We start from the raw sequence: 144,179 nt of genomic DNA, 5'->3' as shown, positions 1-144,179 counted from the left end.
TTGCATATCCTTAAAAATCACAGATACTTTTTGGAACAATCTCTCTCTGCATTTTTTGGATGTTCAAATTTGTTTTCAGATCCAAACTTGAGTTTCCACTCCCCCATTTTTTGGTATAGAAAAAAGATATAAGGCATAAAAAAATGAAAATTTTAGAGTCCATGTATGCAAAAAACAATTTGAAAATTTTTATCACGCACTAAAAATGAACTTCAAGGTTTTGTTATCCATGTTTGGGAAATTCCACTAGTACAAACCCTAATAATAAGCTTGGTAGAATTTTATAGGTAAGGGACTTCTAACTGATCCTAACATGCTTTAAGTGTGGTGGATACGCATGCCAGAAACATGTTGAGGATGCAAGTGGACCTAATGATGTAAAAATTGCGAGTAGAAAAAATAATATTCTCAATTAGTTGGATATTTACCAAAGCCAAAGAACCCACTTTTTGCCTACCCTTAAAAATCACAGATACTTTTTGGAACTATCTCTCTCAGCATTTTTTGGATGTTCAAATTTGTTTTCAGATCCAAACTTGAGTTTTCACTCCCCCATTTTTCTCGTATACAAAAAAGATATCAGGCATAACAAAAATACTTTCACGCACTTAAAATGTACGCCAAAGTATAACCCTTAATAATAAACTTGGCGGAACTTTATAGGAAAGGGACTTCTAACTGATCCTAACTTGCATTAAGTGTGGTGGATATGCATGCCAGAAACAAGTTGAGGATACAAGTGGACCTAATGATCCAAAAATTTCATAGGTGTAGAAAAAATCAAATTCTCAAGTGGTTGGTTATTTACCAGAGCCAAACAACCCACATATTGCCTATCCTTAAAAATTACATATACTTTTTGGAACTATCTCTCTCAGCATTTTTTTGGATGTTCAATTTTGGATGTTCAAATTTGTTTTCAGATCCAAACTTTAGTTTTTACTCCCCCATTTTTCTTGTAAACAAAAAAGATATAAGGGATAAGAAAAATAAAATTTTAGAGTCCATGTATGCAAAACAAAATTGAAAATTATTTCACACCCTAAAAATGAACTCCAAGGTTTTGTTATCCATGTTTGGGAAATTCCACTAGTACAACCCCTAATAATAAGCTTGGTGGAATTTTATAGGAAAGGGACTTCTAACTGATCCTAACATGCTTTAAGTGTGGTGGATATGCATGCTGGAAACATGTTGAGGATGCAAGTGGACCTAATGATCCAAAAATTTCATGGAGTAGAAAAAAATCAAATTCTCAAGTGGTTGGATATTTACTAGAGCCAACCAACCCACTTGTTGCTTATCCTTAAGAATCACAGATACTTTTTGGAAATATCTCTCTCACCATTTGTGCATTTCCATTTTGGATGTTCAAATTCCTTTTCAAATCCAAACTTGAGTTTTCTCTCCCCCATTTTTCTCTTAAACAAAAAAGATATAAGGCATAAAAAAATGAAAATTTTAGAGTCCATGTATGCAATAAACAAATTTGAAAATTATTTCACGCACCTAAAAGAAACAACAAGGTTTTGTTATCCATGTTTGGGAAATTCCACAAGGACAACCCCTAATAATAAGCCTTGTGGAATTTTATAGGACATTGACTTCTAACAGATCCTAACATGTTTAAGTGTGCTGGATATGCATGCCAGAAACATGTTGCGGATGAAAGTGGACCTAATGATCCAAAAATTTCAAGCAGTAGAAAAAATCAAATTTTAAAGTGGTTGGATATTTACGAGAGCCAAACAACCCACTTTTCAGCATTTTTTTGATGTTCAACTTTTTTTTCAGATCCAAACTTGAGTTTTCACTCCCCCATTTTTTCTCGTAATCATAAAAGATATAAGGCAAAACAAAATGAAAATTTTAGAGTCCTTGTATTCAAAAAAAATTTGAAAATTATTTCACGCACTAAAAATGAACTCCAAGGTTTTGTAATCCATGTTTGGGAAATTCCACTAGTACAACCCGTAATAATAAGCTTGGTGGAATTTTATAGGAAAGGGACTTCTAACTGATCCTAACTTGCATTAAGTGTGGTGGATATGCATGCCAGAAACATGTTGAGGATGCAAGTGGACCTAATGATCCAAAAATTTCAAGGAGTAGAAAAAATCAAATTCCCAAGTGGTTGGATATTTACCAGAGCCAAACAACCCACTTTTTGCCGATCCTTGAAAATCATAGATACTTTTTGGAACTATCTCTCTCAGCATTTTTTGGATGTTCAAATTTGTTTTCAGATCCAAACTTGAGTTTTCACTCCCCCCATTTTTCGTAAGCAAAAAAGATAACGCATAATAAAATGAAAATTTTAGAGTCCATGTATGCAAAAAAAAATTGAAAATTATTTCACATACAAAAAATAAACTCCAATGTTTTGTTATCCCTGTTTCGGAAATTCCACTAGTACAACCTCTAATAATAAGCTTGGTGGAATTTTATAGGAAAGAGACTTCTAACTGATCTTGACTTGCATTAAGTGTGGTGGATATGCATGCCAGAAACATGTTGAGGATGCAAATGGACCTAATGATCCAAAAATTTCGAGTAGGAAAAATCAAATTCTCAAGTGGTTGGATATTTAGCAGAGCCAAACAACCCACTTTTTGCCTACACTTAAAAATCACAGATACTTTTTGGAACTATCTCTCTCAGCATTTTTTGGATGTTCAAATTTGTTTTCAGATCCAAACTTGAGTTTTCACTCCCCCATTTTTCTCGTAAACAAAAAAGATATAAAGCATAACAAAATGAAAATTTAAGAGTCCATGTTTGCAAAAAAAATTTCAAAATTATTTCACGCACTAAAATTGAACTCCAAGGTTTTGTTATCCATGTTTGGGAAATTCCACTAGTATAACCCCAAATAATAAACTTGCTGGAATTTTATAGGAAAGGGACTTCTAACTGATCCTAACTAGAGTTAAATGTGGTGGATATGCATGCCAGAAACATGTTGAGGATGCAAGTGGACCTAATGATCCAAAAATTTCAAGGAATAGATAAAATCAAATTCTCAAGTGGTTGGATATTTACCAGAGCCAAACAACCCACTTTTTCCCTATCCTTAAAAATAACATATAGTTTTTGGAACAATCTCTCTCAGCATTTTTTGGACGTTCCATTTTGGATGTTAAAATTTATTTTAAGATCCAAACTTGAGTTTTCACTCCCCCAGTTTCTTGTAAACAAAAAAGGTATAAGGTATAACAAAATGAAAATTTTAGAGTCCATGTATACAAAAAAAATTTGAAAATTATTTCACACCCTAAAAATGAACTCCGAGGTTTTGTTATCCTTCTTTGGGAAATTCCACTAGTAGAACCCCTAATAATAAGCTTGGTGGAATGTTATAGGAAAGGTACTTCTAACTGATCCTAACATGCTTTAAGTGTGGTGGATATGCATGCCAGAAACATGTTGGGGATGCATGTGGACCAAATGATCCAAAAATTTCAAGGAGTAGAAAAAATCAAATTCTCAAGTGGTTGGATATTTACCAGAGCCAAACAACCCACATTTTGTGTATCCTTAAAAGTCAGAGATACTTTTTGGAACTATCACTCTCAGCATTTTTTGGATGTTCAAATTTTTTTTCAGATCCAAATTTGAGTTTTCTCTCCCCCATTCTTTTCGGAAACAAAAAAGATATTTGGCATAACAAAATGAAAATTTTAGAGTCCATATATGCAAAAAAAATTGAAAATTATTTCACGCACAAAAAATGTACTCCAAGGTTTTGTTATCCTTGTTTGGGAAATTCCACTAGTACAACCCCTAATAATAAGCTTGGTGGAATTTTATAGGAAGGGGACTTCTAACTGATCCTAACATGCTTTAAGTGTGGTGGATATGCATGCCAGGAACATGTTGAGGATGCAAGTGGACCTAATGATCCAAAAATTTCAAGGAGTAGAAAAAATCAAATTCTCAAGTGGTTGGATATTTTACTAGAGCCAAACAACCCACTTTTTACCTATCCTTAAAAATCTCAGATACTTTTTGGAACTATCTCTGACAGCATTTTTTGGATGTTCAAATTAGAGTTTTGATCCATACTTGAGTTTTCACTCCTCCATTTTTCTCGTAAACAAAAAAGATATAAGGCATAACAAAATGAAAATTTTAGAGTCCATGTATGCAAAAAAAATTTGAAAATTATTTAACGCATTAAAAATGAACTCCCAGGTTTTGTTATCCATTTTTGGGAAATTCCACTAGTACAACCCCTAATAATAAGCTTGGTGGAATTTTATAGGAAAGGGACTTCTAATTGATCCAATCATGCTTTAAGTGTGCTGGTTATGCATGCCAGATACATGTTGAGGATGCAAGTGGACCTAATGATCCAAAAATTTCAAGGAGTAGAAAAAATCAAATTCTCAAGTGGTTGGATATTTACCAGAGCCAAACAAACCACTTTTTACCAATTCTTAAAAATCACAGATCCATTTTGGAACTATCTCTCTCAGCATTTTTTGAATGTTTAAATTTGTTTTCAGATCCAAACTTGAGTTTTCATTCCCCATTTTTCTCGTAAACAAAAAAGATATAAGGCATAACAAAATGAAAATTTTAGAGTCCATGTATGCAAAAAAAAATTTAAACATATTTCACGCTCTAAAAGTGAACTCCAAGGTTTTGTTATCCATGTTTGGAAAATTCCACTAGTACAACCCCTAATAATAAGCTTGGTGGAATTTTATAGGAAAGGGACTTCTAACTGATCCTAACATGCTTTAAGTATGGTGGATATGCATGCCGGAAACTTGTTGAGGAAGGAAGTGGACCAAATGATTCAAAAATTTCATGGAGTAGAAAAAGTCAAATTCTCTAGTGGTTGGATATTTACTAGAGCCAAACAACCCACTTTTTTCCTATGCTTAAAAATCACAGATACTTTTTGGAACTATCTCTCTCAGCATTTTTTGAATGTTTAAATTTGTTTTAAGATCCAAACTTGAATTTTCACTCCCCCATTCTTCTCGTAAACAAAAAAGATATAAGGCATAACAAAATGAAAATTTTAGAGTCCATTTATGCAAAAAAAAATTGAAAATTATTTCACGCTCTAAAAATGAACTCCAAGGTTTTGTTATCCATATTTGGAAAATTCCACTAGTACAACCACGAATATTAAACTTGGTGGAATTTTATAGGAAAGGGACTTCTAAATGATCCTAACATGCTTTAAATGTGGTGTATATGCATGCCAGAAACATGTTGAGGATGCAAGTGGCGCCAATGATCCAGAAATTTCAACGAGTACAAAAAATCAAATTCTTAAGTGGTTGGATATTTACCAGAGCCAAACAACCCACTTTTTGCCTATCCTTAAAAATCACAGAAACTTTTTGGAACTATCTCTATCAGCATTTTTAGGATGTTCAAATTTTTTTTCAGATCCAAATTTGAGTTTTCACTCCCCCATTCTTACCGAAAACAAAAAAGATATTTGGCATAACAAAATGAAAATTTTAGAGTCCATATATGCAAAAAAAATTGAAAATTATTTCACGCACAAAAAATGTACTCCAAGGTTTTGTTATCCTTATTTGGGAAATTTCACTAGTACAACCCCTAATAATAAGCTTGGTGGAATTTTATAGGAAATGGACTTCTAACTGATCCTAACATGCTTTAGGTGTGGTGGATATGCATGCCAGGAACATGTTGAGGATGCAAGTGGACCTAATGATCCAAAAATTTCAAGAAGTAGAAAAAATCAAATTCTCAAGTGGTTGGATATTTACTAGAGCCAAACAACTCACTTTTTGCCTATCCTTAAAAATCTCAGATACTTTTTGGAACTATCTCTCACAGCATTTTTTGGATGTTCAAATTAGTTTTTTGATCCATACTTGAGTTTTCACTCCTCCATTTTTCTCGTAAACAAAAAAGATATAAGGCATAACAAAATGAAAATTTAGAGTCCATGTATGCAAAAAAAATTTGAAAATTATTTAACGCATTAAAAATGAACTCCCAGGTTTTGTTATCCATTTTTGGGAAATTCCACTAGTACAACCCCTAATAATTAGCTTGGTGGAATTTTATAGGAAAGGGACTTCTAATTGATCCAATCATGCTTTAAGTGTGCTGGATATGCATGCCAGATACATGTTGAGGATGCAAGTGGACCTAATGATCCAAAAATTTCAAGGAGTAGAAAAAATCAAATTCTCAAGTGGTTGGATATTTACCAGAGCCAAACAAACCACTTTTTACCAATTCTTAAAAATCACAGATCCATTTTGGAACTATCTCTCTCACCATTTGTGCATTTCGATTTTGGATGTTCAAATTTGTTTTCAGTTCGAAACTTGAGTTTTCATTCCCCATTTTTCTCGTGAACAAAAAAGATATAAGGCATAACAAAATGAAAATTTAACAGTCCATGTATGCAAAAAAAAATTTAAACATATTTCACGCACTAAAAGTGAACTCCAAGGTTTTGTTATCCATGTTTGGAAAATTCCACTAGTACAACCCCTAATAATAAGTTTGGTGGAATTTTATAGGAAATGGACTTCTAACTGATCCTAACATGCTTTAAATATGGTGGATATGGATGCCGGAAAGTTGTTGAGGAAGCAAGTGGACCAAATGATTCAAAAATTTCATGGAGTAGAAAAAGTCAAATTCTCTAGTGGTTGGATATTTACTAGAGCCAAACAACCCACTTTTTTCCTATGCTTAAAAATCATAGATACTTTTTTGAATTATCTCTCTCAGCATTTTTTGAATGTTCAAATTTGTTTTCAGATCCAAACTTGAATTTTCACTCTCCCATTTTTCTCGTAAACAAAAAAGATATAAGGCATAACAAAATGAAAATTTTAGAGACCATGTATGCAAAAAGAATTTGAAAATTATTTCACGCACTAAAAATGAACTCCAAGGTTTTGTTATCCATGTTTGGGAAATTCCACTAGTTCAACCTCTAATAATGAGCTTGGTGGAATTTTTTAGGAAAGGGACTTCTAACTCATCCTAACATGCTTTAAGAGTGGTGGATATGCATGCCAGAAACATGTTGAGGATGCAAGTGGACCTAATGATCCAAAAATTTAAAGGAGTAGAAAAAATCAAATTCTAGAGTGGTTGGATATTTAGCAGAGCCAAACAACCCACTTTTTGCCTATCCTTAAAAATCACAGATACTTTTTGGAACTATCGCTCTCAGCATTTTTTGGATGTTCAAATTTGTTTTCAGATCGAAACTTTAGTTCTCACTCCCCCATTTTTCTCGTATACAAAAAAGATATAAGGCATAACAAAAAGAAAATTTTCGAGTCCATGTATGCAAAAAAAATTTTAAAATTATTTCATGCACTAAAAATGAACTCCAAGGTTTTGTTATCCATGTTTGGGAAATTCCACTAGTACAACCTCTAATAATAAGCTTGGTGGAATTTTATAGGAAAGGGACTTCTAACTGATCCTAACATGCTTTAAGTGTGGTGGATATGCATGCCAGAAACATGTTGAGGATGCAAGTGGACCTAATGATCAAAAAATTTCTCAAGGAGTTGACAAAATCAAATTCTCAAGTGGTTGGACAATTACCAGAGCCGAACAACGCACTTTTTCCCTATGCTTAAAAATCACAGATACTTTTAGGAACTATGTCTCTCAGCCATTTTTGGATGTTCAAATTTGTTTTCAGATCCAAACTTGAGTTTTCACTTCCCATTTTTCCTCGTAAACAAAAAAGATATAAGGCATAACACAATGAAAATTTTAGAGTCCATGAATGCAAAAAAAATTTGAAAATTATTTCACACCCTAAAAATAAACTCCAAGGTTTTGTTATCCATGTTTGGGAAATTCCACTAGTACAACCCCTAATAATATGCTTGCTGGAATTTTATAGGAAAGGGACTTCTAACTGATCTTAACATGCTTTAAGTGTGGTGGATATGCATGCCGGAAACTTGTTGAGGATGCAAGTGGAACAAATGATTCAAAAATTCCAGGGAGTAGAAAAAATCAAATTCTCTAGCGGTTGGATATTTACAAGAGCCAAACGACCCACTTTTTGCTTATCCATAAAAATCACAGATACTTTTTGGAATTATCTCTCTCTCCATTTTTTGGATATACAAATTTGTTTTCAGATCCAAACTTGAGTTTTCACTCCCCCATTTTTCTCGTAAACAAAAAGATATAAGGCATTACAAAACAAAAATTTTAGAGTCCATGTATGCAAAAAAGAATTTGAAAATTATTTCACGCACTAAAAATGAACTCCAAGGTTTTGTTAGCCATGTTTGGGAAATTCCACTAGTACAACCCCTAATAATAAGCTTGGTGGAATTTTATAGGAAAGGGACTTCTAACTGATCCTAACATACTTTAAGTGTGGTGGATATGCATGCCAGAAACATATTGTGGTCGCAAGTTCACCTAATGATCAAAAAATTTCAAGGTGTAGAAAAAATCAAATTCTCAAGTGGTTGGATATTTACTAGAGTCAAACAACCCACTTTTTGCCAATCCTTAAAAATCATAGATACTTTTTGGAACTATCTCTCTCGGAATTTTTTGGATGTTCAAATTTGTTTAAGATCCAAACTTGAGTTTTCTCTCCCCCATTTTTCTCGTAAACAAAAAAGATATAAGGCATAAAAAAATGAAAATTTTAGAGTTCATGTAGGCAAAAAAAATTTGAAAAATATTTCATGCACCAAAAATGTAGTCCATGGTTTCGTTATCCATCCACTAGTACAACCCCTAATAATAATCATGGTGGAATTCTATAGGAAAGGGACTTTGAACTGATCCTTACATTCTTTAAGTATGGTGGATATGCCAGAAACATGTTGAGGATGCAAGTGGACCTAATGATCCAAAAATTTCAAGGAGTAAAAAAAATCAAATTGTCAAGTGGTTGGATATTTACCAGAGCCAAACATCCCACTTTTTGCATATCTTTAAAAATCACAGATACATTTTGGAACTATCTCTCTCACCATTTGTGCACTTTCATTTTGGATGTTCAAATTTTTTTTCAGATCCAAACTTGAGTTTTCACTCCCCATTTTTCTCGTAAACAAAAAGATATCAGGCATAACAAAAAGAAAATTTAAGAGTCCATGTATGCAAAAAAATTTTAAAATTATTTCACGCATTAAAAATGAACTCCAAGGTTTGGTTACCCATGTTTGGGAAACTCCACTAGTACAACGCCTAATAATAAGTTTAATGGAATTTTATAGGAAAGGGACTTCTAACTGATCCTAACTTGCTTTAAGCGTGGTGGATATGCATGCCGGAAACTTGTTGAGGATGCAAGTGGACCAAATGATTCAAAATTTTCAAGGAGTAGAAAAAATGAAATTCTAGAGTGGTTGGGCATTTACCAGAGCCAAACAACCCACTTTTTGCGTATCCTTAAAAATCACAGATACTTTTTGGAATTATCTCTCTCAGCATTTTTTGGATGTTCAAATTTGTATTCAGATCGAAACTTGAGTTTTCACTCCCCCATTTTTCTCGTAAACAAAAAAGATATATGGCATAACAAAAAGAAAATTTAGGAGTCCATGTATGCAAAAAAAATTTGAAAATTATTTCACGCACTAAAAAAACGAAATCCAAGGTTTTGTTATCCATGTTTCGGAAATTCCACTAGTACAACCCCTAATATTAAGCTTGGTGGTATTTTATAGGAAAGGGACTTCTAACTGATCCTAACATGCTTTAAGTGTGGTGGATATGCATTCTGGAAAGATGATGAGGATGCAAGTGGACCTAATGATCCAAAAATTTCAAGGAGTAGAAAAAATCAAATTCTCAAGTGGTTGGAAATTTACCAGAGCGAAACAACCCCCTATTTGCCTATCCTTAAAAATCACATATACTTGTTGGAACTATCTCTCTCAGCATTTATGCATTTCCATTTTGGATGTTCAAATTTTTTTTCAGATCCAAACTTGAATTTTCACTCCCCCATTTTTCTCGTAAAGAAAAAAGATATAAGGCATAACAAAATGAAAATTTTAGAGTCCATGTATGCAAAAAAGAATTTGAAAATTATTTCACGCACTAAAAATGAACTCCATGGTTTTGTTATCCATATTTGGGAAATTCAGCTAGTACAACCCCTAATAATAAGCTTGGGTGAATTTTATAGGAAAGGGTCTTCTAACTGATCCTAACAGGCTTGAACTGTGGTGGATATCCATGCCAGAAACATGTTGAGGATGCAAGTGGACCTAATGATCCAAAAATTTCTAGGAGTAGAAAAAATCAAATTCTCGAGTGGTTGGATATTTACCAAAGCCAAACAACCCAGTTTTTGCCTATCCTTAAAAATCACAGATACTTTTTGGAACTATCTCTCCTAGCATTTGTGCATTTCCATTTTGGATGTTCAAATTTTCTTTCAGATCCAAACTTGAGTTTTCACTCCCCCATTTTTCTCGTAAATAAAAAAAATATAAGGCTTATTAAATGAAAATTTTAGAGTCCATATATGCAAAAAAGAATTTGAAAATTATTTCACGCACTAAAAATGAAGTCCATGGTTTTGTTATCCATATTTGGGAAATTCAGCTAGTACAACCCCAAATAATAAGCTTGGGTGAATTTTATAGGAAAGGGTCTTCTAACCGATCCTAACATGCTTGAAGTGTGGTGGATATCCATGCCAGAAACATGTTGAGGATGCAAGTGGACCTAATGATCCAAAAATTTCTAGGAGTAGAAAAAATCAAATTCTCGAGTGGTTGGATATTTACCGGAGCCAAACAAGCCACTTTTTGCCTATCCTTAAAAATCACAGATACTTTTTTGGAACTATCTCTCTCAGATGTTCAAATTTGTTTTCAGATCCAAACTTGAGTTTTCACTGCCCTATTTTTCTCTTGAAAAAAAGATATCAGGCATAATATCAAAATGAAAATTGTAGAGTCCATGTATGCAAAAAAAAAGTTGAAAATTATTTCACGCACTAAAAATGAACTCCAAGGTTTTGTTATCCATGATTGGGAAATTCCACTAGTACAACCGCTACTAATAAGCTTGGTGGAATTTTAGAGGAAATGGACTTCAAACTAATCCTACAATGCATAAAGTGTGGTGGATATGCATGTCAGAAACATGTTGAGGATTCAATTGGACCTAATGATCCAAAAATTTCAAGGAGTAGTAAAAATCAAATTCTCAAGTGGTTGGATATTTACCAGAGCCAAACAACCCACTTTTTTCCTATCCTTAAAAATCACAGATACTTTTTGGAAATATCTCTCTCAGCATTTGTGCATTTCCATTTTGGATGTTCAAATTTATTTACAGATCCAAACTTGAGTTTTCACTCCCCCATTTTTCTCGTAAGGAAAAAAGATATAAGGCTTAGTAAATGAAAATTTTAGAGACCATGTATGCAAAAAAGAATTTGAAAATTATTTCACGCACTAAAAATGAACTCCAAGGTTTTGTTATCCATGTTTGGGAAATTCCACTAGTACAACCCCTAATAATATGCTTGGTGGAATTTTATAGGAAAGGGACTTCTAAATGATCCAAACATGCTTTAAGTGTGGTGGAAATGCATGCCAGAAACATGTTGAGGATGCAAGTCGACCTAAAGATCCAAAAATTTAAAGAAGTGGAAAAAATCAAATTCTCAAGTGGTAGGATATTTAATAGAGCCAAACAACCCACTTTTTTCCAATCCTTAAAACCCATAGATACTTTTTGGAACTGTCTCTCTCAGCATTTGTGTATTTCCATTTTGGATGTTCAAATTTCTTTTCTGATCCAAACTTGAGTTTTCACTCCCCCATTTTTCCCGTAAACAAAAAAGATATAAGGCATAACAAAATGAAAATTTTAGACTCCATCTATGCAAAAAAAAAATTGAAAAGTATTTCACGCACGAAAAATGAACTCCAAGGTTTAGTTATCCATGTTTGAGAAATTCCACTAGTACAACCCCTAATAATAATCTTGGTGGAATTTTATTGGAAAGGGACTTCTAACTGATCCTAACATGCTTTAAGTGTGGTGGATATGCATGCCAGAAACATGATGAGGATGCAAGTGGACCTAATGATCCAAAAATTTCAAGGAGTAGAAAAAATCAAATTCTAGAGTGGTTGGATATTTACCAAAGCCAAACAACCCACTTTTTGCCTATCCTTAAAAATCACAGATACTTTTTGGAACTATCACTCTTAGCATTTGTGCATTTCCATTTTGGATGTTCAAATTTGCTTTCAAATCCAAACTTGAGTTTTCACTCCCCCATTTTTCTCATAAAGAAAAAAGATATAAGGCTTATTAAATGAAAATTTTAGAGTCCATGTAAGCAAAAAAGAATTTGAAAATTATTTCACGCAGTAAAAAAATGAACTCCAAGGTTTTGTTCTTCATGTTTGGGAAATTCCACTTGTACAACCCCTAATATTAAGCTTGGTGGAATTTTATAGGAAAGGGACTTCTAACGGATCCTAACATGCTTTAAGTGTGGTGGATAGGCATGCTGGAATCATGTTGAGGATGCAAGTGGACCAAATGATCCCAAAATTTCAAGGAGTAGCAAAAATCAAATTCTCAAGTGGTTGGATATTTATCAGAGCCAAGCAACCCACTTATTGCCTATCCTTAATAATCACAGATACTTTTTGGAAGTATCTCTCTCAGCATTTGTTCATTTCCATTTTGGATGTTCAAATTTGTTTTTAGATCCAAACTTGTGTTTACACTACCCCATTTTTCTCGTAAAGTAAAAGATATAAGGCTTGTTAAATGAAAATTTTAGAGTCCATGTATGCAAAAAAGAATTGAAAATTATTTCATGCACTAAAAAAATGAACTCCAAGGTTTTGTTATCCCTGTTTGGGAAATTCCACTAGTACAACCCGTAATAATAAGCTTGGTGGAATTTTATAGGAAAGGGACTTCTAACTGATCCTAACATGCTTTAAGTGTGGTGGATATGCGTACAAGAAACATGTTGAGGATGCAAGTGGACCTAATGATCTAAAAATTTCAAGGAGAAGAAAAAATCAGTTTCTCAAATGGTTGGACATTTAGAGGAGCCAAACAACCCACTTTTTGCCTATCCATAAAAATCGCAGATACTTTTTGGAACTATCTGTCTCAGCATTTGTGCATTTCCATTTCGGATGTTCAAATTTGTTTTCGGATCCAAACTTGAGTTTTCACTCCACCATTTTTCTCGTAAAAAAAAAAGATATGAGGCATAGCAAAATGGAAATTTTAGAGTCCACGTATGCAAAAAAAAATTTAAAAATTATTTCACGCACTAAAAATGAACTCGATGGTTTTGTTATCCATGTATGAGAAATTCCACTAGTACAACCCCTAATAATAAGCTTGGTGGAATTTTATAGGAAAGGGACTTCTAACTGATCCTAACATGCTTTAAGTATGGTGGATATGCATGCCAGAAACGTGTTGAGGATGCAAGTCGACCTAATGATCCAAAAATTTCAAGGAGTAGAAAAAATCAAATTCTCAAGTGGTTCGATATTTACCAGATCCAAACAACCCACTTTTTGCCTATCCTTAAAAATCACAGATACTTTTTGGAACTATCTCTCTCAGCATTTGTGCATTTCCATTTTGGATGCTCAAATTTGCTTTCATATCCAAACTTGAGTTTTCACTCCCCCATTTTTCTCGTAAAGAAAAAAGATATAAGGTTTATTAAATGAAAATTTTAGAGTCCATGTATGCAAAAAAGAATTTGAAAATTATTTCACGCACTAAAAATGAACTCCAAGGTTTAGTTATCCATGTTTGGGAAATTCCATTTGTACAACCCCTAATATCAAGCTTGGTGGAATTTTATAGGAAAGGGACTTCTAACAGATCCTAACATGCTTTAAGTGTGGTGGACCGGCATGCTGGAATCATGTTGAGGATGCAAGTGGACCAAATGATCCCAAAATTTCAGGGAGTAGAAAAAATCAAATTCTCAAGTGGTTGGATATTCACTAGAGCCAAACAACCCACTTTTTGCCTATCCTTAATAATCACAGATACTTTTTGGAAGTATCTCTCTCAGCATTTGGTAATTTCCATTTTGGATGTTTAAATTTTTTTTCAGATCCAAACTTGAGTTTTCACTCCCCCATTTTTCTCGTAAACAAAAAAGATATGAGGCATAGCAAAATGAAAATTTTAGAGTCCACGTAAGCAAAAAAAAATTTGAAAATTATTTCACGCACTAAAAATGAACTCGAAGGTTTTGTTATCCATGTTTGGGAAATTCCACTAGTACAACCCCAAATAATAATCTTGGTGGAATTTTATAGGAAAGGGACTTCTAACTGATCCTAACATGCTTTAAGTGTGGTGCATATGCATGCCAGAAACATGATGAGGATGCAAGTGGACCTAATGATCCAAAAATTTCAAGGAGTAGAAATAATCAAATTCTAGAGTGGTTGGATATTTACCAATGCCAAACAACCCACTTTTTGCCTATCCTTAAAAATCGCAGATACTTTTTGGAACTATCTGTCTCAGCATTTGTGCATTTCCATTTTGGATGTTCAAATTTGCTTTCAGATCCAAACTTGAGTTTTCACTCCCCCATTTTTCTCGTAAAGAAAAAAGATATAAGGCTTATTAAATGAAAATTTTAGAGTCCATGTATGCATAAAAGAATTTGAAAATTATTTCACGCACTAAAAAAATGAACTCCAAGGTTTTGTTCTCCATGTTTGGGAAATTCCACTTGTACAACCCCTAATATTAAGCTTGGTGGAATTTTATAGGTAAGGGACTTCTAACGGATCCTAACATGCTTTAAGTGTGGTGGACAGGCATGCTGGAATCATGTTGAGGATGCAAGTGGACCAAATGATCCCAAAATTTCAAGGAGTAGAGAAAATCAAATTCTCAAGTGGTTGGATATTTACCAGAGCCAAGCAACCCACTTATTGCCTATCCTTAATAATCACAGATACTTTTTGGAAGTATCTCTCTCAGCATTTGTGCATTTCCATTTTGGATGTTCAAGTTTGTTTTTAGATCCAAACTTGAGTTTTCACTCCCCCATTTTTCTCGTAAAGTAAAAATTATAAGGCTTATTAAATGAAAATTTTAGAGTCCATGTATGCAAAAAAGAATTTGAAAATTATTTCATGCACTAAAAAAATGAACTCCAAGGTTTTGTTGTCCCTGTTTGGGAAATTTCACTAGTACAACCCCTAATATTAAGCTTGGTGGAATTTTATAGGAAAGGGACTTCTAACTGATCCTAACATGCTTTTAAGTGAGCTGGATATGCATGCCAGAAACATGTTGAGGACGCAAGTGGACCTAATGATCCAAAAATTTCAAGGAGTAGAAAAAATCAAATTCTTAAGTGGTTGGATATTTACTAGAGCCAAACAACCCACTATTTGCCTATCCTTAAATATCACAGATACTTTTTGGAACTATCCCTCTCAGCATTTGTGAATTTCCATTTTGGATGTTAAAATTTCATTTCAGATCCCAACTTGAGTTTTCACTCCCCCATTTCTCTCGTAAACAAAAAAGATATAAGGCATAGCAAAATGAAAATTTTAGAGTCCATGTACGCAAAAAAGAATTTGAAAATTATTTCACGCACAAAAAATGAACTCCAAGGTCTATGTATCTTTGTTTGGGAAATTCCACTAGTACAACCCCTAATAATAAGCTTGGTGGAATTTTTTAGGAAAGGGACTTCTAACTGATGCTAACATGCTTTAAGTGTGGTCGATATGCGTGCAAGAAACATGTTGAGGATGCAAGTGGACCTAATGATCTAAAAATTTCAAGGAGTAGAAAAAATCAGTTTCTCAAATGGTTGGACATTTACAAGAGCCAAACAACCCACTTTTTGCCTATCCATTAAAATCACAGATACTTTTTGGAACTATCTCTCTCAGCATTTGTGCATTTCCATTTTGGATGTTCAAATTTGTTTTCAGATCCAAACTTGAGTTTTCACTCCCCCATTTTTCTCGTAAAAAAAAAAGATATGAGGCATAGCAAAATGAAAATTTTAGAGTCCATGTATGCAAAAAAAAATTTGAAACTTATTTCACGCACTAAAAATGAACTCGAAGGTTTTGTTGTCCATGTTTGGGAAATTCCAGTAGGACAACCCCTAATAACACGATTGGTAGAATTTTATAGAAAAGGGACTTCTAACTGATCCTAACATGCTTTAAGTGTGGTGGATATGCATGCCAGAAACATGTCGAAGATGCAAGTGGACCCATGATCCAAAAATTTCAAGCAGTAGAAAAAATCAAATTCTCAAATGGTTGGATATTTACTAGAGCCAAACAACCCTGCTTTTGCCTATCCTTAAAAATCATAGATACTTTTTGGAACTATCTCTATCAGCATTTGTGCATTTCCATTTTGGATGTTCAAATTTGTTTTCAGATCCAAGCTTCAGTTTTCACTCCCCCATTTTTCTCGCAGACAAAAAGGATATAGGGCATAAAAAAATGAAAATTTTCGAGTCCATGTATCTAAAAAACAATTTGAAAATTATTTCATGCACTAAAAATGAACTCCATGGTTTTGTTATCCATGTTTGGGAAATTCCACTTGTACAACCCCTAATAATAAGCTTGGTGGAATTTTATAGGAAAGGGACTTCTAACTGATCCTAACTTGCTTTAAGTGTGGTGGATATGCATGCCAAAAACTTGTTGAGGATGGAAGTGGACCTAATAATCGCAAAATTTCAAGGAGTAGAGAAAATTTAATCCTCAAGTGGTTGGATATTTACCAGAGCCTAGAAACAAACTTTTTGCCTGTCCCTAAAAATCACAGATACTTTTTGGAACTATCTCTCTCGGTATTTGGGCATTTCCATTTTGGATGTTCAAATTATTTTTCAGATCCAAACTTGAGCTTTCACTCCCCCATTTTTCTTGTAAAAAAAAAAGATATAAGGCACAACAAAATGGAGCTTTTAGAGTCCATGTATGAAAAAAAAAATTTGTAAATTATTTCACGCACTAAAAATGAACACCAAGGTTTTCTTATCCATGTTTGGGAAATTCCACAAGTACAACCCATAATAATAAGCTTGGTGGAATTTTATAGGAAAGGGACTTCTAACTGATCCTAACATGCTTTAAGTGTGGTGGATATGCATGCCAGAAACATGTTGAGGATGCAAGTGGACCTAATGATTCAAAAATTTCAAGGAGTAGAAAAAATAAAATTCTCAAGTGGTTGGATATTTACCAAAGCCAAACAACCCACTTTTTTCCTATCCTTAAAAATCACAGATACTTTTTGGAACTATCACTCTTGGCATTTGGTCATTTTCTTTTTGAATGTTCTAATTTATTTTCAGATCCAATCTTGAGTTTTCACTCCCCCATTTTTCTCATAAAGAAAAAAGATATAAGGCTTATTAAATGAAAACTTTAGAGTCCATGTATGCAAAAAAGAATTTGAAAATTATTTCACGCACTAAAAATGAACTCCAAGGTTTTGTTATCCTTGTTTGGGAAATTCCACTAGTACAACCCCTAATAATAAGCTTGGTGGAATTTTATAGGTAAGGGACTTCTAACTGATCCTAACATGCTTTAAGTGTGGTGGATATGCATGCCAGGAACATGTTGAGGAAGCAAGTGGACCTAATGATCCAAAATTTTCAAGGAGTAGAAAAAATCAAATTCTCAAGTGGTTGGATATTTACCAGAGCCCAAAAACCCACTTTTTGCCTATCCTTAAAAATCATAGATACTTTTTGGAACTATCTCTGTCAGCATTTCTGCATTTCCATTTTGGATGTTCAAATTTGCTTTCATATCCAAACTTGAGTTTTCACTCCCCCATTTTTCTCGTAAAGAAGAAAGATATAAGGCTTATTAAATTAAAATTTTAAAGTCCATGTATGCAAAAAAGAATTTTAAAATTATTTCACGCACTAAAAATGAACTCCGAGGTTTAGTTATCCATGTTTGGGAAATTCCATTTGTACAACCCATAATATCAAGCTTGGTGGAATTTTATAGGAAAGGGACTTCTAACTGATCCTTACATGCTTTAAGTGTGGTGGACCGGCATGCGGGAATCATGTTGAGGATGCAAGTGGACCAAATGATCCCAAATTTTCAAGGAGTAGAAAAAATCAAATTCTCAAGTGGTTGGATATTTACCAGTGCCAAACAACCCACTTTTTGCCTATCCTTAATAATCACAGATACTTTTTGGAAGTATCTCTCTCAGCATTTGTGCATTTCCATTTTGGATGTTCAAATTTTTTTTTAAATCCAAACTTGAGTTTTCACTCCCCCATTTTTCTCGTAAAGAGAAAAGTTATAAGGCTTATTAAATGAAAATTTTAGAGTCCATTTATGCAAAAAACAAAGTTGAAAATTATTTCACGCACTAAAAATGAACTCCAAGGTTTTATTATCCATGTTTGGGAAATTCCACTAGGACAACCCCTAATAATACGCTTGGTAGAATTTTATAGGAAAGGGACTTCTAACAGATCCTAACATGCTTTAAGTGTGGTGGATATGCATGCCAGAAACATGTTGAGGATGCAAGTGGACCAATGATCAGAAAATTTCAAGCAGTAGAAAAAATCAAATTCTCAAGTGGTTGGATATTTACTAGAGCCAAACAACCCTCCTTTCGCCTATCCTTAAAAATCACATATACTTTTTGGAACTATCTCTATCAGCATTTGTGCATTTCCATTTTGGATGTTCAAATTAGTTTTCAGATCCAAACTTCAGCTTTCACTCCCCCATTTTTCTCGTAAACAAAAAAGATATAGGGCATAAAAAAATGAAAATTTTTGAGTCCATGTATCTAAAAAACAATTTGAAAATTATTTCACGCACTAAAAATGAACTCCATGGTTTTGTTATCCATGTTTGGGAAATTCCACTTGTACAACCCCTAATAATAAGCTTGGTGGAATTTTATAGGAAAGGGACTTCTAACTGATCCTAACATGCTTTAAGTGTGGTGGATATGCATGCCAGAAACTTGTTGAGGATGCAAGTGGACCTAATGATCGCAAAATTTCAAGGAGTAGAGAAAATTTAATCCTCAAGTGGTTGGATATTTACCAGAGCCTAGAAACAAACTTTTTGCCTATCCCTAAAAATCACAGATACTTTTTGGAACTATCTCTCTCGGTATTTGGGCAATTCCATTTTGGATGTTCAAATTTTTTTTCAGATCCAAACCTGAGCTTTCACTCCCCCATTTTTCTTGTAAAAAAAAAAGTTATAAGGCATAACAAAATGGAGCCTTTAGAGTCCATGTATGCAAAAAAAAATTTGTAAATTATTTCACGCACTAAAAATGAACACCAAGGTTTTCTTATCCATGTTTGGGAAATTCCACAAGTACAACCCATAATAATAGGCTTGGTGGAATTTTATAGGAAAGGGACTTCTAACTGATCCTAACATTCTTTAAGTGTGGTGGATATGCATGCCAGAAACATGTTGAGGATGCAAGTGGACCTAATGATTCAAAAATTTCAAGGAGTAGAAAAAATAAAATTCTCAAGTGGTTGGATATTTACCAGAGCCAAACAACCCACTTTTTTCCTATCCTTAAAAATCACAGATACTTTTTGGAACTATCACTCTTGGCATTTGGTCATTTCCATTTTGAATGTTCTAATTTATTTTCAGATCCAATCGTGAGTTTTCACTCCCCCATTTTTCTCGTAAAGAAAAAAGATATAAGGCTTATTAAATGAAAACTTTAGAGTCCATGTATGCAAAAAAGAATTTGAAAATTATTTCACGCACTAAAAATGAACTCCAAGGTTTTGTTATCCTTGTTTGGGAAATTCCACTAGTACCACCCCTAATAATAAGCTTGGTGGAATTTTATAGGAAAGGGACTTCTAACTGATCCTAACATGCTTTAAGTATGGTGGATGTGCATGCCAGAAACATGTTGAGGAAGCAAGTGGACCTAATGATCCAAAATTTTCAAGGAGTAGAAAAAATCAAATTCTCAAGTGGTTGGATATTTACCAGAGCCAAACAACCCACTTTTTGCCTATCCTTAAAATTCACAGATACTTTTTGGAACTATCTCCTTCAGCATTTGTGCATTTCCATTTTGGATGATCAAATTTGTATTCAGATCCGAGCTTCAGTTTTCACCCCCCCATTTTTCTCGTAAACAAAAAAGATATAAGGCACAACAAAGCGAAAATTTTAGAGTCCATGTATGCAAAAAACAAAGTTGAAAATTATTTCACGCACTAAAAATGAACTCCAAGGTTTTATTATCCATGTTTGGGAAATTCCACTAGTACAACCCCTAATAATACGCTCGGTGGATATGCATGCCAGAAACATGTTGAGAATGCAATTGGACCTAATGATCCAAAAATTTCTAGGAGTAGAAAAAATCAAATTCTCAAGTGGTTGGATATTTTCCAGAGCCAAACAACCCGCTTTTTGCCTATCCTTAAAAATCACAGATACTTTTTGGTACTATCACTCTTGGCATTGTAATTTCCATTTTGGTTGTTCTAATTTATTTTCAAATCCACTCTTGAGTTTTCACTCCCCCATTTTTCTCGTAAAGAAAAAAGATATAAGGCTTATTAAATTAGAATTTTAGAGTCCATGTATGCAAAAAAGAATTTGAAAATTATTTCACGCACTAAAATGAACTCCAAGGTTTTGTTATCCTTGTTTGGGAAATTCCACTAGCACAACCCCTAATAATAAGCTTGGTGGAATTTTATAGGAAAGGGACTTCTAATTGATCCTAACATGCTTTAAGTGTGGTGGATATGCATGCCAGAAACATGTTGAGTATGCAAGAGGACCTAATGATCCAAAATTTTCAAGGAGTAGAAAAAATCAAATTCTCAAGTGGTTGGATATTTACCAGAGCCAAACAACCCACTTTTTGCCAATCCTTAAAAATCACAGATACTTTTTGGAACTATCTCTCACAGCGTTTGTGCATTTCCATTTTAGATGTTCAAATTTGTTTTCAGATCCAAACTTGAGTTTTCACTCCCCCATTTTTCTCGTAAACAAAAAAGATATAAGGCTTATTAAAAGAAAATTTTAGAGTCCATGTATGCAAAAAAGAATTTGAAAATTATTTCACGCACTTAAAATGAACTCCAAGGTTTTGTTATCCATGTTTGGGAAATTCCACTAGTACAACCCCTAATATTAAGCTTGGTGGAATTTTATACGAAAGGGACTTCTAACTGATCCTAACATGCTTTAAGTGTGGTGGATATGCATGCTAGAAAAATGTTGAGGATGCAAGTGGATATAATGATCCTAAAATTTCAAGGAGTAGAAAAAATCAAATTCTCAAGTGGTTGGATATTTACCTGAGCCAAACAACCCACTTTTTGCCTATCCTTAAAATCCACAGATACTTTTTGGAACCATCTCTCTCAGCATTTGTGCATTTCCATTTTGGATGTTCAATTTTGTTTTCAGATCCAAACTTGAGTTTTCACTCCCCCATTTTTCCCGTAAACAAAAAATTTATAAGGCATAAAAAAATGAAAATTTTAGAGTCCATTCAAGCGAAAAAAATTTGAAAATTATTTCACGAACTAAAAATGAAATCCAAGGTTTTTTTATCCATGTTTGGGAAATTCCACTAGTACAACCCCTAATAATAAGCTTGGTGGAATTTTATAGGAAAGGGACTTCTAACTGATCCTAACATGCTTTAAGTGTGGTGGATATGCATGCCAGAAACATGTTGAGGATGCAAGTGGACCTAATGATCCAAAAATTTCAAGGAGTAGAAAAAATAAAATTCTCAAGTGGTTGGATATTTACCAGAGCCTAACAACCCAGTTTTTACCTAGCCCTAAAAATCACAGATACTTTTCTGAACTATCTCTCTCAGCATTGGTGCATTTCCATTGTGGATGTTCAAATTTTTTTTAAGAGCCAAACAAGAGTTTTCACTCCCCCATTTTTCTAGTAAAAAAAAGATATAAGGCATAATAAAAAGAAAATTTTAGAGTCCATGTATGCAAAAAAGAATTTGAAAATTATTTCACGCACTAAAAATGAACTCCAAGGTTTTGTTATCCATGTTTGGGAAATTCCACTAGTACAACCCCTCATATTAAGCTTGGTGGAATTTTATAGGAAGGGGACTTCTAACTGATCCTAACATTCTTTAAGTGTAGTGGATATGCATGCGAGAAACATGTTGAGGATGCAAGTGGATCTAATGATCCTAAAATTTCAAGGAGTAGAAAAAATCAAATTCTCAAGTGGTTGGATATTTACCAGAGCCAAACAGCCCACTTTTTGCCTATCCTTAAAATCCACAGATACTTTTTGGAACTTTCTCTTTCAGCATTTGTGCATTTCCATTTTGGATGTTCAATTTTGTTTTCAGATCCAAACTTGAGTTTTCACTCCCCCATTTTTCCCGTAAACAAAAAAGTTATAAGGCATAAAAAAATGAAAATTTTAGAGTCCATATATGCAAAAAAAAAATTGAAAATTATTTCACGCACTAAAAATGAACTCCAAGGTTTTTTTATCCATGTTTGGGAAATTCAACTGGTACAACCCCTAATAATAAGCTTGGTGGAATTTTATAGGAAAAGGACTTCTAACTGATCCTAACATGCTTTAAGTGTGGTGGATATGCATGCCAAAAACATGTTGAGGATGCAAGTGGACGTAATGATCCAAAAATTTCAAGGAGTAGAAAAAATAAAATTCTCAAGTGGTTGGATATTTACCAGAGCCTAATAACCCACTTTTTGCCGAGCCTTAAAAATCACAGATACTTTTCTGAACTATTTCTTTCAGCATTGGTCCATTTCCATTTTGGATGTTCAAATTTCTTTTCAGAGCCAAACTTGAGTTTTCACTCCCCCATTTTTCTCGTAAACAAAAAAGATATCAGACATAACAAAAATAAAATTTTAGAGTCCATGTATGCAAAAAAGAATTTGAAAATTATTTCACGTGCTAAAAATGAACTCCAAGGTTTTGTTATCCCTTTTCAAGAAATTCCACTAGTACAACCCTTAATAATAAGCTTGGTGGAATTTTATAGGAAAGGGACTTCTAACTGATCCTAACATGCTTTCAGTGTGGTGGATATGCATGCAAGAAACATTTTGAGGATGCAAGTGGACCTAATGATCCAAAAATTTCATGGAGTAGAAAAAATCTAATTCTCAAGTGGTTGGATATTTACCAGAGCCAAACAACCCACTTTTTGCCTACCATTAAAAAGCACAGACACTTTTTGGCACTATCTCTCTCAGCATTTGTGCATTTCCATTTTGGATGTTCAAATTTGTTTTCTGAGCCAAACTTGAATTTTCACTCCCCTATTTTTCAGGTAAACAAAAAAGATATAAGGCAAAATAAAATGAAAATTTTAGAGTCCATGTTTGCAAAAAAGAATTTGAAAACTACTTCACGCACTAAAAATGAACTCCAAGGTTTTGTTATCCTTGTTTGGGAAATTCCACTTGTACAACCCCTAATAATTAGGTTGGTGGAATTTTATAGGAAAGGGACTTCTAACTGATCCTAACATGCTTTAAGTGTGGTGGATATGCATGCCAGAAACATGTTGAGGATGCAAGTGGACCTAATGATCCAAAAATTTCAAGGAGTAGAAAAAATCAAATTCTCAAGTTGTTGGATATTTACCAGAGCCAAACAACCCACTTTTTGCCTAGCCCTAAAAATCACAGATACTTTTTGGAACTATCTCTCTCAGCATTTGTGCATTTCCATTTTGGATGTTCAAATTTGTTTTCAGATCTAAACTTGAGTTTTCAGTCCCCCATCTTTCTCGAAAACATATAAGATATAAGGCATAACAAAAAGAAAATTTTACAGTCCACGTACGCAAAAAAAATTTGAAAATTATTTCACGCACTAAAAATGAACTCCAAGGTTTTGTTGTCCATGATTGGGAAATTCCACTAGTACAACCCCTAATAATAAGCTTGGTGGAATTTTATAGGAAAGGGACTTCAAACTGATCCTAACATGCTTTAAGTGTGGTAGATATGCATGCCAGAAACATGTTGAGGAAGCAAGTGGACCTAATGATCCAAAAATTTCAAGGAGTAGAAAAAATCAAATTCTCAAGTGGTTGGATATTTACCAGAGCCAAACAACCCACTTTTTGCCTATCCTTAAAACCCACAGATACTTTTTGGAACTATCTCTCTCAGCATTTGTGCATTTCCATTTTGGATGTTCAAATTTGTTTTCATATCCAAACTTGAGTTTTCACTCCCCCATTTTTCTCGTAAACAAAAAAGATATAAGGCATAACAAAATGAAAATTTTAGAGTCCATGTATGCAAAAAACAAAGTTGAAAATTATTTCACGCACTAAAAATGAACTCCAAGGTTTAGTTATCTTTGTTTGGGAAATTCCACTAGTACATCCCCTAATAATAAGCTTGGGGGAATTTTATAGGAAAGGGACTTCTAACTGATCCTAACATGCTTTAAGTGCGGTGGATATGCATGCCAAACATGTTGAGAATGCAAGTGGACCAAATGATCCAAAAATTTCATGGAGTAGAAAAAATCAAATTCTCAAGTGGTTGGAAATTTACCTGAGCCAAACAACCCACTTTTTGCCTATCCTTAAAATCCACAGATACTTTTTGGAACCATCTCTCTCAGCATTTGTGCATTTCCATTTTGGATGTTCAATTTTGTTTTCAGATCCAAACTTGAGTTTTCACTCCCCCATTTTTCCCGTAAACAAAAAATTTATAAGGCATAAAAAAATGAAAATTTTAGAGTCCATTTAAGCGAAAAAAATTTGAAAATTATTTCACGAACTAAAAATGAAATCCAAGGTTTTTTTATCCATGTTTGGGAAATTCCACTAGTACAACCCCTAATAATAAGCTTGGTGGAATTTTATAGGAAAGGGACTTCTAACTGATCCTAACATGCTTTAAGTGTGGTGGATATGCATGCCAGAAACATGTTGAGGATGCAAGTGGACCTAATGATCCAAAAATTTCAAGGAGTAGAAAAAATCAAATTCTCAAGTGGTTGGATATTTACCAGAGCCTAACAACCCAGTTTTTACCTAGCCCTAAAAATCACAGATACTTTTCTTAACAATCTCTCTCAGCATTGGTGCATTTCCATTGTGGATGTTCAAATTTTTTTTCAGAGCCAAACATGTGTTTTCACTCCCCCATTTTTCTAGTAAAAAAAAAGATATAAGGCATAATAAAAAGAAAATTTTGGAGTCCATGTATGCAAAAAATAATTTGAAAATTATTTCACGTGCTAAAAATGAACTCCAAGGTTTTGTTATCCCTTTTTGGGATATTCCACTAGTACAACCCTTAATAATAAGCTTGGTGGAATTTTATGGGAAAGGGACTTCTAATTGGTGGAATTTTATAGGAAAGGGACTTGTAATTGATCCTAACATGCTTTAAGTGGGGTGGATATGCATGCAAGAAACATGTTGAGGATGCAAGTGGACCTAATGATCCAAAAATTTCATGTAGTAGAAAAAATCAAATTCTCAAGTGGTTGGATATTTACCAGAGCCAAACAACCCACTTCTTGCCCAGCCCTAAAAAGCACAGATACTTTTTGGAACTATCTCTCTCAGCATTTGTGCATTTCCATTTTGGATGTTCAAATTTGTTTTTAGAGCCAAACTTGAATTTTCACTCCCCCATTTTTCTGGTAAACAAAAAAGATATAAGGCATAACAAAATGAAAATTTTAGAGTCCATGTGTGCGAAAAAGAATTTGAAAATTATTTCTCGCACTAAAACTGAACTCCAAGGTTTTGTTATCCTTGTTTGGCAAATTCCACTTGTACAACCCCTAATAAGAAGCTTGGTAGAATTTTATAGGAAACGGACTTCTAACTGATCCTAACAGGCTTTAAGTGTGGTGGATATGCATGCCAGCAACATGTTGAGGATGCAAGTGGACCTAATGATCCAAAAATTTCAAAGAGTTGAAAAAATCAAATTCTCAAGTGGTTGGATATTTACCAGATCCAAACATCCCACTTTTTGCCTAGCCCTAAAAATCAAAGATAGTATTTGGAACTATCTCTCTCAGCATTTGTGCATTTCCATTATGGATGTCCAAATTTGTTTTCAGAGCCAAACTTGTGCTTTCACACCCCCATTTTTCTCGTCAACAAAAAAGATAAAAGGCTTAACAAAATAAAAATTTTAGAGTCCATGTATGCAAAAAAGAATTTGAAAATTATTTCACACACTAAAAATGAACTCCAAGGTTTTGTTATCCACGTTTCGGAAATTCCACTAGTACAACCCCTAATATTAATCTTGATGGAATTTTATAGGAAAGGGACTTCTAACTGATCCTAACATGCTTTAAGTGTGGTAGATAGGCATGCTAGAAACTTGTTGTGGATCCAAGTGGACTTAATGATCCCAAAATTTCAAGGAGTAGAAAAAATCAAATTCTCCAGTGGTTGGATATTTACGAGAGCCAAACAACCCACTTTTTGTCTATCCTTAAAGCCCACAGATACTTTTTGGACCTACCTCTCTCAGCATTTGTGCATTTCCATTTTGGATGTTCAAATTTGTTTTCAGATCCAAACTTGAGTTTTCACTCACCCATTTTTCCCTTAAACAAAAAAGATATAAGCCATAAAAAAATGAAAATGTTCGAGTCCATGTATGCAAAATAAATTTGAAAATTATTTCACCCACTAAAAATGAACTCCAAGGTTTTGTTATCCATATTTGGGTAATTCCACTAGTACAACCTCTAATAATAAACTTGGTGGAATTTTATAGGAAAGGTACTTCTAAATGATCCTAACATGCTTTAAGTGTGGTGGATATGCATGCCGGAAACATGTTGCGGATGCAAGTGGACCTAATGATCCCAAAATTTCAAGGAGTAGAAACAATCAAATTCTCAAGTGGTTGGATATTTACCAGAGCCAAACAACCCACTTTTTGCCTTTCCTTAAAACCCACAGATACTTTTTGGAACTATCTCTCTCAGCATTTGTGCATTTCCATTTTGGATGTTCAAATTTGTTTTCATATCCAAACTTGAGTTTTCACTCCCTCATTTTTCCCGAAAACAAAAAGATATATGGCATAACAAAATAAAAATTATAGAGTCCATGTATGCAAAAAAAAATTTGAAAATTATTTCACGCACTAAAAATGAACTCCAAGGTTTTGTTATCCTTCTTTGGGAAATTCCACTAGTACAACCCCTAAGAATAAGCTTGGTCGAATTTAATAGGAAAGGACTTCTAACTGAGCCTAATATGCTTTAAGTGTGGTGGAAATGCATGCCAGAAACATTTTGAGGATGCAAGTGGACCTAATGATCCAAAAATTTCAAGGAGTAGAAAAAATCAAATTCTCAAGTGGTTGGATATTTACTAGAGCCAAACAACCCACTTTTTGCCTATCCTCAAAAATCACAGATACTTTTTGGAACTATCTCTCACAGCATTTGTGCATTTCCATTTTGGAGTTCAAATTTGTTTGCAGATTCAAACTTGATTTTTCACTCCCCCATTTTTCTCTTCAACAAAAAATATACATGGCATAACAAAATGAAAATTTTAGATTCCATGTATGCAAAAAAGAACTTGAAAATTATTTTCCGCACTAAAAATGAACTCCAAGGTTTTGTTATCCTTGTTTGGGAAATTCCACTAGTACAACCCCTAATAATAAGTTTGGTGGAATTTTATAGGAAAGGGACTTCTAACTGATCCTAACATGCTTTAAGTGTGGTGGATATGCATGCCAGGAACATGTTGAGGAAGCAAGTGGACCTAATGATCAAAAATTTTCAAGGAGTAGAAAAAATCAAATTCTCAAGTGGTTGGATATTTACCAGAGCCAAACAACCCACTTTTTGCCTATCATTAAAAATCACAGATACTTTTTGGAACTATCTCTATCAGCATTTGTGCATTTCCATTTTGGATGTTCAAATTTGCTTTCATATCCAAACTTGAGTTTTCACTCCCCCATTTTTCTCATAAAGAAGAAAGATATAAGGCTTATTAAATGAAAATTTTAGAGTCCATGTATGCAAAAAAGAATTTTAAAATTATTTCACGCACTAAAAATGAACTCCGAGGTTTAGTTATCCCTGTTTGGGAAATTCCATTTGTACAACCCATAATATCAAGCTTGGTGGAATTTTATAGGAAAGGGACTTCTAACTGATCCTAACATTCTTTAAGTGTGGTGGATATGCATGCCAGAAACATGTTGAGGATGCAAGTGGACCAATGATCCAAAAATTTCAAGCAGTAGAAAAAATCAAATTCTCAAGTGGTGAGATATTTACTAGAGCCAAACAACCCACTTTTTGCCTATCATTAAAAATCACAGATACTTTTTGGAACTATCTCTGTCAGCATTTGTGCATTTCCATTTTGGATGTTCAAATTTGGTTTCATATCCAAACTTGAGTTTTCACTCCCCCATTTTTCTCGTAAAGAAGAAAGATATAAGGCTTATTAAATGAAAATTTTAGAGTCCATGTATGCAAAAAAGAATTTTAAAATTATTTCACGCACTAAAAATGAACTCCAAGGTTTTGTTATCCTTGTTTGGGAAATTCCACTTGTACAACCCCTAATAATTAGCTTGGTGGAATTTTATAGGAAAGGGACTTCTAACTGATCCTAACATGCTTTAAGTGTGGTGGATATGCATGCCAGAAACATGTTGAGGATGCAAGTGGACCTATTGATCCAAAAATTTCAAGGAGTAGAAAAAATAAAATTCTCAAGTAGTTGGATATTTACCAGAGCCAAACAACCCACTTTTTGCCTAGCCCTAAAAATCATAGATACTTTTTGGAACTATCTCTCTCAGCATTTGTGCATTTCCATTTTGGATGTTCAAATTTGTTTTTAGATCCAAACTTGAGTTTTCAGTCCCCCATTTTTCTCGTCAACAAAAAAGATATCAGGCATAACAAAAATAAAATTTTAGAGTCCATGTATGCAAAAAAGAATTTGAAAATTATTTCACGTGCTAAAAATGAACTCCAAGGTTTTGTTATCCCTTTTTGGGAAATTCCACTAGTACAACCCTTAATAATAAGCTTGGTGGAATTTTATAGGAAAGGGACTTCTAACTGATCCTAACATGCTTTCAGTGTGGTGGATATGCATGCAAGAAACATGTTGAGGATGCAAGTGGACCTAATGATCCAACAATTTCATGGAGTAGAAAAAATCTAATTCTCAAGTGGTTGGATATTTACCAGAGCCAAACAACCCACTTTTTGCCTACCCCTAAAAAGCACAGACACTTTTTGGCACTATCTCCCTCAGCATCTGTGCATTTCCATTTTGGATGTTCAAATTTGTTTTCTGAGCCAAACTTGAATTTTCACTCCCCTATTTTTCTGGTAAACAAAAAAGATATAAGGCAAAATAAAATGAAAATTTTAGAGTCCATGTTTGCAAAAAAGAATTTGAAAATTATTTCACGCACTAAAAATGAACTCCAAGGTTTTGTTATCCTTGTTTGTGAAATTCCACTTGTACAACCCCTAATAATTAGCTTGGTGGAATTTTATAGGAAAGGGACTTCTAACTGATCCTAACATGCTTTAAGTGTGGTGGATATGCATGCCAGAAACATGTTGAGGATGCAAGTGGACCTAATGATCCCAAAATTTCAAGGAGTAGAAAAAATCAAATTCTCAAGTTGTTGGATATTTACCAGAGCCAAACAACCCACTTTTTGCCTAGCCCTAAAAATAACAGATAGTTTTTGGAACTATCACTCTCAGCATTTGTGGATTTCCATTTTGGATGTCCAAATTTGTTTTGAGAGCCAAACTTGAGTTTTGACTCCCCCATTTTTCTCGTAAACAAAAAAGATAAAAGGCATAAAAAAATGAAAAATTTAGAGTCCATGTATGCAAAGAAGAATTTGAAAATTATTTCACGCGCTAAAAATGAACTCCAAGGTTTTGTTATCCATGTTTGGAAAATTCCACTAGTAGAACCCCTAATATTAAGCTTGATGGAATTTTGTAGGAAAGGGACTTCTAACTGATCCTAACATGCTTTAAGTGTGGTGGATAGGCATGCTAGAAACTTGTTGAGGATGCAAGTGGACCTAATGATCCCAAAATTTCAAGGAGTAGAAAAAATCAAATTCTCAAGTGGTTGGATATTTACCAGAGCCAAACAACCCACTTTTTGCCTATCCTTAAAACCCACAGATACTTTTTGGAACTATCTCTCTCAGCATTTGTGCATTTCCATTTTGGATGTTCAAATTTGTTTTCATATCCAAACTTGAGTTTTCACTCCCCCATTTTTCTCGTAAACAAAAAAGATATAAGGCATAACAAAATGAAAATTTTAGAGTCCATGTATGCAAAAAACAAAGTTGAAAATTATTTCACGCACTAAAAATGAACTCCAAGGTTTTGTTATCTTTGTTTGGGAAATTCCACTAGTACATCCCCTAATAATAAGCTTGGGGGAATTTTATAGGAAAGGGACTTCTAACTGATCCTAACATGCTTTAAGTGCGGTGGATATGCATGCCAAACATGTTGAGAATGCAAGTGGACCAAATGATCCAAAAATTTCATGGACTAGAAAAAATAATATTCTCAAGTGGTTGGATATTTACTAGAGCCAAACAACCCACTTTTTGCCTATCATTAAAAATCACAGATACTTTTTGGAACTAGCTCTCTCACCTTTTGTGCATTTCCATTTTGAATGTAAAATTTTTTTTTTCAGATCCAAACATGAGTTTTCACTCCCCCATTTTTCTCATAAAGAAAAAAAGATATAAGGCTTATTAAATGAAAAATTTAGAGTCTATGTATGCAAAAAAGAATTTTAAAATTATTTCACGCACAAAAAATGAACTCCAAGGTTTTGTTATCTATGGTTGGAAAATTCCACTAGTACAACTACTAATAATAAGCTTGGTGGAATTTTGTAGGAAAGGGACTGCTAACTGATCCTAACATGCTTTAAGTTCAGTGGATATGCATGCGAGAAACATGTTGAGGATGCAAGTGGACCAAATGATCCAAAAATTTCAAGGAGTAGAAAAAATCAAATTCTCAAGTGGTTGGATATTTACCAGAGCCAAACAACCAACTTTTTGCCTATCCTTAAAAAGCACAGATACTTTTTGGAACTATCTCTCTTAGCATTTGTGTATTTCTATTTTGGATGTTCAAATTTGTTTTCAGATCCAAATTGAGTTTTCACTCCCTCATTTTTCTCCTAAACAAAAAAGATATAAGGCATAACATAATGAAAATTTTAGTGTCCGTGTATGGAAAAAAATTTTCAAAATTATTTCACGCACTAAAAATGAACTCCAAGCTCTTGTTATCCATGTTTAGGAAATTCCACTAGTACAACCCCAAATAAAATTCTTGGTGGAATTTTATAGGAAAGGGACTTCTAACTGATCCAAACATCCTTTAAGTGTCGTGGATATGCATGCCAGAAACATGTTGAGGATGCAAGTGGACCAAATTATCCAAAAATTTCAAGGAGAAGAAAAAATCAAATTCTCAAGTGGTTGGATATTTACCTGAGCCAAATAACCCACTTTTTGCCTATCCTTAAAAATCACAGATACTTTTTGGAACTATCTCTCTCAGCATTTGTGCATTTACATTTTGGATGTTCAAATTTTTTTTCAGATCCTAACTTGAGTTTTCACTCCCCCATTTTTCTCGTAAACATAAAAGATATAAGGCATAACAAAATGAAAATTTTAGAGTCCATGTATGCAAAAAAAAAAGTTGAAAATTATTTCAAGCACTAAAAATGAACTCCAAGGTTTTGTTATCCATGTCTGGGAAATTCCACTAGAACAACCACAAATAATAAGCTTCATGGAATTTTATAGGAAAGGGCTTCTAATTGATCCTAATATGCTTTAAGTGTGGTGGATATGCATGCCAGAAACATGTTGAGGATGCAAGTGAACCTAATGGTCCCAAAATTTCAAGGAGTAGAAAACATCAAATTCTCAAGTGGTTGGATATTGGAATTCTCTAATCCGATAGCACTGGACTTCGCACACTTCTAGCGCACAAGCCAAAGTTGCAATAGTAGCCCTGTGGGCCCCTTTACACAATAGGCATGGAGCACAAAGTAGCAAGAGGGGCATAGGGGGCACTTGACGCCCCTTGTAGTAAGAGGCGTCGTAGGCTCTCTTACGACAAGGGAGCTACGCACCTTGTATACAGAGGAGGCCTATTTGAGCTGCCTCCTCATCATCAGAGCTTAACACCTGCTTCAACTTCAAAGTAAAAGAGACCTCCGCCGACATCTTCAGAAACCAGAGCAAAACAACCCACTGTTTGCCTATCCTTAAAACTCACAGATACTTTTGGGAACTATCTCTCTCAGCATTTGTGCATTTCCATTTTGGATGTTCAAATTTTTTTTCAGATCCAAACTTGAGTTTTCAGTCCCCCATCTTTCTTGAAAACATAAAAGATATAAGGCATAACAAAAAGAAAATTTTAGAGTCCACGTACGCAAAAAAAATTTGAAAATTATTTCACGCACTAAAAATGAACTCCAAGGTTTTGTTATCCATGATTGGGAAATTCCACTAGTACAAACCCTAATAATAAGCTTGGTGGAATTTTATAGGAAAGGGACTTCAAACTGATCCTAACATGCTTTAAGTGTGGTAGATATGCATGCCAGAAACATGTTGAGGAAGCAAGTGGACCTAATGATCCAAAAATTTCAAGGAGTAGAAAAAATCAAATTCTCAAGTGGTTGGATAATTTACCAGAGCCAAACAAACCACTTTTTGCCTATCCTTAAAAATCACAGATACTTTTTGGAACTATCTCTCTCAGTATTTGTGCATTTCCATTTTGGATGTTCAAATTTGTTTTCAGATCCAAACTTGTGCTTTCACACCCCCATTTTTCTCGTCAACAAAAAAGATAAAAGGCATAACAAAATGAAAATTTTAGAGTCCATGTAAGCAAAAAAGAATTTGAAAATTATTTCACACACTAAAAATGAACTCCAAGGTTTTGTTATCCATGTTTGGGAAATTCCACCAGTACAACCCCTCATATTAAGCTTGGTGGAATTTTATAGGAAAGGGACTTCTAACTGATCCTAACATTCTTTAAGTGTCGTGGATATACATGCGAGAAACATGTTGAGGATGCAAGTGGATCTAACGATCCTAAAATTTCAAGGAGTAGAAAAAATCAAATTCTCAAGTGGTTGGATATTTACCAGAGCCTAACAACCCACTTTTTGCCTATCCTTAAAATCCACAGATACTTTTTGGAATTATCTCTCTCAGCATTTGTGCATTTCCATTTTGGAAGTTCAATTTTGTTTTCATATCCAAACTTGAATTTTCACTCCCCCATTTTTCCCGTAAACAAAAAATTTATAAGGCATAAAAAAATGAAAATTTTAGTGTCCATTTAAGCAAAAAAAAATTTGAAAATTATTTCACGCACTAAAAATGAACTCCAAGGTTGTTTTATCCATGTTTGGGAAATTCCACTAGTACAACCCCTAATAATAAGCTTGGTGGAATTTTATAGGAAAGGGACTTCTAACTGATCCTAACATGGTTTAAGTGTGGTGGATATGCATGCCAGAAACATGTTGAGGATGCAATTGGACCTAATGATCCAAAAATTTCAAGGAGTAGAAAAAATAAAATTCTCAAGTAGTTGGATATTTACCAGAGCCTAACAACCCACTTTTTACCTAGCCCTAAAAATCACAGATACTTTTCTTAACTATCTCTCTCAGCATTGGTGCATTTCCAATGTGGATGTTCAAATTTTTTTTCAGAGCCAAACATGAGTTTTCACTCCCCCATTTTTCTAGTAAAAAAAAAGATATAAGGCATAATAAAAAGAAAATTTTAGAGTCCATGTATGCAAAAAATAATTTGAAAATGAATTCACGTGCTAAAAATGAACTCCAAGGTTTTGTTATCCCTTTATGGGAAATTCCACTAGTACAACCCTTAATAATAAGCTTGGTGGAATTTTATAGGAAAGGGACTTCCAATTGGTGGAATTTTATAGGAAAGGGACTTGTAATTGATCCTAACATGCTTTAAGTGGGGTGGATATGCATGCAAGAAACATGTTGAGGATGCAAGTGGACCTAATGATCCAAAAATTTGATGGAGTAGAAAAAATCAAATTCTCAAGTGGTTGGATATTTACCAGAGCCAAACAACCCACTTCTTGCCTAGCCCTAAAAAGCACAGATACTTTTTGGAACTATCTCTCTGAGCATTTGTGCATATCCATTCTGGATGTTCAAATTTGTTTTCAGATCCTAACTTGAGTTTTCACTCCCCCATTTTTCTCGTAAACAAAAAAGATATAAGGCATAACAGAATGAAAATTTTCGAGAAGTATGCAAAAAACAAAGTTGAAAATTATTTCACGCACTAAAAATGAACTCCAAGGTTTTGTTATCCATGTTTGGGAAATTCCACTAGAACAACCACAAATAATGAGCTTCGTGGAATTTTATAGGAAAGGGCTTCTAACTGATCCTAACATGCTTTAAGTGTGGTGGATATGCATGCCAGAAACATGTTGAGGATGCAAGTGAACCTAATGGTCCCAAAATTTCAAGGAGTAGAAAAAATCAAATTCTCAAGTGGTTGGATATTGGAATTCTCTAATCTGATAGTACTGGACTTCGCACACTTCTAGCGGACAAGCCAAAGTTGCAATAGTTGCCCTGTGGACCCCTTTACACAATAGGGGATGAGCACAAAGTAGCAAGAGGGGCATAGGGGGCACTTGACGCCCCTTGTAGTAAGAGGCACCGTAGGCTCTCTTACGACAAGGGAGCTACACACCTTGTATACAGAGGAGGCCTATTTGAGCTGCCTCCTCATCATCAGAGCTTAACACCTGCTTCAACTTCAAAGCAAAAGAGACCTCCGCCGACATCTTCAGAAACCAGAGCAAAACAACCCACTTTTTGCCTATCCTTAAAAGTCCCAGATACTTTTTGGAACTATCTCTCTCAGCATTTGTGCATTTCCATTTTGGATGTTCAAATTTGTTTTCAGATCCAAACTTGAGTTTTTAGTCCCCCATCTTTCTCGAAAACATAAAAGATATAAGGCATCACAAAAAGAAAATTTTAGAGTCCACGTACGCAAAAAAAATTTGAAAATTATTTCACGGAATAAAAATGAACTCCAAGGTTTTGTTATCCATGTTTGGGAAATTCCACTAGTACAACCCCTAATAATAAGCTTGGTGGAATTTTATAGGAAAAAGACTTCTAACTGATCCTAACATGCTTTAAGTGCGGTGGATATGCATGCCAGAAACATGTTGAGGATGCAAGTGGACCTATTGATCCAAAAATTTCAAAGAGTTGAAAAAATCAAATTCTCAAGTGGTTGGATATTTACCAGAGCCAAACATCCCACTTTTTACCTAGCCCTAAAAATCACAGATAGTATTTGGAACTATCTCTCTCAGCATTTGTGCATTTCCATTATGGATGTCCAAATTTGTTTTCAGAGCCAAACTTGTGCTTTCACACCCCCATTTTTCTCGTCAACAAAAAAGATAAAAGGCATAACAAAATGAAAATTTTAGAGTCCATGTATGCAAAAAGAATTTGAAAATTATTTCACACACTAAAAATGAACTCCAAGGTTTTTTTATCCACGTTTGGGAAATTCCACCAGTACAACCCCTCATATTAATCTTGGTGGAATTTTATAGGAAAGGGACTTCTAATTGATCCTAACATTCTTTAAGTGTAGTGGATATACATGCGAGAAACATGTTGAGGATGCAAGTGGATCTAACGATCCTAAAATTTCAAAGAGTAGAAAAAATCAAATTCTCAAGTGGTTGGATATTTACCAGAGCCTAACAACCCACTTTTTGCCTATCCTTAAAATCCACAGATACTTTTTGGAACTATCTCTCTCAGCATTTGTGCATTTCCATTTTGGAAGTTCAATTTTATTTTCATATCCAAACTTGAGATTTCACTCCCCCATTTTTCCCGTAAACAAAAAAGTTATATGGCATAAAAAAATGAAAATTTTTGAGACCATGTATGCAAAAAAAAATTTGAAAATTATTTCACGCACAAAAAATGAACTCCAAGGTTTTCTTATCCATGTTTGGGAAATTCCACTAGTACAACCTCTAATAATAAGATTGGTGGAATTTTATAGGAAAGGGAATTCTAACTGATCCTAAGATGCTTTAAGTGTGGTAGATATGCATGCCAGAAACATGTTGAGGAAGCAAGTGGACCTAATGATCCAAAAATTTCAAGGAGTAGAAAAAATCAAATTCTCAAGTGGTTGGATATTTACCAAAGCCAAACAAACCACTTTTTGCCTATCCTTAAAAATCACAGATACTTTTTGGAACTATCTCTCTCAGCATTTGTGCATTTCCTTTTTGGATGTTCAAATTTGTTTTCAGATCCAAACTTGAGTTTTCACTCCCCCATTTTTCTCGTAAACAAAAAAGATATAAGGCTTATTAAAAGAAAATTTTAGAGTCCATGTATGCAAAAAAGAATTTGAAAATTATTTCACGCACTTAAAATGAACTCCAAGGTTTTGTTATCCATGTTTGGGAAATTCCACTAGTACAACCCCTAATATTAAGCTTGGTGGAATTTTATACGAAAGGGACTTCTAACTGATCCTAACATGCTTTAAGTGTGGTGGATATGCATGCTAGAAAAATGTTGAGGATGCAAGTGGATATAATGATCCTAAAATTTCAAGGAGTAGAAAAAATCAAATTCTCAAGTGGTTGGATATTTACCTGAGCCAAACAACCCACTTTTTGCCTATGCTTAAAATCCACAGATACTTTTTGGAACCATCTCTCTCAGCATTTGTGCATTTCCATTTTGGATGTTCAATTTTGTTTTCAGATCCAAACTTGAGTTTTCACTCCCCCATTTTTCCCTTAAACAAAAAATTTATAAGGCATAAAAAAATGAAAATTTTAGAGTCCATTCAAGCGAAAAAAATTTGAAAATTATTTCACGAACTAAAAAAGAAATCCAAGGTTTTTTTATCCATGTTTGGGAAATTCCACTAGTACAACCCCTAATAATAAGCTTGGTGGAATTTTATAGGAAAGGGACTTCTAACTGATCCTAACATGCTTTAAGTGTGGTGGATATGCATGCCAGAAACATGTTGAGGATGCAAGTGGACCTAATGATCCAAAAATTTCAAGGAGTAGAAAAAATAAAATTCTCAAGTGGTTGGATATTTACCAGAGCCTAACAACCCAGTTTTTACCTAGCCCTAAAAATCACAGATACTTTTTTGAACTATCTCTCTCAGCATTGGTGCATTTCCATTGTGGATGTTCAAATTTTTTTTAAGAGCCAAACAAGAGTTTTCACTCCCCCATTTTTCTAGTAAAAAAAAGATATAAGGCATAATAAAAAGAAAATTTTAGAGTCCATGTATGCAAAAAATAATTTGAAAATTATTTCACGTGCTAAAAATGAACTCCAAGGTTTTGTTATCCCTTTTTGGGAAATTCCACTAGTACAACCCTTAATAATAAGCTTGGTGGAATTTTATAGGAAAGGGACTTCTAATTGGTGGAATTTTATAGGAAAGGGACTTGTAATTGATCCTAACATGCTTTAAGTGGGGTGGATATGCATGCAAGAAACATGTTGAGGATGCAAGTGGACCTAATGATCCAAAAATTTCATGGAGTAGAAAAAATCAAATTCTCAGGTGGTTGGATATTTACCAGAGCCAAACAACCCACTTCTTGCCTAGCCCTGAAAAGCACAGATACTTTTTGGAACTATCTCTCTCAGCATTTGTGCATTTCCATTTTGGATGTTCAAATTTGTTTTTAGAGCAAAACTTGAATTTTCACTCCCCCATTTTTCTGGTAAACAAAAAAGATATAAGGCATAACAAAATGAAAATTTTAGAGTCCATGTTTGCGAAAAAGAATTTGAAAATTATTTCTCACAATAAAACTGTACTCCAAGGTATTGTTATCCTTGTTTGGGAAATTCCACTTGTACAACCCCTAATAATAAGCTTGGTGGAATTTTATAAGAAAACGGACTTCTAACTGATCCTAACATGCTTTAAGTGTGGTGGATATGCATGCCAAAAACATGTTGAGGATGCAAGTGGACCTAATGATCCAAAAATTTCAAAGAGTTGAAAAAATCAAATTCTCAAGTGGTTGGATATTTACCAGATCCAAACATCCCACTTTTTGCCTAGCCCTAAAAATCAAAGATAGTATTTGGAACTATCTCTCTCAGCATTTGTGCATTTCCATTATGGATGTCCAAATTTGTTTTCAGAGCCAAACTTGTGCTTTCACACCCCCATTTTTCTCATCAACAGAAAAGATAAAAGGCATAACAAAATGAAAATTTTAGAGTCCATGTATGCAAAAAATAATTTGAAAATTATTTCACACACTAAAAATGAACTCCAAGGTTTTGTTATCCACGTTTCGGAAATTCCACTAGTACAACCCCTAATATTAAGCTTGATGGAATTTTATAGGAAAGGGACTTCTAACTGATCCTAACATGCTTTAAGTGTGGTAGATAGGCATGCTAGAAACTTGTTGTGGATGCAAGTGGACTTAATGATCCCAAAATTTCATGGAGTAGAAAAAATCAAATTCTCCAGTGGTTGGATATTTACGAGAGCCAAACAACCCACTTTTTGCCTATCCTTAAAGCCCACAGATACTTTTTGGACCTACCTCTCTCAGCATTTGTGCATTTCCATTTTGGACGTTCAAATTTGTTTTCAGATCCAAACTTGAGTTTTCACTCACCCAATTTTCCCGTAAACAAAAAAGATATAAGCCATAAAAAAATGAAAATGTTCGAGTCCATGTATGGAAAATAAATTTGAAAATTATTTCACCCACTAAAAATGAACTCCAAGGTTTTGTTATCCATGTTTGGGTAATTCCGCTAGTACAACCTCTAATAATAAACTTGGTGGAATTTTATAGGAAAGGTACTTCTAAATGATCCTAACATGCTTTAAGTGTGGTGGATATGCATGCCGGAAACATGTTGCGGATGCAAGTGGACCTAATGATCCCAAAATTTCAAGGAGTAGAAACAATCAAATTCTCAAGTGGTTGGATATTTACCAGAGCCAAACAACCCACTTTTTGCCTATCCTTAAAACCCACAGATACTTTTTGGAACTATCTCTCTCAGCATTTGTGCATTTCCATTTTGGATGTTCAAATTTGTTTTCATATCCAAACTTGAGTTTTCACTCCCTCATTTTTCCCGTAAACAAAAAGATATATGGCATAACAAAATTAAAATTATAGAATCCATGTATGCAAAAAAAAAATTGAAAATTATTTCATGCACTAAAAATGAACTCCAAGGTTTTGTTATTCTTATTTGGGAAATTCCACTAGTACAACCCCTAAGAATAAGCTTGGTCGAATTTAATAGGAAAGGACTTCTAACTGAGCCTAATATGCTTTAAGTGTGGTGGATATGCATGCCAGAAACATTTTGAGGATGCAAGTGGACCTAATGATCCAAAAATTTCAAGGAGTAGAAAAAATCAAATTCTCAAGTGGTTGGATATTTACTAGAGCCAAACAACCCACTTTTTGCCTATCCTCAAAAATCAGAGATACTTTTTGGAACTATCTCTCACAGCATTTGTGCATTTCCATTTTGGATGTTCAAATTTGTTTCTAGATCCAAACTTGATTTTTCACTCCCCCATTTTTCTCTTCAGCAAAAAAGATACATGGCATAACAAAATGAAAATTTTAGATTCCATGTATGCAAAAAAGAACTTGAAAATTATTTCCCGCACTAAAAATGAACTCCAAGGTTTTGTTATCAATGTTTGGGAAATTCCACTAGTACTACCCCAAATAATAAGCTTGGTGGAATTTTATAGGAAAGGGACTTCTAACTAATCCTAACAAGCTTTAAGTGTGGTGGATATGCATGCCAGAAACATGTTGAGGATGCAAGTGGACCTAATGATCCAAAAAATTCAAGGAGTAGAAAAAATCAAGTTCTCAAGTGGTTGGATATTTACCAGAGCCAAACAACCCACTTTTTGTCTATCCTTAAAAATCATTGATACTTTTTGGAACTATCTCTCTCGGCATTTGGGCATTTCCATTTTGGATGTTCAAATTTATTTTCAGATCCAAACTTGAGTTTTCACTTCCCCCATTTTTCTCTTCAACAAAAAAGATACATGGCATAACAAAATGAAAATTTTAGATTCCATGTATGCAAAAAAGAATTTGAAAATTTTTTCACGCAGAAAAAATGAACTCCAGGCCTTTGTTATCAATGTTTGTGAAATTCCACAAGTACAACCTCTAATAATAGGCTTGGTGGAATTTTATAGGAAAGTGACTTCTAACTGATCCTAACATGCTTTAAGTGTGGTGGATATGCATGCGAGAAACATGTTGAGGATGCAAGTGGAGCTAATGATCCAAAAATTTAAAGGAGTAGAAAAAATCAAATTCTCAATTGGTTGGATATTTACCAGAGCCAAACAACCCACATTTCCCCTATCCTTAACTATTACAAATACGTTTTGGAACAAACTCTCTCAGCATTTGTGCATTTCCATTTTCAATGTTCAAATTTGTTTTTAGATCCAAACTTGAGTTTTCACTCCCCCATTTTTCTCGTAAACAAAAAAGATATGAGGCATTGCAAAATGAAAATTTTAGAGTCCACGTATGCAAAAAAAAATTTGAAAATTATTTCACGCACTGAAAATGAACTCGAAGGTTTTGTCATCCACGTTTGAGAAATTCTACTAGTACAACCCCTAATAATAAGTTTGGTGGAATTTTATAGGAAAGGGACTTCTAACTGATTCTAACATGCTTTAAGTGTGGTGGATATGCATGCCAGAAACATGTTGAGGATGCAAGTGGACCTAATGATCCAAAAATTTCAAGGAGTAGAAGAAATCAAATTCTCAAGTGGTTGGATATTTACCAGAGCCAAACAACCCACTTTTTGCCGATCCTTAAAAATCACAGATACATTTTGGAACTATCTCTCTCAGTATTTTTTCGTTTCCATTTTGGATGTTCAAATTTGTTTACAGATCCAAACTAGAGTTTTCTCTCTCCCATTTTTCTCGTAAACAAAAAAGATATAAGGTATAACAAAATGAAAATTTTAGAGTCCATGCATGCAAAAAACAAAGTTGAAAATTATTTCACGCACAAAAAATGAACTCCAAGGTTTTCTTATCCATGTTTGAGAAATTCCACTTGTACAACCCCTAATAATAAGCTTGGTGGAATTTTATAGGAAAGGGACTTCTAACTGATCCTAACATGTTTTAAGTGTGGTGGATATGCATGGCAGAAACATGTTGAGGATGCAAGTGGACCAAATGATCCAAAAATGTCATGGACTAGAAAAAATCAAATTCTCAACTGGTTGGATATTTACCAGATCCAAACAACCCACTTTTTGCCTCTTCTTAAAAATCACAGATACTTTTTGGAACTATCTCTCTCAGCATTTGTGCATTTCCATTTTGGATGTTTAAATTTAATTTTAGATCCAAACATGAGTTTTCACTCCCCCATTTTTCTCGTAAACAAAAAAGATATAAGGCATAACAAAATGAAAGTTTTAGAGTCCATGTATGCAAAAAACAAAGTTGAAAATTATTTCAAGCACTAAAAATGAACTCCAAGGTTTTGTGATCCATGTTTGGGAAATGCCATTAGTACAACCCCTAATAATAAGCTTGGTGGAATTTTATAGAGAAGGGACTTCTAACTGATCCTAACATGTTTGAAGTGTGATGGATATGCGTGCCAGAAACATGTTGAGGATGCAAGTGGACCTAATGATCCAAAATTTCAAGGAGAAAAAAAAATCAAATTCTCCAGTGGTAGGATATTTACCAGAGCAAAACAACCCACTTTTTTCCTATCCTTAAAAATCATAGATATTTTTTGGAACTATCTCTCTCAGCATTTGTGCATTTCCATTTTCGATGTTCAAATTTGTTTTCAGATCCAAACTTGAGTTTTAACTCCCCCATTTTTCTCGTAAACAAAAAAGATATGAGGCATAACAAAATGAAAATTTTAGAGTCCATGTATGCAAAAAACAAAGTTGAAAATTATTTCACGCACTAAAAATGAACTACAAGGTTTTGTTTTCCATATTTGGGAAATTCCACTAGAACAACCGGTAATAATCAGCTTGGTGGAATTTTATAGGAAAGGGATTTCTAACTGATCCAAACATGCTTTAAGTGCAGTGGATATGCATGCCAGAAACATGTTGGGGATGAAAGTGGACCTAATGATCCAAAAACTTGAAGGTGTAGAAAAAATCAAATTCTCAAGTGGTTGGATATTTACTACAGCCAAACATCCCACTTTTTGCCTATCCTTAAAAATCACAGATACTTTTTGGAACTACCTCTCTCAGCATTTGTACATTTCCACTTAGGATCTTCAAATTTTTTTTCAGATCCAAACTTGAGTGTTCACTCCCCCATTTTTCGTAAACAAAAATGTTATACGGCATAACAAAATGAAAATTTTAGAGTCCACGTATGCAAAAAAAAATTTGAACATTATTTCACGCACTAAAAATGAACTCCAAGGTTTTGTTATCCATGTTTGAGAAATTCCACTAGTACAACCCCTAATAATAAGCTTGGTGGAATTTTATAGGAAAGGGACTTCTAACTGATCCTAAAATGCTTGAAGTGTTGTGGATATGCATGCCAGAAACATGTTGAGGATGCAAGTGGACGTAATGATCAAAAAATTTCAAGGAGTAGAAAAAATCAAATTCTCAAGTGGTTGGATGTTTACCAGAGACAAACAACACACTTTTTTCCTATCCTTAAAAATCACAGATACTTATTGGAACTATCTCCCTCAGCATTTGTACATTTCCATTTTGGATTTTAAAATTTGTATTCAGATCCAAACTTGAGTTTTCACTTCCCCATTTTTCTCGTAAACAAAAAAGATATAAGGCATAACAAAATGAAAATTTTAGAGTCCATGTATGCAAAAAACAAAGTTGAAAATTATTACACGCAATAAAAATGAAGTCCAAGGTTTTGTTATCCATGTTTGGGAAATTCCACTAGTACAACCGCTAATAATAAGCTTGGTGGAATTTTAGAGGAAATGGACTTCTAACTGATCCTAACATGCTTTAAGTGTGGTGGATATGCATGCTAGAAAGATGATGAGGATGCAAGTGGACCTAATGATCCAAAAATTTCAAGGAGTAGAAAAAATCAAATTCTCAAGTGGTTGGAAATTTACCAGAGCCAAACAACCCACTATTTTCCGATCCTTAAAAATCATAGATACTTTTTGGAACTATCTCTCTCAGCATTTGTGCATTTCCATTTTGGATGTTCAAATTTGCTTTCAGATCCAAACTTGAGTTTTCACTCGCCCTTTTTTCTCGTAAACAAAAAAGATAAGAGGCATAGCAAAAAGAAAATTTTAGAATCCACGTATGCAAAAAAAAATTTGAAAATTATTTCTCGTACTAAAAATGAACTCCAAGGTTTTGTTATCCATGTTTGAGAAATTTCACTAGTACAACGCCTAATAATAAGCTTGGTGGAATTTTATAGGAATGGGACTTCTAACTGATCCTAACATGCTTTAAGTGTGGTGGATATGCATGCCAGAAACATGTTGAGGATGCAAGGGGACCTAATGATCCAAAAATTTCGAGAAGAAAAAATCAAATTCTCAAGTTGTTGGATATTTACTAGAGCCAAACAACCCACTTTTTGCCTATCCTTAAAAATCACAGATAGTTTTTGGAACTATCTTTCTCAGTATTTGTGCATTTCCATTTTGGATGTTCAAATTTGCATTAAGATCCAAACTTGAGTTTTCACTCCCCCATTTTTCTCGTAAAGAAAAAAGATATAAGGCTTATTAAATGAAAATTTGTGAGTCCATGTATGCAAAAAAGAATTTTAAAATTATTTCTTGCACTAAAAATGAACTCCAAGGTTTTGTTATCCATGTTTGGGAAATTCCACTTGTACAACCCCTAATATTAAGCTTGGTGGAATTTTAGAGGAAAGGGACTTCTAACTGATCCTAACATGCTTTAAGTGTGGTGGATAGGCATGCTGGAAAAATGTTGAGGATGCAAGTGGACCAAATGATCCCAAAATATCAAGGAGTAGAAAAAATCAAATTCTCAAGTGGTTGGATATTTACCAGAGCCAAACAACCCACTTTTTGTCTATCCTTAAAAATCACAGATACTTTTTGGAACTATCTCCCTCAGCATTTGTGCATTTCCATTTTGGATGTTCAAATTTGTTTTTAGATCCAAACTTGAGTTTTCACTCCCCCATTTTTCTCGTAAAGAAAAAAGATATAAGGCTTATTAAATGAAAATTTTAGAGTCCATGTATGCAAAAAAGAATTTGAAAATTATTTCACGCACTAAAAAAATGAACTCCAAGGTTTTGTTCTCCATGTTTTGGAAATTCCACTAGTACAACCCCTAATATTAAGCTAGGTGGAATTTTATAGGAAAGGGACTTCTGACTGATCCTAACATGCTTTAAGTGTAGTGGATATGGATGCCAGAAACATGTTGAAGATGCAAATGGACGAAATGATCAAAAAATTTCAAGGAGTAGAAAAAATCAAATTCTCAAGTGGTTGGAAATTTACCAGAGCCAAACAACCCACTATTTTCCGATCCTTAAAAATCACAGATACTTTTTGGAACTCTCTCTCTCAGCATTTGTGCATTTCCATTTTGGATGTTCAAATTTGTTTTCAGATCCAAACTTGAGTTTTCACTCCCCCATTTTTCTCGTAAAAAAAGATATAAGGCTTATTAAATGAAAATTTTAGAGTCCATGTATGCAAAAAAGAATTTGAAAATTATTTCACGTACTAAAAAAATTAACTCCAAGGTTTTGTTATCCATTGTTGGGAAATTCCACTAGTACAACCCCTAATATTAAGCTAGGTGGAGTTTTATAGGAAAGGGACTTCTAACTGATCCTAGCGTGCTTAAAGTGTGGTGAATAGGCATGCTAGAAACATGTTCAGGATGCAAGTTCACCTAATGATCCCAAAATTTCAAGGAGCAGAAAAAATCAAATTCTCAAGTGGTTGGATATTTACCAGAGCCAAACAACCCACTATTTGCCTATCGTTAAAAACGACAGATACTTTTTGGAACTATCTCTCTCAGAATTTGTGCATTTCAATTTTGGATGTTCAAATTTGTTTTCAGATCCAAACTTGAGTTTTCACTCCCCCATTTTTCTCGTAAACAATAAAGATATAAGGAAGAACAAAATAAAAAATTTAGAAACCATGTATGCAAAAAACAAAGTTGAAAATTATTTCACGAACTAAAAATGAACTCCATGATTTTGTTATCCATGTTTGGGAAATTCCACTAGTACCACCCCTAATGATAAGCTTGGTGGAATTTTAAAGGAATGGGACTTCTAACTGATCCTAACATGCTTTAAGTGTGGTGGATATGCATGCAAGAAACATGTTGAGGATGCAAGTGGACCTAATGATTAAAAAATTTGAAAAAATCAAATTCTCAAGTGGTTGGAAATTTACTAGAGCCAAACAATCCACTTTTTGCCTCTCCTTAAAACTCACAGATACTTTTTGGAACTATCTTTCTGAGTATTTGTGCCTTTCCATTTTGGATGTTCATATTTATTTTCAGATCCAAACTTGAGATTTCATTCCCCCATGTTTCTCGTAAACAAAAAAGATATAAGGGATATAAAAATGAAAATTTTAGAGTCCATGTATGCAAAAAAAAATTTGAAAATTATTTCACGCACGAAAAATGAACTCCAAGGTTTTGATATACATGTTCGGGAAATTCCACTAGTACAACCCCTAATAATAAGCTTGGTGCAATTTTATCGGAAAGGGACTTCTAACTGATCCTAACATGCCTTAATTGTGGTGGATATGCATGCCAGAAACATGTTGAGGATGCAAATGGACCTAATGATCCAAAAATTTCATGGAGTAGAAAAAATCAAATTCTCAAGTGGTTGGATATTTACTACAGCCAAACAACCCAATTTTTGCCTATCCTTAAAAATCACAGATACTTTTTGGAACTATCTCTCTCAGCATTTGTGCATTTCCATTTTGGATGTTCAAATTTGTTTTCAGATCCAAACTTGAGTTTTCACTCCCCCTTTTTTTTAGTAAACAAAAAAGATAAGAGGCATAGAAAAATGAAAAATTTAGAGTCCACGTATGAAAAAAAAAAATTTGAAAATTATTTCACACACTAAAAATGAACTCGAAGGTTTTGTTATCCATGTTTGAGAAATTCCACTAGTACAACCCCTAATAATAAGCTTGGTGGAATTTTATAGGAAAGGGACTTCTAACTGATCCTAACATGCTTTAAGAGTGCTGGATATGCATGCCAGAAACATGTTGAGGATGCTAGTGGACCTAATGATCCAAAAATTTCGAGAAGAAAAAATCAAATTTTCAAGTTGTTGGACATTTACTAGAGCCAAACAACCCACTTTTTGCCTATCCTTAAAAATCACAGATACTTTTTGGAACTATCTCTCTCAGCATTTGTGCATTTCCATTTTGGATGTTCAAATTTGCTTTCAGATCCAAACTTGAGTTTTCACTCCCCCATTTTTCTCGTAAAGAAAAAAGATATAAGGCTTATTAAATGAAAATTTGAGAGTCCATGTATGTAAAAAAGAATTTGAAAATTATTTCACGCACTAAAAATGAACTCCAAGGTTTTGTTATCCGTGTTTGGGAAATTCCACTTGTACAACCTCTAATGTTAAGCTTGGTGGAATTTTATAGGAAAGGGACTTCTAACAGATCCTAACATGCTTTAAGTGTGGTGGATAGGCATGCTGGAAAAATGTTGAGGATGCAAGTGGACCAAATGATCCCAAAATATCAAGGAGTAGAAAAAATCAAATTCGCAAGTGGTTGGATATTTACCAGAGCCAAACAACCGACTTTTTGTCTATCCTTAAAAATCACAGATACTTTTTGGAAGTGTCTCTCTCAGCATTTGTGCATTTCCATTTCGGATGTTCAAATTTGTTGTTAGATCCAAACTTGAGTTTTTACTCCCCCATTTTTCTCGTAATGAAAAAACATATAGAGCTTATTAAATGAAAATTTTAGCGTCCATGTATGCAAAAAAGAATTTGAAATCTATTTCACGCACTAAAAAAATGAACTCCAAAGTTTTGTTCTCCATGTTTGGGAAATTCCACTAGTACAACCCCTAATATTAAGCTTGGTGGAATTTTATAGGAAAGGGACTTCTAACTGATCCTAACATGCTTTAAGTGTAGTGGATATGCATGCCAGAAACATGTTGAAGATGCAAATGGACGTAATGATCAAAAAAATTCCAGGAGTAGAAAAAATCAAATTCTCAAGTGGTTGGATATTTACCAAAGCAAAACAACCCATTTTTTGCCTATCCTTAAAAATCACAGATACTTTTTGGAACTATCTCTCTCAGCATTTATGCATTTCCATTTTGGATGTTCAAATTTGCTTTCGGATCCAAACTTGAGTCTTCACTCCCCCATTTTTCTCGTAAACAAAAAATATATAAGGCTTATTAAATGAAAATTTTTGAGTCCATGTATGCAAAAAATAATTTGAAAATTATTTCACGCACTAAAAATGAACTCCAAGGTTTTGTTATCCATGTTTAGGAAATTCCACTTGTACAACCCCTAATATTAAGCTTGGTGGAATTTTATAGGGAAGGGACTTCTAACTGATCCTAACATGCTTTAAGTGTGGTGGATAGGCATGCTGGAAACATGTTGAGTATGCAAGAGGACCAAATGATCCCAAAATTTCAAGGAGTAGAAAAAATCAAATTCTCAAGTGTTTGGATATTTAGAAGAACAACACAACCCACTTTTTGCCTATCCTTAAAAATCACAGATACTTTTTGGAAGTATCTCTCTCAGCATTTGTGCATTTTCATTTTAGATGTTCAAATTTGTTTTTAGATCCAAACTTGAGTTTTCACTCCCCCATTTTTCTCATAAAAAAAAGATATAAGGCTTATCAAATGAAAATTTTAGAGTCCATGTATGCAAAAAAGAATTTGAAAATTATTTCACGCACTAAAAAAATGAACTCCAAGGTTTTGTTATCCATTGTTGGGAAATTCCACTAGCCCCTAATATTAAGCTTGGCGGAATTTTATAGGAAAGGGACTTCTAACTGATCCTAACGTTCTTAAAGTGTGGTGAATAAGCATGCTAGAAACATGTTCAGGATTCAAGTGGACCTAATGATCCCAAAATTTCAAGGAGTAGAAAAAATCAAATTCTCAAGTGGTTGGATATTTACTAGAGCCAAACAACCCACTTTTTGCCTATCCTTAAAAATCACAGATACTTTTTGGAACTATCTCTCTCAGCATTTGTGCATTTCCATTTTGGATGTTCAAATTTATTATCGGATCCAAACTTGAGCTTTCACTCCCCGTTTTTTCTCGTCAACAAAAAAGATAAGAGGCATAGCAAAATAAAAATTTTAGAGTCCACGTATGCAAAAAAAAATTTGAAAATTATTTCACGTACTAAAAATGAACTCCAAGGTTTTGTTAATCATGTTTGCGAAATTCCACTAGTACAACCCCTAATAATAAGCTTGGTGGAATTTTATAGGAAAGGGACTTCTAACTGATCCTAACATGCTTTAAGTGTGGTGGATATGCATGCCAGAAACATGTTGAGGATGCAAGTGGACCTAATGATCCAAAAATTTCGAGAAGAAAAAATCAAATTCTCGAATTGTTGGATATTTACTAGAGCCAAACAACCCACTTTTTGCCTATCCTTAAAAATCACAGATACTTTTTGGAACTATCTCTCTGAGCATTTGTGCATTTCCATTTTGGATGTTCAAATTTGCTTTAAGATCCAAACTTGAGTTTTCACTCCCCCATTTTTCTCGTAAAGAAAAAAGATATAAGGCTTATTAACTGAAAATTTGAGAGTCCATGTATGCAAAAAAGAATTTGAAAATTATTTCATGCACTAAAAATGAACTCCAAGGTTTATTTATCCATGTTTGGGAAATTCCACTTGTACAACCCCTAATATTAAGCTTGATGGAATTTTATAGGAAAGGGACTTCTAACTGATCCTAACATGCTTTAAGTGTGGTGGATAGGCATGCTGGAAAAATGTTGACGATGCAAGTGGACCAAATGATCCCAAAATATCAAGGAGTAGAAAAATTAAAATTGTCAAGTGGTTGGATATTTACCAGAGCCAAACAACCCACTTTTTGTCTATCCTTAAAAATCACAGATACTTTTTGGAACTATCTCCCTCAGCATTTGTGCATTTCCATTTTGGATGTTCAAATTTGTTTTTAGATCCAAACTTGAGTTTTCACTCCCCCATTTTTCTCGTAAAGAAAAAAGATATAAGGCTTATTAAATGAAAATTTTAGAGTCCATGTAAGCAAAAAAGAATTTGAAAATTATTTCACACACTAAAAAAATGAACTCCAAGGTTATGTTCTCCATGTTTGGGAAATTCAACTTGTACAACCCCTAATATTAAGCTTGGTGGAATTTTATAGGAAAGGGACTTCTAATTGATCCTAACATGCTTTAAGTGTAGTGGATATGGATGCCAGAAACATGTTGAAGATGCAAATGGACGTAATGATCAAAAAATTTCAAGGAGTAGAAAAAATCAATTTCTCAAGTGGTTGGATATTTACCAGAGCCAAACAACCCACTTTTTGCCTATCCTTAAAAATCACAGATACTTTTTGGAACTATTTCTCTCAGCATTTGTGCATTTCCATTTTGGATGTTCAAATTTGTTTTTATATCTAAACTTGAGTTTTCACTCCCCCATTTTTCTCGTAAAGAAAAAAGATATAAGGCTTATTAAATGAAAATTTTAGAGTCCATGTATGCAAAAAAGAATTTGAAAATTATTTCACGCACTAAAAAAATGACCTCCAAGGTTTTGTTCTCCATGTTTTGGAAATTCCACTAGTACAACCCCTAATATTAAGCTTGGTGGAATTTTATAGGAAAGGTACTTCTGACTGATCCTAACATGCTTTAAGTGTAGTGGATATGGATGCCAGAAACATGTTGAAGATGCAAATGGACGTAATGATCAAAAAATTCAAGGAGTAGAAAAAATCAAATTCTCAAGTGGTTGGAAATTTATCAGAGCCAAACAACCCACTATTTTCCGATCCTTAAAAATCACAGATACTTTTTGGAACTATCTCTCTCTGCATTTGTGCATTTGCATTTTGGATGTTCAAATTTGTTTTCAGATCCAAACTTGTGTTTTCACTCCCCCATTTTTCTCATAAACAAAAAAGATATAAGGCATTAGAAAATGAAAATTTTAGATATCATGTATGCAAAAAAGAATTTGAAAATTATTTCACGCACTAAAAATTAAATCCAAGGTTTTGTTATCCATATTTGGGAAATTCAGCTAGTACAACCCCTAATTATAAGCTTGGTTGAATTTTATAGGAAAGGGTCTTCTAACTGATCCTAACATGCTTGAAGTGTGGTGGATATCCATGCCAGAAACCTGTTGGTGGATATCCATGCTTGAAGTGTGGTTGGATAATTACCAGAGCCAAACAACCCACTTTTTTCCTCTCCTTAAAAATCACAGATACTTTTTGGAACTATCTCGCTCAGCATTTGTGCATTTCCATTTTGGATGTTCAAATTTGTTTACAGATCCAAACTTGAGTTTTTACTCCCCCATTTTTCTCTTAAAGTAAAAAGATATAAGGCTTATTAAATGAAAATTTTAGAGTCCATGTATGCAAAAAAGAATTTCAAAATTATTTCACGCACTAAAAATGAACTGCAAGGTTTTGTTATCCGTGTTAGGGAAATTCCACTAGTACAACACCTAATATTAAGCTTGGTGGAATTGTATAGGAATCGGACTTCTAACTGATCCTCACATGCTTTAAGTGTGGTGGAAATGCATGCCAGAAACATGTTGAGGATGCAAGTGGACCTAATGATCCAAAAATTTCAAGGAGTGGAAAAAATCAAATTCTCAAGTGGTTGGATATTTACTAGAGCCAAACAACCCACTTTTTGCCAATCCATAAAACTCAGAGATACTTTTTGGAACTATCTCCCTCAGCATTTGTACATTTCCATTTTGGATGTTCAAAATTGATTTCATATCCAAACTTGAGTTTTCACTCCCCCATTTTTCCCGTAAACAAAAAAGATATAAGGCATAACAAAATAAAAATTTTAGAGTCCATGTATGCAAAAAAAATTTGAAAGTATTTCACGCACGAAAAATGAACTCCAAGGTTTTGATATCCATGTTCGGGAAATTCCACTCGTACAACCCCTAATAATAAGCTTGGTGCAATTTTATCATAAAGGGACTTCTAACAGATCCTAACATTCTTTAAGTGTGGTGGATATGCATGCCAGAAACATGTTGAGGATGCAAATGGACCTAATGATCCTAAAATTTCATGGAGTAGAAAAAATCAAATTCTCAAGTGGTTGGATATTTACTAGAGCCAAACAACCCACTTTTTGACTATCCTTAAAAATCACAGATACTTTTTGGAACTATCTCTTTGAGCATTTGTGCATTTCCATTTTGGATGTTCAAATTTGTTTCCAGATCCAAACTTGAGTTTTCACTCCCCCTTTTTTCTCATCAACAAAAAAGATAAGAGGCATAGCAAAATGAAAATTTCAGAGTCCACGCATACAAAAAAAAATTTTAAAATTATTTCACGCACTAAAAATGAACTCCAAGGTTTTGTTATCCATGTTTGAGAAATTCCACTAGTACAACCCCTAATAATAAGCTTGGTGGAATTTTATAAGAAAGGGACTTCTAACTGATCCTAACATGCTTTAAGTGTGCTGGATATGCATGCCAGAAACATGTTGAGGATGCAAGTGGACCTAATGATCCAAAAATTTCGAGAAGAAAAAATCAAATTCTCAAGTTGTTGGATATTTACTAGAGCCAAACAACCACTTTTTGCCTATCCTTAAAAATCACAAATACTTTTTGGAACTATCTCTCTTAGCATTTGGGAATTTCCATTTTGGATGTTCACATTTGCTTTCAGATCCAAACTTGAGTTTTCACTCCCCCATTTTTCTCGTAAAGAAAAAGGATATAAGGCTTATTAAATGAAAATTTGAGAGTCCATGTATGGAAAAAAAAATTTGAAAATTATTTCACGCACTAAAAATGAGCTCCAAGGTTTTGTTATCCATGTTTGGGAAATTCCACTTGTACAACCCCTAATATTAAGCTTGGTGGAATTTTAGAGGAAAGGGACTTCTAACTGATCCTAACATGCTTTAAGTGTGGTGGATAGGCATGCTGGAAAAATGTTGAGGATGCAAGGGTACCAAATGATCCCAAAATATCAAGGAGTAGAAAAAATCAAATTCTCAAGTGGTTGGATATTTACCAGAGCCAAACAACCCACTTTTTGTCTATCCTTAAAAATCACAGATACTTTTTGGAAGCATCTCTCTCAGCATTTGTGCATTTCCATTTTGGATGTTCAAATTTGTTTTAAAATCCAAATTTGAGTTTTCACTCCCCCATTTTTCTCGTAAAGAAAAAAGATATAAGCCTTATAAAATGAAAATTTTAGAGTCCATGTATGCAAAAAAGAATTTGACAATTATTTCACGCACTAAAAAAATGAACTCCAACGTTTTGTTCTCCATGTTTGGGAAATTCCACTAGTACAACCCCTAATATTAAGCTTGGTGGAATTTTATAGGAAAGGGACTTCTAACTGATCCTAACATGCTTTAAGTGTGGTGGATAGGCATGCTGGAAAAATGTTGAGGATGCAAGGGTACCAAATGATCCCAAAATATCAAGGAGTAGAAAAAATCAAATTCTCAAGTGGTTGGATATTTACCAGAGCCAAACAACCCACTTTTTGTCTATCCTTAAAAATCACAGATACTTTTTGGAAGCATCTCTCTCAGCATTTGTGCATTTCCATTTTGGATGTTCAAATTTGTTTTAAAATCCAAATTTGAGTTTTCACTCACCCATTTTTCTCGTAAAGAAAAAAGATATAAGCCTTATCAAATGAAAATTTTAGAGTCCATGTATGAAAAAAAGAATTTGATAATTATTTCACGCACTAAAAAAATGAACTCCAACGTTTTGTTCTCCATGTTTGGGAAATTCCACTAGTACAACCCCTAATATTAAGCTTGGTGGAATTTTATAGGAAAGGGACTTCTAACTGATCCTAACATGCTTTAAGTGTAGTGGATATGCATGCCAGAAACTTGTTGAAGATGCAAATGGACGTAATGATCAAAAAAATTCAAGGAGTAGAAAAAATAAAATTCTCAAGTGGTTGGATATTTACCAGAGCCAAACAACCCACTTTTTGCCTGTCCTTAAAAATCACAGATACATTTTCGAACTATCTCTCTCAGCATTTGTGCATTTCCATTTTGGTTGTTCAAATTTGCTTTCGGATCCAAACTTGAGTTTTCACTCCCCCATTTTTCTCGTAAACAAAAAAGATATAAAGCTTATTAAATGAAAATTTTAGAGTCCATGTATGCAAAAAAGAATTTGAAAATTATTTCACGCACTAAAAATGAACTCCAAGGTTTTGTTATCCATGTTTAGGAAATTCTACTTATACAACCCCTAATATTAAGCTTTGTGGAATTTTATAGGGAAGGGACTTCTAACTTATCCTAACATGCTTTAAGTGTGGTCGATAGGCATGCTGGAAACATGTTGAGTATGCAAGTGGACCAAATGATCCCAAAATTTCAAGGAGTAGAAAAAATCAAATTCTCAAGTGGTTGGATATTTAGAAGGACAACACAACCCACTTTTTGCCTATCCTTAAAAATCACAGATACTTTTTGGAAGTATCTCTCTCAGCATTTGTGCATTTCCATTTTGGATGTTCAAATTTGTTTTTAGATCCAAACTTGAGTTATCACTCCCCCATTTTTCTCGTAAAAAAAAGATATAAGGCTTATTAAATGAAAATTTTAGAGTCCATGTACGCAAAAAAGAATTTGAAAATTATTTCACGCAATAAAAAAATGAACTCCAAGGTTTTGTTATCCATTGTTGGGAAATTCCACTAGTACAACCCCTAATATTAAGCTAGGTGGAATTTTATAGAAAAGGGACTTCTAACTGATCCTAACGTGCTTAAACTGTGGTGAATAGGCATGCTAGAAACATGTTCAGGATGCAAGTGGACCTAATGATCCCAAAATTTCAAGGAGTAGAAAAAATCAAATTCTCAAGTGGTTAGATATTTACCAGAGCCAAACAACCCACTATTTGCCTATCCATAAAAATGACAGATACTTTTTGGAACTATCTCTCTCAGCATTTGTGCATTTCAATTTTGGATGTTCAAATTTATTTTCAGATCCAAACTTGAGTTTTCACTCCCCCATTTTTCTCGTAAACAATAAAGATATAAGGAAGAACAAAATGAAAATTTTAGAAACCATGTATGCAAAAAACAAAGTTGAAAATTATTTCACGCACTAAAAATGAACTCCAAGATTTTGTTATCCATGTTTGGGAAATTCCACTAGTCCAACCCCTAATGATAAGCTTGGTGGAATTTTAGAAGAAAGGGACATCTAACTGATCCTAACATGCTTTAAGTGTAGTGGATATGCATGCAAGAAACATGTTGAGGATGCAAGTGGACCTAATGATTAAAAAATTTCAAGGAGTTGAAAAAATCAAATTCTCAAGTGGTTGGAAATTTACTAGAGCCAAACAACCCACTTTTTACCTATCCTTAAAACTCACAGATACTTTTTGGAACTATCTCTTTGAGTATTTGTGCCTTTCCATTTTGGATGTTCATATTTGTTTTCAGATCCAAACTTGAGATTTCATTCCCCCATTTTTCTCGTAAACAAAAAAGATATAAGGGATAAAAAAATGAAAATTTTAGAGTCCATGTATGCAAAAAAAAAATTTGAAAAGTATTTCACGCACGAAAAATGAAATCCAAGGTTTTGATATCCATGTTCGAGAAATTCCACTAGTACAACCCCTAATAATAAGCTTGGTGCAATTTTATCGGAAAGGGACTTCTAACTGATCCTAACATGCTTTAAGTATGGTGGATATGCATGCCAGAAACATGTTGAGGATGCAAATGGACCTAATGATCCAAAAATTTCATGGAGTTGATAAAATCAAATTCTCAAGTGGTTGGATATTTACTATAGCCAAACAACCCAATTTTTGCCTATCCTTAAAAATCACAGATACTTTTTGGAACTATCTCTCTCAGCATTTGTGCATTTCCATTTTGGATGTTCAAATTTGTTTTCATATCCAAACTTGAGTTTTCACTCCCCCTTTTTTCTAGTAAACAAAAAAGATAAGAGGCATTGCAAAATGAAAATTTTAGAGTCCACGTATGCAAAAAAAAATTTGAAAATTATTTCACACACTAAAAATGAACTCCAAGGTTTTGTTATCCATGTTTGAGAAATTCCACTAGTACAACCCCTAATAATAAGCTTGGTGGAATTTTATAGGAAAGGGACTTCTAACTGATCCTAACATGCTTTAAGTGTGCTGGATATGCATGCCAGAAACATGTTGAGGATGCATGTGGACCTAATGATCCAAAAATTTCGAGACGAAAAAATCAAATTCTCAAGTTGTTGGATATTTACTAGAGCCAAACAACCCACTTTTTGCCTATCCTTAAAAATCACAGATACTTTTTGGAACTATCTCTCTCAGCATTTGTGCATTTCCAATTTGGATGTTCAAATAAACTTTCAGATCCAAACTTGAGTTTTCACTCCCCCATTTTTCTCGTAAAGAAAAAAGATATAAGGCTTATTAAATGAAAATTTGAGAGTCCATGTATGCAAAAAAGAATTTGAAAATTATTTCACTCACTATAAATGAACTCCTAGGTTTTGTCATCCGTGTTTGGGAAATTCCACTTGTACAACCCCTCATATTAAGCTTGGTGGAATTTTATAGGAAAACGACTTCTAACTGATCCTAGCATGCTTTCAGTGTGGTGGATAGGCATGCTGGAAAAATGTTGAGGATGCAAGTGGACCAAATGATCACAAAATATCAAGGAGTAGAAAAAATCAAATTCTCAAGTGGTTGCATATTTACTAGAGCCAAACAACCCACTTTTTGTCTATCCTTAAAAATCACAGATACTTTTTGGAAGTATCTCTCTCAGCATTTGTCCATTTCCATTTTAGATGTTCAAATTTGTTTTTAAATCCAAACTTGAGTTTTCACTCCCCCATTTTTCTCGTAAAGAAAAAAGATATAAGGGAAATTTGAGTCCATGTATGCAAAAAAGAATTTGAAAATTATTTCACGCACAAAAAAAATGAACTCCAAGGTGTTGTTCTCCATGTTTGGGAAATTCCACTAGTACAACCCCTAATATTAAGCTTGGTGGAATTTTATAGGAAAGGGACTTCTAACTGATCCTAACATGCTTTAAGTGTAGTGGATAAGCATGCCAGAAACATGTTGAAGATGCAAATGGACGTAATGATCCACCAAATTCCAGGAGTAAAAAAAATCAAATTCTCAAGTGGTTGGATATTTACCAGAGCCAAACAACCCACTATTTGCCTATCCTTAAAAATGACAGATACTTTTTGGAACTATCTCTCTCAGCATTTGTGCATTTCAATTTTGGATGTTCAAATTTGTTTTCAGATCCAAACTTGAGTTTTCTCTCCCCCATTTTTCTCGTAAACAATAAAGATATAAGGAAGAATAAAATGAAAATTTTAGAAACCATGTATGCAAAAAACAAAGTTGAAAATTATTTCACGCACTAAAAATGAACTCCAAGATTTTGTTATCCATGTTTGGGAAATTCCACTAGTACAACCCCTAATAATAAGCTTGGTGGAATTTTATAGGAAAGGGACTTCTTACTGATCCTAACATGCTTTAAGTGTGGTGGATATGCATGCAAGAAACATGTTGAGGATGCAAGTGGACCTAATGATTAAAAAATTTCAAGGAGTTGAAAAATCCAAATTCTCTAGTGGTTGGAAATTTACTAGAGCCAAACAACCCACTTTTTGCCTATCCTTAAAACTCACAGATACTTTTTGGAAGTATCTCTCTCAGCATTTGTGCATTTCCATTTTGGATGTTCAAATTTTTTTTTAGATCCAAACTTGAGTTTTCACTCCCCCATTTTTTTCGTAAAGAAAAAAGATATAAGGCTTATTAAATGAAAATTTTAGAGTCCATGTATGCAAAAAATAATTTGAAAATTATTTCACGCACTAAAAAAATGAACTCCAAGGTTTTGTTCTCGATGTTTGAGAAATTCCACTTGTACAACCCCTAATATTAAGCTTGGTGGAATTTTATAGGAAAGGGACTTCTAACTGATCCTAACATGCTTTAAATGTAGTGGATATGCATGCCAGAAACATGATGAAGATGCAAATGGACGTAATGATCAAAAAAATTCCAGGAGTAGAAATAATCAAATTCTCAAGTGGTTGGATATTTACCAGAGAGCCAAACAACCCACTTTTTGCCTATGCTTAAAAATCACAGATACTTTTTGGAACTATCTCTCTCAGCATTTGTGCATTTCCATTTTGGATGTTCAAATTTCCTTTCGGATCCAAACTTGAGTTTTCACTCCCCCATTTTTCTCGTAAACAAAAAATATATAAGGCTTATTAAATGAAATTTTAGAGTCCATGTATGCAAAAAAGAATTTGAAAATTATTTCACGCACTAAAAATGAACTCCAAGGTTTTGTTATCCATGTTTAGGAAATTCCACTTGTACAACCCCTAATATTAGGCTTGGTGGAATTTTATAGGGAAGGGACTTCTAACTGATCCTAAAATGCTTTAAGTGTGGTGGATAGGCATGCTGGAAACATGTTGAGTATGCAAGTGGACCAAATGATCCCAAAATTTGAAGGAGTAGAAAAAATCAAATTCTCAAGTGTTTGGATATTTAGAAGAACAACACGACCCAATTTTTGCCTATCCTTAGAAATCACAGATACTTTTTGGAAGTATCTCTCTCAGCATTTGTGCATTTCCATTTTGGATGTTCAAATTTGTTTTTAGATCCAAACTTGAGTTTTCACTCCCCCATTTTTCTCGTAAAAAAAAAGATATAAGGCTTATCAAATGAAAATTTTAGAGTCCATGTATGCAAAAAAGAATTTGAAAATTATTTCACGCACTAAAAAAATGAACTCCAAGGATTTGTTATCCATTGTTGGGAAATTCCACTAGTACAATCCCTAATATTAAGCTTGGTGGAATTTTATAGGAAAGGGACTTCTAACTGATCCTAACGTGCTTAAAGTGTGGTGAATAGGTTTGCTAGAAACATGTTCAGGATACAAGTGGACCTAATGATCCCAAAATTTCGAGTAGAAAAAATCAAATTCTCAAGTGGTTGGATATTTACCAGAGCCAAAGAACCCACTATTTGCCTATCCTTAAAAATCACAGATACTTTTTGGAACTATCTCTCTCAGCATTTGTGCATTTCAATTTTGGATGTTCAAATTTGTTTTCAGATCCAAACTTGAGTTTTCACTCCCCCATTTTTCTCGTAAACAATAAAGATATAAGGAAGAACAAAATGAAAATTTTAGAATCCATGTATGGAAAAAACAAAGTTGAAAATTATTTCACGCACTAAAAATGAACTCCAAGATTTTGTTATCCATGTTTGGGAAATTCCACTAGTACAACCCCTAATGATAAGCTTGGTGGAATTTTATAGGAAAGGGACTTCTAACTGATCCTAACATGCTTTAAGTGTGGTGGATATGCATGCCAGAAACATGTTGAGGATGCAAGTGGACCTAATGATTAAAAAATTTCAAGGAGTTGAAAAAATCAAATTCTCAAGTGGTTGGAAATTTACTAGAGCCAAACAACCCACTTTTTGCCTATCCTTAAAACTCACAGATACTTTTTGGAACTATCTCTCTGAGTATTTGTGCTTTTCCATTTTGGATGTTCATATTTGTTTTCATATCCAAACTTGAGATTTCACTCCCCCATTTTTCTCGTAAACAAAAAAGATATAAGGGATAAAAAAATGAAAATTTTAGAGTCCGTGTATGCAAAAAAAAATTTGAAAATTACTTCACGCACTAAAAATGAACTCGAAGGTTTTGATATCCAAGTTTGGGAAATTCCACTAGTACAACCCCTAATAATAAGCTTGGTGGAATTTTATAGGAAAGGGACTTCTAACTGATCCTAACATGCTTTAAGTGTTGTGGATATGCATGCCTGAATCATGTTGAGGATGCAAGTGGTCCAAATGATCCAAAAATTACAAGGAGTAGAAAAAATCTAATTCTCAAGTGGTTGGATGTTTACCAGAGCCAAACAGCCCACTTTTTGCCTTTCCTTAAAAATCACAGACACTTTTTGGAACAATCTCCTTCTGCGTTTGGGCATTTCCATTTTGGATGTTCAAATTTGTATTCAGATCCAAGCTATAGTTTTCACTCCCCCATTTTTCTCGTAAACAAAAAAGATATAAGGCATAACAAAATTAAAATTTTAGAGTTTGTGTACGCAAAAAAAATGGTGAAAATTATTTCACGCACAAAAAATGAACTCCAAGGTTTTATTATCCATGTTTGGGAAATTCCACTAGTACAACCCCTAATAATACGCTTGGTGGAATTTTATAGGAAAGGGACTTCTAACTGATCCTAACATGCTTTAAGTGTGGTGGATATGCATGCCAGAAACATGTTGAGGATGGAAGTGGACCAATGATCAAAAAATTTCAAGCAGTAGAAAAAATCAAATTCTCATGTCGTTCGATATTTACTAGAGCCAAATAACCCACCTTTTGCTTATCCTTAAAAATCACTGATACTTTTTGGAACTATCTCTATCAGCATTTGTGCATTTCCATTTTGGATGTTCAAATTTGTTTTCAAATCCAAACAGCAGCTTTCACTCCCCCATTTTTCTCGTAAACAACAAAGATATAAGGCATAACAAAATGAAAATTTTTGAGTCCATGTATGCAAAAAACAATTTGAAAATTATTTCATGCACTAAAAATGAACTCCAAGGTTTTGTTATCCATGTTTGGGAAATTCCACTAGTACAACCCCTAATAATAAGCTTGGTGGAATTTTATAGGAAAGGGACTTCTAACTGATCCTAACATGCTTTAAGTGTGGTGGATAAGCATGCCAGAAACATGTGTAGGATGCAAGTGGACCTAATGATCCAAAATTATCAAGGAGTAGAAAAAATCAAATTCTCAAGTGGTTGGATATTTACCATAGCCAAAGAACCCACTTTTTGCCTATCCTTGAAAATCACAGATACTTTTTGGAACCATCTCTGTCAACATTTTTTGGATGTTAAAATTTGTTTTCAGATCCAAACTTGAGTTTTGACTCCCCCAATTTTCTCGTAAACAGAAAAGATATAAGGCATACCAAAATGAAAATTTTAGAGTCCATGCATGCAAAAAAATGTTGAAAATTATTTCACTCTCAAAAAATGAACTCCAATGTTTGTTATCCATGTTTGGGAAATTCCACTAGTACAACCCCTAATAATAAGCTTGGTGGAATTTTATAGGAAAGGGACTTCTAACTGATCCTAACATGCTTTAAGTTTGGTGGATATGCTTGCCAGAAACATGTTAAGGATGCAAGTGGACCTAATGATCCAAAAATTTCAAGGAGTAGAAAAAATCAAATTCTCAAGTGGTTGGATATTTACCAGAGCAAAACAACCCACTTTTTGCCTATCCTTAAAAATCACAGATACTTTTTGGAACTATCTCTCATAGCATTTGTGCATTTCTATTTTGGATGTTCAAATTTGTTTTCAGATCCAAACTTGAGTTTCCACTCCCCTATTTTTCTCGTAAACAAAAAAGATATAAGCCATAACAAAATGAAAATTTTAGAGTGCATGAATGCAAAAAAAAATTTGAAAATTATTTCACACACTAAAAATGAACTCCAAGGTTTTGTTATCATTGTTTGGGAAATTCCACTAGTACAACCCTTAATAATAAGCTTGGTGGAATTTTATAGGAAAGGGACTTCTAACTGATCCTAACATGCTTTAAGTGTGGTGGATATGCATGCCAGAAACATGTTGAGAATGCAATTGGACCTACTGATCCAATAATTTCATGGAGTAGAAAAAAAAATATTCTCAAGTGGTTGGATATTTACCAGAGCCGAACAACCCACTTTTTGCCTATCCTGAAAAATCACGGATACTTTATGGAACTGTCTCTCTCTCCATTTGTGCATTTCCATTTTGAATGTACAAATTTGTATTCATATCCAAACTTGATTTTTCACTCCGCCATTTTTCTCTTCAACAGAAAAGATACATGGCATAACAAAATGAAAATTTTAGATTCCATGTATGCAAAAAAGAACTTGAAAATTATTTCCCACACTAAAAATGAACTCCAAGGTTTTGTTATCTATGTTTGGGAAATTCCACTAGTACAACCTCTAATAATAAGCTTGGTGGAATTTTATAGGAAAGAGACTTCTAACTGATCCTAACATGCTTTAAGTGAGGTGGATATGCATGCCAGAAACATGTTGAGGATGCCAGTGGACCTAATGATCCAATATTTTCAAGGAGCAGAAAAAATCAAATTCTCAAGTGGTTGGATATTTACCAGAGCCAAACAACCCACTTTTTGCCTATCCTTAAAAATCACAAATACTTTTTGGAATTATCTCTCTGAGCATTTGTGCATTTCTATTTTGGATGATCAAATTTGTTTTCAGATCCAAACTTGAGTTTTCACTCCCCCATTTTTCTCGTAAAAAAAAAAGTTATAAGGCATAACATAATGAAAATTTTAGAGTCCGTGTATGCAAAAAAAATAATTTCAAAAAATATTTCACACACTAAAAATGAACTCCAAGGTTTTGTTATCCATGTTTGCGTAATTCCGCTAGTACAACCTCTAATAATAAACTTGGTGGAATTTTATAGGAAAGGTACTTCTAACTGATCCTAACATGCTTTAAGTGTGGTGGATATGCATGCCAGAAACATGTTGAGGATGCAAGTGGACCTAATGATGCCAAAATTTCAAGGAGTAGAAAAAATCAAATTCTCAAGTGGTTGGATATTTACCAGAGCCAAACAACCCACTTTTTGCCTATCCTTAAAACCCACAGATACTTTTTGGAACTATCTGTCTCAGCATTTGTGCATTTGCATTTTGGATGTTCAAATATGTTTTCTGATCCAAACTTGAGTTTTCACTCCCCAATTTTTCCGTAAACAAAAAGATATAAGGCATAAAAAAATGAAAATTTTAGAGTCCATATATGCAAAAAAAATTTCAAAATTTTTTCACCCGCTAAAAATGAACTCCAAGGTTTTGTTATCCTTGTTTGGGAAATTCCTCTAGTGCAACCCCTAATAAAAAGCTTGGTGAAATTTTATAGGAAAGGGACTTCTAACTGATCCTAATATGCTTTAAGTGTGGTGGATATGCATGCCAGAAACATGTTGAGGATGCAAGTGGACCTAATGATCCAAAAATTTCAAGGAGTAGAAAAAATCAAATTCTCAAGTTGTTGGATATTTACCAGTGCCAAACAACCCACTTTTTGCCTATCCTTAAAAATCACAGATACGTTTTGGAACTATCACTCTCTGCATTTGTGAATTTCCATTTTGGATGTTCAAATTTTTTTTCAGATCCAAACATGAGTTTTCACTCCCCCATTTTTCTCGTAAACAAAAAAGATATAAGGCATAACAAAATGAAAATTTTAGAGTCCTTGTTTGCAAAAAAAAAATTGAAAATTATTTCACGCACTAAAAATGATCTCCAAGATTTTGTTTTCCATGTTCAGGAAATTCCAATAGTACAACCCGTTATAAGAAGGTTGGTGGAATTTTATTGGAAAGGGACTTCTAACTGATCCTAACATGCTTGAAGTGTGGTGGATATGCATGTCTGAAATATGTTGAGGATAAAAGTGGACCTAATGTTCCAAAAATTTCAAGGAGTAGAAAAAATCAAACTCTCAAGTGGTTGGATATTTACCATAGCCAAACAACCCAATTTTTTCCTATCCTTAAAAATCACAGATACTTTTTTGAACTATCTATCTCACCATTTGTGCATTTCCATTTTGGATGTTCAAATTTGTTTTCATATCCAAACTGTAGATTTCACTCCCCCATTTTTCTCATAAACAAAAAAGATATAATGTATAACAAAATGAAAATTTTAGAGTCCATGTATGCAAAAAAGAATTTGAAAATTATTTCACGTACTAAAAATGAACTCCTAGGTTTTGTTGTCCTTGTTTGGGAAATTCCACTAGCACAACCCCTAATAATCAGCTTGGTGGAATTTTATAGGAAAGGGACTTCTAACTGATCCTAACATGCTTGAAGTGTGGTGGATATGCATGCCAGAAAAATGTTGAGGATGCAAGTGGACCTAATGATCCAAAAATTTCAAGAAGTAGAAAAAATCAAATTCTCAACTGGTTGGGTATTTACCAGAGCCACACAACCCACTTTTTGCCGATCCTTAAAAATCATTGATACTTTTTGGAACTATCTCTCTCAGCATTTGTGCATCTCCATTTTGGATATTCAAATTTGTTTTCAAATCCAAACTTCATTTTTCACTCCCCCATTTTTCTCGTAAACAAAAAAATATAAGGCTTAAAAAAATGAAAGTTTTAGAGTCCATGTATGCAAAAAAGAATTTGAAAATTATTTCACGCACTAAAAATGAACTCCAAGGTTTTGGTATCCATGTTTGGGAAATTCCACTAGTACAACCCCTAATAATAAGCTTGGTGGAATTTTATAGGTAAGGGAATTCTAACTGATCCTAACAAGCTTTAAGTGTGGTGGATATGCATGCCAGAAACATTTTGAGGATGCAAGTGGACCTAATGATCCAAAAATTCAAGGTGTAGAAAAAATCAAATTCTCAAGTGGTTGGATAATTTACCAAAGCCAAACATCCCACTTTTTGCCTATCCTTAAAAATCACAGATACTTTTTGGAACTATCTCTCTCAGTATTTGTGCATTTCCATTTTGGATGTTCAAATTTGTTTTCCGATCCAAACTTTAGTTTTCACTCCCCCATTTTTCTCGTCAACAAAAAAGATATGAGGCATAACAGAATGAAAATTTTAGACTCCATGTATGAAAAAAAAATTTGAAAATTATTTCAAGCACTAAAAATGAACTCCAAGGTCTTGTTATCCATGTTTTGGAAATTCCACTTGTACAACCCCTAATAATAAGCTTGGTGAAATTTTGTAGGAAAGGGACTTCTAACTGATCCTAATATGCTTTAAGTGTGGTGGATACGCATGCTAGAAACATGTTGAGGATGCAAGTGGACCTAATGATCCAAAAATTTCAAGGAGTAGAAAAAATCAAAATCTCTAAGTGGTTGGTTATTTACCAGCGCCAAACAACCCACTTTTTGCCTATCCTTAAAAATCACAGATACTTTTTGGAACTATCACTCTCAGCATTTGTGAATTTCCATTTTGGATGTTCAAATTTGTTTTCAGATCCAAACATTAGTTTTCACTGCCCCATTTTTCTCGTAAACAAAAAAGATATAAGGCATAACAAAATGAAAAATTTACAGACCTTGTTTGCAAAAAAAAAATTCAAAATTATTTCACGCACTAAAAATGATCTCCAAGGTTTTCTTATCCATGTTTGAGAAATTCCACTAGTACAACCCCTAATAATAAGCTTGGTGGAATTTTATAGGAAAGGGACTTCTAACTGATCCTAACATGCTTTAAGTGTGGTGGATACGCATGCCAGGAACATGTTCAGGATGCAAGTGGACCTAATGATCCAAAAATTTCAAGGAGTAGAAAAAATCAAATTATCAAGTGGTTGGATATTTACTAGAGCCAAACAACCCACTTTTTGCCTATCCTTAAAAATCTCAGATACTTTTTGGAACTATCTCTCACAACATTTTTTGGATGTTCAAATTAGTTTTCTGATCCAAACTTGAGTTTTCACTCCCCCATTTTTCTCGTAAACAAAAAAGATATAAGGCATAACAAAATGAAAATTTTAGAGTCCATGTATGCAAAAAAAAATTGAAAATTATTTAATGCATTAAAAATGAACACCAAGGTTTTGTTATCCATTTTTGGGAAATTCCACTAGTACAACCCCTAATAATAACCTTGGTGGAATTTTATAGGAAAGGGACTTCTAATTGACCCAAACATGCTTTAAGTGTGGTGGATATGCATGCCAGAAACATGTTGAGGATGCAAGTGGACCTAATGATCCAAAAATTTCAAGGAGTAGAAAAAATCAAATTCTCAAGTGGTTGGATATTTACCAGAGCCAAACAAACCACTTTTTACCCATTCTTAAAAATCACAGATCCATTTTGGAACTATCTCTCTCACCATTTGTGCATTTCCATTTTGGATGTTCAAATTTGTTTTCAGTTCGAAACTTGAGTTTTCATTCCCCATTTTTCTCGTAAAAAAAAATGATATAAGGTATAACAAAATGAAAATTTAACAGTCCAAGTATGCAAAAAAAAATTTGAACATATTTGACGCACTAAAAGTGAACTCCAAGGTTTTGTCATCCATGTTTGGAAAATTCCACTAGTAGAACCCCTAATAATAAGCTTGGTGGAATTTTATAGGAAAGGGACTTCTAACTGATCCTAACATGCTTTAAGTATGGTGGATATGCATGTCAGAATCATGTTGGGGATGCAAGTGGACCTAATGATCCAAAAATTTCAAGGAGTAGAAAAAATCAAATTCTCAAGTGGTTGGATATTTCCAGAGCCAAACAACCCACTTTTTGTGTATCCTTAAAAATCAGAGATACTTTTTGGAACTATCTCTCTCAGTATTTTTTGGATGTTCAAATATGTTTTCAGATCCAAACTTGAGTTTTCACTCCCCCATTTTTCTCGTAAACTAAAAAGATATCAGGCATAAAAAAATGAAAATTTTAGAGTGCATGTATGCAAAAAAAACTTGAAAATTATTTCACGCACTAAAAATGAACTCCAAGGTTTTGTTATCCATGTTTGGGAAATTCCACGAGTACAACCCCGAATATTAAGCTTGGCGGAATTTTATAGGAAAGGGACTTCTAACTTATCCTAACATGCTTTAAATGTGGTGGATATGCATGCCAGAAACATGTTGAGGATGCTAGTGGAGCCAATGATCATAAAATTTCAAGGAGTAGAAAAAATCAAATTCTCAAGTGGTTGGAAATTTACCAGAGCCAAACAACCCACTTTTTGCCTATCCTTAAAAATCGCATAAACTTTTTGGAACTATCTCTGTCAGCATTTTTAGGATGTTCAAATTTGTTTTTAGATCCAAACTTGAGTTTTCACTCCCACATTTTTACCGTAAACAAAAAAGATATTTGGCATACCAAAATGAAAATTTTAGAGTCCATATAAGCAAAAAACAATTTGAAAATTATTTCACGTACTAAAAACGTACTCCAAGGTTTTGTTATCCTTGTTTGGGAAATTCCACTAGTACAACCCCTAATAATAAGCTTGGTGGAATTTTATAGGAAAGGGCCTTCTAACTGATCCTAACATGCTTTAAGTGTGGTGGATATGCATGCCAGGAACATGTTGAGGATGCAAGTAGACCTAATGATCCAAAAATTTCAAGGAGTAGAAAAAATCAAATTCTTAAGTGGTTGATTATTTACAAGAGACAAACAACCCACTTTTTGCCTATCCTTAAAAATCTCAGATACTTTTTGGAACTATCTCTCACAGCATTTTTTGGATGTTCAAATTTGTTTTCTGATCCAAACTTGAGTTTTCACTCCCCCATTTTTTTCACAAATAAGAAAGATATAAGGCATAACAAAATGAAAATTTAAGAGTCCATGTATGCAAAAAAAATTTCAAAATTATTTCACGAACTAAAAATGAACTCCAAGGTTTTGTTATCCATGTTTGGGAAATTCCAGTAGTACAACTCCCAATAACAAGCTTGGTGGAATTTTATAGAAAAGAGACTTCTAACTGATCCTAACATGCTTTAAGTGTGATGGATATGCATGCCAGAAACTTTTTGAGGATGCAAGTGGACCAAATGATTCAAAAATTTCAAGAAGTAGAAATAATCAAATTCTCTAGTGGTTGGATATTTACCGGAGCCAAACAACCCACTGTTTGCCTAACCTGAAAAATCTCAGATACTTTTTGGAACTATCTCTCTCAGCATTTTTTGGATATTCAAATTTTTTTTCAGATCCAAACATGAGTTTTCTCTCCCCCCATTTTGCTCGTAAACAAAAAAGATATAAGGTATTAAAAAATGAAAATTTTAGAGTCCATGTATGCAAAGAAAATTTGAAAATTATTTAATCATTAAAAATGAACTCCTAGGTTTTGTTATCCATGTTTGCGAAATTCCACAAGTACAACCCTTAATAATAAGCTTGGTGGAATTTTATAGGAAAGGGACTTCTAATTGATCCTAACATGCTTTAAGTGTGGCGGATATGCATGCCAGAAACATGTTAAGGATGCAAGTGCACCTAATGATCCAAAAATTTCAAGGAGTAGAAAAAATCAATTCTCAAGTGGTTGGATATTTACCAGAGCCAAACAACCCACTCTTTACCTATATTTAAAAATCATAGATACATTTTGGAACTATCTCTCTCACCATTTGTGCATTTCCATTTTGGATGTTCATATTTGTTTTCAGATCCAAACTTGACTTTTCCTTCCCCATTTTTCTCGTAAACAAAAAAGATATAAGGCATAACAAAATGAAAATTTAAGAGTCCATGTATGCAAAAAAAATTTTAAAATTATTTCACGCACTAAAAGTGAACTCCATGGTTTTGTTATCCATGTTTGGGAAATTCCACTAGTACAACCCCTAATAACAAGCTTGGTGGAATTTTATGGGAAAGAGACTTCTAACTGATCCTAACATGCTTTAAGTATGGTGGATAAGCATGCCGGAATCTTGTTGAGGATGCAAGTGGACCAAATGATTCAAAAATTTCATGGAGTTGAAAAAGTCAAATTCTCTGGTGGTTGGATATTTACCAGAACCAAACAACCCCCTTTTTGCCTATCCTTAAAAATCACATATACTTTTTGGAACTATCTCACTCAGCATTTTTTGGATGTTCAAATTTGTTTTTCAGAAACAAACTTGAGTTTTCACTGCCCCATTTTTCTCGTAAACAAAAAAGATATAAGGCATTACAAAATGAAAATTTTAGAGACCTTGTATGCAAAAAAAATTTGAAAAATTTTCACGCACTAAAAATGAACTCCAAGGTTTTGTTATCCATGTTTCGGAAATTCCAATAGTACAACACCTATTAATAAGCTTGGTGGAATTTTATAGGAAAGGGACTTCTAACTGATCCTAACATGCTTTAAGTGTGGTGGATATGCATGCCGAAAACTTGTTGAGGATGAAAGTGGACAAAATGATTCAAAAATTTCAAGGAGTAGAAATAATCAAATTCTCTAGTGGTTGGATATTTACCAGAGCCAAACAACCCACTTTTTGCCTATCCTTAAAAATCATAGATACATTTTGGAACTATCTCTCTCTGCATTTGTGCATTTCCATTTTGGATGTTCAAATTTGTTTTCTGATCCAAACTTGAGTCTTCACTTTCCCATTTTTCTTGTAAACAAAAAAGATATAAGGAATAACAAAATGAAAATTTTAGAGTCCATGTATGCCAAAAAAATTTGAAAATTATTTGACGCACTAAAAATGAACTCCAAGGTTCTGTTATCCATGTTTGGGAAATTCCACTAGTACAACCCCTAATAATAAGCTTGGTGGAATTTTATAGGAAAGGGACTTCTAACTGATCCTAACTTGCATTATGTGTGGCAGATTTGAATGCCAAAAACATGTTGTGGTTGCAAGTGGACCTAATCGTCCAAAAATTTCAGGGAGTAGAAAAAATCAAATTCTCAAGTGGTTGGATATTTACCAAAGCCAAACAACCTACTTTTTACCTATCCTGAAAAATCACAGATACTTCTTGTAACTATCTCTCTCTGCATTTTTTGGATGTTCAAATTTGATTTCAGATCCAAACTTGAGTTTTCACTCCCCCATTTTTCTCGTAAACAAAAAAGATATAAGGCATTACAAAATAAAAATTTTAGAGTCCATGTATGCAAAAAAAATTTGAAAATTATTTCACCCACTAAAAATGAACTCCAAAGTTTTGTTATCCATGTTTGGGAAATTCCACTAGTACAACCCCTAATAATAAGTTTGGTGGAATTTTATAGGAAAGGGACTACTGACTAATCCTAACTTGCTTTAAGTGTGGTGGATATGCATGCCAGAAACATGTTGAGGATGTAAGTGGACCTAATGATCCAAAAATTTCGAGTAGAAAAAATAAAATTCTCAAGTGGTTGGATATTTACCAGAGCCAAACAACCCACTTTTTGCCTATCCTTAAAAATCACAGATACTTTTTGGAACTATCTCTCTCAGCATTTTTTTGTTGTTCAGATTTGTTTTCAGATCCAAACTTGTGTTTTCACTCCCCCATTTTTCTCCTAAACAAAAAAGATATAAGGCATAAAAAAATGAAAATTTTAGAGTCAATGTATGCAAAAAAAAATTGAAAATTATTTCCCGCACTAAAAATGAACTCCAAGGTTTTGTTATCCATGTTTGGGAAATTCCACTAGTACAACCCCTAATAATAAGCATGGTGGAATTTTATAGGAAAAGGGACTTCTAACTGATCCTAACATGCTTTAACTGTGGTGGTTATGCATGCCAGAAACATCTTCAGGATGCAAGTGGACCTAATGATCCAAAACTTTCAAGGACTAGAAAAAATCAAATTCTCAAGTGGTTGGATTTTTACCAGAGCCAAACAACCCACTTTTTGCCTATCCTTAAAAATCATAGATTCTTTTTGGAACTATCTCTCTCACCAATTGTGCATTTCCCTTTTGGATGTTCAGATTTGTTTTTAGATCCAAACTTGAGTTTTCACTCCCCCATTTTTCTAGTAAACAAAAAAGATATAAGGCATTACAAAATGAAAATTTTAGAGTCCATGTATGCATGGGAAATTTTAAAATTATTTCATGCACTAAAAATGAACTCCAAGGTTTTATTATCCTTGTTTGGGAAATTCCACTAGTACAACCCCTAATAATAAGCTTGGTGGAATTTTATAGGAAAGCGACTTCTAACTGATCCTAACATGCTTTAAGTGTGATGGATATGCATGCCAGAAACGTTTTGAGGACTCAAATTGGCAAAATGATTCAAAAATTTCAAGGAGTTGAAATAATCAAATTCTCTAGTGGTTTGATATTTACCGGAGCCAAACAACCCACTTTTTGCCTATCCTTAAAAATCACAGATACTTTTTGGAACTATCTCTCTTAGCAGTTTTTGGATGTTCAAATTTGTTTTCAGATCCAAACATGTGTTTTCACTCCCCCCATTTTTCTCATAAATAAAAAAGATATAAGGCATTACAAAATGAAAATTTTAGAGTCCATGTATGCATGGGAAATTTTAAAATTATTTCATGCACTAAAAATGAACTCCAAGGTTTTGTTATCCATGTTTGGGAAATTCCACTAGTACAACCCCTAATAATAAGCTTGGTGGAATTTTATAGGAAAGGGACATCTAGCTGATCCTAACATGCTTTAAGTGTGATGGATATGCATGCCAGAAACGTGTTGAGGATGCAAGTGGAGCAATTGATCCAAAATTTCGAGTAGAAATAATGAAATTCTCTAGTGGCGTGATATTTACTAGAGCCAAACAACCCACTTTTTGCCTATCCTTAAAAATCACAGATACTTTTTGGAACTATCTCTCTCAGCATTTTTTTAATGTTCAAATTTGATTTCAGATCCAAACTTGAGTTTTCACTCCCCCATTTTTCTCATAAACAAAAAAGATATAAGGCATTACAAAATGAAAATGTTAGAGTCCATGTATGCAAAAAAAATTTGAAAATTATTTCACACACAAAAAATGAACTCCAAGGTTTTGTTATCAATGTTTGGGAAATTTCACTCGTACAACCCCTAATAATAAGTTTGGTGGAATTTTATAGGAAAGGGACTTCTAACTGATCCTAACAAGCTTTAAGTGTGGTGGATATGCATGCCAGAAACATGTTGAGGATGCAAGTGGACCTAATGATCCAAAAATTTCAACGAGTGGAAAAAATCAAATTCTCAAGTGGTTGGATATTTAGCAGAGCCAAACAACCCACTTTTTTCCTATCCTTAGAAATCACAGATACTTTTTCGAACTATCTCTCTCAGCATTTTTTGGATGTTCAAATTTGTTTTCAGATCCAAACTTGAGTTGTCACACCCCCATTTTTCTCGTAAAAAAAAAAGATATATGGCATAACAAAAAGAAAATTTTAGAGTCCATGTATGCAAAAAAAATTTGAAAATTATTTCACGCACTAAAAATGAACTCCAAGGTTTTGTTATCCATGTTTGGGAAATTCCACTAGTACAACCCCTAGTAATAAGCTTGGTGGAATTTTATTGGAAAACGACTTCTAGCTGATCCTAACATGCTTTAAGTGTGATGGATATGCACGCCAGAAACGTTTTGAGGACTCAAGTGGACCAAATGATTCAAAAATTTCAAGAAGTTGAAATAATCAAACTCTCTAGTGGTTGGATATTTACCGGAGCCAAACAACCCACTTTTTGCCTATCCTTAAAAATCACAGATACTTTTTGGAACTATCTCTCTCAGCAGTTTTTGGATGTTCAAATTTGTTTTCAGATCCAACCATGTGTTTTCACTCCCCCATTTTTATCGTAAACAAAAAAGATATAAGGCATTACAAAATGAAAATTTTAGAGTCTATGTATGCATGGGAAATTTTAAAATTATTTCATGCACTAAAAATGAACTCCAAGGTTTTGTTATCCATGTTTGGGAACTTCCACTAGTACAACCCCTAATAATAAGCTTGGTGGAATTTTATAGCAATGGGACTTCTAACTGATCCTAACATGCTTTAAGTGTGATGGATATGCATGCCAGAAACTTGTTGAGGATGCAAGTGGACCAAATTATTCAAAAATTTCAAGGAGTAGAAATAATCAAATTCTCTAGTGGTGTGATATTTACAAGAACCAAACAACCCACTTTTTGCTTATCCTTAAAAATCACAGATACTTTTTGGAACTATCTCTCTCAGCATTTTTTGCAGGTTCAAATTTGATTTCAGATCCAAACTTGAGTTTTCACTGCCCCATTTTTCTCGTAAACAAAAAATATAAAAGGCATTACAAAATGAAAATTTTAGAATCCATGTATGCAAAAAAAAATTTGAAAATTATTTCACACACTAAAAATGAACTCCAAGGTTTTGTTATCGATGTTTGGGAAATTCCACTAGTACAACCCCTAATAATAAGTTTGCTGGAAATTTATAGGAAAGGGACTTCTAACTGATCCTAACATGCTTTAAGTGTGGTGGATATACATGCCAGAAACATGTTGAGGATTCAAGTGGACCAAATGAACGAAAAATTTCAAGGAGTAGAAAAAATCAAATTCTCAAGTGGTTGGATATTTAGCAGAGCCAAACAACCCACTTTTTGCCTATCCTTAGAAATCACAGATACTTTTTTGAACTATCTCTCTCAGCATTTTTTGGATGTTCAAATTTGTTTTCAGATGCAAACCGGAGTTGTCACTCGCCCATTTTTCTCGTAAAAAAAAAGATATAAGGCATAACAAAATGAAAATTTTTGAGTCCATATATGCAAAAAAATTTGAAAATTATTTCACGCTTTAAAAATGAACTCCTAGGTTTTGTTATCCATGTTTGGGAAATTCCACTAGTACAACCCCTAATAATAAGCTTGGTGGAATTTTATAGGAAAGGGACTTCTAACTGATTCTAACATGCTTTAATTGTGGTGGTTATGCGTGCCAGAAACATGTTGAGGATGAAAGTGGACCTAATGATCCAAAACTTTCAAGGAGTTGAAAAAATCAAATTCTCAAGTGGATGGATATTTACTAGAGCCAAACAACCCACTTTTTGCCTATCCTTAAAAATTATAGATACCTTTTGGAACTATCTCTCTGACCAATTGTGCATTTCCAATTTGGATGTTCAAATTTGTTTTCAGATCCAAACTTGAGTTTTCACTCGCCCATTTTTCTCGTAAACAAAAAAGATATAAGGCATAACCAAATGAAAATTTAGGAGTCCATGTATGCAAAATAAATTTGAAAATTATTTCACGCACTAAAAATGAACTCCAAGGTTTTGTTATCCATGTTTGGGAAATTCCACTAATACTACCCCTGATAATAAGCTTGGTTGAATTTTATAGGAAAGGGACTTCTAACTGATCCTAACATGCTTTAAGTGTGATGGATATGCATGCCAGAAACGTTTTGAGGACACAAGTGGACCAAATGATTCAAAAATTTCAAGGAGAAGAAATAATCAAATTCTCTAGTGGTTGGATATTTACCGAAGCCAAACAACCCACTTTTTGCCTATTCTAAAAAATCACAGATACTTTTTGGAACTACCTCTCTCAGCAGTTTTTGGATGGTCAAATTTGTTTTCAGATCCAAACATGTGTTTTCACTCCCCCATTTTTCTCGTAAACAAAAAATATTTAAGGCATTACAAAATGAAAATTTTAGAGTCCATGTATGCAAAAAAAAAATTGAAAATTATTTCATGCACTGAAAATGAACTCCAAGGTTTTGTTATCCATGTTTGGGAAATTCCACTAGTACAACCCCTAATAATAAGCTTGGTGGAATTTTATAGGAAAGGGACTTCTATGTGATCCTAACATGCTTTAAGTGTGGTGGATATCCATGCCAGAAACATGTTGAGGATGCAAGTGGACCTAATGATCCTAAAATTTCATGGACTAGAAAAAATCAAATTCTCAAGTGGTTGGATATTTACCAGAGCTAAACAACCCACTTTTTGCCTATCCTTAAAAATCATAGATACTTTTTGGAACCAACTCTCTCAGCATTTTTTGGATGTTCAAATTTGTTTTCAGATCCAAACTTGTGTTTTCACTCCCCCATTTTTCTCATTTACAAAGAAGATATAAGACATAACAAAATGAAAATTTTAGAGTCATTGTTTGCAAAAAAAATTTGAAAATTATTTCACGCACTAAAAATGAACTCCAAGGTTTTGTTATCCATGTTTGCGAAATTCCAATAGTACAACCCCTAATAACAAGCTTGGTGGAATTTTATAGGAAAAGGACTTCTAACTGATCCAAACTTGCATTAAGTGTGGTGAATATGCATGCCAGAAACATGTTGTGGTTGCAAGTGGACCTAATAATCCAAAATTTTCAGGGAGTAGAAAAAATCAAATTCTCAAGTGGTTGGATATTTACCAGAGCCAAACAACCCACTTTTTGCTTATCCTTAAAAATCATAGATACTTTTTGAAACTATCTCTCTCACGAATTGTGCATTTCCATTTTGGATGTTCAAATTTGGTTTTAGATCCAAACTTGAGTTTTCCCTCCCCGATTTTTCTCGTAAACAAAAAAGATATAAGGCATAACAAAATGAAAATTTTAGAGTCCATGTATGCAAAAAAAATTTTAAAATTATTTCACGCACTAAAAATGAACTCCAAGGTTTTGTTATCCAAATTTGGGAAATTCCACTAGTACAACCCCTAATAATAAGCTTGGTGGAATTTTATAGGAAAATGCACTTCTAACTGATCCTAACATGCTTTAAGTGTGGCGGATATGCATGCCAGAAACATGTTAGGGATGAGAGTGGACCTAATGATCCAAAAATTTCAAGAAGTAGAAAAAATCATATCCCCAAGTAGTTGGATATTTACGAGAGCCAAACAACCCACTTTTTGCCTATTCTTAAAAATCACAGATAGTTTTTGGAACTATCTCTCTCAGCATTTGTGCATTTCCATTTTGGATGTTCAAATTTGTTTTCAGATCCAAACTTGAGTCTTCACTCGCTCATTTTTCTCGTAAACAAAAAAGATATAAGGCATAACAAAATGAAAATTTTAGAGTCCATGTATGCAAAAAAAATTTGAAAATTATTTCACACACTAAAAATGAACTCCTAGGTTTTGTTATCCATGTTTTGGAAATTCCACTAGTCCAACCCTCATAATAAGCTTGGTGGAACTTTATAGGACAGGGACTTCTAACAGATCCTAACATGCTTTAAGTGTGGTGGAAATGCCCGCCAGAAACATTTTGAGGAAGCAAGTGGACCTAACGATCCAAAAATTTCGAGTAGAAAAAATCAAATTCTCAAGTGGTTGGATATTCACCAGAGCCAAACAACCCACTTTTTGCCTATCCTTAAAAATCACAGATACTTTTTGGAACTATCTCTCTCAGCATTTGTGCATTTCCATTTTGGATGTTCAAATTTGTTTCCAGATCCAAAGTTGAGTTTTCACTCCCCCATTTTTTCTTGTAAACAAAAAAGATATAAGGCATAACAAAATCAAAAATATTAGAGTCCATCTATGCAAAAAAAAAATGTAAAAATTATATCATGCACTAAAAATGAACTCCAAGGTTTTGTTATCCATGGTTCGGAAATTCCACTAGTACAACCCCTAATAATAAGCTTGGTGGAATTTTACAGGAAAGGGACTTCTAACTGATCCTAACGTGCTTTAAGTGTGGTGGATATGCATGCCAGAAACATGTTGTGGTTGCAAGTGGACCTAATCATCAGAAAATTTCAGGGAGTAGAAAAAATCAAATTCTCAAGTGGTTGGATATTTACCAGAGCCAAACAACCGACTTTTTGCCTATCTTTAAAAATTACAGATACTTTTTGGAACTATCTCTCTCAACATTTTTTGGATGTTCAAATTTGTTTTTAGATCCAAACTTGAGTTTTCACTCCCCCATTTTTCTCCAAAACAAAAAAGATATAAGGGATAACAAATTGAAAATTTTAGAGTCCATGTATGCAAAAAAAATTTGAAAATTACTTCACGCATTAAAAATGAACTCCAAGGTTTTGTTATCCATGTTTGTGAAATTCCACTAGTACAACTGCTAATAATAAGCTTGGTGGAATTTTATAGGAAAGGGACGTCTAACTGATCCTAACATGCTTTAAGTGTGGAGGTTATACATGCTAGAAACATGTTGAGGATGCAAGTGGACCTAATGATCCAAAAATTTCAAGGAGTGGAAAAAATCAAATTCTCAAGTGGTTGGATATTTACCAGAGCCAAACAACCCACTTTTTGGCTTTCCTTAAAAATCATACATACTTTTTGGAACTATCTCTCTCAGAATTTGTGCAATTCCATTTTGGATGTCCAAATTTGTTTTCATATCCAAACTTGAGTTTTCATTCCCCTTTTTTCTCGTAAACAAAAAAGATATAAGGCATAACAAAATGAAAATTTCAGAATCCATCTTTGCAAAAAAAATTTGAAAATTATTTCATGCACTAAAAATGAACTCCAAGGTTTTGTTATCCATGTTTGGGAAATTCCACTAGTACAACCCCTAATAATAAGCCTGATGAAATTTTATAGGAAAGGGACTTCTAACTGATCCTAACATGCTTTAAGTGTGATGGATATGCATGCTAGAAGCTTGTTGAGGATGCAAGTGGACCAAATGATTCAAAAATTTCAAGGAGTAGAAATAATCAAATTCTCTAGTGGTTGGATATTTACCAGAGCCAAACAACCCACTTTTTGCCTATCCTTAAAAATCACAGATACTTTTTGGAACTATCTCTCTCAGCATTTTTTGGATGTTCAAATTTTTTTTTAGATCCAAACTTGAGTTTTCACTCCCCCATTTTTCTCGTATACAAATAAGATATAAGGCATAACAAACTGAAAATTTTAGAGTCCATGTATGCAAAAAAAAATTGAAAATTATTTCGTGCACTAAAAATGGACTCCAAGGTTTTATTATCCTTGTTTGGGAAATTCCACTAGTACCACCCCTAATAATAAACTTGGAGGAATTTTATAGGAAAGGGACTTCTAACTGATCCTAACTTGCATTAAGTATGTTGGATATGCATGCCAGAAACATGTTGAGGAAGCAAGTGGACCTAATGATCCAAAAATTTCTAGCAGTAGAAAAAATCAAATTCTCAACTGGTTGGAAATTTACCAGAGCCAAAAAACCCACTTTTTGCCTATCCTAAAAAATCACAGATACTTTTTTGAACTATCTCTCTCAGCATTTGTGCATTTCCATTTTGGATGTTCAAATTTGTTTTCAGATCCAAACTTGAGTTTCACTCCCCCATTTTTCTTTTAAACATAAAAGATATAAGGAATAACAAAATGAAAATTTTAGAGTCCATGTATGCAAAAAAAATATGAAAATTATTTCCCGCTCTAAAAATGAACTCCAAGGTTTTGTTATCCATGTTTGGAAAATTTCTCTAGTACAACCCCCAATAATAAGCCTGGTGGAATTTTATTGGAAAGGGACTTCTAACTGATCCTAACATGCTTTAAGTGTGGTGGATATGCATGCCAGAAAGATGTTGAGGATGCAAGTGGACCTAATGATCCAAAAATTTCAAGGAGTAGAAAAAATCAAATTCTAAAGTGGTTGGATATTTTCCCGAGCCAAACAACCCACTTTTTGCCTGTCCTTAAAAATCAAATATACTTTTTGGAACTATCTCTCTCAGCATTTTTTGGATGTTCAAATTTGTTTTCAGATCCAAACTTGAGTTTCACTCCCCTATTTTTCTTGAAAACATAAAAGATATAAGGCATAACAAAATGAAAATTTTAGAGTCCATGTATGCAAAAAAAATATGAAAATTATTTCCCGCACTAAAAATGAACTCCGAGGTTTTGTTATCCATGTTTGGAAAATTTCTCTAGTACAACCCCCAATAATAAGCCTGGTGGAATTTTATAGGAAAGGGACTTCTAACTGATCCTAACTTGCTTTAAGTGTGGTGGATATGCATGCCAGAAAGATGTTGAGGATGCAAGTGCACCTAATGATCCAAAAATTTCTAGGAGTAGAAAAAATCAAATTCTCAAGTGGTTGGATATTTGCAAGAGCCAAACAACCCACTTTTTGCCTATCCTTAAAAGTCACAGATAATTTTTGGAACTATCTCTCTCACCATTTGTGCATTTCCATTTTGGATGTTCAAATTTGTTTTCAGATCCAAACTTGAGTTTTCACTCCCCCATTTTTCTCTTAAAGAAAAAAGATATAAGGCATAAAAAAATGAAAATTTTAGAGTCAATGTATGCGAAAAAAATTTGAAAATTATTTCACGCACTAAAAACCTGAACTCCAAGTTTTGTTATCCATGTTTGGGAAATTCCACTAGTACAACCCCTAATAATAAGCTTGTGGAATTGTATAGGAAAGGGACTTCTAACTGATCCTAACATGCTTTAAGTGTGGTGGATATGCATGCCAGAAACATTATAGGGATGAGAGTGGACCTAATGATCCAAAAATTTCAAGGAGTAGAAAAAATCAAATTCTCAAGTGGTTGGATATTTACTAGAGCCGAACAACCCAGTTTTTGCCTATCCTAAAAAATCACAGATACTTTTTGGAACTATCTCTCTCAGCATTTGTGCATTTCCATTTTGGATGTTCAAATTTCATTTCAGATCCAAACTTGAGTTTTCACTCCCCCATTTTTCTCGTAAAGAAAAAAGATATAAGGCATAACAAAATGAAAATTTTAGAGTCCATGAACGCAGAAAAGAGTTTGAAAATTATTTCACGTACAAAAAATTAACTCCATGGTTTTGTTATCCTTGTTTGGGAAATTCCACTAGTACAATCCCTAATAATAAGCTTGGTGGAATTTTATAGGAAAGGGACTTCTAACTGATCCTACCATGCTTTAAGTGTGGTGGATATGCGTGCAAGAAACATGTTAAGGATGCAAGTGGACCTAATGATCTAAAAATTTCAAGGAGTAGAAAAAATCAATTTCTCAAATGGCTGGACATTTACCAGAGCCAAACAACCCACTTTTTGCCTATCCTTAAAAATCACAGATACTTTTTGGAACTATCTCTCTCAGCATTTGTGCATTTCCATTTTGGATGTTCAAATTTGTTTTCAGTTCCAAACTTGAGTTTTCACTCTAGCATTTTTCTCGTAAAAAAAAAAAAGATATAAGGCATAACAAAATGAAAATTTTAGAGTCCATGTATGCAAAAAAAATTTCAAAATTATTTCATGTACTAAAAAAAAAATTCAAGGTTTTGTGAGCCATGTTTGGGAAAAGCCATTAGTACTACCCCTAATAATAAGTTTGGTGGAATTTTATAGGAAAGGGACTACTAACTGATCCTAACATGCTTGAAGTGTGATGGATATGCATGCCAGAAACATGTTCAGGATGCAAGTGGACCTAATGATCAAAAAATATCAAAGCGAAAAAAAAATCAAATTCTCTAGTGGTTGGATATACCAGAGCCAAACGGACTCCTGGAAACCCCATTTCGCCCCGCCAGGACTCTGTTGGCGCCAGTAACCACATTTCGCCCCGCCAGGACTCTGTTGGCGCGCGCCTGGCGCCTGGCGCCTGGAGTCCTACTGGCGCAGGACTCCTGGAAATCGCATTTCGCCCCGCTAGGACTCTGTTGGCGCCAGCAACCCCATTTTGCCTCGCCAGGACTCTATGGGCACCAACAACCCCATTTCGCCCCGCCAGGACTCTCTTGGAGCCAGCAACCCCATTTCGTCCCGCCAGGACTCTATGGGCGCCAGCAACCCCATTTCGCCCCGCCAGGACTCTCTTGGCGCCAGCAACCCCATTTCGCCCCGCCAGGACTCTATGGGCGCCAGCAACCCCATTTCGCCCCGCCAGCACTCTCTGTTGGCGTGCTGCCTTGTGTCTGGGCTGGCTGCTGGGGTTGTTGTGCACCTTGTTGCTTGGCCATCCATTTGGCAAGCTCGAGTGTGTCTTCCTTTGCTACAGCTCATGCCGGGCCAGCCATATGTGTGCGCCCCTCTGGGCCGTGCCTTTGCACTTGGCCTTGGCCGTTGCTGCTATTGCTGTGCACTGGACTTGCACAGTCTTTTGCCTTGGTGTCTGGCCACACCATGGCTTCATCCTCCGGCTCATACTCCCACCGCCATAAGGCAGACGCCCTTGTCTGCAACCCCTGGCGATAGTCGGCTACCTCCTTTTCGAACTGCCATAACTCGGCAGAATCTTGCCATGTTACCTTGCTTTTTGGTTGACCCAGCCACTTAACCAAGTATTACGTCCTCCGGGGCTTGCCCCTTTGGCGTTCCTCTCGGTCTGCAATAATATACTCTACCTTATTGTCAAAGGTAGTAGATATATCCATGGGAGCTCTTGGGTCAACTATTCTCTCCGGGTCCGGGTCTTCAAAATAAGGTTTAAGGTTTGATACATGAAAAACGTTGTGGAACTTAAACCTTTTTGGCAGCTGCAATTTGTAGGCGAGGTTGCCCACACGTTCAATGATAGGGAAGGGTCCTTCATATTTCTTCAAAAGACCTTTGTTCTTGCTTCTTAGGTGACGAAATTGCTCAGGTCTGAGTTTGAGAAGGACCTGGTCACCGATATTGAACGAAGACTCCCTCCTCTTCAAATCAGCATGCTTCTTCATCTTTTTAGCTGCCTTATGCAATAAGACCCAGGCCAGCTCCACTTTCTCTTTCCACCTCTTCGCCAGCTGATGAGCTACTGGACTTTTCCGTGAAGTGTCTGGAAAGAGACCTATGGGAGCCAAAGGCTGTCGTCCTGTCGCCAACTCGAAAGGACTGTGCCCGGTTGATTCCGATTTCTACAAATTGTATGAAAACTGGGCCACGTCTAACAAGTCTGGCCAGTTTTTCTGATTTGCGGAAACAAAATGGGGTAAGTATTGTTCTAACAAAGCATTTACCCACTCGGTTTGGCCGTCACTTTGAGGATGAAAACTAGTGGAAAAACATAGAGATGTTCCCATTAGTTTGAATAACTCGGTCCAGAATTTTCCCGTGAATCTGGGGTCACGATCACTAATGATCGTTGTGGGCAAACCCCAATGCTTCACCACATGTGCCATGAAAGCTCTAGCTGCTCCGTCTGCTGTACAATCACTTGGCACTGCTACGAATGTACCATACTTCGTAAATCTGTCTACCACCACCATGATAGATGCCAGTCCATCTTTCTTACGTAATCCAGAGATGAAGTCCATTGAAACAGACTCCCACGGCCGCTTTGGAATAGGTAAGGGCTGTAGCAAACCCCTCGGCTTGCGTTGTTCGATCTTATCTTGTTGACAAATAAGACATGTGCGCACAAACTCCTCCACACCATTCTCCATGTCTGGCCAATAATACTTGCCAGACAACAAGGCCAACGTCCTTCTTTGACCTGGATGTCCTGCCCATAAGGTATCATGGCATTACCTCAAGAGGTCACGCCGTAGGTTATCGTACTTAGGCACATAAAATCGATTACCTTTGGTCTTGAGCAATCAGTCGTCAAGCCAGAATCTTCTCGCCTCGCCCAAGGCAGCAGCTTGTACAATGTTGTAAGCCTGGGCATCTTGGCGTATTCCAATGCGAATCTTGTCTAGCAACGATGTACCAACCTGTGTAATTGCTGCTAAGGCTTGTAATCGCAAAGTCCCATCTTCTATTTCTGCGCCAAGATGGTCCTCCCTGCGTGCGCGCTTGCCTTGCGCAAAGCACATATCTCTTCTGCCTACGCTCGCACTGCGCGCCTCTTCCTGTCCAGCTGCTACCGCACCGTGCGTGGTGCGCGTGAAGCAAGTACCGGCTGTTGCGGTATGCTGGGTTTCAGCCGCACACGTCTTCTCCTCTGCCGTAGCGTGTATGATGTTGGTGCTTGCTGCGCCATGTGCGCTAAGCTCTGGCTGGTCTCTTCCTCATAAGAGTTAGGTGCGTCCACCTTCCTGCTCAGTGCGTCGGCAGCACCATTGGCCTTCCCCGCCTTGTACATCATCTCAAAATCAAACTCGGCCAAGAAATCTTGCCACCGGGCCTGTTTTGGACTGAGCTTTTTTTGTGTAAGAAAGTAACTAGAAGCAACATTGCCAGTTCTTACAATAAATTTGGAGCCTAAAAGATAGTGCCTCCGAAGACGTAAATAATGCACTACCGCCATCATTTCTCTTTCTTGTACAGTGTACCGTTGCTCAGTTTCATTGAGTTTTCTACTCTCATAAGCGACTGGGTGTCCTTCTTGTTCTAGCACACCCCCAATGGCATAATTTGAGGCATCGGTATGTACCTCAAATGGCTTGCTGAAATCAGCAAGGTGAAGCACTGGTTCAACCATCATGGTATCCTTCAGCCGCTGGAATGCTCTTTGGCATGAGTCCGTCCATCGCCATTTTTGGTCCTTCTTTAGGAGATCGGTCAAGGGGGCTGCTATAGCTGAGAAACCCTTGATAAACCTCCTATAATAGTTTGCCAAGCCAAGAAAACTTCTAAGCTCACGCACCTTGGTAGGGATAGACCAATCACGCACAACCTCCACCTTCTTGCTGTACATCCATATCCGTCCTTCCCCTATCCAATGTCCAAGAAAGGACACCTCTTGCAACCCAAAGGAACACTTCTCTTTCTTGACATATAGTTGATTGTGTCTCAATTTCTTGAACACTTTTCGAAGGTGTTCTTTGTGCTCTTCCATACTCTTGCTATACACCACAATATCATCCAAATACACAACGACAAATTTGTCTAAGTACTCAGAAAATACCTCGTTCATGAGAGTGTAGAAAGTTGTTGGTGTGTTGGTTAGGCTGAAGGGCATAACCATGAACTCATAAGCCCCATATCTCATTACACAAGTAGTCTTCCCCTCGTCTCCTTCGGCAATCCGAACTTGGTAATAACCACTTCGTAAATCCAGCTTGGAGAAAACTCTTGCCTCCTTCAATTGATCAAAGAGATTAACAATAAGGGGAATAGGGTACTTGTTCTTGATGGTTACCTTGTTGAGCACCCTATAATCGATGCATAGTCTCATACTTCCATCCTTTTTAGTCTGAAACAGTATAGGGGCTCCATAAGGTGCTTTGCTTGGCTTTATGAACCCGAATCCAGCAGCTCGCTGAGTTGTTTTTGCAATTCATCCAACTCTTTGGGCGCCATTCGATATGGTGCTTGTGCTGGCTTTCTTGCTCCGGGTTCAAGCTCTATGCGATGGTCCACCCCTCTCCTAGGTGGTAACCTCGCTGGGAGTTGTTCCGGCATGACGTCTCTATACTCATGAAAAATGGTTTGTATCTCCTTAGGGGTAGGCATGGCCTCAACCTGTTCTATAGCACAAAAAGAATCAATGTAAGTAGAACAACCCTGCTTAAGACCTTTCTTAAGCTGGAGGGCTGATAACATTAAATATTTATTTTTTTCATCTTCAACTTCAGAAACAGTACAAGGACTTTGCTCGTCCATAATCCCCACTACCCCAACATGTGGCATTACAAAAGCCCTACAAACCGTGAAAAACTCCATTCCCAAAATTACTTTGAAATCATCCATACCAACAATGGTAAAATTCAGAAATCCTACCCACTTGCCTATCACCACCGGGACATTCTTGGCAATGCCTTGGACTTCACAAGCAGCAGAATTTACGGCTTTCATTTTGCTCCCATCTTTCTCTCCTCGTATCCTTAGGCGCCTTGCCTCCTCCTCCGAAAGGAAGTTGTGGGTGGTGCCAGTGTCCACCATTGCTTTAATAGTATGTCCAGCAAGTTTTAGTGTTATAAAAAGAAGTTCTCTTGAGGGTCTTACCGGAAGTAGAGCAACCTTCTCCTCCTTGGAACGGACAGCAGCATTGAGAAGGGTTAGAGAACCCATCCTAGGCTCAATTCCTCCATTGTCAGATTCTGTTTGAGCAGCATTGAGGAGTCTCTTTTTAGGACAATCCCTCACATAGTGCTCTCCCTCGCATATAAAACAATGAACCTTCTTCCTCTGTTTGTCCCTTCTCTTCTTCTCTTCCGGCCTAGCCTTGGTATCTTTTACCCATGGCTTCTTCTCCCCTTTCTCCTTCTTCTTAAAATTTTTTTTACCATTATTTTCCTTGGACACCTTGTTAACCGAATCATTCCTCCTCTCGTATTCGGTTAACTTTTCAGTCGTAGATAACGCTAAACTAGTGTCTTTACCTCTCGTCTTCTCAATTCTTGCTCAGCCCATGGACGAAGGCTAGCAAGAAAGGAGAAGAGACGGTCCTCATCCGTCATGTTGGAAATACAAAGCATAAGGGAAGTGAAGGATTGTACATACTCTTTAATTGTACCTTTCTGTGTCAATGCATGAAGTTCCTTCCTTGCTTGGTACTCGACATCCTCCGGAAAGAATTGCCTCCGCAACTCCCTCTTGAAATCTTGCCAAGTGTGGATGGGGTCCTCTCCCTCTTGCTCATCTCCCATGCGTCTTCTCCACCAAAGAACAATATCATCAGACAAGAACATGGCAGCCGTACTAACCTTATCTTGCTCGTCAGTGAGCTTGCTCGCATGGAAGTATTGCTCCACTTGCCATAGAAAAATATCTATGACCTTCGCGTCTCTCTTTCCACTGAAAGACTTTGGTTCAGGCACCTTTATCTTTGCTTGTGTGTGACCAGGCCCTCCATTTGCTAAGGCTAGTTCGCACAAAGAGAGTCTAGCCCGCAACTCTCCAGTGAGGTCTTTGACGTACTTCCTCAATCGTTCCATCTCCACTCTCATGACAGCCATGGCAGAATGGACGTCCTCCTCAAATCCTCTTAGCCAATTCGGAGTTGGCTGATGCTCCTCAATCGTCCTTTGAACGAACTCCTCCCAGTTCGTACAAAGGTTTTCAACACTGTTCAAACGATGTTCAAGAGTAGAAAAATGAAAGTTAACATCACTTAGTTGTTCATTGTCTCTTGAAGCATCTTCTCCACTTTTTTCCTATCCTTAAAAATCACAGATACTTTTTGGAACTATCTCTCTCAGCATTTGTGCATTTCCATTTTCGATGTTCAAATTTGTTTTCAGATCCAAACCTGAGTTTAACTCCCCCATTTTTCTCGTAAAAAAAAAAGATATAAGGCATAACAAAATGAAAATTTTAGAGTCCATGTATGCAAAAAACAAAGGTGAAAATTATTTCACGCACTAAAAATTAACTCCAAGGTTTTGTTTTCCATGTTTGGGAAATTCCACTAGTACAACCGCTAATAATGAGCTTGGTGGAATTTTATAGGAAAGGGATTTCTAACTGATCCTAACATGCTTTAAGTGCGGTGGATATGGATGCCAGAAACATGTTGAGGATGCAAGTGGACCTAATGATCCAAAAACTTCAAGGAGTAGAAAAAATCAAATTCTCAAGTGGTTGGATATTTACTAGAGCGAAACATCCCACTTTTTGCCTATCCTTAAAAATCACAGATACTTTTTGGAACTACCTCACTCAGCATTTGTGCATTTCCATTTTGGATCTTCAAATTTGATTTCAGATCCAAACTTGAGTGTTCACTCCCCCATTTTTTTCGTAAACAAAAAAGATTTAGGGCATAACAAAATGAAAATTTTAGAGTCCATGTATGCAAAAAAAAATTTGAAAATTATTTCACGCACTAAAAATGAACTCCAAGGTTTTGTTATCCATGTTTGGGAAATTCCACTAGTACAACCCCTAATAATAAGCTTGGTGGAATTTTATAGGAAAGGGACTTCTAACTGATCCTAAAATGCTTGAAGTGTTGTGGATATGCATGCCAGAAACATGTTGAGGATGCAAGTGGACGTAATTATCAAAAAATTTCAAGGAGAAGAAAAAATCAAATTCTCAAGTGGTTGGATGTTTACCAGAGATAAACAACCCACTTTTTGCCTATCCTTAAAAATCACTGATACTTTTTGGAACTATCTCCCTCAGCATTTGTGCATTTCCATTTTGGATGTTAAAATTTGTATTCAGATCCAAACTTGAGTTTTCACTTCCCCATTTTTCTCGTAAACAAAAAAGATATAAGGCATAACAAAATGAAAATTTTAGAGTCCATGTATGCAAAAAACAAAGTTGAAAATTATTTCACGCACTAAAAATGAACTCCAAGGTTTTATGATCCATGTTTGGGAAATTCCACTAGTACAACCGCTAATAATAAGCTTGGTGGAATTTTAGAGATAATGGACTTCTAACTGATCCTAACTTGCTTTAAGTGCGGTGGATATGCATGCTGGAAAGATAATGAGGATGCAAGTGGACCTAATGATCCAAAAATTTCGAGTAGAAAAAATCAAATTCTAGTGTGGTTGGAAATTTACCAGAGCCAAACAACCCAATATTACCTATCTTTAAAAATCACAGATACTTTTTGGAACTATCTCTCTCAGCATTTGTGCATTTCCATATTGGATGTTCAAATTTCTTTTCTGATCCAAACTTGAATTTTCAGTCCCCCACTTTTCTCGTAAACAAAATAGATATAAGGCATAACAAAATGAAAATTTTAGAGTCCATGTATGCAAAAAAGAATTCTAAAATTATTTCACGCACTAAAAATGAACTCCAAGGTTTTGTTATCCATATTTGGGAAATTCAGCTAGTACAATCCCTAATAATAAGCTTGGGTAAGTTTTATAGGAAAGGGTCTTCTAACTGATCCTAACATTCTTCAAGTGTGGTGGATATCCATGCCAGAAACATGTTGAGGATGCAAGTGGACCTAATGATCCAAAAATTTCGAGGAGTAGAAAAAATCAAATTCTCAAGTGGTTGGATATTTACTTGAGCCAAACAACCCACTTTTTGCCTATCCTTAAAAATCTCAGATACTTTTTTGGTACTATCTCTCTCAGCATTCGTGCATTTCCATTTTGGATGTTCAAATTTTTTTTCAGATCCAAACTTGAGTTTTCACTCCCCCATTTTTCTCGTAAAAAAAAGATATAAGGCTACAAAATGAAAATTGTAGAGTCCATGTATGCAAAAAAAAAGTTGAAAATTATTTCACGCACAAAAAATAAACTCCAAGGTTTTGTTATCCATGATTGGGAAATTCCACTAGTACAACCGCTAATAATAAGCTTGGTGGAATTTTAGAGGAAAGGGGCTTCTAACTGATCCTAACATGCTTTAAGTGTGGTGGAAATCCATGCCAGAAACATGTTGAGGATGCAAGTGGACCTAATGATCCAACAATTTCAAGGAGTGGAAAAAATCAAATTCTCAAGTGGTTGGATATTTACTAGAGCCAAACAACCCACTTTTTCCCAATCCTTAAAACCCACAGATACTTTTTGGAACTATCTCTCTCAGCATTTGTGCATTTCCATTTTGGATGTTCAAATTTGTTTTCAGATCCAAACTTGAGTTTTCACTCCCCCATTTTTCCCATAAACAAAAAAGATATAAGGCATAACAAAATGAAAAATTTAGAGTCCATGTATTCAAAAAAAAAATTAAAAATTATTTCACGCACTAAAAATGAACTCGAAGGTTTTGTTAGCCATGTTTGGGAAATTCCACTTGTACAACCCCTAATATTAAGCTTGGTGGAATTTTATAGGATACGGACTTCTAACTGATCCTAACATGCTTTAAGTGTGGTGGACAGGCATGCTGGAATCATGTTGAGGATGCAAGTGGACCAAATGATCCCAAAATTTCTAGGAGTAGAAAAAATCAAATTCTCAAGTGGTTGGATATTTACCAGAGCCAAACAACCAAATTTTTGCCTATCCTTAATAATCATAGATACTTTTTGGAAGTATGTCTCTCAGCATTTGTGCATTTCCATTTTGGATGTTCAAATTTGTTTTTAGATCGAAACTTGAGTTTTCACTCCCCCATTTTTCTCGTAAAGTAAAAAGATATAAGGCTTATTAAATGAAAATTTTAGAGTCCATGTATGAAAAAAATAATTTGAAAATTATTTCACGCACTAAAAAAATGAAATAAGAGGTTTTGTTATCCATGTTTGGGAAATTCCACTAGTACAACCCCTAATATTAAGCTTGGTGGAATTTTATAGGAAAGGAACTTCTAACTGATCCTAACATGCTTTAAGTGTGGTGGATATGCATGCTGGAAAGATGATGAGGATGCAAGTGGACCTAATGATCCAAAAATTTCAAGGAGTAGAAAAAATCAAATTCTCAAGTGGTTGGAAATTTACCAGAGCCAAACAACCCCTATTTGCCTATCCTTAAAAATCACATATACTTTTTGGAACTATCTCTCTCAGCATTTATGCATTTCCATTTTGGATGTTCAAATTTCTTTTCAGATCCAAACTTGAATTTTCACTCCCCCATTTTTCTCGTAAACAAAAAAGATATAAGGCATAACAAAATGAAAATTTTAGAGTCCATGTATGCAAAAAAGAATTTGAAAATTATTTCACGCACTAAAAATGAACTCCATGGTTTTGTTATCCATATTTGGGAAATTCAGCTAGTACAACCCCTAATAATAAGCTTGGGTGAATTTTATAGGAAAGGGTCTTCTAACTGTTCCTAACATGCTTGAAGTGTGGTGGATATCCATGCCAGAAACATGTTGGGGATGCAAGTGGACCTAATGATCCAAAAATTTCAAGGAGTAGAAAAAATCAAATTCTCGAGTGGTTGGATATTTTACAAGAGCCAAACAACCCACTTTTTGCCTATCCTTAAAAATCATAGATACTTTTTTGGAACTATCTCTCTCAGCATTTGTGCATTTCCGTTTTGGATGTTCAAATTTGTTTTCAGATCCAAACTTGAGTTTTCACTGCCCTATTTTTCTCGTAAAAAAAAGATATAAGGCATAATAATAAAATGAAAATTGTAGAGTCCATGTATGCAAAAAAAAAAGTTGAAAATTATTTCACGGACTAAAAATGAGCTCCAAGGTTTTGTTATCCATGATTGGGAAATTCCACTAGTACAACCGCTACTAATAAGCTTGGTGGAATTTTAGAGGAAATGGACTTCAAACTAATCCTAACATGCAAGAGCCAAACAACCCACTTTTTGCCTATCCTTAAAAATCACAGATACTTTTTGGAACTATCTCTCTCAGCATTTGGGCATTTCCATTTTGGATGTTCAAATTTGCTTTCATATCCAACCTTGAGTTTTCACTCCCCCATTTTTCTCGTAAAGAAAAAAGATAGAAGGCCTATTAAATGAAAATTTTAGAGTCCATGTATGCAAAAAAGAATTTGAAAATTATTTCACGCACTAAAAATGAACTCCAAGGATTAGTTATCCATGTTTGGGAAATTCCATTTGTACAACCCCTAATATTAAGCTTGGTGGAATTTTATAGGAAAGGGACTTCTAAATGATCCTAACATGCTTTAAGTGTGGTGGACCGGCATGCTGGAATCATGTTGAGGATGCAAGTGGACCAAATGATCCCAAAATTTCAAGGAGTAGAAAAAATTAAATTCTCAAGTTGTTGGATATTCACCAGAGCCAAACAACCCACTTTTTGCCTATCCTTAATAATCACAGATACTTTTTGGAAGTATCTCTCTCAGCATTTGTGCATTTCCATTTTGGATGTTCAAATTTTTTTTCAGATCCAAACTTGAGTTTTCACTCCCCCATTTTTCTCGTAAACAAAAAAGATATGAGGCATAGCAAAATGAAAATTTTAGAGTCCACGTAAGCAAAAAAAAATTTGAAAATTATTTCACGCACTAAAAATGAACTCGAAGGTTTTGTTATCCGTGTTTGGGAAATTCCACTAGTACAACCCCTAATAATAATCTTGGTGGAATTTTATAGGAAAGGGACTTCTAACTGATCCTAACATGCTTTAAGTGTGGTAGATATGCATGCCAGAAACATGATGAGGATGCAAGTGGACCTAATGATCGCAAAATTTCAAGGAGTAGAAAAAATCAAATTCTAGAGTGGTTGGATATTTACCAAAGCCAAACAACCACTTTTTGCCTATCCTTAAAAATCACAGATACTTTTTGGAACTATCTCTCTCAGCATTTGAGCATTTCCATTTTGGATGTTCAAATTTGCTTTCAGATCCAAACTTGAGTTTTCACTCCCCCATTTTTCTCGCAAAGAAAAAAGATATAAGGCTTATTAAATGAAAATTATAGAGTCCATGTATGCAAAAAAGAATTTGAAAATTATTTCACGCACTAAAAAAATGAACTCCAAGGTTTAGTTATCCATGTTTAGGAAATTCCATTTGTACAACCCCTAATATTAAGCTTGGTGGAATTTTATAGGAAAGGGACTTCTAACGGATCCTAACATGCTTTAAGTGTGGTGGACAGGCATGCTGGAATCATGTTGAGAATGCAAGTGGACCAAATGATCCCAAAATTTCAAAGAGTAGAAAAAATCAAATTCTCAAGTGGTTGGATATTTACCAGAGCCAAGCAACCCACTTATTGCCTATCCTTAATAATCACAGATACTTTTTGGAAGTATCTCTCTCAGTTTTTGTGCATTTCCATTTTGGATGTTCAAATTTGTTTTTAGATCGAAACTTGAGTTTTCACTCCCCCATTTTTCTCGTAAAGTAAAAGATATAAGGCTTATTAAATGAAAATTTTAGAGTCCATGTATCCAAAAAAGAATTTGAAAATTATTTCATGCACTAAAAAAATGAACTCCAAGGTTTTGTTATCCCTGTTTGGGAAATTCCACTAGTACAACCCTAATATTAAGCTTGGTGGAATTTTATAGGAAAGGGACTTCTAACTGATCCTAACATGCTTTAAGTGTGATGGATAGGCATGCTAGAAACATGTTGAGGATGCAAGTGGACCTAATGATCCCAAAATTTCAAGGAGTAGAAAAAATCAAATTCTCAAGTGGTTGGATATTTACCAGAAGCAAACAACCCACTATTTGCCTATCCTTAAATATCACAGATACTTTTTGGAACTATCCCTCTCAGCATTTGTGAATTTCCATTTTGGATGTTAAAATTTCATTTCAGATCAAAACTTGAGTTTTCACTCCCACATTTCTCTCATAAACAAAAAAGATATAAGGCATAATAAAATGAAAATTTTAGAGTCCATGTACGCAAAAAAGAATTTGAAAATTATTTCACGCACAAAAAATGAACTCCAAGGTCTTGGTATCTTTGTTTGGGAAATTCCACTAGTACAACCCCTAATAATAAGCTTGGTGGAATTTTATAGGAAAGGGACTTCTAACTGATCCTAACATGCTTTAAGTGTGGTGGATATGCGTGCAAGAAACATATTGAGGATGCAAGTTGACCTAATGATCTAAAAATTTCAAGGAGTAGAAAAAATCAGTTTCTCAAATGGTTGGACATTTACAAGAGCCAAACAACCCACTTTTTGCCTATCCATAAAAATCACAGATACTTTTTGGAACTATCTCTCTCAGCATTTGTGCATTTCCATAGTGGATGTTCAAATTTGTTTTCAGATCCAAACTTGAGTTTTCACTCCCCCATTTTTTTCGTAAACAAAAAAGATATGAGGCATAGCACAATAAAAATTTTAGAGTCCACGTATGCAAAAAAAAATTTGAAAATTATTTCCCTCACTAAAAATGAACTCGAAGGTTTTGTTATCCATGTTTGAGAATTTCCACTAGTACAACCCCTAATAATAAGCTTGGTGGAATTTTATAGGAAAGGGACTTCTACCTGATCCTAACATGCTTTAAGTGTGGTGGATATGCATGCCAGAAACATGTTGAGGATGCAAGTGGACCTAATGATCCAAAAATTTGAAGGAGTAGAAAAAATCAAATTCTCAAGTGGTTGGATATTTACCAGAGCCAAACAACGCACTTTTTGCCTATCCTTAAAAGCACAGATACTTTTTGGAACTAACTCTTGCAGCGTTTGTGCATTTCCATTTTGGATGTTCAAATTTGCTTTCATATCCAAACTTGAGTTTTCACTCCCCCATTTTTCTCGTAAAGAAGAAAGATATAAGGCTTATTAAATGAAAATTTTAGAGTCCATGTATGCTAAAAAGAATTTGAAGATTATTTCATGCACTAAAAATGAACTCCAAGGTTTAGTTATCCATGTTTGGGAAATTCCATTTGTACAACCCCTAATATCAAGCTTGGTGGAATTTTATAAGAAAGGGACTTCTAACTGATCCTAACATGCTTTAAGTGTGGTGGACCGACATGCTGGAATCATGTTGAGGATGCAAGTGGACCAAATGATCCCAAAATTTCGAGTAGAAAAAGTCAAATTCTCAAGTGGTTGGATAATTACCAGAGCCAAACAACCCACTTTTTCCCTATCCTTAAAAATCACAGATACTTTTTGGAACTATCTCCTTCAGCATTTGTGCATTTCCATTTTGGATGTTCAAATTTGTATTCAGATCCAAGCATGAGTTTTCGCTCCCCCATTTTTCTCGTAAACGAAAAAGTTATAAGGCATAAGAAAATTAAAATTTTAGAGTCCAAGGATGCAAAAAACAAAGTTGAAAATTACTTCAGGCACTAAAAATGAACTCCAATGTTTTATTATCCATGTTTGGGAAATTCCACAAGGACAACCCCTAATAATACGCTTGGTAGAATTTTATAGGAAAGGGACTTCTAACTGATCCTAACATGCTTTAAGTGTGGTGGATATGCATGCCAGAAACATGTTGAGGATGCAAGTGGACCAATGATCCAAAAATTTCAAGCAGTAGAAAAAATCAAATTCTCAAGTGGTTGGATATTTACTAGAGCCAAACAACCCACCTTTTGCCTATCCTTATAAATCACAGATAGTTTTTGGAACTATCTCTATCAGCATTTGTGCATTTCCATTTTGGATGTTCAAATTTGTTTTCAGATCCAAACTTCAGCTTTCACTCCCCCATTTTTCTCGTAAAAAAAAAAAGATATAGGGCATAAAAAAATGAAAATTTTTGAGTCCATGTATCAAAAAAACAATTTGAAAATTATTTCACGCACTAAAAATGAACTCCATAGTTTTGTTATCCATGTTTGGGAAATTCCACTTGTACAACCCCTAATAATAAGCTTGTTGGAATTTTATTGGAAAGGGACTTCTAACTGATCCTAATATGCTTTAAGTGTGGTGGATATGCATGCTAGAAACATGTTGAGGATGCAAGTGGACCTTATGATCGCAAAATTCAAGGAGTAGAAAAATTTAATCCTCAAGTGGTTGGATATTTACCAGAGCCTAGAAACAAACATTTTGCCTATCCCTAAAAATCACAGATACTTTTTGGAACTATCTCTCTCGGTATTTGGGCATTTCCATTTTGGATGTTCAAACTTTTTTTCATATCCAAACTTGAGCTTTCACTCCCCCATTTTTCTTGTAAACAAAAAAGATATAAGGCATAACAAAATGGAACTTTTAGAGTCCATGTATGCAAAAAAAAATTGTAAATAATTTCACGCACTAAAAATGAACACCAAGGTTTTCTTATCCATGTTTGGGAAATTCAAAAAGTACAACCCGTAATAATAAGCTTGGTGGAATTTTGTAGGAAAGGGACTTCTAACTGATCCTAACATGCTTTAAGTGTGGTGGATATGCATGCCAGAAACATGTTGATGATGCAAGTAGACGTAATGAATCAAAAATTTCAAGGAGTAGAAAAAATAAAATTCTCACGTGGTTGGATATTTACCAGAGCCAAACAACCCACTTTTTGCCTATCCTTAAAGATCACAGATACTTTTTGGAACTATCACTCTTGGCATTTGGTCTTTTCCATTTTGAATGTTCTAATTTATTTTCAGATCCAATCTTGAGTTTTCACTCCCCCATTTTTTTCGTAAAGAAAAAAGATATAAGGCTTATTAAATGAAAACTTTAGAGTCCATGTATGCAAAACAGAATTTGAAAATTATTTCACGCACAAAAAATGAACTCCAAGGTTTTGTTATCCTTGTTTGGGAAATTCCACTAGTACAACCCCTAATAATAAGCTTGGTGGAATTTTATAGGAAAGGGACTTCTAACTGATCCTAACATGCTTTAAGTGTGGTGGATATGCATGCCAGAAACATGTTGAGGATGCAAGTGGACCTAATGATCCAAAATTTTCAAGGAGTAGAAAAAATCAAATTCTCAAGTGGTTGGATATTTACCAGAGCCAAACAACCCACTTTTTGCCTATCCTTAAAAATCACAGATACTTTTTGGAACTATCTCTCTCAGCATTTTTTGGATGTTCAAATTTGTTTTCAGATCCAAACCTGAGTTTTCACTCCCCCATTTTTCTCGTAAACAAAAAAGATATAAGGCATAACAAAATGAAAATTTTAGAGTCCATGCATGCCAAAAAAATTTGAAAATTATTTCACGCACTAAAAATGAACTCCAAGGTTTTGTAATCCATATTTGAAAAATTCCACTACTACAACCCCTAATATTAAACTTGGTGGAATTTTATAGGAAAGGGACTTCTAACTGATCCTAACATGCTTTTAAGTGTGGTGGATAGGCTTGCTAGAAACATGTTGAGGATGCAAGTGGACCTAATGATCCCAAATTTTCATGGAGTAGAAAAAATCAAATTCTCAAGTAGTTGGATATTTAACAGAGCCAAACAAGCCACTTTTTGCCTATCCTTAAAAATCACAGATACTTTTTGGAACTATCTCCTTCAACATTTGTGCATTTTCATTTTGGATGTTCAAATTTGTATTCAGATCCGAGCTTGAGTTTTCACTCCCCAATTTTTCTCGTAAACAAAAAAGATATAAGGCATAACAAAGTCAAAATTATTTCACGCACTAAAAATGAACTCCAAGGTTTTATTATCCATGTTTGGGAAATTCCACTAGTACAACCCCTAATAATACGCTTGGTGGATATGCATGCCAGAAACATGTTGAGGATGCAATTGGACCTAATGATCCAAAAATTTCAAGGAGTAGAAAAAATCAAATTCTCAAGTGGTTGGATATTTACCAGAGCCAAACAACCCACTTTTTGCCTATCATTAAAAATCACAGATACTTTTTGGAACTATCTCTCTCAGCATTTGTGCATTTCCATTTTGGAAGTTCAAATTTCATTTTAGATCCAAACATGAGTTTTCACTCCCCCATTTTTCTCGTAAACAAAAAATATATAAGGCATAAAAAAATGAAAGTTTTAGAGTCCATGTATGCAAAAAACAAAGTTGAAAATTATTTCAGGCACTAAAAATGAACTCCAAGGTTTTGTGATCCATGTTTGGGAAATGCCATTAGTACAACCCCTAATAATAAGCTTGGTGGAATTTTATAATGAAGGGACTTCTAACTGATCCTAACATGTTTGAAGTGTGATGGATATGCGTGCCAGAAACATGTTGAGGATGCAAGTGGACCTAATGATCCCAAAATTTCAAGGAGTAGAAAAAATTTAATTCACAAGTTGTTGGATATTTACCAGAGCCTAACAACAAACTTTTTGCCTATCCTTAAAAATCACAGATACTTTTTGGAACTATCTCTCTCGGTATTTGGGCTTTTCCATTTTGGATGTTCAAATTTGTTTTTAGATCCAAACTTGAGCTTTCACTCCCCCATTTTTCTTGTAAACAAAAAATATATATGGCATAAAAAATGAAAATTTTCGAGTCCATGGATGCAAAAAAAAATTTGAAAATTATTTCACACACTAAAAAAGAACTCCAAGGTTTTGTTATCTATGTTTGGGAAATTCCGCTAGTACAACCTCTAATAATAAACTTCGTGGAATTTTATAGGAAAGGGACTTCTAACTGACCCTAACATGCTTTAAGTGTGGTGGATATGCATGCCAGAAACATGTTGAGGAAGCAAGTGCACCTAATGATCCAAAAATTTCAAGGAGTAGAAAAAATCAAATTCTCAAGTGGTTGGATATTTACCAGAGCCAAACAACCCACTTTTTGCCTATCCTTAAAAGTCACAGATACTTTTTGGAACTATCTCTATCAGCATTTGTGCATTTCAGTTTTGGAGGTTCAAATTTGCTTTCAGATCAAAACTATAGTTTTCACTCCCCCATTTTTCTCGTAAAGAAAAAAGATATAAGCCTTATTAAATGAAAATTTTAGAGTCCATGTTTGAAAAAAATAATTTAAAAATTATTTAATGCACTAAAAATGAACTCCACGGTTTTGTTATCCATGTTTGTGAAATTCCACTTGTACAACCCCTAATATTAAGCTTGGTGGAATTTTATAGGAAAGGGACTTCTAACTGATCCTAACATCCTTTAAGTGTGGTGGATATGCATGCCAGAAACATGTTGAGGATGCAAGTGGACCAAATGATCCCAAAATTTTAAGGAGTAGAAAAAATCAAATTCTCATGTGGTTGGATATTTACCAGAGTCAAACAACCCACTTTTTGCCTATCCTAAAAAATCACAGATAGTTTTTGGAACTATCTCTATCAGCATTTGTGCATTTCCATTTTGGATGTTCAAATTTGTTTTCAGATCCAAACTTGAGTTTTCACTCCCCCATTTTTCTCCTAAAGAAAAAAGATATAAGGCTTATTAAATGAAAATTTTAGAATCTATGTATGCAAAAAAGAATTTGAAAATTATTTCACGCACTAAAAATGAACTCCAAGGTTTTGTTATCCATGTTTGGGAAATTCCACTTGTACAACCCCTAATAATAAGCTTGGTGGAATTTTATAGGAAAGGGACTTCTAACTGATCCTAACATGCTTTAAGTGTGGTGGATATGCATGCCAGAAACATGTTGAGGATGCAACTGGACCTAATGATACCAAAATTTCAAGGAGCAGAAAAAATTTAATTCTCAAGCGGTTGGATATTACCAGAGCCTAACAACCCACTTTTTGCCAATCTTTAAAAATCATAGATACTTTTTGGAACCATCTCTCTCGGTATTTGGGCCTTTCCTTTTTGGATGTTCAAATTTTTTTTCAGATCCAAACTTGAGCTTTCACTCCCCCATTTTTCTTGTAAACAAAAAAGATATAAGGCATAAAAAAATGAAACTTTTAGAGTCCAAGTATGCAAAAAAAAATTTGAAAATTATTTCACGCACTAAAAATGAACTCCAAGGTTTTCTTATCCATGTTTGGGAAATTCCACAAGTACAACCCGTAATAATAAGCTTGGTGGAATTTTATAAAAAAGGGACTCCTAACTGATCCTTACATGCTTTAAGTGTGGTGGATATGCATGCCAGAAACATGTTGAGGATGCAATTGGACGTAATGATCCAAAAAATTCAAGGAGTAGAAAAAATCAAATTCTCAAGTGGTTGGATATTTACCAGATCCAAACAACCCACTTTTTGCCTAGCCTTAAAAATCACAGATACTTTTTGGAACTATCATTCTTGGCATTTGGTCATTACCATTTTGGATGTTCTAATTTATTTTCAGATCCAAACTTGAGTTTTCACTCCCCCATTTTTCTCGTAAACAAAAAAGATATAAGGCATAACAAAATGAAAATTTTAGAGTCCATGCATGCAAAAAAAATTTGTAAATTATTTCACGCACTAAAAATGAACTCCAAGGTTTTGTTATCCATGTTTGGGAAATTCCACTAGTACAACCTCTAATAATAAGCTTGGTGGAATTTTATACGAAAGGGACTTCTAACTGACCCTAACTTGGTTTAAGTGTGGTGGATATGCATGCCAGAAACATGTTGAGGCTGCAAGTGGACCTAATGATCCAAAAATTTCAAAGAGTAGAAAAAATTAAATTCTCAAGTGGTTGGATATTTACCAGAGCCAAACAACCCACTTTTTGCCTATCCTTAAAAATCACAGATAATTTTTGGAACTATCTCTCTCAGCATTTGTGCATTTCCATTTTGGATGTTCAAATTTGCTTTCAGATCGAAACTTGAGTTTTCACTCCACCATTTTTCTAGTAAAGAAAAAAGATATAAGCCTTATTAAATGAAAATTTTAGAGTCCAGGTTTGAAAAAAAGAATTTGAAAATTATTTCATGCTCTAAAAATGAACTCCACGGTTTTGTTATCCACGTTTGGGAAATTCCACTTGTACAACCCCTAATATTAAGCTTGGTGGAATTTTATAGGAAAGGGACTTCTAATTGATCCTAACATGCTTTAAGTGTGGTGGACATGCATGCCAGAAACATGTTGAGGATGCAAGTGTACCAAATGATCCCAAAATTTATAGGAGTAGAAAAAATCAAATTCTCAAGTGGTTGGATATTTACCAGAGCCAAACAACCCACTTTCTGCCTATCCTTAAAAATCACATATACTTTTTGGAAATATCTCTCTCAGCATTTGTGCATTTCCATTTTCGATGTTCAAATTTGTTTTCTGATCCAAACTTGAGTTTTCACTCCCCCATTTTTCTCGTAAACAAAAAAGATATAAGGCTTATTAAATGAAAATTTTAGAGTCCATGTATGCAAAAAAGAATTTGAAAATTATTTTACGCACTAAAAATGAACTCCAAGGTTTTGTTATCCATGTTTGGGAAATTCCACTTGTAGAACCCCTAATAATAAGCTCTGTGGAATTTTATAGGAAAGGGCCTTCTAATTGATCCTAACATGCTTTAAGTCTGGTGGATATGCATGCCAGAAACATGTTGAGGATGCAAGTGGACCAAATGATCCAAAAATTTCAAGGAGTTGAAAAAATCAAATTCTCAAGTGGTTGGATATTTACGAGAGCCAAACAACCCTGTTTTTACCTATCCTTAAAAATCACAAATACTTTTTGGAACTATCTCTCTCAGCATTTGTGCATTTCTATTTTGGATTTTCAAATTTGTTTTCAGATCCAAACTTGAGATTTCATTCCACCATTTTTCTCGTAAACAAAAAAGATATAAGGCATAACAAAATGAAACTTTTAGAGTCCATGGATGCAAAAAAAAATTTGAAAATTATTTCACGCACTAAAAATGAACTCCAAGTTTTTCTTATCCATGTTTGGGAAATTCCACAAGTACAACCCATAATAATAAGCTTGGTGGAATTTTATAGGAAAGGGACTTCAAACTGATCCTAATATGCTTTAAGTGTGGTGGATATGCATGCAAGAAACATGTTGAGGATGCAAGTGGACCTAATGATCCAAAAATTTCAAGGAGTAGAAAAAATCAAATTCTCAAGTGGTTGGATGTTTACCAGAGCCAAACAACCCACTTTTTGCCTTTCCTTAAAAATCACAGATACTTTTTGGAACTATCACTCTTGGCATTTGGTCATTTCCATTTTGGATGTTCTAATTTATTTTCAAATGCAATCTTGAGTTTGCACTCCCCCTTTTTTCTCGTAAATAAAAAAGATGTAAGGCTTATTAAATGAAAATTTTAGAGTCCATGTATGCAAAAAAGAATTTGAAAATTATTTCACGCACTAAAAATGAACTCCAAGTTTTTGTTATCCTTCTTAGGGAAATTCCACTAGTACAACCCCTAATAATAAGCTTGGTGGAATTTAATAGGAAAAGGACTTCTAACTATGCCTAACTTGCTTTAAGTGTGGTGGATATGCATGCCAGAAACATTTTGAGGATGCAAGTGGACCTAATGATCCAAAAATTTCAAGGAGTAGAAAAAATCAAATTCTCTAGTGGTTGGATATTTACTAGAGCCAAACAACCCTCTTTTTGCCTATCCTTAAAAATCACTGATACTTTTTGGAACTATCTCTCTCAGCATTTGTGCATTTCCATTTTGGATGTTCAAATTTGTTTTTAGATCCAAACTTGATTTTTCACTCCCCCATTTTTCTTTTCAACAAAAAAAAAGATACATGGCATAACAAAATGAAAATTTGAGATTCCATGTGTGCAAAAAAGAATTTGAAAATTATTTCCCGAATTAAAAATGAACTCCAAGGTTTTGTTATCCATGTTTGGGAAATTCCACTAATACAAACCCTAATAATAAGCTTGGTGGAATTTTATAGGAAAGGGACCTCTAACTGATCCGAACATGCTTTAAGTGTGGTGGATATGCATGCCAGAAATATGTTGAGGATGCAAGTGGACCTAATGATCCCAAAATTTCAAGGAGTAGAAAAAATTTAATTCACAAGTGGTTGGATATTTACCAGAGCCTAACAATGAACTTTTTGCCTATCCTTGAAAATCACAGATACATTTTGGAACTATCTCTCTCGGAGTTTGGGCATTTCCATTTTGGATGTTCAAATTTTTTTTCAAATCCAAACTTGAGCTTTTACAGCCCCATTTTTCTTGTAAACAAAAAAGATATAAGGCATAACAAAATGAAACTTTTAGAGTCCATGTATGCAAAAAAAAAATTGAAAATTATTTCACGCACTAAAAATGAACTCCAAGGTTTTCTTATCCATGTTTGGGAAATTCCACAAGTACAACCCGTAATAATAAGCTTGGTGGAATTTTATAGGAAAGGGACTTCTAACTGATCCTAACATGCTTTAAGTGTGGTGGATATGCATGCCAGAAACATGTTGAGGATGCAAGTGGACCAAATGATCCAAAAATTTCAAGGAGTAGAAAAAATCAAATTCTAAAGTGGTTGGATGTTCTAATTTATTTTCAGATCCAATCTTGAGTTTTCACTCCCCCATTTTTCTCGTAAAGAAAAAAGATATAAGGCTTAATAAATGAAAATTTTAGAGTCCATGTTTGCAAAAAAGAATTTGAAAATTATTTCACGCACTAAAAATGAACTCCAAGGTTTTGTTATCCATGTTTGGGAAATTCCACTAGTACAACCTCTAATAATAAGCTTAGTGGAATTTTATAGGAAAGGGACTTCTAACTGATCCTAACATGCTTTAAGTGTGGTGGATATGCATGCCAGAAACATGTTGAGGATGCAAGTGGACCTAATGATGCAAAATTTTCAAGGAGTAGAAAAAATCAAATCCTCAAGTGGTTGGATATTTACCAGAGCCAAACAACCCACTTTTTGCCTATCCTAGAATATCACAAATAGTTTTTGGAACTATCTCTCTCAGCATTTTTTGGATGTTCAAATTTGTTTTCAGATCCAAACTTGAGTTTTCACTACCCCATTTTTCTCGTAAACAAAAAAGATATAAGGAATAACAAAATGAAAATTTTAGAGTCCATGCATGCAAAAAAAATTTGAAAATTATTTCACGCACTAAAAATGAACTCGAAGGTTTTGTTATCCAAGTTTGGGAAATTCCACTAGTACAACCCCTAATAATAAGCTTGGTGCACTTTTATAGGAATGGGACTTCTAACTGATCCTAACATGCTTTAAGTGTGGTGGATATGCATGCCAGAAACATGTTGAGGATGCAAGTGGACCTAATGATCCAAAAATTTCAAGGAGTAGAAAAAATCAAATTCAATAGTGGTTGGATATTTACCAGAGCCAAACAAGCCACTTTTTGCCTATCCTTAAAAATAACAGATACTTTTTGGACCTATCTCTCTCAACATTTGTGCATTTACATTTTGGATGTTCAAATTTGCTTTCAGATCCAAACTTGAGTTTTCACTCCCCCATTTTTCTCGTAAAGAAAAAAGATATAAGCCTTATTAAATGAAAATTTTAGAGTCCATGTATGCAAAAAAGAATTTGAAAATTATTTCACGCACTAAAAATGAACTCCCAGGTTTTGTTATCCATGTTTGGGAAATTCCACTTGTACAACTGCTAATAATAAGCTTAGTGGAATTTTATAGGAAACGGACTTCGAACTGATCCTAACATGCTTTAAGTGTGGTGGATATGCATGCCAAAAACAGGTTGAGGATGCAAGTGGACCTAATGATCCCAAAATTTCAAGGGGCAGAAAAAATTTAATTCTCAAGTGGTTGGATATTTACCAGAGCCTAACAAAAAACTTTTTTCCTATCTTTAAAAATCACATATACTTTTTGGAACTATCTCTCTCAGTATTTGGGACTTTCCATTTTGGATGTTCAATTTTTTTTTCAGATCCAAACCTGAGCTTTCACTCCCCTATTTTTCTTGTAAACAAAAAAGATATAAGGCATAACAAAATGAAACTTTTAGAGTCCAAGTATGCAAAAAAAAATTTGAAAATTATTTCACGCTCTAAAAGTGAACTCCAAGGTTTTCTTATCCATGTTTGGGAAATTCCACAAGTACAACCCGTAATAATAAGCTTGGTGGAATTTTATAGGAAAGGGACTTCTAACTAATCCTAACATGCTTTAAGTGTGGTGGATATGCATGCCAGAAACATGTTGAGGATGCAACTGGACCTAATGATCCAAATATTACAAGGAGTAGAAAAAATCAAATTCTCAAGTGGTTGGATATTTACCAGAGCGAAACAACCCACTTTTTGCCTATCCTTAAAACCCAAAGATACTTTTTGGAACTACCACTCTCACCATTTGTGCATTTCCATTTTGGATGTTCAAATTTGTTTTCAGATCCAAACTTGAGTTTTCTGTCCCCCAGTTTTCTCGTAAACAAAAAAGATATAAGGCTCATTAAAAGAAAATTTTAGAGTCCATGTATGCAAAAAAGAATTTGAAAATTATTTCACGCACTAAAAATGAACTCCAAGGTTTTGTTATCCATATTTGGGAAATTCCACTAGTACAACCCCTCATATTAAGCTTGATGGAATTTTATAGGAAAGGGACTTCTAACTGATCCTAACATGCTTTAAGTGTGGTGGATATCCATGCGAGAAACATGTTGAGGATGCACGTGGATCTAACGATCCTAAAATTTCAAGGAGTAGAAAAAATCAAATTCTCAAGTGGTTGGATAATTACCAGAGCCAAACAACCCACTTTTTTCCTATTCTTAAAAATCACACATACTTTTATGAACTATCTCTCTCAGCATTTGTGCATTTCCATTTTGGATGTTGAATTTTGTTTTCAGATCCAAACTTGAGTTTTCACTCCCCCATTTTTCCCCGTAAAAAAAAAAGTTATAAGGCATAAAAAAATGAAAATTTTGGAGTCCATGTATGCAAAAAAAAATTTGAAAATTATTTCACGCACTAAAAATGAACTCCAAAGGTTTTTTATCCATGTTTGGGAAATTCCACTAGTAAAACCCCTTATAATAAGCTTGGTGGAATTTTATAGGAAAGGGACTTTTAAATGATCCTAACATGCTTTAAGTGTGGTGGATATGCATGCCCGAAACATGTTGAGGATGCAAGTGGACCTAATGATCCAAAAATTTCAAGGAGTAGAAAAAATAAAATTCTCAAGTGGTTGGATATTTACCAGAGCCTAACAACCCACTTTTTGCCTAGCCCTAAAAATCACAGATACTTTTCTGAACTATGTCTTTCAGCATTGGTGCATTTCCATTTTGGATGTTCAAATTTCTTTTCAGAGCCAAACTTGAGTTTTCACTCCCCCTTTTTTCTTGCAAACAAAAAAGATATCAAGCATAACAAAAAGAAAATTTTAGAGTCCATGTATGCAAAAAAGAATTTGAGAATTATTTCACGTGCTAAAAATGAACTCCAAGGTTTTGTGATCCCTTGTTGGGAAATTCCACTAGTACAACCCTTAATAATAAGCTTGGTGGAATTTTATAGGAAAAGGACTTCTAACTGATCCTGACATGCTTTCAGTGTGGTGGATATGCATGCAAGAAACATGTTGAGGATGCAAGTGGACCTAATGATCCAAAAATTTCATGGAGTAGAAAAAATCTAATTCTCAAGTGGTTGGATATTTACCAGAGCCAAACAACCCACTTTTTGCCTAGCCCTAAAAAGCACAGATACTTTTTGGCACTATCTCTCTCAGCATTTGTGCAATTCCATTTTGGATGTTCAAATTTGTTTTCAGAGCCAAACTTGAATTTTCACTCCCCTATTTTTCTGGTAAACAAAAAAAGATATAAGGCATAACAAAATGAAAATTTTAGAGTCCAAGTTTGCAAAAAAGAATTTGAAAATTTTTTCACGCACTAAAAATGAACTCCAAGGTTTTGTTATCCTTGTTTGGGAAATTCCACTTGTACAACCCCTAATAATAAGCTTGGTGGAATTTTATAGGAAAGGGACTTCTAACTGATCCTAACTTGCTTTAAGTGTGGTGGATATGCATGCCAGAAAAATGTTGAGGATGCGAGTGGACGTAATCATCCAAAAATTTCAAGGAGTAGAAAAAATCAAATTCTCAAGTTGTTGGATATTTACCAGAGCCAAACAACCCACTTTTTGCCTAGCCCTAAAAATCACAAATAGTTTTTGGAACTATCTCTCTCAGCATTTGTGCATTTCCATTTTGGATGTCCAAATTTGTTTTGAGAGCCAAACTTGAGTTTTCACTCCCCCATTTTTCTCATAAACAAAAAAGATAAAAGGCATAACAAAATGAAAATTTTAGAGTCCATGTATGCAAAGAAGAATTTGAAAATTATTTCACGCGCTAAAAATGAACTCCAAGGTTTTGTTATCCGTGTTTGGAAAATTCCACTAGTATAACCCCTAATAATAAGCTTGGTGGAATTTTATAGGAAAGGGACTTCAAACTGATCCCAACATGCTTTAAGTGTGGTGGATAGGCATGCCAGAAACATGTTGAGGATACAAGTGGACCTAATGATCCAAAAATTTCAAGGAGCAGAAAAAATCAAATTCTCAAGTGGTTGGATATTTACCAGAGCCAAACAACCCACTTTTTGCCTATTCTTCAAAATCACACATACTTTTATGAACTATCTCTCTCAGCATTTGTGCATTTCCATTTTGGATGTTCAAATTTTTTTTCAGATCCAAACTTGAGTTTTCACTCCCCCAGGTTTCTCGCAAACAAAAAAGATATCAGGCATAACAAAAAGAAAATTTTAGAGTCCATGTATGCAAAAAAGAATTTGAAAATTATTTCATGTGCTAAAAATGAACTCCAAGGTTTTGTGATCCCTTGTTGGGAAATTCCACTAGTACAACCCTTAATAATAAGCTTGGTGGAATTTTATAGGAAAAGGACTTCTAACTGATCCTGACATGCTTTCAGTGTGGTGGATATGCATGCAAGAAACATGTTGAGGATGCAAGTGGACCTAATGATCCAAAAATTTCATGGAGTAGAAAAAATCTAATTCTCAACTGGTTGGATATTTACCAGAGCCAAACAACCCACTTTTTGCCTATCCTTAAAATCCACAGATACTTTTTGGAACTATCTCTCTCAACATTTGTGCATTTACATTTCGGCTGTTCAATTTTGTTTTCAGATCCAAACCTGAGTTTTCACTCCCCCATTTTTTCTGTAAACAAAAAATTTATAAGGCATAAAAAAATGAAAATTTTAGAGTCCATTTAACAAACAAAATTTGAAAATTATTTCACGCACTAAAAATGAACTCCAAGGTTTTTTTATCCATGTTTGGGAAATTCCACTAGTACAACCCCTAATAATAAGCTTGGTGGAATTTTATAGGAAAGTGAGTTCTAACTCATCCTAACATGCTTTAAATGTGGTGGATATGCTTGCAAGAAACATGTTGAGGATGCAAGTGGACCTAATGATCCAAAAATTTCAAGTAGTAGAAAAAATCAAACTCTCAAGCGGTTGGATATTTACCAGAGCCAAACAACATACTTTTTGCCTATCCTTAAAAATCACAGATACATTTTGGAACTATCTCTCTCACCGTATGAGCATTTGCATTTTGGATGTACAAATTTGTTTTCAGATCCAAACTTGAATTTTCACTCCCCCATTTTTCCTGTAAACAAAAAATTTATAAGGCATAAAAAAATGAAAATTTTAGAGTCCATTTAAGCAAAACAGAATTTGAAAATTATTTCACGCACTAAAACTGAACTCCAAGGTTTTTTTATCCATGTTTGGGAAATTCCACTAGTACAACCCCTAATAATAAGCTTGGTGGAATTTTATAGGAAAGAGACTTCCAACTGATCCTAACATGCTTTAAGTGTGGTGGATATGCATGCTAGAAATATGTTGTGGATGTAAGTGGATCTAATGATCCCAAAATTTCAAGGAGTAGAAAAAATCAAATTCTCAAGTGGTTGGATATTTACAAGAGGCAAAGAACCCACTTTTTGCCTATCCTTAAAATCCACAGATACTTTTTGTCATCTCTCTCAGCATTTGTGCATTTCCATTTTGGTTGTTCAATTTTGTTTTCAGATCCAAACTTGAGTTTTCACTCCCCCATTTTTCCCGTAAACAAAAAATTTATAAGGCATAAAAAAATGAAAATTTTAGAGACAATTTAGGCAAAAAAAATTCAAAAATTATTTCACGCACTAAAAATGAACTCCAAGGTTTTTTTATCCATGTTTTGGAAAATCAACTAGTACAACCCCTAATAATAAGCTTGGTGGAATTTTATAGGAAAGGGACTTGTAACTGATCCTAACATGCTTTAAGTGTGGTGGATATGCATGCCAGAAACATGTTGAGGATGCAAGTGGACCTAATGATCAAAAAATTTCAAGGAGTAGAAAAAATAAAATTCTCGAGTGGTTGGATATTTACCAGAGCCTAGCAACCCACTTTTTGCCTAGCCCTCAAAATCACTGATACTTTTCTTAACTATCTCTCTCAGCATTGGTGCATTTCCATTTTGGATGTTCAAATTTGTTTTCAGAGCCTAACATGAGTTTTCACTCCCTCATTTTTCCAGTAAAAAAAAAGATATAAGGCGTAATAGAAAGAAAATTTTAGAGTCCATGTATCCAAAAAAGAATTTGAAAATTATTTCACGTGCTAAAAATGAACTCCATGGTTTTGTTATCCCTTTTTGGGAAATTCCACTAGTACAACCCTTAATAATAAGCTTGGTGGAATTTTATAGGAAAGGGACTTCTAATTGATCCTAACATGCTTTAAGTGTGGTGGATATGCAGGCAAGAAACATGTTGAAGATGCAAGTGGACCTAATGTTCCAAAAATTTCATGGAGTAGAAAAAATCAAATTCTCAAGTGGTTGGATATTTACTAGAGCCAAACAACCCACTTTTTGTCCATCCTTAAAAATCACAGATACTTTTTGGAACTATCTCTCTCGGCATTTGGGCATTTCCATTTTGGATGTTCAAATTTATTTTCAGATCCAAACTTGAGTTTTCACTTCCCCATTTTTCTCGTAAGGAAAAAAAGATATAAGGCTTATTAAATGAAAATTTTAGAGTCCATGTATGCAAAAAAAATTTGAAAATTATATCACGCACAAAAAATGAACTCCGGGGTTTTGTTATCCATGTTTGTGAAATTCCACGAAGTACAACCTCTAATAATAGGCTTGGTGGAATTTTATAGGAAAGGGACTTCTAACTGATCCTAACATGCTTTAAGTGTGGTGGATATGCATGCCAGAAACATGTTGAGGATGCAAGTGGAGCTAATGATCGTAAAATTTCAAGGAGTAGAAGAAATCAAATTCTCAAGTGGTTGGATATTTACCAGAGCCAAACAACCCACTTTTTGCCGATCCTTAAAAATCACCGATACTTTTTGGAACTATCTCTCTCAGTATTTTTTCGTTTCCATTTTGGATGTTCAAATTTGTTTTAAGATCAAAAGTTGAGTTTTCACTCTCCCTTTTTTTCTCGTAAACAAAAATGATATAAGGTATAACAAAATGAAAATTTTAGAGTCAATGCATGCAAAAAACAAAGTTGAAAATTATATCACGCACAAAAAATGAACTCCAAGGTTTTCATATCCATGTTTGAGAAATTCCACTAGTACAACGCCTAATAATAAGCTTGGTGGAATTTTATAGGAAAGGGACTTCTAACTGATCCTAACATGCTTTAAGTGTGGTGGATATGCATGCCAGAAACATGTTGAGGATGCAAGTGGACCAAATGCTCCAAAAATTTCATGGAGTAGAAAAAATCAAATTCGCAAGTGGTTGGATATTTACCAGATGCAAACAACCCACTTTTTGCCTATGCTTAAAAATCACATATACTTTTTGGAACTATCTCCCTCAGCATTTGTGCATTTCTATTTTGGATGTTCAAATTTTTTTTCAGATCCTAACTTGAGTTTTCACTCCCTCATTTTTCTTGTAAAGAAAGAATATATAAGGCATAACAAAATGAAAATTGTAGAGTCCATGTATGCAAAAAACAAAGTTGAAAATTATTTCACACCCTAAAAATTAACTCCAAGGCTTTGTTATCCATGTTTGGGAAATTCCACTAGTACAACCGCTAATAATAAGCTTGGTGAAATTTTAGAGGAAATGGACTTCTAACTAATCTTAACATGCTTTAAGTGTGGTGGATATGCGTGCCAGAAACATGTTGTGGATGCAATTGGACCTAATGATCCAAAAATTTCAAGGAGTAGAAAAAATCAAATTCTCAAGTGGTTGGATATTTACTAGAGCCAAACAACCCACTTTTTGCCAATCCATAAAACACAGAGATACTTTTTGGAACTATCTCCCTCAGCATTTGTGCATTTCCATTTTGGATGTTCAAATTTGATTTCAGATCCAAACTTCAGTTTTCACTCCCCCATTTTTCCCGTAAAAAAAAAAGATATAAGGCATAACAAAATGAAAATTTTAGAGTCCATGTATGCAAAAAAAAATTTGAAAAGTATTTCACACACGAAAAATGAACTCCAAGGTTTTGATATCCATGTTCGGGAAATTCCACTAGTACAACCCCTAATAATAAGCTTGGTGCAATTTTATCGGAAAGGGACTTCTAACTGATCCTAACATGCTTTAAGTGTGGTGGATATGCATGCCAGAAACATGTTGAGGATGCAAATGGACCTAATGATCCAAAAATTTCATGGAGTAGAAAAAATCAAATTCTCAAGTGGTTGGATATTTACTAGAGCCAAACAACCCACTTTTTGCCTATCCTTAAAAATCACAGATACTTTTTGGAACTATCTTTCTCAGCATTTGTGCATTTCCATTTTGGATGTTCAAATTTGTTTTCAGATCCAAACTTGAGTTTTCACTCCCCCTTTTTTCTCGTAAACAAAAAAGATAAGAGGCATAGCAAAATGAAAATTTTAGAGTCCACGTATGCAAAATAAAGTTTGAAAATTATTTCACGCACTAAAAATGAACTCCAAGGTTTTGTTATCCATGTTTGAGAAATTCCACTATTACAACCCCTAATAATAAGCTTGGTGGAATTTTATAGGAAAGGGACTTCTAACAGATCCTAACATGCTTTAAGTGTGGTGGAAATGCATGCCAGAAACAAGTTGAGGATGCAAGTGGACCTACTGATCCAAAAATTTCGAGAAGAAAAAATCAAATTCTCAAGTTGTTGGATATTTACTAGAACCAAACAACCCACTTTTTGCCTATGCTTAAAAATCACAGATACTTTTTGGAACTATCTCTCTCAGCATTTGTGCATTTCCATTTTGGATGTTCAAATTTGCTTTCAGATCCAAACTTGAGTTTTCACTCCCCCATTTTTCTCGTAAAGAAAATAGATATAAGGCTTATTAAATGAAAATTTGAGAGTCCATGTATACAAAAATGAATTTGAAAATTATTTCACGCAGTAAAAATGAACTCCAAGGTTTTGTTATCCATGTTTGGGAAATTCCACTTGTACAACCCCTAATAATAAGCTTGGTGGAATTTTATAGGAAAGGGACTTCTAACTGATCCTAACATGCTTTAAGTGTGGTGGATAGGCATGCTGGAAAAATGTTGAGGATGCAAGTGGAGTAGAAAAAATCATATTCTCAAGTGGTTGGATATTTACGAGAGCCAAACAACCCACTTTTTGTCTATCCTTAAAAGTCACAGATACTTTTTGGAAGTATCTCTCTCAGCATTTGTGCATTTCCATTTTGGATGTTCAAATATGTTTTTAGATCCAAACTTGAGTTTTCACTCCCCCATTTTTCTCTTAAAGAAAAAAGATATAAGGCCTTTTAAATGAAAATTTTAGAGTCCATGTATGCAAAAAAGAATTTGAAAATTATTTCACGCACTAAGAAAATGAACTCCAAGGTTTTGTTCTCCATGTTCGTGAAATTCCACTAGTACAACCCCTGATATTAAGCTTGGTGGAATTTTATAGGAAAGGGACTTCTAACTGATCCTAACATGCTTTAAGTGTAGTGGATATGCATGCCAGAAACATGTTGAAGATCCAAATGGACGTAATGATCAAAAAATTTCAAGGAGTAGAAAAAATCAAATTCTCAAGTGGTTGGATATTTACCAGAGCCAAACAACCCACTTTTTGCCTATCCTTAAAAATTACAGATACTTTTTGGAACTATCTCTCTTAGCATTTGTGCATTTCCATTTTGGATGTTCAAATTTGCTTTCGGATCCAAACTTGAGTTTTCACTCCCCCATTTTTCTTGTAAAGAAAAAAGATATAAGGCTTATTAAATGAAAATTTTAGAGTCCATGTATGCAAAAAACAATTTGAAAATTATTTCACGGACTAAAAATGAACTCCAAGGTTTTGTTATCCATGTTTAGGAAATTCCACTTGTACAACCCCTAATATTAAGCTTGGTGGAATTTTATAGGGAAGGGACTTCTAACTGATCCTAACATGCTTTAAGTGGGGTGGATAGGCATGCTGGAAACATGTTGAGTATGCAAGTGGACCAAATGATCCCAAAATTTCGAGTAGAAAAAATCAATTTCTCAAGTGGTTGGATATTTAGAAGAACAACACAACCCACTTTTTGCCTATCCTTAAAAATCACAGATACTTTTTGGAAGAATCTCTCTCAGCATTTGTGCATTTCCATTTTGGATGTTCAAATTTCTTTTTACATCCAAACTTGAGTTTTCACTCCCCCATTTTTCTCGTAAAAAAAAAGATATAAGGCTTATTAAATGAAAATTTTAGAGTCCATGTATGCAAAAAAGAATTTGAAAATTATTTCACGCACTAAAAAAATGAACTCCTAGGTTTTGTTATCCATTGTTGGGAAATTCCACTAGTACAACCCCTAATATTAAGCTTGGTGGAATTTTATAGGAAAGGGACTTCTAACTGATCCTAACATGCTTAAAGTGTGGTGAATAGACATGCTAGAAACATGTTCAGGATGCAAGTGGACCTAACGATCCCAAAATTTCAAGGACTAGAAAAAATCAAATTCTCAAGTTGTTGGATATTTACCAGAGCCAAACAACCCACTATTTGCCTATCCTTAAAAATCACAGATACTTTTTGGGACTATCTCTCTCAGCATTTGTGCATTTCAATTTTAGATGTTCAAATTTGTTTTCAGATCCAAACTTGAGTTTTCACTCCCCCATTTTTCTCGTAAACAATAAAGATATAAGGAAGAACAAAATGAAAATGTTAGAATCCATGTATGCAAAAAACAAAGTTGAAAATTATTTCACGCACTAAAAATGAACTCCAAGATTTTGTTATCCATGTTTGGGAAATTCCACTAGTACAACCCCTAATGATAAGCTTGGTGGAATTTTATAGGAAAGGGACTTCTAACTGATCCAAACATGCTTTAAGTGTGGTGGATATGCATGCCAGAAACATGTTGAGTTTGCAAGTGGACCTAATGATTAAAAAATTTCAAGGAGTTGAAAAAATCAAATTCTCAAGTGGTTGGAAATTTACTAGAGCCAAACAACCCACTTTTTGCCTATCCTTAAAACTCACAGATACTTTTTGGAACTATCTCTCTGAGTATTTGTGCCTTTCCATTTTGGATGTTCAGATTAGTTTTCAGATCCAAACTTGAGATTTCACTCTGCCATTTTTCTCGTAAACAAAAAAGATTTAAGGGATAAAAAAATGAAACTTTTAGAGTCCGTGTATGCACAAAAAAATTTGAAAATTATTTCACGCACTAAAAATGAACTCCAAGGTTTTGTGATCCATGTTTGGGAAATTCCACTAGTACAAACCCTAATAATAAGATTGGTGGAATTTTATAGGAAAGGGACTTCTAACTGATCCTAACATGCTTTAAGTGTTGTGGATATGCATGCCAGAATCATGTTGAGGATGCAAGTGGTCCTAATGATCCAAAAATTTCAAGGAGTAGAAAAAATCAAATTCTCAAGTGGTTGGATGTTTACCAGAGCCAAACAACCCACTTTTTGCCTTTCCTTAAAAATCACAGATACTTTTTGGAACTATCTCCTTCAGCGTTTATGCATTTCCATTTTTTATGTTCAAATTTGTATTCAGATCCAAGCTATAGTTTTCACTCCCCCTTTTTTCTCGTAAACAAAAAAGATATAAGGCATAACAAAATTAAAATTTTAGAGTCCATGTACGCAAAAAAAAAGGTGAAAATTATTTCACGCACTAAAAATGAACTCCAAGGTTTTATTATCCATGTTTGGGAAATTCCACTAGTACAACCCCTAATAATACGCTAGGTGGAATTTTATAGGAAAGGGAGTTCTAACTGATCCTAACATGCTTTAAGTGTGGTGAATATGCATGCCAGAAACATGTTGAGGATGCAAGTGGACCTAATGATCCAAAAATTTCAAGGAGTAGAAAAAATCAAATTCTCAAGTGGTTGGATGTTTACCAGAGCCAAACAACCCACTTTTTGCCTTTCCTTAAAAATCACAGATACTTTTTGGAACTATCTCCTTCAGCGTTTGTGCATTTCCATTTTTTATGTTCAAATTTGTATTCACATCCAAGCTATAGTTTTCACTCCCCCTTTTTTCTCGTAAACAAAAAAGATATAAGGCATAAAAAAATTAAAATTTAAGAGTCCATGTACGCAAAAAAAAAGGTGAAAATTATTTCACGCACTAAAAATGAACTCCAAGGTTTTATTATCCATGTTTGGGAAATTCCACTAGTACAACTCCTAATAATATGCTTGGTGGAATTTTATAGGAAAGGGAGTTCTAACTGATCCTAACATGCTTTAAGTGTGGTGGATATGCATGCCAGAAACATGTTGAGGATGCAAGTGGACCAATGATCAAAAAATTTCAAGCAGTAGAAAAAATCAAATTCTCATGTCGTTCGATATTTACTAGAGCCAAACAACCCACCTTTTGCCTATCCTTAAAAATCATAGATACTTTTTGGAACTATCTCTATCAGCATTTGTGCATTTCCATTTTGGATGTTCAAATTTGTTTTCAAATCCAAACTTCAGCTTTCACTGCCCCATTTTTCTCGTAAACAACAAAGATATAAGGCATAACAAAATGAAAATTTTTGAGTCCATGTATGCAAAAAACAATTTGAAAATTATTTCATGCACTAAAAATGAACTCCAAGGTTTTGTTATCCATGTTTGGGAAATTCCACTAGTACAACCCCTAATAATAAGCTTGGTGGAATTTTATAGGAATGGAACTTCTAACTGATCCTAACATGCTTTAAGTGTGGTGGATATGCATGCCAGAAACATCTTGAGGATGCAAACTGACCTAATGATCCCAAAATTTCAAGGAGTAGAAAAAATTTAATTCTCAAGTGGTTGGATATTTACAAGAGCCAAACAACAAACTTTTTGCCTATTCTTAAAAATCACAGATACTTTTTGAAACAATCTCACTCGGCACTTAGGCATTTCCATTTTCGATGTTCAAATTTGTTTTCAGATCCAAACTTGAGCTTTCACTCCCCCATTTTTCTTGTAAACAAAAAAGATATAAGGCATAACAAAATGAAACTTTTAGAGTCCATGTATGCAAAAACAAATTTGAAAATTATTTCACGCACTAAAAATGAACTCCAAGGTTTTGTTATCCATGTTTGGGAAATTCCACTAGTACAACCCGAAATAATAAGCTTGGTGGAATTTTATAGGAAAGGGACTTCTAACTGATCCTAACATGCTTTAAGTGTGGTGGATATGCATGCCAGAAACATGTTGAGGATGCAAGTGGACCTAATGATCCAAAAATTTCAGGGAGTAGAAAAAATCAAATTCTCAAGTGGTTGGATATTTACCAGAGCCAAACAACCAACTTTTTGCCTATCCTTAAAAATCACAGATACTTTTTGGAACTATCACTCTTGGCATTTGGTCATTTCCATTTTGGATGTTCATATTTATTTTCAGATCCAAACTTGAGTTTTCGTTCCCCCATTTTTCTCGTAAAGAAAAAAGATATAACGCTTATTAAATGAAAATTTTAGAGTCCATGTATGCAAAAAAGAATTTGAAAATTATTTCACACACTAAAAATTAACTCCAAGGTTTTGTTATCCATGTTTGGGAAATTCCACTAGTACAACCCCTAATCATAAGTTTGGTGGAATTTTATAGGAAAGGGACTTCTAACTGATCCTAACATGCTTTAAGTGTGGTGTATATGCATGCGAGAAACATGTTGAGGATGCAAGTGGACCTAATGATCCAAAATTTTCAAGAAGTAGAAAAAATCAAATTCTCAAGTGGTTGGATATTTACCAGAGCCAAACAACCCACTTTTTGCCTATCCTTAAAAATCACAGATACTTTTTGGAACCATCTCTCTCAACATTTTTTGGATGTTCAAATTTGTTTTCAGATCCAAACTTGAGTTTTCACTCCCCCATTTTTCTCGTAAACAAAAAAGATATAAGGCATACCAAAATGAAAATTTTAGAGTCCATGCATGCAAAAAAAATTTGAAAATTATTTCACGCTCTAAAAATGAACTCCAAGGTTTGGTTATCCATGTTTGGGAAATTCCACTAGTACAACCCCTAATAATAAGCTTGGTGGAATTTTATAGGAAAGGGACTTCTAACTGATCCTAACATGCTTTAAGTGTGGTGGATATGCATGCCAGAAACATGTTAAGGATGCAAGTGGACCTAATGATCCAAAAATTTCAAGGAGTAGAAAAAATGAAATTCTCAAGTGGTTGGATATTTACCAGAGCGAAACAACCCACTTTTTGCCTATCCTTAAAACCCACAAATACTCTTTGGAACTACTTCTCTCAGCATTTGTGCATTTCCATTTTGGATGTTCAAATTTGTTTTCAGATCCAAACTTGAGTTTTTAGTCCCCCATTTTTCCCATAAACAAAAAGATATAAGGCATAACAAAATGAAAATTTTAGAGTCCAAGTGTGCAAAAAAAAATTTGAAAATTATTTCACGCACTAAAAATGAACTCCAAGGTGTTTTTATCCTTCTTTGAGAAATTCAACTAGTACAACCCCTAATAATAAGTTTGGTGGAATTTAATAGGAAAAAGACTTCTAACTGAGCCTAACTTGCTTTAAGTGTGGTGGGTATGCATGCCAGAAACATTTTGAGAATGCAAGTGGACCTAATGATCCAAAAATTTCAAGGAGTAGAAAAAATCCAATTATCAAGTGGTTGGATATTTACCAGAGCCAAACAACCCACTTTTGGCCTATTCTTAAAAATCATTGATACTTTTTGGAACTATCTCACTCAGCATTTGTGCATTTCCATTTTGGTTGTTCAAATTTTTTTTCAGATCCAAACTTGATTTTTCACTCCCCCATTTTTCTTTTCAACAAAAAAGATACATGGCATAAGAAAATGAAAATTTTAGATTCCAAGTATGCAAGAAAGAATTTGAAAATTATTTCCTGCACTAAAAATGAACTCCAAGGTTTTGTTTTCCCCGTTTGGGAAATTCCACTAGTACAACCCCTAATAATACGCTAGGTGGAATTTTATAGGAAAGGGAGTTCTAACTGATCCTAACATGCTTTAAGTGTGGTGAATATGCATGCCAGAAACATGTTGAGGATGCAAGTGGACCTAATGATCCAAAAAATTCAAGGAGTAGAAAAAATCAAACTCTCAAGTTGTTGGATATTTACCAGAGCCAAACAACCCACTTTTTGCCTATCCTTAAAAATCACAGATACTTTTTGGAACTATCTCTCTCGGCATTTGGGCATTTCCATTTTGGATGTTCAAATATATTTTTAGATCCAAACTTGAGTTTTCATTCCCTCATTTTTCTCGTAAGGAAAAAAAAGATATAAGGCTTATGAAATGAAAACTTTAGAGTCCATGTATGCTAAAAAGAATTTGAAAATGATTTCACGCACAAAAAATGAACTCCAAGGTTTTGTAATCTATGTTTGGGAAATTCCACTAGTACAACCTCTAATAATAAGCTTGGTGGAATTTTATAGGAAAGGGACTTCTAACTGATCCTAACATGCTTTAAGTGTGGTGGATAGGCTTGCCAAAAAAATGATGAGGATGCAAGTGGACCTAATGATCCTAAAATTTAAGGGTGTAGAAAAAATCACATTCTCAAGTGGTTCAATATTTACCAGAGCCAAACAACCCACTTTTTGCCTATCCTTAAATATTACAGATACTTTTTTGAACTATCTCTCTCAGCATTTTTGCATTTCCATTTTGGGTGTTCAAATTTGTTTTCGGATTCAAACTTGAGTTTTCACTTCCCCATATTTCTTGTAAACAAAAAAGATGTAAGGCATAACAAAATGTAAATTTTAGAGTCCATGTATGCAAAAAAAAAATTTGAAAATTATTTCATGCAGTGAAAATGAACTCCAAGGTTGTGTTATTCATGTTTGGGAAATTCCAACTAGTACAACCCCTAATAATAAGCTTGGTGGAATTTTATAGGAACGGGACTTCTAACTGATCCTAACATGCTTTTAGTGTGGTGGATATGCATGCCTGAAACATGTTGAGGATGTAAGTGGACCTAATGATCTAAAAATTTCAAGGAGTAGAAAAAATAAAATTCTCAAGTGGTTGGATATTTACCAGAGCCAAACAACCCACTTTTTGCCTATCCTTAAAAATCACAGATACTTTTTGGAACTATCTCTCTCAGCATTTGTGCATTTCTATTTTGGATGTTCAAATTTGTTTTCAGATCCAAACTTGAGTTTTCACTCCCCTATTTTTCTCGTAAACAAAAAAGATATAAGCCATAACAAAATGAAAATTTTAGTGTGCATGAATGCAAAAAAAAATTTGAAAATTATTTCACGCACTAAAAATGAACTCCAAGGTTTTGTTCTCATTGTTTGGGAAATTCCACTAGTACAACCCCTAATAATAAGCTTGGTGGAATTTTATAGGAAAGGGACATCTAACTGATCCTAACATGCTTTAAGTGCGGTGGATATGCATGCCAGAAACATGTTGAGAATGCAATTGGACCTACTGATCCAATAATTTCATGGAGTAGAAAAAATAATATTCTCAAGTGGTTGGATATTTACCAGAGCCAAACAACCCACTTTTTGCCTTTCCTGAAAAATCACAGATACTTTATGGAACTGTCTATCTCACCATTTGTGCATTTCCATTTTTAATGTTCAAATTTGTTTTCAGATCCAAACTTGATTTTTCACTCCCCCATTTTTCTCTGCAACAGAAAAGATACATGGCATAACAAAATGAAAATTTTAGATTCCTTGTAAGCAAAAAAGAACTTGAAAATTATTTCCCGCACTAAAAATTAACTCCAAGGTTTTGTTATCTATGTTTGGGAAATTCCATTGGTACAACCTCTAATAATAAGCTTGGTGGAATTTTATAGGAAAGAGACTTCTAACTGAACCTAACATGCTTTAAGTGTGGTGGATATGCATGCGAGAAACATGTTGAGGATGCAAGTTGACCAAATGATCCAAAAATTTCAAGGAGCAGAAAAAATCAAATTCTCAAGTGGTTGGATATTTACCAGAGCCAAACAACCCACTTTTTGCCCATCCTTAAAAATCACATATACTTTTTTGAACTATCTCTCTCGGCATTTGTGCATTTCTATTTTGAATGTTCAAATTTGTTTTCAGATCCAAACTTGAGTTTTCACTCCCCCATTTTTCTCGTAAACAAAAAAGATATAAGGCATAAAAAAATGAAAATTATTTCACGCACTAAAAATGAACTCCAAGGTTTTGTTATCCATGTTTGGGAAAGTCCACTAGTACAACCCTTAATAATTAGCTTGGTGGAATTTTATAGGAAAGGGACTTCTAACTGATCCTAACATGCTTGAAGTGTGGTGGATATGCATACTCTCATGTGGTATGATATTTACCAGAGCCAAACAACCCACTGTTTGCCTATCCTTAAAAATCACAGATACTTTTTGGAACTGTCTCTCTCACCATTTGTGCATTTCCATTTTGGATGTTCAAAATTTTTTTCAATTCCAAACTTGAGTTTTCACTCCCCCATTTTTCTCGTAAACAAAAAAGATATAAGGCATAACAAAATGAAAATTTTAGAGTCGATGTATTGAAAAAACAATTTGTAAATTATTTCACTCACTAAAAATGAACTCCAAGCTTTTGTTATCCATGTTTGGGAAATTTCACAAGTACAACCCCTAATAATAAGCTTGGTGGAATTTTATAGGAAAGGGGCTTTTAACTGATCCTAACATGCTTTAAGTGTGGTGGATATGCATGCCAGAAACATGCTGAGGATGCAAGTGGACCTAATGATCCAAAAATTTCAAGGAGTAGAAAAAATCAAATTCTCACGTAGTTGGATATTTACCAGACCCAAACAACCCACTTTTTGCCTATCCTTAAAAATCATAGATACTTTTTGGAACTTTCTCTCTTACATTTTGTGCATTTCCATTTTGGATGTTCAAAATTTTTTTCAGATCAAAACTAGAGTTTTCCCTCCCTCATTTTTCTCGTAAAAAAAAAAGATATAAGGCATAACAAAATGAAAATTTTAGAGTCCAAGTATGCAAAAAAAAAATTGAAAATTATTTCACGCACTAAAAATGATCTCCCAGGTTTTGTTATCCATGTATGGGAAATTTCACTAGTACAACCCCTAATAATAAGCTTGGTGGAATTTTATAGGAAAGGAACTTCTAACTGATCCTAACATGCTTTAAGTGTGGTGGTTATGCATGCTAGAAATATGTTGAGGATGCAAGTGGACCTAATGATCCAAAAATTTCATGGAGTAGAAAAAATCAAATTCTCAAGTGGTTGGATAATTTACCAGAGCCAAACAACCCACTTTTGGCCTTAAAAATCACAGATACTTTTTGGAACTGTCTCCCTCAGAATTTGTGCATTTCCAATTTGGATGTTCAAATTTCTTTTCATATCCAAACTTGGGTTTTCACTCCCCCATTTTTATCGTAAACGAAAAAGATATAACGCTTAACAAAATGAAAATTTTAGAGTCCATGTATGCAAAAAAAAAAAATGAAAATTATTTCACGCACTAAAAATGAACTCCATGGTTTTGTTGTCCATGTTTGGGAAAATCCACTAGTAGAACCCAAAATAATAGGCTTGGTGGAATTTTATAGGAAAGGGACTTCTAACTGATCATAACATGGTTTAGTGTGGTGGATATGCATGCCAGAAACATGTTGAGGACGCAAGTGGACCTAATGATCCAAAAATGTCAAGGAGTAGAAAAAATCAAATTCTCAAGTGGTTGGATGTTTACCAGAGCCAAACAACCCAATTTTTGCCTGTCCTTAAAAATCACAGATAATTTTTTGAACTATCTCTCTCAGCATTTTTTGGATGTTCAAATTTGTTTTCAGACCCAAACTTGAGTTTTCACTCCCCCATTTTTCTCTTAAACAAAAAACATATAAGGCTTAACAAAATGAAAATTTTGGAGTTCATGTATGCAAAAAAAATTTGAAAATTATTTCACGCACTAAAAATGAAATCCTAGGTTTTTTTATCCATGTTTGGGAAATTCCACTAGTATAACTCCTAACAAAAAGCTTGGTGGAATTTTATAGGTATGGGACTTCTAACTGATCCTAACATGCTTCAAGTGTGGTGGATATGCATGCCAGAAACATGTTGACGATGCAAGTGGACCTAATGATCAAAAAATTTCAAGGAGGAGAAAAAATCAAATTCTCAAGTGGTTGGATATTTACAAGAGCCAAACAACCCACTTTTGGCCTATCCTTAAAATCACAGATACTTTTTGGAACTATCTCTCTCACCATTTGTGCATTTCCATTTTGGATGTTCAAATTTGTTTTCAGATCAAAACTTGAGTTTTCAATCGCCCATTTTTCTCGTAAACAAAAAAGACATAAGGCATAAAAAAATGAAAATTTTAGAGTCCTTGTATGCAAAAAAAAAATTCCAAATTATTTCACCCCCTATAAATGAACTCCACGGTTTTTTCATCCATGTTTGGAAAATTCCACTAGTACAACCCCTAATAATAAGGTTGGTGGAATTTTATAGGAAAAGGGACTTCTAATTGATCCTAACATGCATTAAGTGTGGTGGATATGCATCCCATAAACATGTTGAGGATGCAAGTTGACCTAATGATCCACAATTTTCAAGGAGTAGAAAAAATCAAATTCTCAACTGTTGGATATTTACCAGAGCCAAACAACCCACTTTTTGCCTGTCCTTAAAAATCACAGATACTTTTTGGAACTATCTCTCTAACCATTTGTGCATTTTCATTTTGGATGTTCAAATTTGTTTTCAGATCCAAACTTGAGCTTTCATTCCCCCATTTTTCTCGTAAACAAAAAAAATATAAGGCTTATTAAATGAAAATTTTAGAGTCCATGTATGCAAAAAAACATTTGAAAATTATTTCATGCACTAAAAATGAACTCCAAGGTTTTGTTATCCATTTTTGGGATTGTCCACTAGTACAACCCTTAATAATAAGCTTGGTGGAATTTTATGGGAAAGGGACTTCTAACTGATCCTAACATGCTTTAAGTGTGGTGGATATGCATGCCAAAAACATGTTGAGGATGCAAGTAGACCTAATGATCCAAAAATTTGAAGGAGTAGAAAAAATCAAACTCTCAAGTGGTATGATATTTACCAGAGCCAAACAACCCACTTTTTGCCTATCCTTAAAAATCACAGATACTTTTTGGAACTGTCTCTCTCACCATTTGTGCATTTCCTTTTTGGATGTTCAAATTTGTTTTCAATTCCAAACTTGAGTTTTCACTCCCCCATTTTTCTCGTAAACAAAAAAGATATAAGGCATAACAAAGGAAAATTTTAGAGTCGATGTATTGAAAAAAAAAATTGTAAATTATTTCACTCACTAAAAATGAACTCCAAGGTTTTCTTATCCATGTTTGGGAAATTCCACTAGTACAACCCCTAATAATAAGCTTGGTGGAATTTTATAGGAAAGGGGCTTCTAACTGATCCTAACATGCTTTAAGTGTGGTGGATATGCATGCCAGAAACATGTTGAGGATGCAAGTGGACCTAATGATCCAAAAATTTGAAGGAGTAGAAAAAATCAAGTTCTCATGTGGTTGGATATTTACCAGAGCCAAACAACCCACTTTTTGCCTATCCTTAAAACTCACAAATACTTTTTGGAACTATCTGTCTTACATTTTGGGCATTTCCACTTGGAATGCTCAAATTGTTTTTCAGATCCAAACTAGAGTTTTCCCTCCCTAATTTTTCTCGTAAACATAAAAGATATAAGGCATAACAAAATGAAAATTTTAGAGTCCATGTATGCAAAAAAAAAATTAAAAATTATTTCACGCACTAAAAATGATCTCCAAGGTTTTGTTATCCATGTTTGGGAAATTTCACTAGTACAACCCAAAACAATAGGCTTGGCGGAATTTTATAGGAAAGGGACTTCTAACTGATCCTAACATGGTTTAGGTGTGGTGGTTATGCATGCCAGAAACTTGTTGAGGATGCAAGTGGACCTAATGATCCAAAAATTTCAAGGAGTAGAAAAAATCAAATTCTCAAGTGGTTGGATGTTTACCAGAGCCAAACAACCCAATTTTTGCCTGTCCTTAAAAATCACAGATAATTTTTTGAAATATCTCCCCCAGCATTTGTGCATTTCCATTTTGATTGTTCGAATATGTTTTCAAAACTAAAGTTGAGTTTTCACTCCCCCATTTTTCTCGTAAACTAAAAATATCACAAAATGAAAATTTGAGAGACCATGTATGCAAAAAAAAAAATCTGAAAATTATTTCACGTTCTATAAATGAACTCCAAGGTTTTGGTATCCATGTTTGGGAAATTCCACTAGTACAACCCATAATAATAAGCTTGTGGAATTTTATAGGAAAGGGACTTCTAAGTTATCCTAACATGCTTTAAGTGTTGTGGATATACATGCCAGAAACATGTTGTGGATGCAAGTGGACCTAATGATCCAAAAATTTCAAGTAGTAGAAAAAATCTAATTCTCAAGTGGTTGGATATTTACCAGAACCAAACAATCCACTTTTTGCCTATCCTTAAAAATCACAGATAATTTTTGGAACTATCACTCTCAGCATTTTTGGACGTTCAAATTTGTTTTCAGACCCAAACTTGAGTTTTCACTCCCCCATTTTTCTCGTAAACAAAAAAGATATAAGGCATAACAAAATGAAAATTTTAGAGTTCATGTATGCAAAAAAAATTTGAAAATTATTTCACGCATTAAAAATGAACTTCTAGGTTTTTTTATCCATGTTTGGGAAATTCCACAAGTATAACCCCTAATAATAAGCTTGGTGGAATTTTATAGGTAAGGGACTTCTAACTGATCCTAACATGCTTTAAGTGTGGTGGATATGCATTCCAAAAACATGTTGAGGATGCAAGTGGACCTAATGATCCAAAAATTTCAAGGAGGAGAAAAAATCAAATTCTCTAGTGGTTGGATAATTACCAGAGCCAAACAACCCACTTTTTGCCTATCCTTAAAAATCACAGATACTTTTTGGAACTATCTCTCTCACCATTTGTGCATTTCCATTTTGGATGTTCAAATTTGTTATCAGATCCAAACTTGAGATTTCACTCCCCCATTTTTTTCGTAAACAAAAAAGATATAAGGCATAACAAAATGAAAATTTTAGATTCCATGTATGCAAAAAAAATTTGAAAATTATTTCACGCAATAAAAATGAACTCCAAGGTTTTGTTATCCATGTTTGGGAAATTCCACTAGTACAACCCCTAATAATAAGCTTGGAGGAATTTTATAGGAAAGTGAGTTCTAACTCATCCTAACATGCTTTAAATGTGGTGGATATGCTTGCAAGAAACATGTTGAGGATGCAAGTGGACCTAATGATCCAAAAATTTCAAGGAGTAGAAAAAATCAAATTCTCAAGTGGTTGGATATTTACCAGAGCGAAACAACCCACAAATACTCTTTGGAACTACCTCTCTCAGCATTTGTGCATTTCCATTTTGGATGTTCAAATTTGTTTTCAGATCCAAACTTGAGTTTTCAGTCCCCCATTTTTCCTATAAACAAAAAGATATAAGGCATAAAAAAATGAAAATTTTAGAGTCCAAGTGTGCAAAAAAAAATTTGAAAATTGTTTCACACACTAAAAATGAACTCCATGGTTTTCTTATCCATGTTTGGGAAATTGCACTAGTATAACCCCTAATAATAAGCTTGGTGGAATTTTATAGGAAAGGCACTTCTAACTGATCCTAACATGCTTTAAGTGTGGTAGATATGCAAGCAAGAAACATGTTGAGGATGGAAGTGGACCTATTGATCCAAAAATTTCAAGGAGTCGAAAAAATCAAATTCTCAACTGGTTGGATATTTACGGGAGCCAAACAACCCACTTTTTGCCTATCCTTAAAAATCACAGATACTTTTTCGAACTATCTCTCTCACCATGTTCATTTTCATTTTGGATGTTCAAATTCGTTTTTAGATCGAAACTTGAACTTTCACTCCCCCATTTTTCTCGTAAAAAAAATATATATAAGGCTTATTAAAGGAAAATTTTAGAGTCCATGTATGCAAAGAAAGATTTGAAAATTATTTCACGCACTAAAAATGAACTCCAAGGTTTTGTTATCCATGTTTGGGAAAATCCACTAGTACAACCCCAAATAATAGGCTTGGTGGAATTTTATAGGAAATGGACTTCTAACTGATCCTAACATGCTTTAAGTGTGGTGGATATGCATGCCAGAAACATGTTGTGGATGCAAGTGGACCTAATGATCCAAAAATTTCATGGAGTAGAAAAAATCAAATTCTCAAGTGGTTGGATGTTTACCAAAGCCAAACAACCCACTTCTTGCCTGTCCTTGAAAATCACAGATAATATTTTGAAATATGTCCTTCAGCATTTGTGCATTTCCATTTTGGATGTTCAAATTTTTTTTCAAAACTAAACTTGAGTTTTCACTCCCCCATTTTTCTCGAAAACTAAAAAATCACAAAATGAAAATTTGAGAGTCCACGTATGCCAAAAAAAATTTGAAAATTATTTCACGTTCTATAAATGAACTCCAAGGTTTTGTTATCCATGTTTGGGAAATTCCACTAGTACAACCCCTAATAATTAGCTTGTGGAATTGTATTGGAAAGGGACTTCTAACTGATCCTAACATACTTTAAGTGTGGTGGATATGCATGCCAGAAACATGCTGAGGATGCAAGTGGACCTAATGATCCAAAAATTTTGTGTAGTAGAAAAAATCAAATTCTCAAATGGTTGGATATTTACCAGAGCCATACAACCCACTTTTTGCCTATCCTTAAAAATCACAAATAATTTTTGGAACTAACTCTCTGAGCATTTTTTGGATGTTCTAATTTGTTTTCAGACCCAAACTTGAGTTTTCACTCCCCTATTTTTCTCTTAAACAAAAAAGATATAAGGCTTAACAAAATGAAAATTTTAGAGTTCATGTATGCAAAAAAAATTTGAAAATTATTTCACGCACCAAAAATGAACTCCTAGGTTTTTTTATCCATGATTGGGAAATTCCACTAGTATAACCCCTAATAAATAGCTTGGTGGAATTTTATAGGTAAGGGACTTCTAACTGATCCTAACATGCTTCAAGTGTGGTGGATATGCATGCCAGAAACATGTTGACGATGCAAGTGGACCTAATGATCAAAAAATTTCAAGGAGGAGAAAAAATCAAATTCTCAAGTGGTTGGATATTTACCAGAGCCAAACAACCCACTTTTTGCCTATCCTTAAAAATCACAGATACTTTTTGGAACTATCTCTCTCACCATTTGTGCATTTCCATTTTGGATGTTCAAATTTGTTTTCTGATCCAAATTTGAGCTTTCACTCCCCCATTTTTCTCGTAAATAAAAAAGATATTGGGCATAACAAAATGAAAATATTAGAGTCCATGTATGCAAAGAAAGATTTGAAAATTTTTTCACGCACTAAAAATGAACTCCAAGGTTTTGTTATCCAAGTTTGGGAAAGTCCACTAGTACAACCCCGAATAATAATGCTTGGTGGAATTTTATAAGAAAGGGACATCTAACTGATCCTAACATGCTTTAAGTGTGGTGGATATGCATGCCAGAAACATGTTGAGGATGCAAGTGGACCTAATGATCCAAAAATTTCATGGAGTAGAAAAAATCACACTCTCAAGTGGTTGGATATTTACAAGAGCCAAACAACCCACTTTTTGCCTATCCTTATAAATCACAGATACTTTTTGGAACTGTCTCTCTCACCATTTGTGCATTTCCATTTTGGATGTTCAATTTTGTTTTCAATTCCAAACTTGAGTTTTAACTCCCCCACTTTTCTCGTCAACAAAAAAGATATAAGGCATAAAAAAATGAAAATTTTAGAGTCCATGTATTGAAAAAAAATTTTGAAAATTATTTCACGCACTAAAAATGAACTCCAAGGTTTTGCTATCCACGTTTGGGAAATTCCACTAGTACAACCCCTAATAATAAGCTTGGTGGAATTTTCTAGGAAAGGGACTTCTAACTGATCCTAACATGCTTTAAGTGTGGTGGATATGCATGCCAGAAGCATGTTGAGGATGCAAGTGGACCTAATGATCCAAAAGTTTCAAGGAGTAGAAAAAATCAAATTCTCAAGTGGTTGGATATTTACCAGAGCCAAACAACACACTTTTTGCCTATCCTTAAAAATCACAAATAATTTTTGGAACTATCTCTCTTACATTTTGTGCATTTGCATTTTGGATGTTAAAATTTTTTTTCAGATCCAAACTTGAGTTTTCCCTCCCTTATTTTTATCGTAAACAAAAAAGATATAAGGCATAACAAAATGAAAATTTTAGAGTCCATGTATACAAAAAAAATTGAAAATTATTTCAGGCACTAAAAATGAACTCCATGGTTTTGTTATCCATGTTTAGGAAATTCCACTAGTACAACCCCAAATAATAGGCTTGGTGGAATTTTATAGGAAAGGGACTTCTAACTGATCCTAACAAGCTTTAAGTGTGGTTGATATGCATGCCAGAAACATGTTGAGGATGCAAGTGGACCTAATGATCCAAAAATTTCTTGGAGTAGAAAAAATCAATTTATCAAGTGGTTGGATGTTTACCAGAGCCAAACAACCCACTTTTTACCTGTCCTTAAAAATCACAGATACTTTTTGGAACTATCTCTCTCAGCATTTTTGGATGTTCAAATTTGTTTTCAGACCCAAACTTGAGTTTTCACTCCCCCATTTTTCTCGTAAACAAAAAAGATATAAGGCATACCAAAATGAAAATTTTAGAGTTCATGTATGCAAAAAAAATTTGAAATTTATTTCACGCTCTAAAAATGAACTTCTAGGTTTTTTTATCCATGTTTGGGAAATTCCACTAGTATAACCCCTAATAATAAGCTTGGTGGAATTTTATAGGTAAGGGACTTCTAACTGATCCGAACATGCATTAAGTGCGGTGGATATGCTTGCCAGAAACATCTTGACGAAGCAAGTGGTCCTAATGATCTAAAAATTTCAAGGAGGAGAAAAAATCAAATTCTCAAGTGGTTGGATATTTACTAGAGCCAAACAACCCACTTTTTGCCTATCGTTAAAAATCACAGATACTTTTTGGAACTATCTCTCTCACCATTTGTGCTTTTCCATTTTGGATGTTCAAATTTGTTTTCAGATCCAAACTTGAGCTTTCACTCCCACATTTTTCTTGTAAACAAAAAAGATATAAGGCATAAAAAAATGAAAATTTTAGAGACCATGTATGCAGAGAAAAATTTAAAAATTATTTCACGCACTAAAAATGATCTCCAAGGTTTTGTTATCCATGTTTGGGAAATTTCACTAGTACAACCCAAAACAATAGGCTTGGCGGAATTTTATAGGAAAGGGACTTCTAACTGATCCTAACATGGTTTAGGTGTGGTGGATATGCAAGCCAGAAACATGTTGAGGATGCAAGTGGACCTAATGATCCAAAAATTTCAAGGAGTAGAAAAAATCAAATTGTCAAGTGGTTGGATATTTACCAGAGCCAAACCACCCCCACTTTTTGCCTATCCTTAAAAATCTCAGATACTTTTTGGAACTATATCTCTCACCATTTGTGCATTTCCATTTTGGATGTTCAAATTTGTTTTCAAATCCAAACTTGAGCTTTCACTCCCCAATTTTTCTCGTAAACAAAAAAATTAAAGGCATAAAAAAATGAAAATTTTAGAGACCACGTATGCAGAGAAAAATTTAAAAATTATTTCACGCACTAAAAATGAACTCCAAGGTTTTGTTATCCTTGTTTGGGAAATTCCACTAGTACAACCCCTAATAATAAGCTTGGTAGAATTATATAGGAAAGGGACTTCTAACTGATCCTAACATGCTTTAAGTGTGGTGGATATGCATGCCAAAAACATGTTGAGGATGCAAGTGGACCTAATGATTCAAAAATTTCAAGGAGTAGAAAAAATCAAACTCTCAAGTGGTTGGATATTTACCAGAGCCAAACAACCCACTTTTTGCCTATCCTTAAAAAGCACAGATACTTTTTGGAACTGTCTCTCTCACCATGTGTGCATTTCCATTTTGGATATTCAAATTTGTTTTCAGATCCAAACTTGAGTTTTCACTCCCCCATTTTTCTCGTAAACAAAAAAGATATAAGGCATAAAAAAATTAAAATTAAAGAGTCCATGTAAGCAAAAAAAAAATTTGAAAATTATTTCACGCACTAAAAATGAACTCCAAGGTTTTGTTATCCATGTTTGGGAAATTCCACTAGTACAACCGCTAATAATAAGCTTGGTGGAATTTTATAGGAATGGGACTTCTAACTGATCCTAACATGCTTTAAGTGTGGTAGAAATGCATGCCAGAAACATTTTGAGGATGCAAGTGGACCTAATGATCCAAAAATTTCAAGGAGTAGAAAAAATCAAATTCTCAAGTGGTTGGATATTTACCAGAGCCAAACAACCCACTTTTTGCCTATCCTTAAAAATCACAGATACTTTTTGGAACTATCACTCTTACCATTTGTGCATTTCCATTTTGGATGTTCAAATTATTTTTTAGATCCAAACTTGAGTTTTCCCTCCCTCATTTTTCTCGTAAACAAAAAAGATATATGGCTTACAAAAATGAAAATTTTAGAGTCCATGTATGCAAAAAAAAATTTTAATTATTTCACGCACTAAAAATGTACTCCAAAGTTTTTTTATCCTTGTTTGGGCAATTCCACTAGTACAACCCCTAATAATAAGCTTGGTGGAATTTTATCGGAAAAGGACTTCTAACTGATCCTAACATGCTTTAAGTGTCGTGGATATGCATTCCAGAAATATGTTGAGGATTCAAATGGACCTAATGATCCAAAAATTTCAAGGAGTAGAAAAAATCAAACTCTCAAGTGGTTGGATATTTACCAGAGCGAAACAACCCACTTTTTGCCTATCCTTAAAAATGACAGATACTTTTTTGAAGTATGTCTCTCGCCATTTTTGCATTTCCATTTTGGATGTTCAAATTTTTTTTTTGATCCAAACTCGAGCTTTCACTCCAACATTTTTCTCGTAAACAAAAAAGATAAAAGGCATAACAAAATGAAAATTTTAGAGTCCATGTATACAAAGAAAAATTTGAAAATTATTTCACGCACTAAAAATGAACTCCAAGGTTTTGTTATCCATGTTTGGGAAATTCTACTAGTACAACCCCTAATAATAAGGCTGGTGGAATTTTATAGGAAAGGGACTTCTAACTGGTCCTAACATGCTTTAAGTGTGGTGGATATGCATGCCAGAAACATGTTGAGGATGCAAGTGGACCTAATGATCCAAAAATTTCAAGGAGTAGAAAAAATCAAACTCTCAAGTGGTTGGATATTTACCCGAGCCAAACAACCTACTTTTTGCCAATCCTTAAAAAGAACAGATACTTTTTGGAACTGTCTCTCTCACCTTGTGTGCATTTCCATTTTGGATGTTCAAATTTGTTTTCAAAACCAAACTTGAGTTTTCACTCCCCCATTTTTCTCGTAAACAAAAAAGATATAAGGCATAACAAAATGAAAATTTTAGAGTCCAAGTATGCAAAAAAAAAATTTGAAAATTATTTCACGCACTAAAAATGAACTCCTAGGTTTTGTTTTCCATGTTTGGGAAAATTCCACGAGTACAACCCCTAATAATAAGCATGTGGAATTTTATAGGAAGGGGTCTTCTAATTGATCCTAACATGCTTTAAGTGTTGTGGATATGCATGCCAGAAATATATTGGGGATGCAAGTGGACCTAATGATCCAAAAATTTCAAGTAGTAGAGAAAATCAAATTCTCAAGTGGTGGGATATTTACTAGAGCCAAACAACCCACTTTTTGCCTATCCTTAAAAATCACAGATACTTTTTGGAACTATCTCTCTCAGTATTTGTGGCTTTCCATTTTGGTTGTTCAAATTTGTTTTCTGATCCAAACTTGAGTTTTCACTCCCCCATTTTTCTCGTAAACATAAAAGATAGAAGGCATAACAAAATGAAAATTTTAGAGTCCTTGTATGCAAAAAACAAAGTAGAAAATTATTTCACATACTAAAAATGAACTCCATGGTTTTGTTATCCACGTTTGGGAAATTCCACTAGAACAATAGCTAATAATTAGTTTGGTGGAATGTTATAGGAAAGGGATTTCTAACTGATCCTAACATGCTTTAAGTGCGGTGGATATGCATGCCAGAAACATGTTGAGGATGCAAGTGGACCTAATGATCCAAAAATTTCAAGGAGTAGAAAAAATCAAATTCACAAGTGGTTGGATATTTACTAGAGCCAAACATCCCACTTTTTGCCTATCCTTAAAAATCACAAATACTTTTTGGAACTACCCCTCTCAGCACTTATGCATTTCCATTTTGGATCTTCAAATTTGTTTTCAGATCCGAACTTGAGTGTTCACTCCCCCATTTTCTCGTAAATAAAATAGATATACGGCATAAGAAAATGAAAATTTAGAGTCCATGTATGCAAAAAACAAAGTTGAAAATTATTTCACGCACTAAAAAGTAACTCCAAGGTTTTGTTATCCATGTTTCGGATATTCCCCTAGTACAACCTCTAATAATAAGCTTGGTGGAATTTTAGAGGAAATGGACTTATAACTGATCCTAACATGCTTTAAGTGTGGTGGATATGCATGCCAAAAACATGTTGAGGATGCAAGTGGACCTAATGATCCAAAAATTTCAAGGAGTAGAAAAAATCAAACTCTCAAGTGGCAGGATATTTACCAGAGCCAAACAACCCACTTTTTGGCTATCCTTAAAAAGCACAGATACTTTTTGGAATTGTCTCTCTCACCATGTGTGCATTTCCATTTTGGATATTCAAATTTGTTTTCAGATCCCAACGTGAGTTTTCACTCCGCCATTTTTCTCGTAAACAAAAAAGATATAAGGCATAAAAAAAATTAAAATTTTAGAGTCCATGTAAGCAAAAAAAAAAATTTGAAAATTATTTCACGCACTAAAAATGAACTCCAAGGTTTTGTTATCCATGTTTGGGAAATTCCACTAGTAGAACCCCTAATAATAAGCTTGGTGGAATTTTATAGGAATGGGACTTCTAACTGATCCTAACATGCTTTAAGTGTGGTGGATATGCATGCCAGAAACATGTTGAGGATGCAAGTGGACCTAATGATCCAAAAATTTCAAGGAGTAGAACAAATCAAATTCTCAAGTGGTTGGATATTTACCAGAGCCAAACAACCCACTTGTTGCCTATCCTTAAAAATCACAGATACTTTTTGGAACTATCACTCTTACCATTTGTGCATTTCCATTTTGGATGTTCAAATTATTTTTCAGATCCAAACTTGAGTTTTCCCTCCCTCATTTTTCTCGTAAACAAAAAAGAAGTATGGCTTACAAAAATGAAAATTTTAGAGTCCATGTATGCAAAAAAAAATTTAAATTATTTCACGCACTAAAAATGTATTCCAAGGTTTTTTTATCCATGTTTGGGCAATTCCACTAGTACAACCCCTAATAATAAGCTTGGTGGAATTTTCTAGGAAAGGGACTTCTAACTGATCCTAACATGCTTTAAGTGTGGTGGATATGCATGCCAGAAGCATGTTGAGGATGCAAGTGGACCTAATGATCCAAAAATTTCAAGGAGTAGAAAAAATCAAATTCTCAAGTGGTTGGATATTTACCAGAGCCAAACAACACACTTTTTGCCTATCCTTAAAAATCACAAATAATTTTTGGAACTATCTCTCTTATATTTTGTGCATTTGCATTTTGGATTTTAAAATTTTTTTTCAGATCCAAACTTGAGTTTTCCCTCCCTTATTTTTATCGTAAACAAAAAGGATATAAGGCATAATAAAATGAAAATTTTAGAGTCCATGTATGAAAAAAAAAATTGAAAATTATTTCAGGCACTAAAAATGAACTCCATGGTTTTGTTATCCATGTTTAGGAAATTCCACTAGTACAACCCCAAATAATAGGCTTGGTGGAATTTTATAGGAAAGGGACTTCTAACTGATCCTAACATGCTTTAAGTGTGGTTGATATGCATGCCAGAAACATGTTGAGGATGCAAGTGGACCTAATGATCCAAAAATTTCTTGGAGTAGAAAAAATCAATTTATCAAGTGGTTAGATGTTTACCAGAGCCAAACAACCCACTTTTTACCTGTCCTTAAAAATCACAGATACTTTTTGGATCTATCTCTCTCAGCATTTTTGGATGTTCAAATTTGTTTTCGGACCCAAACTTGAGTTTTCACTCCCCCATTTTTCTCGTAAAAAAAAAGATATAAGGCATACCAAAATGAAAATTTTAGAGTCCATGTATGCAACAAAAATTTGAAATTTATTTCATCCACTAAAAATGAACTTCTAGGTTTTTTTATCCATGTTTGGGAAATTCCACTAGTATAACCCCTAATAATAAGCTTGGTGGAATTTTATAGGTAAGGGACTTCTAACTGATCCTAACATGCTTTAAGTGTGGTGGATATGCATGCCAGAAATATGTTGAGGATTCAAATGGACCTAATGATCCAAAAATTCCAAGGAGTAGAAAAAATCAAACTCTCAAGTGGTTGGATATTTACCAGAGCGAAACATCCCACGTTTTTGCCTATCCTTAAAAATGACAAATACTTTTTTGAAGTATGTCTCTCACCATTTGTGCATTTCCATTTTTGATGTTCAAATTTGTTTTCAGATCCAAACTTGGGCTTTCACTCCAACATTTTTCTCGTAAACAAAAAAGATAAAAGGCATAACAAAATGAAAATTTTAGAGTCCATCTTTACAAAGAAAAATTAGAAAATTATTTCACACACTAAAAATGAACTCCAAGGTTTTGTTATCCATGTTTGGGAAATTCCACTCGTACAACCCCTAATAATAAGGTTGGTGGAATTTTATAGGAAAGGGACTTCTAACTGATCCTAACATGCTTTATGTGTGGTGGATGTGCATCCCAGAAACATGTTGAGGATGCAAGTGGACCTAATCGTCCAAAAATTTCAAGGAGTAGAAAAAATCAAACTCTCAAGTGGTTGGATATTTACCCGAGCCAAACAACCCACTTTTTTCCAATCCTTAAAAAGAACAGATACTTTTTGGAACTGTCTCTCTCACCATGTGTGCATTTCCATTTTGGATGTTCAAATTTGTTTTCAAAACCAAACTTGAGTTTTCAGTCCCCCATTTTTCTCGTAACAAAAAAGATAAAAGACATAACAAAATGAAAATTTTAGAGTCCAAGTACACAAAAAAAAATTTTAAAATTATTTCACACACTAAAAATGAACTCCAAGGTTTTGTTATCAATTTTTGGGAAATTCCACTAGTACAACCCTTTATAATAAGTTTGTGGAATTTTATAGGAAAGGGACTTCTAACTGATCCTAACATGCTTTAGGTGTGGTGGATATGCATGCCAGAAACATGTTGAGGATGCAAGTGGACCTAATGATCCAAAAATTTCAAGGTGTAGAAAAAATCAAATTCTCAAGTGGTTGGATAATTTACCAGAGCCAAACAACCCACTTTTTGCCTATCCCTAAAAATCATAGATACTTTTTGGAACTATCTCTCTCAGTATTTGTGCATTTCCATTTTGGATGTTCAAATTTGTTTTCAAATCCAAACCTGAGCTTTCACTCCCCCATTTTTCTCGTAAACAAAAAAGATATAAGATATAACAAAATGAAAATTTTAGAGTCCATGTATGAAAAAAAAATTTGAAAATTATTTCACGCACTAAAAATGAACTCCAAGGTTTTGTTATCCATGTTTGGGAAATTCCACTAGTACAACCCCTTATAATAAGCTTGGTGGAATTTTATAGGAAAGGGAATTCTAACTGATTCTAACATGCTTTAAGGGTGGTGGATATGCTTGCAAGAAACATGTTGAGGATGCAAGTGGACCTAATGATCCAAAAATTTCAAGGAGTAGAAAAAATCAAACTCTCAAGTGGTTGGATATTTACCAGCACCAAACAACCTACTTTTTGGATCTATCTCTCTCAGCATTTGTGCATTTCCATTTTGGATGTTCAAATTTGTTTTCAGATCCAAAGTTGAGTTTTCATTCCCCCATTTTTCTTGTAAACAAAAAAGACGTAAGGCAAAAAAAAAAAATGAAAATTTTAGAGTCCATGTATGGAAAAAAAAATTCAAAATTATTTCACGCACTAAAAATGAACTCCAAGGTTTTTTTATCCATGTTTGGGAAATTCCACTAGTACAACCCCTAATAATAAGCTTGGTGGAATTTTATAGGAAAGGGACTTCTAACAGATCCTAACATGCTTTAAGTGTGGTGGATACGCATGCCAGAAACATGTTGAGGATGCAAGTGGACCTAATGATCCAAAAATTTCAAGGAGTAGAAAAAATCAAATTGTCAAGTGGTTGGATATTTACCAGCGCCAAACCACCCACTCTTTGCCTATCCTTAAAAATCGCAGATACTTTTTGGAACTATCTCTCTCAGCATTTGTGCATTTCTATTTTGGATGTTCGAATTTGTTTTCAGATCCAAACCTGAGTTTTCCCTCCCGCATTTTTTTCGTAAACAAAAAAGATATAAGATATAACAAAATGAAAATTTTAGATTTAATGTATGCAAAAAAATTTTGAAAATTATTTCACGCACTAAAAATAAACTCCAAGGTTTTGTTATCCATGTTTGGGAAATTCCACTAGTACAACCCCTTATAATAAGCTTGGAGGAATTTTATAGGAAAGGGAGTTCTAACTGATCCTAACATGCTTTAAGTGTGGTGGATATGCTTGCAAGAAACATGTTGAGGATGCAAGTGGACCTAATGATCCAAAAATTTCAAGGAGTAGAAAAAATCAAACTCTCAAGTGGTTGTATATTTACCAGAGCCGGACAACCTACTTTTTGCCTATCCTTAAAAATCACAGATACTTTTTGGAACTCTCTCTCTCACCATATGTGTATTTCCATTTTGGATGTTCAAATTCGTTTTCAGATCCAAACTAGAGTTTTCACTCTGCCATTTTTCTCATAAACAAAAAAGATATAAGGCATAACAAAATTAAAATTTTAGAGTCAAAGTAAGCAAAAAAAAATTTGAAAATTTTTTCACACACTAAAAATGAACTCTAGGGTTTTGTTGTCCATGTTTGGGAAATTTCACTAGTACAACCCCTAATAATAAGCTTGGTGAAATTTTACAGGAAAGGGAATTCGAATTGATCCTAACATGATTTAAGTGTGGTGGATATGCATGCGAGAAACATGTTGAGGATGCAAGTGGACCTAATGATCTAAAAAATTCAAGAAGTAGAAAAAATAATTCTCAAGTAGTTGGATATTTACCCAACCCAAACAACCCACTTTTTGCCTATCCTTAAAAATCACAGATACTTTTTGGAACTATCTCTCTCAGCATTTGTGCATTTCCATTTTGGATGTTCAATTTTTTTTTCAGATCCAAACTTGTGTTTTGACTCCCCCATTTTACTCGTAAACAAAAAAGACATAAGGCATAAAAAAAAGAAAATTTTAGAGTCCATGTATGTAAAAAAAAAAATTCAAAATTATTTCACCCCCTATAAATGAACTACAAGGTTTTTTTATCCATGTTTTGGAAATTCCACTAGTACAACCCCTAATAATAAGCTTGATGGAATTTTATAGTAAAGGGACTTCAAACTGATCGTAGCATGCTTTAAGTGTAGTGGATATGCTTGCCAGAAACATGTTGAGGATGCAAGTGGACCCAATGATCCGAAAATTTCAAAGAGTAGAAAAAATCAAATTCTCAAGTGGTATGATATTTCCAGAGCTAAACAACCCACTTTTTGCCTATCCTTAAAAATCACAGATACTTTTTGGAACTATATCTCTCACCATTTGTGCATTTCCTTTTTGGATGTAAAAATTTGTTTTCAGATCCAAACTTTAGTTTTCACTCCCCCATTTTTCTCGTACACAAAAAAGATATGAGGCATAAAAAAATGAAAATTTTAGAGACCGTGTATGAAAAAAAAAATTTGAAAATTATTTCACGCACTAAAAATGGACTCCAAGGTTTTGTTATCCATGTTTGGGAAATTCCACTACTACAACTCCTAATAATAAGCTTGGTGAAATTTTATAGGAAAGGGACTTCTAACTGATCCTAATATGCTTTAAGTGTGGTGGATATGCTTGCCAGAAACATGTTGAGGATGTAAGTGGACCTAATATTCCAAAAATTTCAAGGAGTAGAAAAAATCAAATTCTTAAGTGGTTGGATGTTTACCAGCGCCAAACAACCCACTTTTTGCCTATCCTTAAAAATCACAGATACTTTTTGGAACTATCACTCTCATCATTTGTGAATTTCCATTTTGGATGTTCAAATTTGTTTTTCAGATCCAAACATGAGTTTTCACTCCCCCTTTTTTTCTCGTAAACTGAAAAGATATAAGGGTTAACAAAATGAAAATTTTACAGTCCCAGTTTGCAAAAAATAATTTGAAAATTATTTCACGCAGAAAAAATGATCTCCAAGATTTTGTTTTCCATGATTGGGAAATTCCACAAGTACAATCCCTTATAAAAAGGTTGGTGGAATTTTATAGGAAAGGGACTTCTAAATGATCCTAACATGCTTTAAGTGTGGTGGATATGCATGTCAGAAACATGTTGAGGATGCAAGTGGACCTAATGTTCCAAAAATTTCAAGGAGTAGAAAAAATCAAACTCTCATGTGGTTGAATATTTACGAGAGCCAAACAATCCACGTTTTGCCTGTACTTAAAAATCACAGATACTTTTTGGAATTATCTCTCTCACCATTTGTGCATTTCCATTTTGGATGTTCAAATTTGTTTTCAGATCCAAACTTGATATTTCACTCCCCCATTTTTCGCGTAAACAAAAAAGATATAAGGCATAAAAAAAAGAAAATTTAACATTCCATGTATGCAAAGAAAATTTGAAAATTTTTTCATGCACTAAAAATGAATTCCAAGGTTTTGTTATCCATGTTTGGGAAATTCCACTAGTACAACCCTAATAATAAGCTTGGTGGAATTTTATAGGAAAGGGACTTCTAACTGATCCTAACATGCTTTAAGTGCGGGGGATATGCTTGCAGGAAACATGTTGAGGATGCAAGTGGACCTAATGATCCAAAAATTTCAAGGAGTAGAAAAAATCAAACTCTCAAGTGGTTGGATATTTACCAGAGCCAAACAACCTAATTTTTACCTATCCTTAAAAATCACAGATACTTTTTGGAACTATCTCTCTCACCATATGTGGATTTCCATTTTGGATGTTCAAATTTGTTTTCAGATCCAAACTTGAGTTTTCACTCCCCCATTTTTCTCGTAAACAAAAAATATATAAGGCATAAAAAAATGAAAATTTTAGAGTCCAACTAAGCAAAAAAATTTGAAAATTTTTTCACGCACTAAAAATGAACTCCAAGGTTTTGTTATCCATGTTTGGGAATGTCCACTAGTACAACCCCTAATAATAAGCTTAGTGGAATTTTATTGGAAAGAGACTTCTAACTGATCCTAACATGCTTTAAGTGTGGTGGATATGCATGCCAGAAACATGTTCAGGATGCAAGTGGACCTAATGATCCAAAAATTTCAAGGAGTAGAAAAAATGAAACTCTCAAGTGGTTGGATATTTACCAGAGCCAAACAACCCTCTTTTTGCCTATCCTTAAAAATCACAGCTACTTTTTGGAACTATCTCTCTCACCATTTGTGCATTTCCATATTTGATGTTCAAAGTTGTTTTCAATATAAAACTTGATTTTTCACTCCCCCATTTCTCTCGTAAACAAAAAAGATAGAAGGCCTAACAAAATGAAAATTTTAGAGTCCATCTATTGAAAAAAAAAATTTGAAAATTATTTCATGCACTAAAAATGAACTCCAAGGTTTTGTTGTCCATGTTTGGGAAATTCCACTAGTACAACCCCTAATAATAAGCCTCGTGGAATTTTATAGGAAGGGACTTCTAACTGATCCTAACAGGCTTTAAGTGTTGTGGATATGCATGCCAGAAACATGTGGAGGATGCAAGTGGTCCTAATGATCGAAAAATTTCATGGAGTAGAAAAAATCAAATTCTCAAGTGGTTGGATATTTACCAGAGCCAAACAACCCACTTTTAGCCTATCCTTTAAAATCACAGATACTTTTTGGAACTATCTCTCTCACCATTTGTGCATTTCCATTTTGGATGTACAAATTTGTTTTCAGATCCAAACTTTAGTTTTCACTCCCCCATTTTTCTCGTAAACAAAAAAGATATGAGGCATAACAAAATGAAAATTTTAGAGTCCATGTATGAAAAAAAAAATTGAAAATTATTTCACGCACTAAAAATGGACTCCAAGGTTTTGTTATCCATGTTTGGGAAATTCCACTACTACAACCCCTAATAATAACCTTGGTGAAATTTTATAGGAAAGGGACTTCTAACTGATCCTAATATGTTTTAAGTGTGGTGGATATGCATGCCAGAAACATGTTGAGGATGCAAGTGGACCTAATGATCCAAAAATTTCTAGGAGTAGAAAAAATCAAATTCTCAAGTGGGTTGTTATTTACCATCGCCAAACAACCCACTTTTTGCCTATCCTTAAAACTCACTGATACTTTTTGGAACTATCACTCTCAGCATTTGTGAATTTCCATTTTGGATGTTCAAATTTTTTTTTAAGATCCAAACATAAGTTTTCACTCCCCCATTTTTCTCGTCAACAAAAAAGATGTAAGGCATAACAAAATGAAAATTTTAGAGTTTGGAAAAAAAAATTTGAAAATTATTTCACGCACAAAAAATGATCTCCAAGATTTTGTTTTCCATGTTTGGGAAATTCCACTAGTACAACCCCTTATAAAAAGGCTGGTGGAATTTTATAGGAAAGGGACTTCTAAATGATCCTAACATGCTTTAAGTGTGGTGGATATGCATGTCAGAAACATGTTGAGGATGCAAGTGGACCTAATGTTCCAAAAATTTCAAGGATTAAAAAAAATCAAACTCTCATGTGGTTGAATATTTACGAGAGCCAAACAAGCCATGTTTTGCCTATCCTTAAAAATCACAGATACTTTTTGGAACTATCACTCTCAGCAATTGTACATTTCCATTTTGGATGTTCAAATTTGTTTTCTGATCCAAACTTGAGATTTCACTCCCCCATTTTTCTCGTAAACAAAAAAGATATATGGCATAACAAAAATAAAATTAAAGATTCCATGTTTGAAAAATTAATTTGAAAATTATTTCACGCACTAAAAATGATCTCCACGGTTTTGTTATCCATGTTTCGGAAATTTCACTAGTACAACCCCTAATAATAAGCTTGGTGGAATTTTATAGGAAAGGGACTTCTAACTGATCCTAACATGGTTTAAGTGTGGTGGATATGCATGCCAGAAACATGTTGGGGATGCAAGTGGTCCTAATGATCCAAAAATTTCAAGTAGTAGAAAAAATCAAACTCTCAAGTGCTTGGATATTTACCAGAGCCAAACAACACACTTTTTGCCTATCCTTAAAAATCACAGATAATTTTTGGAACTATCTCTCTCAGCATTTTTTGGATGTTCAAGTTTGTTTTTAGACCCAAACTTGAGTTTTGACTCCCCCATTTTTCTCTTAAACAAAAAAGATATAAGGCTTAACAAAATGAAAATTTCAGAGTTCATGTATGCAAAAAAAATTTAAAAATTATTTCACGCACTAAAAAGGAACTCCTAGGTTTTTTTATCCATGTTTGGGAAATTCCACAAGTATAAGCCCTAATAATAAGCTTGGTGGAATTGTATAGGTATGGGACTTCTAACTGATCCAAACATGCTTCAAGTGTGGTGGATATGCATGCCAGAAACATGTTGACGATGCAAGTGGACCTAATGATCAAAAAATTTCAAGGAGGAGAAAAAATCAAATTCTCAAGTGGTCTGATATTTACCAGAGCCAAACAACCCACTTTTTGCCTATCCTTAAAAATCACAGATACTTTTCGGATCTATCTCTCTCAGCATTTGTGCATTTCCATTTTGGATGTTCAAATTTGTTTTCAGATCCAAAGTTGAGTTTTCATTCCCCCATTTTTCTTGTAAACAAAAAAGACATAAGGCAAAAAAAAAAAATGAAAATTTTAGAGTCCATGTATGGAAAAAAAATTCAAAATTATTTCATGCACTAAAAATGAACTCCAAGGTTTTTTTATCCATGTTTGGGAAATTCCACTAGTACAACCCCTAATAATAAGCTTGGTGGAATTTTATAGGAAAGGGACTTCTAACAGATCCTAACATGCTTTAAGTGTGGTGGATATGCATGCCAGAAACATGTTGAGGATGCAAGTGGACCTAATGATCCAAAAATTTCAAGGAGTAGAAAAAATCAAATTGTCAAGTGGTTGGATATTTACCAGCGCCAAACCACCCACTCTTTGCCTATCCTTAAAAATCGCAGATACTTTTTGGAACTATCTCTCTCAGCATTTGTGCATTTCTATTTTGGATGTTCAAATTTGTTTTCAGATGCAAACCTGAGTTTTCCCTCCCCCATTTTTTTCGTAAACAAAAAAGATATAAGATATAACAAAATGAAAATTTTAGATTTAATGTATGCAAAAAAATTTTGAAAATTATTTCACGCACTAAAAATGAACTCCAAGGTTTTGTTATCCATGTTTGGGAAATTCCACTAGTACAACCCCTTATAATAAGCTTGGAGGAATTTTATAGGAAAGGGAGTTCTAACTGATCCTAACATGCTTTAAGTGTGGTGGATATGCTTGCAAGAAACATGTTGAGGATGCAAGTGGACCTAATGATCCAAAAATTTCAAGGAGTAGAAAAAATCAAACTCTCAAGTGGTTGGATATTTACCAGAGCCAAACAACCTACTTTTTGCCTATCCTTACAAATTACAGATACTTTTTGGAACACTCTCTCTCACCATATGTGGATTTCCATTGTGGATGTTCAAATTCGTTTTCAGATCCAAACTAGAGTTTTCACTCCGCCATTTTTCTCATAAACAAAAAAGATATAAGGCATAACAAAATAAAAATTTTAGAGTCCAAGTAAGCAAAAAAAATTTGAAAATTTTTTCACACACTAAAAAAGAACTCTAGGGTTTTGTTGTCCATGTTTGGGAAATTTCACTAGTACAACCCATAATAATAAGCTTGGTGAAATTTTACAGGAAAGGGAATTCAAATTGATCCTAACATGCTTTAATTGTGGTGGATACGCATGCGAGAAACATGTTGAGGATGCAAGTGGACACTTTCAGATTCTCAAATAGTTGGATATTTACCCAAATTCTCAAATTCTCAAATAGTTGGATATTTACCCAATCCAAAAAATCAAATTCTCAAATAGTTGGATATTTACCCAATCCAAAAAACCCACTTTTTGCCTATCCTTAAAAATCATAGATACTTTTTGGAACTATCTCTCTCAGCATTTGTGCATTTCCATTTTGGATGTTCAAATTTTTTTTCTGATCCAAACTTGAGTTTTGACACCCCCATTTTACTCGTAAACAAAAAAGACATAAGGCTTAAAAAAAAGAAAATTTTAGAGTCTATGTATGCAAAAAAAAATTCAAAATTATTTCACCCCCTATAAATGAACTCCAAGGTTTTTTTATCCATGTTTTGGAAATTCCACTAGTCCAACCCCTAATAATAAGTTTGGTGGAATTTTATAGGAAAGGGACTTCAAATTGATCGTAGCATGCTTTAAGTGTTGTGGATATGCATGCCAGAAACATGTTGAGGATGCAAGTGGACCTAATGATCCAAAAATTTCAAGGAGTAGAAAAAATCAAATTCTCAATTGGTTGGATATTTCCAGAGCTAAACAACCCACATTTTGCCTATCCTTAAAAATCACAGATACTTTTTGGAACTATATCTCTCACCATTTGTGCATTTCCATTTTGGATGTGCAAATTTGTTTTCAGATCCAAACCTTAGTTTTCGCTCCCCCATTTTTCTCGTACACAAAAAAGATAAGAGGCATAACAAAATGAAAATTTTAGAGTCCATGTATGAAAAAAAAAAATTGAAAATTATTTCACGCACTAAAAATGGACTCCAAGGTTTTGTTATCCATGTTTGGGAAATTCCACTACTACAACCCCTAATAATAAGCTTGGTGAAACTTTATAGGGAAGGGACTTCTAACTGATCCTAATATGCTTTAAGTGTGGTGGATATGCATGCCAGAAACACGTTGAGGATGCAAGTGGACCTAATAATCCAAAAATTTCAAGGAGTAGAAAAACTCAAATTCTTAAGTAGTTGGATATTTACCAGCACCAAACAACCCACTTTTTGCCTATCCTTAAAAATCACAGATACCTTTCGGAACTATCACTCTCATCATTTGTGAATTTCCATTTTGGATGTTCAAATTTGTTTTTCAGATCCAATCATGAGTTTTCACTCCCCCATTTTTCTCGTAAACTAAAAAAATATAAGGGTTAACAAAATGAAAATTTTAGAGTCCTAGTTTGCAAAACATAATTTGAAAATTATTTCACGCAGAAAAAATGATCTCCAAGATTTTGTTTTCCATGTTTGGGAAATTCCACTAGTACAATCCCTTATAAAAAGGTTGGTGGAATTTTGACTTCTAAATGATCCTGACATGCTTTAAGTGTTGTGGATATGCATGCAAGAAACATGTTGAGGATGCAAGTGGACCTAATGTTCCAAAAATTTCAAGGAGTAGAAAAAATCAAACTCTCATGTGGTTGAATATTTACGAGAGCCAAACAATCCACGTTTTGCCTGTACTTAAAAACCACAGATACTTTTTGGAATTATCACTCTCACCATTTGTGCATTTCCATTTTGGATGTTCAATTTTGTTTTCAGATCCAAACTTGAGATTTCACTCCCCCATTTTTCGCGTAAACAAAAAAGATATAAGGCATAACAAAAAGAAAATTTAACATTCCATGTACGCAAAAAAAATTTGAAAATTTTTTCACACACTAAAAATGAACTCCAAGGTTTTGTTATCCATGTTAGGGAAATTCCACTAGTACAACCCCTAATATTAAGCTTGCTGGAATTTTATAGGAATGGGACTTCGAACTGATCCTAACATTCTTTAAGTGTGGTGGAAATGCATGCTAGAAACATGTTGAGGATGCAAGTGGACCTAATGATACAAAAATTTGAAGGAGTAGAAAAAATCAAATTCTCAAGTGGTTGGATATTTACTAGAGCCAAACAACCCATTTTTTGCCAATCCTTAAAACTCACAGATACTTTTTGGAACTATCTCTCTCAGCATTTATGCATTTCTATTTTGGATGTTCAAATTTGTTTTCAGATCCAAACTTGAGTTTTCACTCCCCCATTTTTCCCGTAAACAAAAAACATATAAGGCATAATAAAATGAAAATTTTAGAGTCCATGTATGCAAAAAAAAATTTGAAAATTATTTCACGCACGAAAAATGAACTCCATGGTTTTGTTATCCATGTTTGGGAAATTCCACTAGTACAACACCTAATAATAAGCTTGGTGCAATTTTATCGGAAAGGGACTTCTAACTGATGCTAACATGCTTTAAGTGTGGTGGATATGATGCCAGAAACATGTGGAGGATGCAAGTGGACCTAATGAACCAAAAATTTCAAGAAGTAGAAAAAATCAAATTCTCAAGTGGTTGGATATTTACCAGAGCCAAACAACCCACTTTTTGCCTATCCATAAAAATCACATATACTTTTTGGAACTATCTCTCTCAGCATTTGTGCATTTCCATTTTGGATGTTCAAATTTTTTTCATATCCAAACTTGAATTTTCACTCCCCCATTTTTCTCGTAAACAAAAAAGATATGAGGCATAGCAAAAATGAAAATTTTAGAGTCCATGTATGCAAAAAAAATTTGAAAATTATTTCACGCACTAAAAATGAACTCCAAGGTTTTGATATCCATGTTTGGGAAATTCCACTAGTACAACCCCTAATAATAAGCTTGGTGGAATTTTATAGGAAAGGACTTCTAACTGATCCTAACAAGCTTTAAGTGTGGTGGATATGCATGCTAGAAACATGTTGAGGATGCAAGTGGACGTAATTATCCCAAAATTTCAAGGAGTAGAAAAAATCAAATTCTCAAGTGGTTGGATGTTTACGAGAGCCAAACAACCCACTTTTTTCCTATCCTTAAAACCCACAGATACTTTTTGGAACTATCTCTCTCAGCGTTTGTGCATTTCCATTTTGGATGTTCAAATTTGTTTCCAGATCCAAACTTGAGTTTTCACTCCCCCTTTTTCCCGTAAACAAAAAAGATATAGGGCATAAAAAATGAAACTTTTTGAGTCCATGTATGCTAAAAAAAATTTGAAAATTATTTCACGCACTAAAAATGAATTCCAAGGTTTTGTTATCCATGTTTGGGAAATTCCGCTACTACAACCTCTAATAATAAACTTGGTGGAATTTTATAGGAAAGTACTTCTAACTGATCCTAACATGCTTTAAATGTGGTG

The 144,179-nt window shown here is 34.3% G+C and overlaps 1 protein-coding gene across 1 annotated transcript; it reads right to left on the bottom strand.

Moving 5' to 3' along the window:
- Window positions 1–83,235: 83,235 nt before the first annotated feature.
- Window positions 83,236–140,627, bottom strand: LOC137954950 (uncharacterized). The gene is made up of 3 exons (XM_068801842.1): window positions 140,611–140,627; window positions 84,324–85,008; window positions 83,236–84,270 (listed from the first exon to the last, which is right to left on the bottom strand). Exons 1-3 carry the CDS (start codon window positions 140,625–140,627, stop codon window positions 83,236–83,238), a joined length of 1,737 nt encoding a protein of 578 aa, XP_068657943.1.
- Between the last annotated feature and the right edge of the window lie 3,552 nt (window positions 140,628–144,179).

Source organism: Aristolochia californica, unplaced genomic scaffold (assembly GCF_029961685.1).
Source record: "Aristolochia californica isolate CCGP_79_NKW_82.1479 unplaced genomic scaffold, dmAriCali1.0.hap1 SCAF_2, whole genome shotgun sequence".
NCBI classification, from domain to species: Eukaryota; Viridiplantae; Streptophyta; class Magnoliopsida; order Piperales; family Aristolochiaceae; genus Aristolochia; species Aristolochia californica.
Note: the sequence above shows the minus strand (reverse complement) of the source record. Positions and strands in the feature narration are given on the sequence as shown.

Excerpts from the sequence above, each read along its gene's own strand:
- LOC137954950 (XM_068801842.1), bottom strand. Across the intron at positions 84,271-84,323 it reads AAGAATTGAGAAGACGAGAG|AGGAGGAATGATTCGGTTAA; the intron begins GTAAAGACACTA and ends ACCGAATACGAG.